Genomic DNA, 144,179 nt, shown 5'->3' with positions numbered 1-144,179 from the left:
ATTGCTGACTTCTGTGGGCTTCTTCAGTGTCCCTTTGAACCCAAATGCACTTGCAGCGTTCACAGTAGACTCTGGCAAGGACTTTCACTGGTCTGCCACTCTGCCTTTGAAGAACCTCTTCCTTTTATTTTCGGTTTCAATACGATCTTAATTATCCCCTCAGCTCCAGTGATGGAGATGAGGAGTAGCTCTTAACCCTCTCTTCGAGCTGCTCATGGGTTTGCAGACCTCCACTGTAATCCTTTTACATCATTCCTTCTCCTGGCTAAAGAGCTGCAGGTTGCTCATGGGGTCCTCCATCCATACATCGTTCTATACCTCTCATCCTTGATGCCCTCTTGAACATCATCCTGATCTAATGGATCCTTTTTGAGATAAAGAAATACAAATATTAAAGATGTGGGCAAACTGTGGATTCATACAGTGGCACAATGATGTTTTTCTCTGAACAATATTTTGAAGAATCTTTGTGCACAGAGCTGATGTTTCTGTGGAACTGCCTGTCATAACCCTGAGATTTCAATCCTGCAATGGCCAGCTCAGAGCCCACCATTTTACAAGATTGTTTCTCCATGTACATCATTTCACATTTACTGACACTGAATTTCTCATATCGCCCAGTCAGCCTCATAACGTCCTTGTGTAGTTCTTCACGGTCTTCTTTCTTATTATTGACTTGAGTAAATTAATACCACTGATGAACTCATTCCTGAGTAAGATAGGAGTACACTCAACAGCACATGTCCCAGCACTGACTCTTAGAGAACCCCATACCATCCAGCACCTCCCTCCATTGTGAGAACCTGTCATTTACTCTTGTACTTTGCATTTTATCTTCTGAGCAGTTACTGAGCTATATACCAGGGCTTTCCCTCTTGTTGCTATTGCTGCTTGGTCTCTTTAAAAGCCTTTGTCAAGAGCCTTTTAGAAGTCCAGTTTGATATGGAAATTAGATCACCCTTATCCACATTTTTGTCGACCCTTTCAGAGACCTCCAGGAGGTTTGTTTAGGCAGGACTTTACAGAAGCGATGTTGACTCTTCTCAGATGGATTGCTTTAATCCGAGTGTCCTTTAGTTCTAACCCAGTTAGCATCTCTGTATTTGCAGAGTACCGGCACAGGGTTTGCAAACCTCTAGTTCTCCACAGCCTGCGTTGAAGTTTAGTGTTACATTTGCCACTCTCCAATGTTTTAAATGGGAGGTTACATGCTACTGTTCATAATTCAGCTCCTGCATCCTCGGGTGAGAACTCAAGGACACAAATGCTCACACACACAGGCACATTGCTACCTGAATGCTGTGACAGTGAGAAAGGCTTATAATATAAAGCTAATGGTATAAGGACATGGATGCATACATACATAACTGCACACCTGTAAGCCGGTGCTGTTAATACAAATAAGATGCTATCTTACTAATAAACATGCCATGACCCTCTTTGCAAATGTACATCTCTGAAAGCATGTAAGAGTCTGGCACAGGCGAAAAACGAAGGTCTTTGAACCAGGGAACTGTTTGCCATTCTCCTTATCTTCAGCCATCTGTTTTCTGTCTTTCATACTTTGCTGTAAATTCTCTGGATCCAGGGCAGCCTTTTTTAATGCATATTTTTAACTTGCCACTAGCATCTGGCACGGGAAGGAGGAAGGGAGACCAGCTCTGAGCTGGGGTATTTAAGCTGCATCACCCAGGAATGTTCCCAGGAATGTCTGCAATTCAGTTACCTGCCCAAAGACAGGACTCCTGACCTTTGTCCTTCTAGGATACAGTGCAGCAGTGCAGGACATGTGCTAGAACCATAGCACAGCTCCATTCAGGGAGCAAAGGAAAGCTGCACCTCCGACACCTGACTGAAGCAACTGTGCATGCACGTGCATCACTGCTTATGCCCGCCAGCGTCACAGCTGTAAGGGTCCATCCTCCCACAGATGGGTATGCCATCCACATGGCAATGTGGGGCTGCGGAGGAGAGAGGAAGGAAGAGGAGCCGGAGTGGGGGGAGTTGCATCCCTTTTGGATGTTTCACAGGTCTGACCATATTTGTTGGGTTTTTAGAAACTTCAGCTGCTAGTAAGAGGATAAGCCAGGTACCATGAGGAAGGGAGAAAGGAATATAAATTAATCTTTCTTAGTTGCAGAAAACTTCAGAACCATGCAGAAATGTCCCCTTGGGGCCTCAGAAAAATAATTAAAATAAGCATAGTCCATTCTCATGCTTTTTGGAGGCCTCAAGTTTTGGATACTAGCTATACTGCACTGTAGAGAAGAATTTGATATTAACAGCAGCCAAAGATGTTACGCTGCCAAAGAGGGAACTTCAGAGCTCCTCTTCCCGGGTTCCCACCCCTCTGCCCTTATGTTCCAACAGTTATCTCGTGCTCCTCTCCTGCTTACTGGCCTTACACAGGATTGGACTGAACTGCATGGCTGCAGCACAGACTTTGTTCCATTAGATAAAGCAATATCACAAATGACACTGATACTGCTTCAATTTTGTTCTTTTTTTTTGTTTTCTTGTGACAGGGACACATTTATTTAGTATTAATTAGGTAGCATATGACTAATATACCACAGAGGAAATCAAATGTGATTTCACTGTGTATATTTTAATGAGTTTTGCCTATTGCTTCTAATTTGCATTTCCAACAGTTACAACAGCAGAAGAAAATAATGTCTTAAAGTTTTGTTTAATGATGTATTTTGTTAACGCTCTGCAATTTTTTTACATCATTATAGAGGGCTTCAGGTAGGGAGAAGAAGGAATTAGTCTTTGCCAGAGTGCAACCTTCCTTAATTTTTACTGTGAAGTTAAAATACCCTTGTCTAAATAAGGAACTGCAAGATTAGTTGGTATTCACAGAATCATAGAATCGTAGAATGGTTTGGGTGGGAAGGGACCTCAAAGATCATCGAGTTCCAACCCCCCTGCCATAGGCAAGGACACCTTCCACTACACCAGGTTGCCCAAAGCCCCATCCATCCTGGCCTTGAACACTTCCAGGGATGGGGCATGCACAGCTTCTCTGGGCAACCTGTTCCACTGCTTCACCACCCTCAGTGTAAAAAATTTCTTCGTTATATCTAATCTAAATCTTCCCTTTCAGTTTAAAGCCATTGTCCCTTGTCCTATCACTACATGCCCTTGTAAAAAGTCCCTCTCCAGCTTTCTTGTAGGCCCCCTACTATTGTCCTAAAAACTCTGACAGTAGGAAGAGTATAAAGATCAACCTCATGAACTCAAATATATTTGTCAACAAGAGTAGTTATTTTTAACTCTCTAATGACAGTTCCTCACCTCTCATTCCCTTTCAGGCCTGCTTTATGTGCTCTGTGAATTTAAAAGGGATAGGTCACTGCTGGTGTTACCTCATTCCTCCTCTAACGACTGACCAAAGTACATCCCAAGGCTGTTCTGAGCAGGTAGGAAAACGCAACCAAAACAGATCCTGAGATTAGTGTGACACCCTTGGGAAAGCACAAGGAAGAGCAACAGCATATCTGAAGTTCTGCTTGTAGGGGGCTGCAGAACTGAGGACGTTTTCCACTGTACACGGCCTGTGGCCAAGAGGGCTTGTGCCGCTGGAGTCAGTGGGAACCGCAGACACTCAACACCTCTGACAACTGGGCCACATGCTCATGTGAGACCTTGTTATTACACAAAAAGGCTCTTATTTCACTCTTTTTTTTTTTCTCTGCCACATAAGCTGACCTAGTTTACAATCTGCCTCTGTACAGATGTGTCCTCTTCCATGGGTAGAAAGAGGACAGAGCGATTGCCAACAAAGAGTGCCTGGAGTTAGGAAAGGGAAGAGATGCAGGGCAGCTCAGGATGGGGAGATAAAGGGAAGGAAATGAAAGACAAAGATATTTGGAGAAGAGAGAAATGGGGAGAGGAGAGAGCGAAGCCATATCCATATCTGCTGCTCCTGCTTTATCCAGGACACAGAGGAGTTACTCAGAGTCTTTGCTTTGGGACTTTGTCGTGTATCAGAGCCCAGATTCAGTGAGGCAGATTTGTTTATTATTATGCAGTGAACCTTCAAATGGAGAATAATTCAAAGAGGATACCTCTTCCTATTAGTGAGAAATTATTTCAGGCTGCTGTTTTACAGCCCAGCACACTATTCTCGTTCTCTTATGAACTCCCAAAGATGCGGAGAGCAGTGCAGAATAAAGAAAGGAAAGAAACTACTGTGATAATGATGCTGGATATGCCAGGCACTTTTGTAACATTTATAAAATGAAATGCAGTCCTGAAAGGTGATGCCTGATCTGGTAGCCTCCACACTGAATTCCACTGAGTGTGAAAAATTAGTTTTACTTGGAATGCGGATTTTTGAGTGTCTTAGATTAGCTGTCAGAAATTTTGCGATTAGATTGATTTTTCTTTCCTGTGGTTCTGGTTATTTCTCTGACTGCAGAATAACATGCAGATGAGCTGGATGAGGGAATGTACCGGCTTGCGGTAATGTGTGTGAGATGAAAATGGTGCTTCTGTGTATTCCCTGTGCATTTATAAAACTAATGAATGCAGAGATCTATCAGTCAGTTAGCAGAAGAGCTTGGGAAGTTTGGAGGTCACATTCATAAATGCTTTATGCTCAGTACGGGGATGAAATGTTGAGTATTACAGAGGCAGGGAGATCCCCGTTCTATTCTCGGTGTTGCTGATGACATGTGATGTGATTGAAGGCAAGTCACTTTCCCTTGTTTGTCTATATGAGTTGATGAATTTTAGGACAGGGACTGCCTGTTAGTGGGTGTTTGCAGAACATAATGGGACATCAGCTGTGGTTACGGAGTTCAAATTCTAAAGTAGTATGAACTTAAAAATTATTTTCTGAAGTTATTCAGCTGACTAACAGGCTCCTTTACACACATCTATTATGTGGCAGAATAGCTTGGCAAGATCTCTATCAGCAACTAGCTACATGAGTAATCTCATTGACTTAAATGTGACTCCTTGAGTGAGTAATGTTTTAGTACTGGCTCCATAAACTGTTTTAGTCATCATTGGCTTACAAACTACTTGCGTAGCCCTGCCAGCACTTACCACACAGCATAGTGTGTTTTACTGCAAGCAATTCTGTCACAGGAGTAATACCCAGTAGTAGCTGTTTGTGTAATCTACGCCCACGGGAAGAAGTTACCCTGTTCTGCAGTTGCAAAAACAGCCAAGTTTCACTGGCATCGTGTTCTCTTTGGTTCAGGGGAACTGTTAGTTCCCCTTCACAAGAAATCCAGGGAAGAATTCAGTTCCTGTGATGATGTGAGGAAGAAAAATTTTTTTTTTTGCAGCTCTTAGGGATACTGCTGCATAACTGAGTAATGGCTCTCCCTCCTTCTTGTAGAAAATGCAGCCATTTCGAATCTGGAGCTGTAAGGTTTCACTTAAAGCTCTTTGCAACCTTTACCCCAGCTAATGTTTCTGCTTTGATTACTCCTGCCTTATCTTAGTCTCTTTGTACCCTCTTTCACAATAGTCCCAGCTTCTTTCCCCTGCTGTGGGCTTTGTGTCTCCTTTCAGTCTGTTCCTTTTCCGAAGCGCAGAAAAAAATCCCATTCAGTGGTATCCCTCTTTTATTCTACAAATCCCTCTTTCAAGTTTGCTTCATCAATAACATAAATATAAGGCTGTCCTGAAAGATGGCTTGCCCGTGCCCAGCTTGCCTGATCAAGCCTGAACATCCTCAGGGGCAGGGAGCGTATCTATATGTATTTTCTGAATTACTGCCTGCATAGGAAGAGCCATATAAATATAGCACTACTTGTTACCACAGAGTCACATATTCAACGTTTATATCAACTGCTGGGGCAAGATAATCACAGACTACAGTACTTCAGCAATTATGTACAGTTGCATACTGTTCCTCCAACTAAACGGGCATAGCAAAAAAGATTTAAAGAGCAATCATTATTTTTGAAATAGGGGACCTCTGTAACTCTTCCGTACAATACTTGAATAGCATATCCTCACAAAGAGCATTTGTTTGTGAACTAAAGAGCTTGATCCAAAGCCCAATGGAGGCTCTTCCAATGCATTCAATGAGCTTTGGATTAAGTCCTTCCTGAGGAACAGATGCAGGGGTTTATTCACTACCATTAGAACAATAAAAATGACAAGACAAAGAATAAAGTTGTCTACAGAGAATAAAGCAGTGTTGTCCTGCAGAAGCTTAAATACATTAGACTCTATAGTTAAAAGAAAGTCCTGTAGAGTTAGTAAAATTGTTTGCGTAGCCCATTCACAAAATATACAGTGCAAAAATGTTTAAATATGTACACATAAACACCCAAACACAGTGTTTTTCTCTGTGTTCAACTTGTCGGTATTTGCAAGGGCTGAGTTATAAACCTAACTACAAATTCCAGTTGTGCAAACAAAGATAACACAGAACTAGCTTGTTGCCATTAATCACCAAAACTGTGATGGAAGAGAGAGCTGCAATTTTTTTTTGTGCTATGGCCCTTACATGGATCCAAAGTGATCTTTACTGAGACCTTGACTAGAGACAGGCTTTCCCTTAGTAAGTTTATCTCATTCAACATAATGATTTCTTATCTGGCCAGTAGATGTTATCAAAATGTAAGCACTAATGAGTGTTTGGGAGCAGAGACATTTGTCCCTGCAGGAAAAACTGGGGCCAGAGTCACCCCAGGAAAGAGTCCAGCAAGGGAGATAAGTAACTGTGGGAGACACAAGAGACTAGACTGAAGTAAAAGTGCCAACAAATGAGAAGAGCAATTAGCAGAAAATAAGCCGGGTGGGAACCTGGGACTTGCAGCAGAGACAAAATATGAAGGGAATCTGATCAGAGGCTTTCAAGAGGTCTGGGTAGATCCTGTAAGGAGATCTAGTGGAAGGGAGAGAGTGAAAGCAGCAGATAAAACAGGCTGGTTTTTTTTAAACACCTGCATGGATTTATGTAGAAAGTAGGAATTGGGAAAGGAGCCTGGATTTGAAGAGGTTGCAGTCAGAGTGAAAAAAGGCCCTCGTGATGAATATGTGGAGAAACAGGTGGATTTTGAAAGAGCTGAGAAATTGGTGTGATCCAGTGCAAGAAAGCGTGATGAGAAGAAGAAAGTGTTACACAAAAGTTTTTATGTCAGGACAAAAATAAGGGAATCAAAAACTGACAAATAATATTACACAGAACTATTCCTGTAACTACTAAAAATAATACCATTTATATTTTACCTACTCATATTTAAACACTGCTTACTTTTTCAGCTGACGAGTAGCAGCCTCAGAAACAAGTAGATATACTTAAATCCCATACATTTAATTGCCAGGCAAAGCCAACACAGTACTTACTCCAGTTCCAAACATTAACTAAATATGCAGAATGGCACACTTTGTCATGACATCTTTTCCTGGAGGGTTGCCACAGGTGTGCTCTGACAATTATGGAGAAGACAAATCCTTCTGTCTTTGCTTCTACTCCTACACTGGGAGCCTGCGGGGACTGAAATCCCTACTACATGGAAGAACAGCAAGACCCTCTTGCCACACTCCTAATGTTTCCACCTTTATGTTGCTACAGCCTTTATGAGCGGTCCTGAGAGTTCTTAATATCTTTTAATCTGAGTTTTTCACACTTAAGTACAAATCTTCAGCAATTGGGCTGCCTTCTCCAGACCTTTTACCGAGCCCTCCCTACATTCCAAGCTGTATGCTTGTTCCTTCAGTGCTGTTGCAATGGTGTTAAATTCCTCCAGCTGGGATATGTCATCTGCTGCAGGGTGGATGGCAATACTAGAAATGATTAAGTGAGAAAACCAAGCCTACCTGAAGGTCTTCAGAAATTCAGAGGCCAGTGGATAATATTCACAGAAGAAATTCTTTCTCTCATGACAAAGAATGTTTTTTTCCCATGAAACAACAATATCACAGTTTCCTAAAGATGTATTCCTTTCTGGAATTAGAAAGGGAACAGACCCAATGACTAAACCCATGGCCAACCTGAAGGACTGGCTGTCCCTGCAGTAAGCTGAGCTCTTAGCTTCATTGCATTTTCCAATCATCAAAAGTGAAATCGCGCAAAATGAAACCCGTAATGAGATGATAAGACAAGTTGATTATAGGCCTTCTAATTAAAAATACACAGTATTCTGTATGGAAATCCAGCTCTGCACTATGAAACTGCTGTGCATTTTAATGCCTAACTCACGTAACTGCCGGAGCAGGCAAGCCCGTTTGCCTTTGGATGTGAAGGCAGGTGGGCACGTTTTACACCAGCGCCACAGCTTGTCGGTCTTATTACTTTGCTTTGACAGTTTCCATGCACAGCCGTGGAAATAAAATTACAATGCCAGAGGTGAAACGTAACAGCTCTGGTCACTTTAATGACTGACGATCCTCTGGCTTCCCTGCCCGACGTTGCCTGCCTCGGTCATGATATGAAGACGCACTCGAGAGCAATTATCAGAGACCATAATTGGAAATGAATCATTAGCTGTGTGCTGTGACAAGCAGTTCAATAAGCAAGACAGATCCTCCTCTCCGTTACCCAGCCCAGCTCTGCTGATTCCGGCACCAGCTGGGCAGTGACCAGGACCAGGAATGGAGAGCACAACCTGGGAAAACCAGACCAGAGCTGGCAGGAGCCAACTGGGGAAAGCATCAGCTGCACAAAATAAATTATTTTACTCCTTGATGCTGGTTTGTACCTTGACTTAGATTTTTATGGCATCTCAACATCTCTGAATTGCAGCAGCACACCTGCATGGCTGGCGCAGCAGCAAGATACATCCGAAACTGTCTGGAAGGTTGGGGAGGAGGGGATATGAGGCCATGCAGGCTTATGCTTTGAGATGACCAGGGATTTTTGCTGCCTCGCCTCGCACACTTCAGATGTATACACCGTGCAGAAAGAGCATCTCTTTTTAAACTGCTCCAGACTGCTGAAAATGCCAAAGCCACTGTCATTTTCAGTCATCTGTAAAGTTTTTGGCCACAGTGCAGTTATGGCAGTGGGGCGAGGGGGAGGATGAGGGGGAGGGGTTGCATCCTGGATCTCTTCATTTTTTTTTTTGTTTTTAAGCAGCTGTCCAGTGAGATTAATTAATCTTTCCAGAGTTTCCTGGGCTCACTTAGGTCCTTTGGTTATACAAGCTTTCATAAAACCAGTGAAAGAGCAAATTGAAGTCCTGTATCTCTCATAAAATATTCCAGCAAAATAGCAGCATCCTTTTCACTGCAAGACAAATTCTTTCAGCCTACTCTGGTCCTTTTATGTTGAAATTAGGAGTTGTTCACCAAGATAATCTCTCAACGTCCTGTACAGCTTTGTTGCATAGAAGCCAAATGGTGTATACGTACGTCTTCTTCCTTCTTACTAGTCAGCAGTAATGATGGTGGAAAAATAAAGAAAAACAGCTGCAGTTTATGCTACTCCCACACACATATACACTCTCCTTTTTGAGCAAAAGCTGCAAGAAAGGCTGAGTAATAGAGTACATGGTATTCTGAACCTGCCCTCCAAAAAGAGCTTGCGGGCGTAACAGGATGTGTTTTAAACTCAACAATGAAGAGGCAGCATTTTGCTGTTTAGAGAAGACAGAAGAAACATGAAGAACTCCAAGAACTTCGTACACTTTGGCTTGTTCAACAATAGGTCCAGCTTGGTTGGTTCTGAGCATGTTACATGGAGTGGCTCTTTGGAAGGACCATGTTTTTTCTTTCTTCTAAGGTAGAGTATTACTTTGCTTCATGACTAGGATCAAGTGTAACTAGTTTACTGATCCATATCCTGTCTTTGCTGGTCATCAGTGTCATTACCTATTACATATTAGAGTTTTCCATGCTTTATTGAAACCTACGCAATTACCATTGGCTTGAACCATACAGTCAAGAGCACAGTCTGGACCGAGGGGTAGCTTGTTGCTTCTTGTTAATAGTTTGTTAAAGTCGAAGGGAATTTCTATTAATTGAGTATCTACTGTCTCTTGGTATCAGCAAAAAAATACTGCAACTAGGTCTGCACAGATTCTTTTCACAGTCTAAAAATCGTGGTTTTCTTATATGAAAATAACGTTTCCTCTTTGACTGTTTAGTGAAAAGGACATTGGTTTGCATTTGTCTCTCTCAGCAAATGCAAGCTCAGAAGAGTTTATATCCAGCTCTTCCATATAGTCTTTGCCTCAAACACCAGGCTTCTCCTTTCCACAAATTGTTAGCAAGTCATTGAAGAAAATTTCAACGCTTCGTCATTTGCTATGACTAAATTAATTTTCTTCCATGCTGGTAAGGACACTCTTGTGGACTTTATTGACTTTCCTGTGCTAGCATTTTGCTGATTCTGCTCATGCTGCATCAGTGGCAGCACTGAGTCAGCCTCCCTCTTAATAAAGTTCTGCCATTAAACCTCCTCCTTCATCAGGGGGCTCTTATTAAAAAAATGAGACCGCTCTTTTAAAACCAAGGAGAAAACAATGCTAAGTGAGATTTTGTTCCGCGTAGTGTTATACTCCCAAGCACTGAAAGTAGTGCGTTATTAAAACAAATTGCATTCCACAGTCGTTGAACCTTTTTCCCCTATTCCTTAAGTATGCCCTTAACTTAAGCCAGAGAAAGTTATGGACTGATTAAATGCTAGCTCAGAGCTTTCCCAGCAGTCCTACAGTCCTGCTTACGATACATGAACTGTCACAAAGTGATACTACATGGAGCAGAGGACTGATAGCAACCCATGCACAATGTCTGGGAATGCCTGTGCGAGTTCATGTTCCAGCAGGAATCAGAATGATTTAAATAGCTGGCTTAACCATAGCAAAATTTCATTTTGACAGCTTTGCATTATCAATTTGAACCTTACTTTTATTGTTTGTGTTGTAAATTATTTGCCTAAGGGAAAGTGGAATCTCACTGACTGATATCCCTGAGGACATGTTGATTTGCTGCTTTGTGTAGCTTTAGCCTTAAATTTGGTTATTGTTTTTGATAGCCAAGAGTATGAAATTCTGTGCTATATTGTCCATTCTAAATTTTTAACCACCTTCAGTCAGATTCATATTTATTGTTTGTTAGCAGATCTGGTTTGTTTTCTTTTTTTTTTTTTTTAATATATCAGATTGGTTCGGCACCTTTTGGATTTTATTAGTGCCTAAAAAAACCCTGCAGAAAACCTGGACTTTGGGAAAATTATTCAAGTTCTTTTAAATGGTAAATGAAACTGGTAAATATGATAAGAAAAATCTAAGAAAAGGTTTTCAAAACATGTTTTGCATTTACATTTTCTCTTTAAAGAAAAAACTTTTGGCAGGTGCTGACTTTAGCTGATTATTCATCGTGGCCTTTAAGATCTTAAAGCTAGCTGATTTGAGCTTCTCACACTGGTTTTTACTCATAGACTGGAAGAAGATATGAACTTGCTGCATTTGTGTCTTTAAATGCTTATCTAAAGAAGAGTTATTTATTCGGCTAAATTTAATTAACTGTAATTTAAGAAAAAATTCCTCTGCTTTTATAGCTGAAGTCTGAAATCTGCTTCATCAGTTTCATCTGAACCAGTTTAACAGCCTTGGTTACTATTTTAATTTAATTTAAAGAAATGTAAAAGATTAAAGTAAACTTAGGCATTAATATGGGTTATTTATATCCAAGTTTGCATGTTTATTTAAAAATCCAATTTATGATAAAAAATTGTTGGAGAGGCCTTTAGTTTTTAACACGGTTGTTTTCGTCTTTAAAAGTACATGCTTGATGCTCAGCAGTGTGAGCAGCCCTGAAGATGAACGTCTTGGCCCTGCAGGATTTCACTCGCCCATTTGGTCCCGACATCTTACCAACAAATTCATTTGCTGCTGTTCGAAAACACATGGCTGCACGCCATCGCACCGAGAACCACCAAGAAAAAGGAATATCCCCATCACGCCTTTTCCAGCAAAATGGAGTGTTTCCACATGCCACCCAGCCATGCCAAGCTACCAGGTGAGGGCAATGCTTCTCAGACACTTGCCCTCCTCATGCTGACAAGCTGCTTGCACGGGTTTCCCGCGGATGGAAGGAGGTGGGGTAGTGGTAACCATAGAGGGGCCTGAGAAGAAGAGAAGGTGCTAGGGAAGACGTGTGGGGGGTTGAGTGATGGTGAGGAAGGACTTGAGCATTGTTTGACACCATCTTGCAGTGAGCTGCCAGCAGTATTTAACAAGACTTCCCAAGAGATGCTTTTTTATTGAAGGTCCTCCTAATCGCAGTCATTACACTGGGCTTTCAGAAATTTAGGAGGAGACCCTAAAGCAGTCAAACAAATGCAGTTTATGCAAACAGGGTCTGCTGTGCAAACTCGTCCCACCACGACAACCTCCTCGCAGCTGAAGATGTGGCCTGTCCCACCGAGCGCAGGGTGCCGTCAAGCATTATGTCTGAGCACGGCGCGGATTCCTGTGCTTCCCACAAGAACGCGGCGGGAGGAGACTTACCCCTGCATCCTCCTCAGCTTCAGGACTTTCACAGGAGCATGGTACCGGCGGGTCCCTTGGCAGCATATCCGAGCCTCCTGCACCTACAAAACCAAAGACATTTTATTGCCCATGGGAGGAAACGCATGGCTGAGAGGTTGCTTCGCTCTGCTTGGATCCATTTCTACCAGCCATGCTCTGCCACCAGCCTGGTACCTCCTCAGCATTGTTAAAGAAAGCAGAAAGGATACAAAACCAATGACTGAAAAATATCTTTGCCAGCCAGAGGCAGCTCTGTGTGCTGTGGAGGGGCAGCCACCGCTGGGAGAAAACGCAGTGGGTGCTTAGCGGATGGACATGCCCGGGGGGACCTGCAGCGGCCATCCCTGTCGCTGGGGTGGTGCCCAGTGCCGGGGCTGGGGCTGCCCTGGTCCCTGATGGGATGGTGGGATGTCCCTGGCTGCCAGGTGCAGCCTTGGCACCCCCAGGGAGTCCCACAGACATTGAATGCTCTGTGCTCACCTGTGTTGCTGTGCTGAAGGTGTGCCCGAGCTCACACCATCCCTGGGATGAGCTTGTCCCATCCTGGGGAGAAGCCAGAGGACTTTTCAGCACTTCTGTGTGTCCCAAGGGAAGGGTAACTAAGAGCGTCTAGGACCCTGACTGAGAGCATCTCATTAGTGGATGCTATTTGTCAGACAGGCAGCAGTCATCACAGCTTATGGGGTGAGGTCAGGCTGCATGTGCAGCTGGTAGGGCATGGTCTCCATCCTGTCTGGAAGAAGAACCTCTGCGCTTTTATTTCTGCATCAACCTTAAACCTTCAGGAAGGTAAGAACATGTGGCAGGGAAGTTGGAACTAGATGATCTTTAAGGTCCCTTCCAAACCATTCTATGATTCCATGGTTCTATACCCACTGATTTCACCTCCAGGGACAACCTTGCTTAAGCATAGCTAGCCACAGGCAGCTGCTTGGTTGCGTTTGGAATTTCTGTAGTGATGGCAATAATTACAATAAATAATGGTGGATTAGAACCAGATTAAATGGGTGAATATTTTCTAAATGGTGAAATTAAATTATAGGGGTTACATGATCTCTTCTGTAGAGGATAAAGATGTATAAGGATTTATACATCATCTCCAGTAGCGCTGTTGAATGTGCATGTTCACACTGAGAATACGTTGAATAATATTCCTGGTTCTACCACAGCTCTGCATGCACCTACCAAATTTGAAATATGACTCAGTTAATAGTATAGCTTGAAATGGCTCTGCAGCCCTTGGTCAATACAAGGACAGTTAGTTATTCATGCTCTCTGCTGCTACTTCACTCTATAATCTTGATCGTGTCTCTTCAAACCACTACTGCTTGTGTATGCTCCACAGTTGTGTTATGGTTACTGGTGCAAAAGGGTCTGTGCATCAGTGATGACCTTCGCTTATTTGTTGTTCCAGCAGACAGTGGCACACACTAACAGTGCTAACATGAGCTGTAGTCTACCTATGGATACATTGAGGCACTGACCACACATCTGTATCTTTCTTCCTAGTAATATTGGCTGATGGGTTTTCCTGCATTTTGGCAGCCCCAAATAGACATGTTTTGCTCTGGGGAAGGATGTGAAAAAGTGTCAGTGCAACTTATGTGCCAAAATCCTGTATGTAGGTACTTTTAACCTTTTCCAGCACAAGTTCTTTGGAGCTGAGCCCTCCTCTTCCCACGCACTGCGCTATGGTGTCCATGTAGTCCACTGAGCCAACAGGTAGCCTCCAGTGAGGTTTAAAGACTGCATTAAAACCAGTGGAAGTGTGTAATAACAAAATTGGCACCTTTTTTCTTGTTGTGTTTTCAGCACTCGGGAGAAGTTCAGGAAGCTAAAAGTCTAATCCTGTGACTTTACCACAGGGTTAATCCCTCCTTTGCATTCATCTCTTCTGGGGTTCCCCTAGAACATTGCTGCTTTGGAAGTGGTGCTGCAGAAAAGGCATGTAGTTTATTCTGTCCTGATTTCTTTTTTTCTGCTGTTTTTTTCTTTCTTTCCAGCTCACTTTCACAGCTTTATTCATGCTAATCTCAGGACCTTCTCTTTTATATGTCTGTAGAGCATCTTAGCATCGTAGGCCTCTGATTGTCTACTGACTCCTATATGCTCTCCTGCTATTCAAATACAGATGTAAAATAGAGCGTGCATTTTTTTACCGTTTCACTAAGGTATCCCTTCATACTCAGGCCCCTGTGCATCTTTTTCTGCAGTATATTTGGAACTGTGAAGCCTCCAGCATGTTGTCTTTGTGTGGATGCCTCTGTTTGCATTAGCAAGTAGCTGTGCAGTAGGAGTGGTAAGAGGATGGGAGCAGCTGATGCTGACATCTCGAGATCTATATTGTCAGTATTTCCAGGTTTTAATGTCAGACTAGCTTTAGTCTGATTCCCTGGACTGAACGTTACCACGGTGTCAGAAGGAATAATATTTTGAATATTTGTGTTTCCACTAGGGTTTGAAAAGTTTTTCATGTAACCCTGCAGAAGAGTTTTTTGTTTGATTTCCTCCAAAAGGACTCTTGCCTGTGACTCAACAGTCTCACCACATAGTGCAAATCACTCACACCTGAACCAGTTGCAGGTGTGGTTGAGAAGAGAGGGATGAGTTCACTAAAAGCCATACTATGGTTCTCTGCCATATATGCAGACTACAGCCACCAAAAAGGGCCATCTGGTGACTAGGATGCTAAATGCAGATGTGGGTTGCCTAATTTCACACCTGTGCCACAACTAGTGTTCTGCATAGCCCTTGGTAGCCTCTGGTATTAAGTTGTCTACTTGTAAGTGATATTCCCCATTGATGTGGCAACACATGAAAGATTAAGAAGAGAGCATTACAGCAGTGATATATGTACTTAAATAGGAAAAAAGTCATGAAAGTCCAAGGCTTAGAAATTAACACACATAAGAAAAGGATAGATTTTCCTCAAATCTCACAAACTTATAAATACTGTAAGCCTGGGTAGACTTCACCTCCACACTCTATATGTGGTGACAGGCCATATCTGCCTCCTCATGGGCCTCTGACTTGATCTGCATGAGGGACAGGGCAACTTTATAATCACCCTTGGATTAAAAAAAAAAAAGAAATCGCAAGCATGTTCACATCCATGGACGTGTTGTAAAGGCCAGTTCATGCTGCCATTAGCTCAGCTGAAGTTTTACATCTATCATTGCCTGTACAGCAGTGATGAAGTAACTCAACCAGAACAGCTGCAGGGCAGCTCCATCAGCACTATTGAGGCTCAGGGGCTTTTCATCTATCTCTGTGCATGGTAGCTCCACTTCTGTGTAGCGCTGTGCTGACTTACTTGTTTCCTTTTATTTGCCGTTGATTTCGACTGTGAATAGGGTTTGATGGATGACAGGAGTTTAACAATAAGAGGACCGGACAATACAACAGGAATGAAGCTGAGCTAACAGTCTCTTTCCTTAAGAGGCGTATCCTTGCAGACTTGGGAGGGAAATCAAGGTGCAGATGATAAGAAGGAATTTGGACTTGCAGCTCATCAGCATCAGCCAAGAGAAAGGAACGGATGTTGTCAAGACAGGAAGGATGAAATTTAAATGTAAGAGGTAGATGCCCGGTCCCTGGTGATGATGTTGGCAGTGAAAGTGCAGAATATGCATAAAAAATAGAGGTACTGAGGAGGGATCTGGAAAACTGCTGTGCACACCCACTCATTGCTCTTTACAAGCAAGGAGAGACTTTAGCAGGTCGTTCCTGAAATACAGTTCTTTGTGGCCAGCACTGTAATGGTGGAGGAGGCACCCCTGCGTTGATTAGCAATGATCTGGGACAATGCACTCATCTCAAGGGTGCTTGCTCCATCCCTCTCCGTCTCCATCTGTCAGCCCCTTTGGGTTTCTGCTCTACCTCTACAGGACCTGGTCAAAGAAAGGAAACTTTAAGGTGCAATTGAGATACCAAAGCATGTGAACGTTCTATGGAGGCCCTCAACTCCCTTAGAAAATCCTTCACAAATACAAAAATTTCCCAGAAACCACAGGCTTAGAGTCTTAGTTTGGCTATTTGTTTTAGTGACAGAGTGCTCTGTATTTTCAGCATATAGACTCCATTGCTGTGGTGTTAAGCCGGTGGGGAACAAGTCCGAGCCCTGTACCATACAACCATTAACACTGGGGTAGGCTCTATCCATTTGAAACCTGGCAGCCTACATCCTCTTGCAAAAGAAACTGGTGCAGTACAGGGGCAGGTTGAAGCATAAGAGGACCTGAATCAAGGAACAACTTTAGGGCAAAGATTTGTCTCCTCAGAGGAAAAGGCAGATAAATCACTTATGGGTATTCACTGGGAAAACTCCTGCAGTGTTCAAATCATACTAAATCAAGCCTTCTTTATTTCTCACACGATAATAATTTATACCTGCTATGAAAGGTTAGGGTATAGTTAAATGTTTGCTCGCACGACAGCTGGAGCAGTTTAAGATTTATGGTCCTCTTCTGCTGAGGCAGGTTGTTTGAGGGAGCATTTCTGGTCCTTTTCATAGCCAAGGCAGGTTGCACACACGTGCCAAAAGGACACGTTGCTGCTCCCAGTTTGGCCCTTTCTGTGTGCCGGAGGGTGCTGCCATCTTGGATCTACTGGCCGGTCTGTTGCTCCCCAGAGCGCGTCCTGCCCTGTTCAGACTGGGGAGAAACAGGCCAGCTCCAGCCACGTAAATCCTGGATCACCACTAAACTGGCCCATTCGGTCTTGAAGAGGCCAAGGAGGTAATTTATTAGAGCAAGTATTTTCACTTGACTTTAACCACAGGGATTCCTGCTGTGTCTCAGTCTGCTTTCTTTCTGCTAGATGTGACTTGTCATTAAAAACAAATGCCAAACTGTGTCCTCGTGTTGCTGTCTTGGTAGTGCCCAGCTGAGACAGCAGACATGCCATGTTACCCTACAAAGTACAGTTTGTCACCAATTATTCATGTGAATAATGAAAGGTCATTCAGAAAAAGAATATCCTCGAAAAAGGGACACGGTCTAGGAAAAAAAGACCTTTCAGCAAGAGTCCTGAGAAGTTTATTTATTGAACCACTAAATGGCTTGGTGGCTTCATGGAGTTCCAGATTGGGAGAGGTTACATATCAGCATGAAGACAAACATGGTGAAGAAAACCACTCATTTATCTGGTTTTTCGACTTAATTTGCTTTAACATATGCTATGTTTAGACATTGCATCCTTGCTATATTTTGAAACAATAGTAAGGAAACTTTCTTACCCTTTTAACTATGCTTTGAGGACTCCCCTCTAAGAGTTAAGAAAATATTTTAGTCTCAGTTTCCATGGAACTTTCACTCTTAGAAAAACTATTATAGAGAGAGCTGTAAGTGCCGCTTCTCTTGTGATGTGAGTGTCTCTCTGATCGCAACTGTCTTGAGAGTGCTAGCTCATTTAGTATGTTTTTCTGCACCTGATAGCGGTGTTATTCACTGGGGTGGATGCACAGGTTATAGAGCTAATGGCACAATTGTCTTCTGATTTGCTTTTCTCTTCCAAATGTTTTTTTTTCTTTTTCACCTTTCACATTGTGATGTTTTTTGGGCTTAAATACAAATAAGGCAAAAAATCTCCCTACTAAGGCTAGTAGAAGGGAAGTCATACCTACTTGTGCCCCTTAAAAAAGAGCCTTGGCAGGTATCATTCTTCAGAGGGTGCTGATTGGATTGTGACCATGCCAGAAGCACTGTGCTGCATCTGTACTAAGAATAGGTGTTGAAGGCTCAGCCTCCAAAATTCAGATGCACGTTTTAGTTGCAGATGTAGTGTGGCGTGATTTTGGAAAACACCTAAACAGGCTTCCATTGGTGGTTGCAGATGGAACAGTCAAAGCCATGGCAGATCTCCGTCGCTGAGATGGATTAGCTCTCTTCAGCTCAGTCAGGCTTTCAGGAGTGACTTGAACTAGTCCAGGCTAGCAACACTCTGACATGGCTTTTGCATGCTTCAGTTGTGTGGGAAGCTTGGGAGAACAGCTATATCTTCAGCCATTCACTATGAGGTCATGCAACATCAGTCTCAAACTTCATCCCTTACTTGTTTTAACAAGGAGTTTCTACCTACCAACATTGTTTCTGGTGTCCTGCAGTGATGAACTAATACTGGTTCAGATTGTACACGCATTTTCATAGAATCATAGCATGGTTAGGATTGGAAGAGACCTCAAAGATTATTTAGTTCCAACTCCCCTGCCGTGGTGGGGGTTGGGGGGGGTCCACTACACCAGGTTGCTCAAAGCCTCATCCAACCTGGCCTTGAACACTTCCAGGGATGGGGCATTCACAGCTTCTCTGGGCAACCTGTTCTAGTGCCTCACCACCCTCTGAGTGGAAAATTTCTTCCTTATATCTAATCTAAATCTCCCCTCTTTCAGTTTAAAGCCATTGCCCCTTATCTTATCACCATATACCCTTGTAAAAAAAACCTACAAGCTTTCCTGTAGACCCCCTTCAGATACTGGAAAACTGCTATAAGATCACCCCAGAACCTTCCCTTCTCCAGACTGAACAGCCCCAACTCTCTCAGCCTGTCTTCATAGGAGAAGAATCTAATTTTCTCACAGATCTAACTCTGTAGGCTAAACCCTTTCAATAGTTAATTGTAGTAGCATAAAATAGCTGCAAGTGATAGCTGCAAGTGTCCTATGAAGTTCACCATTTCTGCTACAAAGCAAGCAAAAAGCCCTCAGAACCATAATCTACATATATTTTGTAATGAAACGTTAAGTATAGACCAGCCCTAAGGTTAAAGCTATTCTAGGAGAATGAGATTGCAATGTTTCTTAGAAAATTGCTCCCAATCCCAGCAATCTTGTTCACAGTGAACAGCTTATGATGAAATTGAGAGAGAAACACTGAAATTTTTGGAGGAAAAAATGTCTGCAGGAGATAAGCTAAAATTCTGACATGAATTGGGAGGCATGAGGAAGGGAAAAAAAGTGAATTTTGTTTCTCTTACTTGTAATAATTTGCCTTGGAGTACTTTCTCTGATTCGGAAATGCCAGGTAAGAAGCATGATGTTCTATTGTTAAAAGAGCAGATAGCCTCCTAGCTTTGCCTAGAGTTAGTTCCTGTATGTGGCAGCAGTGCAGCCAAACAATTAATTCATTGCCTTGCACAAGGGTTTAAAAATAGCTGGGAACTCCCTAAATGACACAAAGATGGGAAGCACAAGTGACTCATGCAAATGCTTTTTAATCATGACATCCAAAGCTCAACCACAGAGAGAAAGCAGAAGGCAGCAGAAAGATTATCTGCTACTGATAATTGTTCTCTATTAGGAGAAAGAAAAGCCATCAGTTGCACAAACAGTGCTGAAAGTGCATGTCTGTCATGTGGTGAGGGAGACAAAGCTTGTGGTGCTCATCTCACTGCACCACGTAGGGGTTTTCTTGCTCTCAAGAAATGCATGTGTGTAAATACCACCAAGATGAGCTTCTAAGCTTCTCAGTAGAGCCAACAGAGAGGACTGCAAGAGTTGTTTCCAATTCGCTTTGCTGCAAAATGAGAGTTTATCGACCATCTTCATCACACTCATCTTGTCTACGTGGAAGCAGATGAGGCACGTTTTTATGACCCCTTCTGTTATCTGGAGTTAGACCTGCTGCTGCATGTATCAGCAGCTGGAAGTGCTACCTGCATATCAAGAAGGTGTTATGAATGCATCTTCAATAGTCAAGAGTGGTGTGTATCCAGTGAGACCTAGCTCCCTTTTGTGACTTTTAGCAGCAGGCAGGACATTCCCCGATAGCAGAGACCACTGCTGCAGTAAACAGCCGTGCCTTTGCAGTGCACCTGGTGGCGATGGGAGAAAAGCAATCTCTGCTTTTCAGCAAACTATGTCTTTAGATGACTCTTCCAGTTATGCTTTTCCGCTCTTCCCTGTGGTGAGCAACTGGTCTGGCTCAACAGGGTAAATCCTTGTATGTGTCAGATTGCATTACTGCGGAGGAGGAGAGACACTCATACTCTGCTGACATTTAGCTGCAGGTAATGGAGTGCCTATAAGAGGACCTATCACTGTTGATTTTTCTCTTACACCTCATGGTCGCCTTCAGGGGTGACATTTTGGATCTGGTTTGCACTTGGAGATCTGACAGCAATGGCAGGCTCAGTGGAGGCACAGTAGATACAACTGAACTGCACACATCCGCTGAGTGGATGTAGGAATAAATAGGTATAGCTTATTCAGAGAAGCCTCCTTCCACACTGCTAAAAAAGCCATATTGCAAGATTTTCACAGTTAACCCATGAGTTAAACATAAGCATAAGACCTTGAAGAAGTATTTCAGCCCTTGACAAGGCGAGAGTAAGGGCCCTGAGCAGACTGAGAGTGGGCTCATCTGCCTGATTAGGTTGCAGTTGTCAAGGGCCAAACTGCAATGAGGCAGACCTAGCCCAAACTGTCTGGACTGGCCTGACATTTGATCTCCAGTTTTGCATACTTTTGAGTCAAGATTGTACTGCCAGTTGCTTTGAAGAAATGTGCAATTTTTCTGTCAGACAAATTTGTATCAACGCTTTATTGCAAAGCTAAACCTGCTAGTTTTGCTTGACTGAAGATGGTGTTAATTGATGCCTTGTCACTATCTTCTGTTGTGGTAAAGAGTGATGTGCCAAGTACAAAAGAACCCACCTCGACCCTGTGTTTGTACTAGACACACATGTTAGTGCAAATCCTATAAATCCTGCAATGGTGGAGTGAGATCTTGCTCTTCCCTAGACAGACACATGAGAGATGAAAGGTGCAGGTGAACTCATGTTGTCATGGCATGAGCCATGACACTGCTAGAAAGCCATGCAGTCCAGGAGAGTGGACCCTCTCAGGCCAGATATTTGGCTCACCTAAAGCTGAGAGTAGGTCTATTATCTGCAAGAAGAAATCCAGAGTGCTGAGAGGGTTAGTAACTGTATAGTCAAATTAAAATCACTGCTTGATGTAAGGTTAACATAATCTGACCTTTAACAAAAGGACATCAGAGATAAGATCCAGACGTTTAAGGATGAAGACACCTGTGTTCACCTAAACTTAGCTGTTCTGCGTGGTAATCAGTTTCAGTCATTTCAGAGGGAGTACTTACACAGTAAGTTACTGCTCAATTAGAGAAGATGCATCAGCTTCTGGCCTCTGTGGATAAGGTTGGCAATCTTCGAAAATGATATGTAATTATGAAAAATTATAGTGTTTGCTTTCAAAGTACTATTTGTTTTCCAAAAAAAGCAAACAGGCAGGCAAACATAATATCCAGATATTATGGTATATCCTCCTCAGTTATTCACATATCACTTCCCCAGAATTAAAATAGGGAGTGAAATGTTTCATTTCCCAGCCACAGCATTCAAAAGAGACATGACTTGGTCAAAACTCCAGTGATGTTTCTTATCCAAGCCATATGCTCGCAAGAGTTCAGTAAAGGATTGCTTGGCTCTCTAACAGAAGAAGAGATCAAGAGCTTTGAAAGCAAAAGCCAAACTAAAAAGAAAATAAATTACAATTTTGGTGTTATGATATTGGGCTGTATTTTGCACCTAAAAGGTATAATATTTAAGGAAAGATCATAGTTAGTGTGGAATGTCAAATGATGCCACGTCCATCACCTTCCAGCCAATACTTGGAGCATTATGACAAATATAACGAGCTACATTTCTTGAGTACCTTTTGAGCCCTGCTGCACAGAGATGGGTTAACTGGATGTAACTTTCCAGACTGTCCCACACTTCAGCGACTCATGTAAAGATGGCATCCTGAAACATAAAACCTGGATTCTGCCTGGGAGTCCCACCAAACCTTCACATTCATAAACATGAGGGGAGATTGAAAAAGATGTTTTCTCTCTGCGCTTCCTAAATGAGCATGGGACAGGATCCTGGCTTTGTCCTCCTTCAGTTCTTCAAAGTCACAACGCGCGCTCCTTAAAGCATGCGCTACTGATGCAATGCAAAAATTCTGACTCCTGTGTCCATGGGATGCTAAACATGGCTCTTCAAGAGTAGGACAAACAGCTACAGCCCAATCCAAAGTCAATAAGAAAATACTGGTTGACTTCTGCAGACCTATGGAAATTATCAGCTCAGTTTTACTAGTTCTCTCTCAGCTGTTTATCTGTCCTGTAATCTGCATTGTCTAAATTTTAAATTAAAAACATTCCTGAGGCAATGAATGTCTTTAAGCGCTTGCATTCCCCAGTGCATCAAAGAACAGTGCAGGCTGATTCTTCGCCTTCGATAGCTATTCTTGCATTCAGGTTTTCGGACCCTCACTACCTGCTGGAGCAGACCTCCAGTGCAAGGCAGCCCCATGATGTGACAGGTTCCTTGCCTGACGAGGCTGTACATCTGTGCAGGGTACACCAAAGTGGAAGCTGATGCATGGACGGTATATGTGGCGAGGGAGGTTTTTTTTTTGGAGCTTGAGCCCTGAGCCTTGCTGGGAGTGTGCTAAAGCTGTGGTAAACAAAACTGACCTCCTTTTAAAACGTAGCTTTTGTAGTGTACATGCAGCTCCCTTTATCTGTCCTATTTCTTTTGTTCTCTCCACTCCTCCTTAGCATGAACAGTGAGGAGTGTTGATTCAGTAGAGCATCTTCCTAAGAGAATTAGCTACCCTGTTGAGAAAAAGCAGCGTAGAACCTGTACCAGGGTACCAATAAACATTTTTCACAGCTCTCATCTTGACAGTAAGCTCATAATACCAGTGGAATAGAGCATAAAATTACATCAAGGCTTCAATTAACTTTCATATTACCTGTAATTCAAATACTTATTGCCTCTGTGCTAAAGTTATTACTTAGTTTTATAAGATTTTAAACTGTAACATTTTAAAGAGGCAGCCTGCCCTGCAGAGAGATTCCAGTTCTGAAAACAAACAGAGATCAGGAAATTTCAAAAGCTTTAAAAGTAAGCCCCCAAATGTCAGGCTGCACATTCAACCCTTTCCTGTTGAAATCTAGCGTGCTAAGTTTCTTCTGAAATTTCTAGAAATTAGAAAAGTATTACAAAGCCTTTTTTTGAAAGAATCACTGTACTTTCATGCCAAGTCTTGCCTGGAACATAGAACTGTGGAGACATAATGAATAGATGAGAGGTGCGTTGTTTTTTTGTTGTTGGTTTTGTTTTGTTTTGTTTTGTTTCTGTAAGTGACAGCCAAATGACTTCATCCTCAGCAGCTTTCAATCTGTGAATAATTCAGTCTGAGTTTAAATTAAGTTCATGGCTCCTTCTTCCTGTATTCAGGATATTCAAATATTCTCTTCGCAACCTGCAATGAGTAACAGATAAAACTAACGGTCATGCTGAATTTATTTTAACTGTGCAGGTAGGTTGTTCAGGTTGTGCAGGTTCCACATTGTGTTTCTGAGAACAGCAGCGAGTCTTCTCATAGCTCAGCTAAAGACAGTTTCTAAGAACACAAGAAACACCTCACTGGACCAGAACAATGGTCTTTGACAGAAGCAGTTATAGACTTCATATAGGGAGAACGCCTACGCCCAGCCTGTGTCTTCAGACCTTTTGATGTACTTCCTCTTGCATCCACAATCACTAGATTATGGATGTTATTGGATATATCTCTGCCTTATCGCTTTAATAGATTTTCTGGATCTGTTGTCCATCAGTTTGCTAACATAGAGACATTTATCTGTCTGATTTTGGTTGTTTTTCTATTTTTTTTCTATATAACACCATCATCATCCACATGGTATGTGAACTGCCATGTTTAGCACTACCGTTCTGAAACCTCTAAGGAGGATGGACAATGAATCTGTGTGCTGTTTTAAGTCATGATTTGCTAAACAGCTTAGTAATTCTGAATGTCTAAATATGACTGCAAAGGAATAGAATGCTCAGGAATATAAACATTCACCGTCTGAATTTCAGACCACCTTAAAACAACACCACATAGTATCCAGAAGCAGAGGCAAAGTGATCATAACTTTCAGGAATTTTAGCCTCTGGCAATGTTTGTTGCAGAGAAAGGATCAGCAGAATAGGTTCACATTCACTGCGGAGACCCCATTTAATAAGGAATTAGGTTAGCAAAGAAAGACAGATGGCAAGAGCAGACAAGACAGTTTGAGACCCAGAGCCTAATTCAGCTTTGACATAGCTAAGCTGAACAGCCATTGAAGTCAACGAGACGTTCACTTGTTTGTATCAGGGCTGAATTTGCTTCCCTATGTTTATCAGAAAGAGGTGAATAGTTGAATTCAGATATAATTTTTTTGTTTGTTTGTTTGGAAAACAGTGATGGTCGTGCGAAATGTTCAGTGCTACCCTAGAGCCTACGGTTTAAAAACTAATAGACTTTATGAGCAGGGATGTTTCCTGCATAATGCAAATACAGTTGAGAAACAGTGCTTGGCCTAAGGCTTTGTGTATACATAATAGAAATAAACAGATGGAGACCCAAGCAGACGCTTGTTCAGTGCAGCCTAAGTGGAATGGGACTATGAATCCTTACTCCCTGAATCTGAGATAGGTCTCTAATTTCTGGGTTCCTTCAAGAATTGCTGCTGGGTGCCCAACTCTGCTTAGAATTATAACGGGAAGTATATTCATTCTCTAAATAAATATTTGGAGAATAAGCATTGCAAGCTAGCATTTCACCATTTCTGCTTTTCCCTTCTATCTCAGTGCCTTCAGGTATGGGGAATCTGAGAAACAGGGCAAGGCAGCTAAAGGGGTAACAAATAGTCTCCCTCCGTCTTCACCCGGGGAGCTGGTCACCTTTTCCTTTTTAATAGATCAGTGTTTGCCAAATGGCTCCTGGTTTGTAATTTGTTATTTTATTGTGGCAATAAAATGAAAAGGTTGATTTTATCCTGGTAAAGTGGGATATTACTTTGCATTTGCTCTTGTGTAATGACATCTCCAGCTATTGTGGTTTAAGGCATATTGATTGCCCTGCCTGCCTCTGTCAGGGTGCTCCTGCTGAAAATCAGCACCTTGGGTAATCCTCACTGGAAAATGGTGCATTAGTTGAGAATGAGTTACCGGAAGGTTGTAGAAAATGGAAAAAGAAAAGAAAAAGAGAAAGGAAGACATAGTGTTTGTATTCTTGTGGTTTTTTCTGCCCTCCAAAAATGTTGTCATGATGCTGCATGTACAAGGAAGCCATAAAAGATGCCTCTCTCATGGGAACAGTCATGGTTCTACTACGTAATGCTGTGGCATTTCCCTCCCCTTCTATACCAGTGCACCAGCACAGAGACAGCCATAAAGCAACAGCAGGTAATCTTTCTTTGGCTCTGTGTAAGCACACTCTGCAAAACAGCCTGGTCTATAAAATAAAGAGAACTTGCTTCCATACCTAAGAGCTCCCAGTGCCAATGATGCACACTTATCGGGGCAACAGATGCTTTCCTCATGACGGCTGCTAGGTCGTTGCTGGGCAGTGTTAGCTGATGGGATGCAATTGAACATACAGGAGGTTTTGGGTCCGTAGTGGTTCCCACTCCGGGCACAGAAGCACCAGATGGGTGTACGGGTTTTTAGCAGGGCTCCCAGCAGCTGAGAGGCAGAGTTACCTGCCTGGTAGCTTTTCTGTTCTTGGCTTGTACCCTTTGCAGATGAAACTTTTTGCACGAGCGATAACAGTGAAGAGCCAAATCAGCACCAGAAAATGTGTGTTTTCTGAGGAACTGGTTGGGCTCTCACATCACAGGAAGCCACTTCATTTCATTCCTCCTCAGTTCCTCATTTTTTAGGTAACAATGAAAGCACTTCCCTGCCATAACAGGATGCTGGGAAATTTCACTGCATTGAAAATTGTTGAAAGCTCAGATATTGCAGTGTCTGGGGCTGGGTGAAAATGTTATTAGCCATGCTATACCCATGCACTGGGTCAAGGAACTTAAAACTGGCAACATCACAAGGATGGCTTTTATGTGGTGTAGCTGCATGACCTGTTAGTTTTGGTCAGAAATACACCAAAACCAGGCTCAGTCAGAGACAGCAGAATTTCAAGTGCTAATCCCAGTGGTACCCAGACAGGATGTCCTAGTATGCTTGTCTCTGTGACAGGTATCTGCTGTCTTTATATACTGTGCCACCATTCTTTGGGTCTTTCAGGGTGGAGAAATGGAATTATTTTGTTGCTTTCATAGGAGTTTTTTTACCAGCAAACTATATTGTAGGACTACAGGAATTTAATCCAGTTAATCTTCCTTGTAATCCTAAGAAAAACTTTAGAACATGAATTATTTTAGTGCAAATATTCAGGAGTGATTTGAAGTGCATTTTAAAGTACCCCGACTCCTATTCTGCAGGATCGTCGTAAGGCTCTGACTCTTACGGTGAGAAGCCATCTGCCTTACGCTTAAATAATACCTTTGCCTTGTCTTAAAACACACATTAAATGTTCAAATATAGTTTACAGCATCTTTTGTTCTTTAATTGCTAAAGACCATTTTCATTCAGCTCTTCACTTACTGCCTGGAAATAATGACAGGTATTCCACACATGCTTAGGTTGTTTGGTACTTTAGTAAAATCAAGCGTACCAAGTCAGTTGCACAAGGCACACGTGCTATAATGCCAGATGCTATCACTTTGCTATTACCCATATTAAGTTGTCATTAAACTAGTTATGATTCTTGAGGGAGGTCTCACTTTACACTATATCAGCTGCCAAGCCAAGGCTTTTATGTGTAACCACCTTGGGTTTATTACTTTACCTGAAGACAAAAATTATAGTCTCCTGGAATAACATATGATTTCTAACAAAAATAACTCTGTTGCCCTCTACCTTATTGATATTTTCATTCACAGTACTGTATAAATGACAATTTTGGTTCAAATACAAATGAAAAAGAGGAACTCTAAAAGAAGAACTTGTACTAAACCACACAGTTTTGCTGGTAATAAGAACTAATCCAAACACCGTCCTAACTTTTATTTGGGCAATTTGTACTTCCAGCACCTTTGGAATTAGAGCTTGCTCTTCTCAAAGCTGAGCATGCACAGATTTCACTGCAAAATCTTGAAGGAGGGTCAACGAGTCACACAGGCAAAAGTCTGTATAGGCAGAGTTTTAAGAAGTAAACAAATGCCAAGTAAAGATTTCTGCATACCTTCAGTAGGCTGTTCCTCATGGCTGTGCTGGAAGTTCTTTTTTTAAAATATATTTTTCATAAATATTTGATGCCCAGGCTGAACTCTTATATCTCTTTACTAGGGGAAAAAGATACACTACACTGACTGTATTCATAGAATTCTGAATGCTTTTTTACATTGAGAAGCTTTACAGGATATGAAGGACTTTATGGCAGCAGAATAGACTTTTCTTTTAAAACTAACCTCCCTCCATGGAAAGCAGGTATTTGTAATACTAGTATATTGATTTAAATTTATGGCTTATGTAAACTAGTACATCCTTCCATGTAAATTTTTTAAGATCCAGGCCTGCAAAGATTTACATACACAGATTCATTGTGTATCCTGGTCCCAAGAAATCGGAAACAAGATTCCTATTGATTGCAGTGGAGCCAGGATTCCAGTTGCTGCTTCCAAAAAGGGTAGTACTGCACAGCTGAAAGTTTACCAGATTTTGTAAGATGTAGGGTCTGAGGCCAGCTTTTTGACACGAGACATCAGAACTTTTCCATCTTTCCCTAATCTTGCCACATTCTAGGATACTTGTGATATATTGCCAACAAAAAAAAGTGTCTCCTGTCTCAGGGAGCTTGAGATTTGATAAATTTGAAAACCCCAAAGGTAAATACTGAGAAAAGGATACACTGTTCAGAATTAATACTCAATATTTTTTCATAAACTCAAGCCTGTATTTGTTGTGTCGGGAGAGGGGGAAGTTGGCTGCACATACAAGAACACACTCACACAGAAGTCAGAATTTCTGCAAGTGTGAAACTATTAATGACTATGAGGTCTCTGGTCAAACTCAGCCCAGTGCTGAGTCCAGCATAAAGCCAATGCAATCTTTGAGATTGATTGAAGCCTTCAAGACAAAACTGACAAGGGCTGATCCTGCCACCACAATGATTTTCCACAGAAAGTTTATTTTTAAACCTAAACAAAAGTGAGAGGGAAGTTCACATCTGGAGACCTGTATGCTATAATTTTTATTCTAGTTGAAGCTGACCTTTTATGTTAAGGTTTGGGAATTTGTCTAGATCAGGTTTGGATGTTCTGTGTTTGAAGTTGATGTTTTGGAAGCGCTTCATCTTTGTCTACAGGTCTGGTTAATAGTAGGTAGAATGTGGACACAGCGCTCTGTACAGCATAGCCCTGCACAGATGACACAGATGGATCCACATTAAACCACAGGTGCTGGCTCACTCATTTTCTGGGGAAGCCTGGACTCAGGTCCAGCTCTAAATTATACAGCTGTCTCTCACCCTTATGCAAAACCTATGCTTTGCCTAGCCCTGAAGCTTGGAGTTGGCTTGGCTCCTAACCTTTGTGGTATATCCTCCTCTCTGCTCTGAATTACAGGGACAGCGGACCTGTGTTTGGGCTGTGGTAGTTCTGACCTAAGGAAGGCTTGCAATATGCTGTGGTGCAAACCAAAAAATGATCAAAAGCAAGCTTTCAAGTGTGTTTTCCAAGTTTACTTTTGCATGTTGACTTTTTTTCGATTGCAGACTAGATGATGTGTTGGTTGCTCTCAGAAAAGAAACACCCCGATTTGTAAATGGCACGAGGTCTCCCTGATGGACCCATCAAGGAGCCCAGTGCCCATGTTCAGCAGTAGTGCTGTGAGGAATTAGCTTTTTGTCCACCTGCAATTTATTGTGCTGCCTGACACTTCCCTATCTCCTGCAGAGCAGAGCAAAGCTACAAATATGATTGAATTGCCCCTTTTCTCCTCTCATGGGACTCCTTTCCTCCAGTAGGTCTGGTTTCTCCTGGACTGACTTGCCTTCAGCTCAGATGAATTTGGTGATGTCTGCCATGCCTTGCCCACCTAGGCACTTGCCTTTCTTTGCTGACCTCCACTGCAAGAGCCAGAGCAGGAATGCAAGTGTGTTGAACTACAAAAAAATCACCCATCCTGCAGCCTGCTGGGGAGTACTGATGCCACTTTGCTTCAACAAAGAAGGAATCCTGTTCCCTGACAGTGCCAGGGGCAATTTTCTAATCTATCCTCTTCATATGACCAATCAACACACGTTGAATTATCTTGCAGTGGGACTGTCCTGGTTTTAGCTGGGACAGAGTTAGCTCTTCTTTCTAGCAGCTAGAAGAGCTCCGTGTTTTGGTTTTACTCAGAGGCTCGCTCTGAGAAGAATGTTGATAGCAAGCTGATGTTTGTAGTTGGCCAAGGACTTTTCAGTGTGCTGGAGTGCAGAAGCACGGCGGGATAAGGGGGGAGAATAGCCGGGACAAGGGGGCCACGATTCCCCTTGTGATTTGTGGTGGAACTTAAGATTGAGGGCCAAACTGGCCAATTAGTATTCCATATCATGCAGCGTCATGCCCAGTATAAAAGTGAGGGTCAGCCGGACAGAAGGGCTTTTGCGCTTTGGCTCTTTCGTCGCTTTTGCTCTTTTGCGCTTGCTGCGCTTTTGCTCTATTGCCTTGTTTTCCCTCTCTCTCCCAGCACTCCCACTCTCGGAGCACTATCTCTCTCTGCCCCTCTCTATTTTGGGGCCTCGCATTTGTCCAGGATTGCAGCTTCGGGACGAGACGGGCTGCGGATAAGAGGGGGTGGTGAGCATCTACACTGTGTATTAAATCATCTGTATTAAATTGTCCTTATCTCAACCCACGGGTTTCCCGTTTCTCCTTTAATTCTCTCCCTCATTCCTGGGGGTGGGGGAGGGTGAGTGACCGCCTGTGTGGGGTTCGGTTGCTGGAGCGGCCTAACCCACGACAGGGACTGACACTTACACAGCACCATGTGTTTATATGGACAGAGAGTGCCAGGTTACCGCCATCAAAACACATAGATTTTATTCAAGAGAGGATTTCTCCTTAAGGACAAAATTAATTGAACAGAGCTAGCAACTCCATCTTGGTAACTCCGTTATACTGAATGTTAATTATTCATACTGAAACAGACAGAAGCCACCAGAACTGCTTTACAGCCTGCTGGAGATAGTCCCAATAAACTAATTAATGCTCACATTGCTATTGTAAGATGCATCGTGTGTCCACCTGAAAAAACAGACAGCAGATATGATGAGGGAGAGACCTCAGGTGACTTGAGTAAAGGATGCAGAGACCAGTGCCTCTGAGCAGTGACCAGATCTGAAGAGCTTCTGGCTTTCAAGCTGCATTGTTCTCTCTGGAGAATCTCTCTCTGATTATTTCTCATCTCTGAGCCCTCTCTGGAGGGCTAGGGGATCTGCAAGACATTTTTTCACCAAGATGTTTTTGGCACAAACATCTTCTATCCTTGCCTCAACATCTAGTACCTGATTTGTGTTTTCCTTGCTTTATGCAGTGGAAGTGAGAAAGGGAAGGTTTATTTTGGGATCAAGCATTATATCTGGCCTGAAGTCCTTTTTCCTACAGACATCAATATTGCCTGGGTTTTCCAGGATGCACACACAGCACTGGAGGACGAGTTCAGCAATAGCAATCACTTCCCATCAGTTGTTTGTTCTTGAGAAGCTTTAGCATCTGTTAGAGAGCGTGCTAGCCTTCGTATGCCTGGAAATGGATGGTAGACCACAGTCTTCCTTTCTGGTGGTAGCAGCAAGCTGGATCAGGGCACTCCCCGCTTCTGAGACATCCACACGGTGGGGCAGGGCTCAAAGGAGTGCTGTGCCCATTTGCATGCGGCTGAAGGGAAAGAGGCAGCAGGCAGGAGGGAAGGGAAAATCAGAGCTGGCCACAGTCAACAGGGAAAGGAGCGTTGTCCAGAACTGATCCTGTACAGCTGTGAGTCTGTTGTCCGTGGCCAGCTCTTCAATATCACACACAGTTGACTTGAAATCGTAGCATCAGCCCTCCCGGCTTCAGCTGGGAGTCCTATGCTAGCCTGAGCCAAGCGAACTTCTCCCTTGAATATGAACAGCAAAGCTTCTGTGAAAAAACGAGCTCTGAGAGAATGAAATCACATTGAATTCCACTAATAAATTTGGATAGAAAAAGTTGAAGGGAATGTTCTGGTAATGTCAAAGCAATGTTTTTAATGTATTGTAAATGAGATATGGGGGGCTTTTTTTTTGTTTGTTGTTTTTTTGTGTTTTGTTGTTGTTGTTGTTTTCTTTTTCAAAATGCCTCCAGCTGGCATTGAAACTTCTGATTTTGAAAAAAAAAAACAAAAAACAGGTTTGTTTTTAAACAACTGGTCAACTCAAAAAGTTTCAGTATGAGTTGAGCACAATTGAATGCCCTGCTCCTCTTCTGATTGTTCATTTTCACCAGCGAATCAAAACAATACTATTTACTCTGCCCTAACACTGACAGTGTTCCCAGCCTCCTTTGGACAGAAGAGCATGCAGCAATAATTTTTGCCTCCTTCCCTGCCCTGCCCGGCACCACCCTGTCTCCCCATGCTCTGCAGGGACCACACATGGTTGGCTTTCAAGCCCACTACCAGTGGAGGGCCCAGGAAGGTCATCTCTGCAAAATGGAGGTCTTGGAAGAAAAGCTCTTAGTTCCACAGAAAGCAAGACCTTCACCACTGCAAGTCAAGATAGATTGGTTAATTTGAAGCAGTTAACTGCATTTCATTGTTACCTTGCTCTCTGCCTGATACTGTTTAATAATCCTGTTTTCTAAAAATGTTGTTTGCTTTACAGGATGACTCATATAGGGGACTCTTCTGCTGTTCCCAGTTATCTGAGGCTCTGTGAAGAAGTGTTCAATGAAATGGGATGATACAAGCAGATTCATGGAATTAAATTTGGCTACCCACGTTATAAAATTCAAGCACAGGGCTGGTTCTTTTCTGTTAGGGTAAATGCCATTCCTGGGGATTCAAAGACTGGTAGAAGGGTTGCATTTTTCTCCAGCTTATCTTTTACAGGTCTATTCTCTGAAAGTATCCTTTCTTTTTCACTAGTCATTTCTTTTCTCACCTAATTGAACAACATGGCTTTCAGCAACCTGTATTACAGCAATTCACTAACGTAACTGCTTATTATTGAAAAAAAGAAAAATAGCTTTTCTATAAAATCTTCTGGTCAAACTTTTCTTAACATAATTGTACATAGTTGAAAATAACTGAACAGATAAGAGGAAAATTAAGGCTGGAACTTGTGGAGTCAAGTGCTTTTATAGTGAGTAATATTGGTACACATCAGGTACCCCGAGCAGTGTAACTGGAACCTCTATCCCCGTTTGGCTCTTGCTGTTGTAAGCAGATTTGCTATTCAAAGTTCTGCCCACAGCAGAGCCCTTCCTGAAGAGATCTTGCTTGTGTGTCACTTATTTTCCTTATAAAAGACACCACAATTGCTTCTCCAGTGCTGCCGGTGACAGGTAGTGCACTGCTCCAGAGTAAGCTTGACATGCTTTCTGTGGCATCTGGATCAGAGCCTGTCCTCCCTTCCCTGATTTTCTCTTTCTGGGAGCGGTCATTTACAGCCTGCAATCGCTCTGACACTCAGGAACCTATCTTTAAAAGTACTATTGCATCAGAGAGGGTTTTTCAAACTCATTTCAATACTTTTCTTTATTTCTTGTGCTCTGTGGCAAATGTCTGCCCTGGCTGACTTCCCATGCAGGCACTCTTGAGTTCACCAGGCTGGCTCAGGGTGTAAGGCACCAATCCTGAAAGCACACATGGATTTTTTTTCTAAGGGGCTTGGTGGCTCTGCTTGCAGTATGTGCAGCTGTTAAGCTGTGAAAGTTGTCCTTTGATATCAGACTGGATTTAATCCCTTTTAGTCTATGGATTAGAGGAGGACCCTTCTTGACACTGGATGAGAGAAAAGAGTTGCTCTCCTTTTATTTTCACTTTCAATTACAGCTTTTAAATACTCTGAACATTGCCTACAGCTTTCAGCCTGATGTTTCCTCTGTAGGAGTTGTAATAAGGAGAGAAAATGGAGACAGGCAGGCTACAGCCTCTGTGCTAGGTCCTGGATTTGTTTATATTTGGCAAATGTTTGGCACATTGTGAAGCTAAATCGGTAAAATAATCACAGTATTTCTAGGTCTGTGAATTCTAAATCCTGATGTATAAAATAAGTGAAGAAAATAAACAATGTGTGATCTTTCAGTAGCATCTCTACGTCATATCATAATTTCCTCACTGTATGCTACAGTGCTTAAGAATAGCATCTAGTCTCTTAAATTTTACATTTAAAGGGGACCCACAGTATTACAGCTCTGCAGGGCTTGTACATGCAGCTAGAGCAAGTATTTTCCAGATTTTATCCTCAGCTAGGAAGCCCAGAAACTACTGTTTCTCGTCTCTTTTAAAGAATATCAAAGGCTCTCTCCAAATTGCGTGATTCCAGGAGCTGCAGATTCAGAAAGGTCCCCAGGTAACACTAGATTTGCAGCACAAGTTGTAGCAGCAAAAATGGCAATGACTTGTCTCAAGTTAGGGGCTGTCTTCTCCTTAGGCTGGTGTAAGTGCAAACTATCTATCTTGGTTAACTCTCCCAATTTACTAACCACCTGATGACCTCCAGCTTCTGTAACAAAAAATACAGACTGAAATAGCAGCAGTGGAGAATTTCCAGATGTCAGCCCTGTTCTCAGTGTGCAACTGCACATGGTATTCAAAGAGCTTCAGTACTTTATCCCATCTCCCCAGTAACTTAACCATACCTATTAATATAGAATTGCCTAAGCTGGTCATCAGAAGGAAGCACTTATTCTGTATCACCACCAATTTGTCTAAGAACCCCTATTTCTCCAGCGATAAAGATGCTTCTGTAACATAGTGCAGTGTGTTAAGAAGAAACTTCTTTACCATGTGACAAAATCTGAGAAGCACAACAATCTGTTTTAAAAAACTGTCAAGGTCAAGTAATCTAATTCCCATTAAATTGAACGATAGATGTACCACACTCCAGCGGAATATAATGATCAAGACCTTCTGCTGGTATTGAACAATATCCTTCCTTTTAAGCCATAAGGTGCTTACAGACCTCAATGCAATGCTGTCTAGAGGTAACCACACCAGCTAAAGAGCCGAACAGTCATTTTGGTGTGGAACCATGCTCAAGCAAATAGATTGCCTCTTTCTCAGCAGGGTTCATTAGCTTAACCAGCTCCCCACTGCCCCCAAAAGCTGACATATCGCTGCCAGTGCTGGAGCAGACTCATCTACAGCCAGAGGGAGTCCGTAGCCAGTGATGCATTGCACACTCTGGAAATACTCAAAAAAGAAACTGAACTGGTTTGTCGTGTCGGAGAAGGTGACCTATTTTTGCATTCATCTCCGTTTTTCCCTCCACCTGTTCCTCTCCCTTTGTTCTCCCACCTACAAGCAAACAAACGTGCTACTGCCACATCCTTTTTTCCTAAATCACAGCAAACTCGTCATTCCCACCAAATGCCTGGCTGCTGTGAATGTCCAGTTTTGATTGCAATATAGCCTATTTTTAATGGTTTGGCAGTGCTGTTACAAGCAGAACCTCTCCAAAAACTTTAACAGTGAGAAGACATTTTGTGGTGCTGTGTACCCCAAGTATGCCCCCATTCTTGCAGTCTTGTGCCAGACACTAACGGGCGCATCACCACAGCCCGGCGAGGCAGGGTAATGCTAATTATCCTAAATTGCAGATGTAAAACTAGATGAAAAAACTTGGACCCACAGAGGTATTTAGTTAACCAGCACTCCCCATCTAAATCAAGGGGATAACGTTGTCTCGACATACCTTTGTAGATCTGAAGAAGAGGGACTTTTTGTGAGGTCATGCTGAAACATGTGGAACAGCAGCACTGGGAAATGATGTTTCCCAGGACCTGGACCAGGATCTTTGTAAGTGCTCAGAGAGTCCAGAGAGCTTCCTTACACTGAGAGGAACTGCTGTGTATAAAAGGCAGGAGCCAATTCCCTTCTTTCTGAGGCAACTGAGTCCCTAGGTTTGTGGGCCAGTGTCTGTGCAGCAACACAACTCCTCCCTATCCCTGATCTGAGGTCACTCAGTGTCTCTGCCTGCTGATTATTCCCTATGTTCTTTTTGGGTTTATACGCTGGGAAGTTCCCTCCTTCAAATCTGATATGGCAAACTTTGCTCCTGTGCAAATCCCTAGTTCCTTGTCTCATCCGAGAAGGTGGTCACTGTCAACCAGACACTTGTGACAAAGAAGAAGCAGGTAGTTTTTCTGTCACAGGTAAACGTGGATGACGTTTTGCACAGCTGTGCCATAGTCTGTGGTTTTGTAAACTCCTTTAGGGACCACCTGTCTTTCCCCCACGAGCAGTTACAAAGGATTTGTATGTGATCGTGCACAGTGCAACGCACATCTGAGCAGGCCTTTTGCAGCAGACGGAGAACACAAACGAAGGTCTTGGGACAGCAAAAATAGTTATTAATTTATTGTCCCTTTTTTATTATTCATTTCCACAGTTATTAGCCTTAGAGATTTCTTCCTATAACCTCAAAAATATTCTAGTGTGAAGCGCCAAGTGTTGCTGAGTTGGTATGAGTTTTAAGGGATGAAGGGCAGGTTATGGGGGTCCTGCGGGAAAGTAAGGGGCTGCCTGAAGATAAGCTATTCCGCTTCTGCCCCCAGAAAAACTACTGAGGCACCTCAAGTGTTGAGCTTTCAGAGTAAGCGGTTATCTTCCTTCAGTTGCCAGAAGGATACAGAACTACTAAAACAAAGGAAAAAGAACAAAAACCTAGAAGACTAGTCTCCCATGTGCTGAACATGCCCTTACTCCGTTAAGTCATTGACCTCCAGTGAACCGCTTCAGAAGTTTCAGGGGAGTGCCATGCTATCTCGCCAGCTGCTGTTTTCTTTCTTCCTACATGCCATAAAGGGCGGGGAAAAACAATGAAAAAAAATCAAAATAAAGAAAATCAAAATTTCACCTTTTCCCTAGAGATTTTAAAATGAGGAAATGCATGGAAATACTTTCATTTGATCATAGAATCATAAAATGGTTTGGATTGGAAGGGACCTTAAAGATCTTTTAGTTCCAACCCCCCTGCCGTGGCCAGGGACATCTTCTACTACACCAGGTTGCTCAAAACCTCATCCAGCCTGGCCTTGAAGACTTCCACGGAGGGGGCATCTATGACTTCTCTGGGCAACCTGTTCCAGCGCCTCACCAGCCCCAGTAAAAAAACTTCTTCCTTAGATCTAATCTAAATCTCCCCTTTCAGTTAAAACCATTGCCCCTTGTTCTACCACTACATGCTTTTGTAAAATGTCCCTCTCCAGCTTTCTGGTAGACCCCTTTAGGTACTGGAAGGCTGTGAGAAGACTTTGTATCTGAAACTTTAGTTACAACAGAAATAACAAAATTGTCTAGTCTGGTTTTAGTGTTTTCTTGGATGACTCGGTTTTGTGTAGTGAAGGAGTTTTGAGCTGAAAACCTTCTCATGGCTACACAATTAAAAAGAGGTAGAATGAAAATAAGAGTAGGTCACAGGCCATGGTATGTACCAGAAAATGGAATATGTATGTGATGTGTCCAAGCGTCCAAGCACTAAATTAGTTGCACATGATAATGCCCTTGTGGCCTTCACACAGACACTTCTACTAGCTCAGGGCCATGATCCTTCCTTTTGCCATGTTAAGAGATCGTCTGAATTAGGAAGGTCTTTGCAAAACTAAAGAAATTTAAATAGTTATCATCACTTCTCTCAGCAGTTCCCAGAATAATTTCTGGGAACTCTCAGCAGAATAAATTCTAGTCCTTTGGTAACAGCAACATAACAGTTCTCCAGTCATTCAGAAAGTCTTCTAGAACAGATAAAATTGACTGTCTCTGAAACACAAGTAGGAAAAAACCCAACTTGAAGCCCCACCTACTGCAAAACTTTCAGGACTGAATTATAGAGCAGGAAAGCAGGGCATGTGGCTATTTTCCCTTCTGTGACGCTAAAATGTACCATATTGCAGTCTCAGATACGTATGTGTGTGCGCATATATATTTATCTGTATGGCTACTGGGTGGAAGGAGCAGAGCGAGAGTACTTACGTAACAATGGGCAAGTTGTGGTGGGTTTCTTAAAGGGATGAGTTTAAGCTGAATTTTTAAATTTCTGAGAAGGAGGCTTATGATGCCTGGCTATGTTACCCATCCTATCACCGTTCCAAGCTCAGGTAGATAAAACATCTTGGGAAAAAATTACATGTGGGTTTTTTCATTTTTTTCCCTTCAAGTCAGACTATGGCCAGCTTCTTCCAGTCCTTAAATACAGAGGACACTGTCTGTGACAAGCCCTGGAAGAAAACTGCACGGTATTTTGGCAGTCCTTAAATTCTTTAGTGATTATTTCTGGGGAATTCTATAGGCCGTATGGAATACTTTCCTCAGTTAGTAAATAAGTTGATCCAGGACATACTGCCTCGCTGACCAAAACCAATCCTTTATTTCTGCAGATATGAAAAGATGCCACGTGATCCTAGAGAAACAGTGTCCACAGTGTGCTTGGCAAAGTATTGCATGAAAAGGCATGGGAAAAGAGAAGTGAGACAGAGACAGGTACAATAATTAATACGTGTTGAAGCATCTAATGAAAATAACAGTCAGAGCAGCAGGGCACAGCAGTGGAGAAAAGGGAAAAAAAACCCAAACAACTGTGGAGTTAGTACTTTAATTCTTTTAGTGAGAGAGGCAGCTCCAGTGTGGTACGTCCTTGAGGTCACAGAACATCTTGAAGAGTGGTAGTTAGAGAGAAACATAGTAAAAAGACACAGAAGTAGGCGCAGTGAAAAGGCAGATTTATTTACTGGTAATACTGTACAGAGGAAAAAAAAAAAGAGAGAAGCCACAGTTACAGCATGGCTGTTGCTGGCAGTGTTCTTGTTTTGTTTTGGTTTTTTTTTTATTTTTTTTTTTGTACTCATTTTTTTAATCTGAGGAAAAAAACATAACAGTCAAAAAAGTACACTTCAGGTTACAAAGTACAGCAGCTATCCCCAGCAATTCTAATCCAGTGTTAGCACAGCAGTTTTTCCCCAACAAAATGGGATTTTATTTACATTAGCTCACAAAGAAAGTGGGAGACTAAAGCTTAAAAAAAATCTCAACCACAACCTACATTCACCATAAAAGCTGCATTTTACACAACATTTTCTTGAACCCCTATATAGAGTCATTCATCTATGGAGTGAACATAGTTGGGAGGGGTAGGAAACCTTCAGAAATATGTTCTTTGCCTTTGTCCTGATCTGCTCGTGCTTGGCTACCTCTGCTGCACTCAGATTCAGCGTCCACTGGAAAAGCAAAAAGTTTTCAAATAGATTTACATCCTGTATCTGCCCCTAAGCAGTGCCTACATCTATACTTGCAAAATAACAGGGACAAAATTTGAGCCCATTGCCAATAAAGCACCTAAATCATAGACATAGGCTGATCTTAACATATCCTCAAGGCTATCCCTAACCAGCACAGTGCTTAAGATTAGTGGAGCTTAAGCGCCACGTTAAATTGGCACTTTGTATGGCTGCGCAAAACCTTCTTTATTTTTGAGTTTACCTTGAGTTATCGGCACATTAACTTGGAGGGATACCAGTAGCTTCTTAGCAGCTAATTTTACTGAGAATGCCTTTGCATACTGGATTAGTCTGCGGGGAAGTTCACATTTTCTCCTGGCTCCTTTATCCTGCCAGTCACAACGTGACGATTAAGGGCTTCTGCTTGCCTTCTGCTCCTGTAAGTGGCTTCTGGGTGCTGCTATTTTATGCACTTGGGCTTATCTAGCTCATGCTGGCTCGGGGGGGCTTAGCACATTCCCACAGGAATGGGAAGAGAGACAGCAGATTTTACCTAAATAGTTAAGATTTTAGTGGAACCCACTGTTTGGGCCACCCATGGGATGCCAGATGAATAGATAGGGAGAGCGCTCCTCTTGTATCAAATTTGCCCTAGGAATCTAGGAAAATGCAGGAAGATGTCCGAGCGCTGAGGACCTGATACCATAATTTCTTTCTGCTTGGTGCTCATGCCAACAGGTCCAAGGTGAAGTTTTCAACTCCATTCTCTCTTTTCTCCCCTTATCTTTGTTCATAGGAGACCACAAAAAGGGAAGCAGAGAGGGGGGAAAAAAAGGAGCAGCTGAGCAGCAGTGTCCAGAACGAGAGCAAGGACAGAGACAGGGGACAGGCGGTCTGGAGCAGAGGCGTGCAGAGGGAAAAATCTGGAAGAAAAATTACACTGCCTCTTTTATGTTGTGTTTCTGGGAGGGTGTGAAATTGACTCTGACCTTCTTTGGGCACTGGGGTTTTGAGAGTCCCCGGAGGGCGTCTGTCGCCTTTTCAAACACAATCAGCAAGGAGACCATGCTCTAAACCCCTCTCTGCAGAAAAGTGCACCAGTTTCACAACATCATTTAAAAATCTATCTAATTAAAGGAATGAGAAGACACAGATAAAGCAGCGTAAGCCTTGCTTGTAGCATATTGTTTAAAGACTAGATCCTATAAACATTTGTGCATGTGCTTAAATTTCACTTATCTGGGTCATCCCATTAAAGTAGGAAGGGCCGCTTGGGTGCTTAATTTTATGCTCATGGGCAAGTCTTTCGGTCTTATAGACCTACTGAATAGGTATGCAAGCTCTAAATTCAGGTATGAACCACAGATATACCAATGCAAGTTAAAAATGTACAAACATACCCAAGCTGGTGGACTTGAGTTACTTAGCTAATTCTAAAAAACTAATTAAGGTTGTTGTTTTGGGTTTTTTTTCCCCCAATTTCTAAAATAGATTGATTCTTAAAACAAACCCCTAAATCCTCCTTTGAGAAGAATTTAGGAAACAATTGCAGGAAAGTTTTGTAGTACCATAACAGCAAAACCCCTCAAAATAAGAGAAGCTTTTGCAAACTGGAAGAAGGGGCTCAGAATTCTCCACAAGATTGCCCTTAAGAAAAGTGGCCTGTTCTTAGTCTGCTGAACAGCCTAAGTGGAATCATCACAGGAAAGATGTTATAGATTTTGCAAGACTCTTCGAATCCATGAGGAAAAAGGCTCAGTTTTATAATGCTTTGATTTTAAATACAAGTGGGACATTTTTAAGAACTTCATGCACCCTTGTCACTATTTACAAGCTAAGTTATTATTATAAGTTTATATTACAAGTTGGGTTTATATTATCTTTGGACTAGATGTCAATCCATTTATAATCTAAACTTAGTAAATTCAGCCATTTTATACAACTTGCTCTTTTACATACAAAAATTACAGTCCACATTTTTGTTGGATATTGTCATAGCCTGCGACCTCTGATTAAGCTCAGAACTAAAGTTTACTCTTGCTGCCCAGAAGGCCCATGAAACATAATCTGAGCAAATCCTAAACTTTCTAATAGACAGAGACAACTGGTTGAAACCGAGTGAGTTTAGAAAAAATAAAGACACCACATCTCAGCCTGTGGGAAAATCCTCTACTTCGTCTAAATGATGATGTTCTACTCTTTTCAGTGGCACCATCTCTTGCATTTTGAAATCTCGTGTTGGATAAAGTATGACAAAGTGAAAAAACATATAGTTCTCCTATTTAGCCACGCCTCTCTACTAAAGTAGGTAGCTGTTGCCTACTGTGTTGGCTTTCTAGATAAAGAAGTTTGTCTAGCTATAGAAAGCATAGGTCCACCTTTTTCTGTGAAATAAATTCACTTATTTAGCTGTGTTCATAGCAGGTATATTGGATTCTACTCTTCTAACTTTATTCTTTAAAAAGTGTTGTGATCCTGCTTCATGGAGAAAATTGTGGTTAGCTCTACAAAAGTTCCCAAGAAGCTGGGCATTGTCGTAAACGTATGAAAATGGTCAAAGGCTCAATGTCATGGGTAGGATGATATTCAGAAACTCAATGTTTAGGGTTTGTATCTCATTACAAAAATATTTATTCCTTAAAAAAATACACAAATGTAAAATACTACGTTTTCTATTATATCCCCTCTTACTTTCAAAGTATGCCTTTTGGATGTTGGACTAAATCAAAAGGTAGAACACCTTTTATTTCTCTAGCAACTCTGTATGCTGTCTTTCTGCTCCCATTAATTTGGCGCATCTCTATAATTTTAATCAGTAGTGAACTTAGGCAGAATGGCAGGAGACTAATGTATTAGCTGTCAGGGAAGTCCCACCTAATACTTACTCATGAATACCGCTCCTGTGGTAGCAATGCTGACTCGGGACCTGATCCGACCAGGCACTAAGCACCATTTTGTTTTGTGTTTTTCTCAGCAGAAGTAGCAATGCTCAGAGTTAGCCTCTGGGATTACAGTGCCCTGGGCAAACTCAGCAGTGCATGAAATTGGAACAGGTACACAAATAACACCCAGACTACACCCTGTGTTAATCATTCATGCCCTGATCTTGCAGACACCTACACACGCTCCTCCTGTGAGTAGTCCTGTTAACCAAAATAGGTCTACACACAGCAGAACTAGGCGTATGTGGTTTTGTTTGCAGGGCTGAGGTCTTCTATTGCACTGGTAGAGGTACGCTTCAAGGAGAAGGGCTCGTGCACGCTTCTCTTGCTGGGGATTAAAAGATAATGTTGTGTTTATACAGCTTTGGAATACAGCCTGCACTTTTTTGAAAAAAACCAAGGAAAAGAAAGATACAAAAAGAAGAAAGAAAGCCAAGAGTGCTAAGGCAAACTGTCAAATGGCACATCATACCTACTTTGTCATTCATTTAGATAACATCACAAAGGCAGACCAGAGGAGTTCTGTAAACATATACCATACAGTACATCAGCCACGGGAAATTAAAAAAAGAAAACAACCCTGTAATTCTTTTCTTTCTGTATTGATATTCTTGTAATTGAAAGAGATTGCCTAGCCACTAATCATAATGCTGTGGTTTTTGATTTGTATTTTTCTTCTGTTAAAAAAAAAGAGCAAGTATGGAAGTAAAATGCAGTGGTTTGCAAAAGAAACAGTCCCTGAATGCAAATGAGGGACGACATGGAAAGTGGGTTCATAGAAACTTAGAAAATACAAAATATAAAAAAGTTTCATAGGTTACTTTTTCCCAGTCTAGGAAAAGATACACTGAAAAGAGGTTTGCTTTTTGTTTTTCTTACAAAAGTTAAGGCGAGCAGTTTGTTGTGGCAAAATGCTATCACTGAACCAGTTTCTGACTCTACTTTTTTGTATCCCCTCACGCTGAAATTGAAAATGTACGTGTGATGACGTAAGTTAAACAGACAGGCAGTTTGCTTAAAACAATAAAAAAAAAACCCCTCCCGTAATGATCCTTAACAAAATCCTCTCTCTGCTTGACCGCGCAGTGGACCTCTTCCTTCGCGCCTGATTGTGCATGAATTTCCTCCGGCAGCTTTTTGTCTGAGGGCGAGGGGAACGCCAACCCCTTCGAAGCCCCAAGCAAGCCTGGAAAACCTGGTTTACATTCATCAGCCTCAGCTAACGTGTTTGAATTCCCGTGTCGCTTGGCTGCGGGCTCGTGGCTAGAAGGGACAGGGCAATGCCTGGGCACGGCTGCTGCCCATGCGGAGGAGGGTGATTGGAGTAAATGTGTTTCAGCCAATGTAGTGAAGGCCCTCTGAGCTTGGATTGATTTGCTCCTGTTTTTGCGTTTTTCCTGACCTCAGACGTGGAACTGCCTTCGACCCGTAAAGATAAACCCTACGCAGACCAACCTTTAGATTTTCTGGATCTTTTGGGGACTGTTAACCATGGACTTCATATGAACACATAAAAACCAGTGGCCTTCTTAGGCACTCAATGTTAGCTACAAGTACTGAGCAGTAGGTATTTGGCAGGTTTAAGGTTTAAGGCTTGTGCTCTACTTCTAACCACTAAAGGGCCACTTCTGGACTCGCGCGCCACTGTCTCCCCGCCACGTTGTGCCTTTGACGGTCCAGCGGTCTCAGATGCGTTCTGGTCCCAGCCTCAGCAAGCATCTCCCAAAGCTGGCCGCCAAGGGAGTCATCCCCAAAATGCTGAGTCTGGTGATGAACCAGAAGGTCCTCTGGCAGGGGAGCACGTGGCTGAAGAGATGCATGGACAGAGTGGTTTAGGGTAAAGACGACACCTCAAATTTCCCAAGCAGAGGGCTTTGGGAAAAAATGTCCACAGGGTAGAGGAGCGGCAAGGGAATAAATGTTGGGCTGGGAAGACACTAGGAGGCCAGGGTGGCATCGCACCCAGAGAGGAAAAGGTGGTGAGCAACGAGACGACCGGCCAGGCCAGGAGGAGATGGCTGGAAGATTTATTTTCGAGTGTTACTGGTGAGGTGAACAGGCCCCAGAGTGAGAGAACTACTGCAAAGCGCGCCTGGTTCCCGCCGTGCTCACGGGGTAGGGGCTTCACCCACTGTGTGGCAATGCTTTGGGGTCCCAAATGTGTCTGGGGACAGTCTCGCCAGGCTACCCTGGGCTTGAAAACTCAGTGTCTCTTTCTGAGAAATGTTAAGATTTGTAAATGCTTAGCGTTTCTGGGAAAAAAAGAAAAAAAAAACCCACACAACCCAACCAAAAAAACCCCAGAACACAGGTTGCTAGTTTCGAACAAACAGCCACCAGACCTACTGTCACAAGGTGGGGCTCCGTGGCCATTCCCCTCTTCGATAAAACTTAACCACCTGTGCCTGAGTCAAGGGATGATGGGCAGAGCTTCTGTGGGTGAGTTTGGTCCTTCTCCCATCCAAAAGCCCACTGGGGAGGTGGAGGGAGCATGTGGAAGTCTATTAATTCCGGCCACTGTAGCAGATATGGAGGCCAGGAAAATTTCTGCAGGTGTCATACAGATGTGGCTGTCTTTTCTCACTCTCCGCTTTCTTTTTTTTTTGCCTGACTGTCACCTGAGCAGTGGTGAGAAGTTACATTGACCAGCTCCATACTGACGGCTGGGTGACCTAACGCAGGAACTACCTTTTGCGTTTTTTTTGTGTGTATGTTTTCGGTGTGCCTCATATTATCACCACTGTGAACAAGTGTCTTTTTTACTGGCACAGAAAGAAAAGAGTACAGAGCAAGAACTCTGTTTAATTAGATGCTCTGAACTAACAATTAATGCAGTAAAAGCACCATCCAAGAAAGAACAGAAATATCATAGGAACCACCTCAGACTGAAAAGAGGCTTTTTGTTGTTTTCTTTCCTTCTTTTTTTTCTTTTTTTTTAAAGTTTTTAACTTTGTTTTTCAGTTGCTGTTATTGATTTCTAAAGTCTGATAGTTTCAAAGACACTTCAAAATAATCTTCGGTACTTTTTAACGCTATCAGAAAATATAAATCCTGATTTTCAATCTCACTTCTATAGTTATAAATCCAGACTAACTCCACAAGAGTGAGTGAAGCTACACTTGAGCAAAACCAGTGTGAGACAAGAATCAGGCTCATAACATCTCGCCATGAAAAAGCTGGCTGCTTTTTCATTGTAGGTAGAGGAATCAAAGGACCAAGAAACAAATCTACCGATTTTGGATGCCTTCATCTGTTTACACTTTCGCTGTGAGTTGTTTTTAACAAGCCTGATTTTCAGAGGGCAGATGAAGAAAAAATTTACTGGAAATCAGGCCTCTTGGAAGTGTCCCACACTGTAGAATGAAGCATCCAACACCACCAGCAGTTTTTGAAAATGTTAGCCTTGAGGCTGTAGGATCTTCTCCCGAAACAGCTGCTCCGAGAAAACTCTGGTGGGCCTCCATGGGAGTTTCACCTGGGTAAGCAGGGCAGGATCAGACCCATCACCTGTCCTTACATAGGTGCACTGGAGGTACACTCGATGAGAAATCACCCTTCCCTAAGAATTACAAAATGAAACTCTGGGCCTGCCCCCATTCCCAGCATTGAGAATTTCGTCACTGAATCCAGAGGGAGCAGGGTCAGACTGTGAGAGAAGTTCATTCATATTCTAAGGAAACAGAAAGCAATATCTCTCATCTACTGGAGTTCAGCAGGAATACTTCATGTATAAACATGGGCAGAGTTACTGAAAGGCAAGTAATTAGATCAGTGACTCCATTTCGGTTGGTGTGACAGCTGCATCTTTTTCATGTCAAGTTAATTTCAACTGTAATTTGGGGATATGAAGTACACATACAATACTGTAATCTGGAAGATTTATATAAGGCAAAATCATCATTCATACATTTCCTAGAAAGAATAATTAAGATCCACTTTTGGTACCACCAATAAGCAGAAATGGCTGATGGGTTTTTCTGACACCGCAAACTCAACTGGAAAGTTACTATAAAACAAAACTACGCAAACTTTTTGGGAAAGACTTGTCTGAATTTTCGCAAACTAAAACAGTAAAATGATCTAAGCCTTCCCTTAATAAATAAAAAGTAGGATCTATAAAATAATGTTTAAATGTGATTTTTCTTAAAAAAGAGAAGCAAGATTTTTTTAAGGCTCTCGTATCCGGCTACTGTGAAACTCAGAATCCTACAAAGTCCTAGGAATCTGATCAAGCCTGCCAGATATCCAAAGAAAAATGTAAAAAGTGTTTTCATTATATATATATAAAATATATATAAAAAATCAAATAAATATGAAAACATTTGTTCCATTTCCCAATTATCTCTCACTCTGCAATATTAAGGAGAAAAAAAACCTCAACAACAACAAAAAAGAAGAAAAAAAACCCCAACCCCTCCCCCAACCCCAAATAGTACATCTGATGGGAAAATAACCATGCGTTCCTCTTCCTGAAGAACTAGAAAGCAAAGCAACCCAACTGCAAGGCAATGGAGGCATTCACTTCCAGTTCACAGTATTGCAGTTAGAAGTACAGTGAGGTCTAGGTAAGTGATGGAGCAGGAGCTGCCCGGAGCAGGGAAGGAGGAGGTGTTCACATGACAATACAGCATTGACAGCGCTTTTTCTTTTGTGTACCTGGGGCAGCTTCCAAGGGCAGGCTTTCTTCCTTCCCCTCGGGAGAGGAGGGCTCTGTGGTGTCTGACAGGGGCCTGCCAGAGACCAGCTCAGCAGCGTTCCCGTCCATGGTGGAGACGTCTGTCACTGTCTTCTCCCGCAATGATTTCTCGTCGTCTTCATCGATCAGGACCAGCTCTGCCTTGATGGTCTCGTCATAGCCCAGCACCTTCTTCGTCTCCTCTTCGTCATCAATGTTCTGGTAGCCCATAAATATCATTGTCACCGGCTGATCTGCGCCAGCCTCCAGAGCTTTGCCACTGCAGGGTTTATCTTGGGGCTGAGGGTTCACAGCATGCCCTTTGCTGGGTTTGTGTACCATTTCCAGCTTCGCCTCCTTGAAGAGCATTTGCTCCTTCATATGGCTAAGGTTTCCATCGGCTACCGCATTTCTGTCTGACACAGTCATTGTTTCATACCCTCCTTTTACACTTGATTGTCCAGCTTTTTGCATAAGTTCATCTACGTCCTTTGAGCTTAATTTATGTACTCCATTTTCTACCACTGTGCCACCAGAGTGAACCTCATAGACTACCTTGGTACCATCATCATAGACTTTGAATCCTCTTTGATGGGCCTCATCTGGGCCAACAGGTGAAGCAGAGACAATCTTGGTCTCTCCTGTCTGTTTGTCTTTCTCCACATTAATTTCCATGGTGCACAAAGCTTGAATGAAAACAAGAGAGGAAGTGCATGTTACAACAAAAAAAGCCAGTGAATGGTTAATTGCCAAACAGACAAAGAAAACTAGGGTGCCCCTTCTCCTGCCTCCTGCTTCTAAAGGGCCAAGTGTTCTGCATTAGAGGTGGGACGCAACGCTGTGGACAGAGACATTTATTACACTACAGCTTTGTACGCAGCTGGAGGCTGGTGGTACCTGCGGCAAACAGGACCCAACCTTCCAGATTATGCCGTGTGGAGATGTCTCTGATCAATTAGGAGCACCAAGAACATTTGGGTTAGACGTAATTTAGACAAAGGGAGGTGACAGCATGCAGGTTACCCTCAACCTTTCCGTTCTGAACTTGCCTCAAAGTTCAGAGAGAAACTAATCTCCAGGAAACTCTCTGCTCTCCTTTCCTCCTCTGCCATCAAACCGCCAGTTAGCAGTTAAGAAGTTTTGTTTGCTGCAAGTAATACCCAGACTGTTTTATTATCAATGCTTGTTCTTGCTTAACTCTTCCATCCGTAGCATTCAAAACATTTTAGAGAGGTAAGGAAACATTGTTTTACCCCTGTTCTGTGGGTGGGAAGACAAAATCACACAGGAATGAGATAATTTCTCCCACAGATGCGCGGCAGCAACAGGCCTTAGCTTTCACACCAAGGCATCAACAGTGACCTCTGCTTGCAGGTTAAGAGAAAGTACAACATGGCCAAGAAGTGCTCCCTCAGCAGCATTGCCAAAGTTGAAGAAAAAAGTAAAAATGAACTGATTTTCAAAGCATCAAGAAACAACAGGTAAAAACGTGTGTGAAGGATGCTGCTTTAGAATAGCAAAGAAGTGCTTCTAGCAGTTAGGAAGGACGCAGTAACAAGTTGAAAATTGTAGAGACCACACAGTAGGAACAGACAGGCAATTTACACCACACTAACACCCATTTTGAGATACAATGGCATCTCATTAGACAGCTATTCAAAGAAAAATGTGCAAAGGTCTCACAGATTTTCCAGAAGTGGTCATCTGTTTAAGTATTTCCTGTACGCAGATGAAGACATTTTGGCTCCTGGACAGACACCCACAGACACTTAATTACAAATTAGCACAGGCAGTGACAAGTGTTTGTGAAACTTACGATGACCATTTCCACCAATGAACCTCAATGGTATAGTCGTGATTTGTCTTATCTGGGGACACCACAAACTGATGTGTTGGCTTTTTTTCCTGCCTTATTTTGCAGTAAGTACAGAATATCCTTGCCCCTAAAACCAATATAGCTTGGCATGCTTGTATTTAAAAAATCATGAATATAAAAAGATTACTCTTGCTTTAATATATTCCTTCAGTCTTATTCACATACAGTAGATATTTTTTCCTGCATCCTTAGAGCAAAGTATTTAATTAGCAATAGGAAGTTTATCATGATGTGCATCATGACCCCCACTATAGCTCTAGACAGAAAATTCATGTATTGCTGAGTGGGTGGATGCTGGCCCCTGCGAGGTGGTCTTCTCCAGCCCTGGGAGTGCAATCTGGTAGGAAGCCCAGCCAAATGGAGGTCTGGCCGACTACGTGCTGTGTGCATCTGCTCAGAACTTGGTTGGCCCTGGAAGGGCTGTTTAGGTCAAGGGCACTGCTGCACAAACCCCTGCACAGGGCTGGAGAATGGAGGTGCCGATGCGTGAAGGCACATTGCTACTCCTGAGAGTGAGGTGGTGCTGAAGACTGGAGTGGGCTGTAGAAGCAAGGACCTCGCCTTGGCCATTTCAAGCTAGAGGAATATTCCTCAGGACTGTGTTTTACCACTGCTTTGAGAAGTTTATGGACTAGCTGTGTCCATAGCTGCCATGACCCTGAGCAAAGGATGCCCATTGTCACAATGAAGTAAGGATATCAGTTTTCTGATCCGCCTCTCCGTGCTGGAGTTTTCATGCCTGGCCACCCCACAGCAGCTGGGAGGAGGCTGCGGGAGTGAGAGCTGGGTTCTGCTCCGAGGTGTCTGGTGGGAGACCGAGGGGCAGCTGGCATGGACCGAAACGGGAGATTTAGGCTGGAAATAAGAAAAAAACACTGATGCCCTAAGGCCAGTAGCAGTTAAGCCTCGGAGCAGGTTGCTCTGAGGAGCTGTGGCAAACTGCACCACGGTGCAGCTCAGAGAGCAGCTGGCATGGAGCACTTGCTTGGGACTGTCCCAGCCTGCGAGCTGATGGGCAAGTGTCCTTTAAGTCTCATGCAAGTAACTCTGCCCTGAAGCCTTTAATCCCATTTATAGCATTAATGAAACAAAAAGACGCAGGTGCCACCACTAACGCTCTGGAATTTCCTCCCTTCTAGGTGTGGTTTCTTGGGTGGAGGTGAGGAGGAAAGGAAGAGGAGTTTTATTTATTGTCTTGATCTCCAGGACTTGGGTGAGTGGGCTCTGAACATCACTTGATCTCACCAGGGCTGCTCAGGCAGATGCTGTTCAAAAATTGCAAACACTGCAGAGGTAGAAGTAGGGCTCGGCTAGGCTGGGGTGCAGATGCTAAAACTGACAAACTGGCAGGTTTTCGAGCGGCAGCCAGATGAGCTGAAACAAAGCTGGTCTATGAGGGAGGAGCAGCACATCCTGAAAATGACCTCTGATGGGTGAAAGTTCCTGATTTGTTCTGAGCACCGCAGCCCTGCAGAGAGGGCTCTGCCAGCCCCCTGACCAGCTGCCTGCTACCTTCTCGGTGAGAAGCAGCACCCTGAGCTCCCCTGGAGCTCCTGTGCGTCTCCTCTTCTTTGAAAAATAAAAATATTGTCTGGGGCATGACTTTTCAGTAAAGGCTGCTGATATTCCTATGAAATAGTTGAGTACCATGTTATTGCTTGTATTTTTAGTGCAGAATAGTGTGCAATCTGCCAGACTCTCCTTGTTTTAATGAATAAATTTCATTCAGGAGTGTACATTAAAATAAAGCTTGTATAATGGGCCTGAATTCAGAAGCAGATAAGGAAAATCTGATAGTTAAATCATGTGGACCTGGCCATATTTCAGAAGAGTTGCAAGGTACATATTTTTGTCTATGGTATGGAGTACCGCTAAGTAACAACATCCTACTTATTAGAAAGACTTTGGGCAAAAAATTTTAGCACTGCTTGGAAGACTCTGTCCCACTGGCTGATGTGATCTAGAAAGTTAACAGGTGTGGTCCTGGTGTATTTTATGTTTGGCGCATTTGCCACTGTCAAGATTTTCTTTCCACTTCTTCTACTGTGATTTCAGCAGGAGTGTTTTTAAGATATTGACATAACGTGGTTTATGACCTGTGCCAGGGATGACATTATAGCTGCTTGTGCAAGTAAATGCGTAAATATAGCTGAGTTTCTTAGAAAGCTGTTCACTAGTGAAATGCATTGCCATGGGAGAAGTGAATAACAGAACCTGACTTATCTGCCTGTATGCATAATGTTTGTTCTCTGCAGGAAAATGTAAAAACCCAACTTGTCAAAGTAGCTGAAAAATGAACTAATGTTGATTTCTAAAATGTCTTTATTTAACCAGAGCTTATTTGCTGCAAAATGTGCTCTATTATTACAATGCAAAACTATCTGACAATAGAGTACAAACAGAAAGCAGTACTTGAAGATGACAGCCCGTATTCACAACTACTAGTTTTCTGCAGGAGCTTTCATTACAGCGTAACATGATGCAGTGCTTCATGACAACAAGATCCCAACGTGCAGACAAAAGGATCTGGCTTCTGCCTGTTATGTGGATTTGGAGGCTGTTTTTTTAAAAAAAAAATAATAGGCTTTGAGCTTGTTTTAAGATGGATGCTTACAGTCTACCTTTGAGCACATATGCTGATGCTTTTTCTTTAAGCTATTGCACACACACAATACTCTTGTAAGGACTACATGAACAAGGCTTCTGGGTCATTCAGACAATGGAAGAAATTGTTGTATTCTTGGTGTTGACAAAACGGCATGAAACACACAGGGAAAAGCTTGCTTTTAAGATAGATGAGGGTAAGCACTGGTGGAAGGGAAGATTTTGGAATGGCTTGCAACAGGACCTCTAAACAAAATGACATGTCTCGTAGCTGTGTACAGTGTCTTAGCTGCAGACATTGCTTTGCTATGCTTGTTAACCTGTTCTTCAAGTAGGCCACCTTTCATGCTCACTCCTTGGGACACCTCTTAAATAGCCACCAACAATTTGGTCTTGAGATAGGGAATACATTGTTTAGAAAAGAAGGATCTTGAAAATAAGAAAAACATACAGCTTCTAACAATCACATTGTTACATTTAAGACACATATTCAATCTAAAAATAAGCGTTAGAAAATTCTCTGTATGACTCCAAGCACAAAACATGCTGTTATTCTCCCCACCTTTTCACCAAGAGGAAAGAATGATATGCAAATAAGTATAAAATGACATAAAATTTTGAAGCACCTATGCGGTCTTGTGAGTGCCTGTCTGTCTCATTCATCTTAATGGGAGTTGCATGAGCACAACGCAGGAGGCAAAACCTTGGCCTAAATACCACGTATTTGTATCAGCAGAGATGGAGAGAACGAAATATTTCCATGTAAAAAAATTGGACGTGTTTTCTATGCTACTTGTATGTAGTTCAACTACATTGTTTTGAGAGTACTCATCGCTGCTCAAAAAGCCTTGACTTATTGACAAAATACAAATCAAGAGGCATTTCCTGGCATTGAAATGATATCAGGACACCAGACCCATTAAGGTAATATAACAAAACAAGTTCATGGCTACTGGACTGGAATTATAATACTTCGCTCCTTGAGACTTACCAGCTACTCTGCTCGCTCCGTCCCGCCCAGGAACTGGCTCTGCTGTTCGTGAATAGAGGGTTGGGAGTTCAGGGATCTGGGAGTAAATGTAATTTACTGCATCTGGTGTCAGAGAACAGGAAACAGTTAGATTCGTGCTACGAGGCCCAGTGGTTTCATTGCTTAGACAGCAGAGTGTTGTCAGCCCCAACAATAGTCACTGGAGCTTTGTACCAGATAATCGGATCAAAGCAAACAAAGTGCAAAGTCACTGTCGTGTGATTGGTGTTCAATAGACTAGCTGAGGCAGGAGGGAATGGGTCCAGATGACTCAAACCTTGTGTCAGTTGAACACATAAAATTATTTGTCAGGAGGTTCTGGATTTATCAAGTCCATGACCTTTAAAACAGGGGGGAGAGAGGGGGAAGGTAAGGAACAAACCTAACGTGATACCAGAATACATGACATTTCAAATAGAGATATAAAAGCCTAAAAATGCTAGTGTTGACTGAACGGGATGAAAGGCCAGCTTTTTTGCACTAGTTGTTTCCAATATTGAACTGACATTTGGCTTTTTGTTCTTAAAGCTGAAATTTAGCTAATAATGGAATCACATATAGATACCGATAGGGTGCCCGTTGTGACCTTCAGTAGGTTTTAAGTGCCTGCCAGTTCTACAGTACCATTATTCATTAACAAACCCTGAACTAGTAGAAAGCTATCTTAAAGGACTGACTTGATTTACTTTTGAGCTTATGGTTGTTTAGCATAAGCTGATTTTGTTCTTTAGAAAAGACATGAAAGAAATTTACAAATATATACCTGGAGATGTTTTGTGGCTGGGTTAAATATAACTAGATAGTGTAGATAATTCTGCAAGCATTCGGTGGCTAAATTAAAAGCAGAGCTTAGAGGAGACGTGCAAACAACTGACTCACAGTTCAGGTGCCAAATGAAAATGAAAAAGAAGAAAAAAATTAAAAAGCACATTCTTCCTTATGAATGGGAAATGTTTTCAGGTTTGTATGGAAATAGTTAAATTTCTGTTCAAACATAAGATCCTATCTGATGTGAAAATGAGCATCCTTTTTCTTCCAAGGGTGTTTTTCTGGTTGTGATTTACATTGTCGAGCCCTCGGTATGGCCTGGTCCATGTGTCAGGGTAGGAGGCAGAATCTGCCATCCTTGGTGCCTCTTGTTACAAGGAGGTGAGATAGGAAGACCAGTGCAGACCATAGAACTGAACTGGTGTAAAGAGAGAAAACAAAATGTCCTGCTGTAGGCTGCTGGACTGCGTCTGGTGAAGGGAGATACGTTTATCACGTTCCCTATGAGCTAACACCCATCCCAGAAAAAAAACCTACACCTGTCCTCAGCAAAGACATGATGTGCCACCTCTAATCCCAAAGTCAGCTCCTTTGGCAGGAAAATTGGGCCTGGTATTAGTGAAATGGTTTCACCCCCTTAACAGGGTGCAGTGGCCACCAGTGCTGCTGGGTGCAGGAAAAGTGTAATCACAGTCCCCAAGAAGACTCTCCATCCCTCCCTGGAGCACTGTAGGTGACTCAGGTAAGGAGGTCCCCTTTCCCCCTTACCATGTCAGAAGAGGATGGCACAGACGTACAGTGCAAATTCACTCCAGAAAGCCAGGAAGCAAGTATGTAAGTTCAGTTTGTAACAGATGAATTTGAAAAAGCCTTTGGCCAGGGAAATATTATTTTATTTCATACTTCAGTGGACAAATGGCAGTCTTGGCAAATGGGCTTTTATATTTCCAATGCATACTATTGCCTCAAAGTTTTTTTATTTTTAGCAGTAGAGCCTAAAAGAAATAATTGTTTAGGACACAGCTGACTGAGCAATGGCCAGCAACAGCTGCTTTCTTCTGCAGGGTCTTTTGCCTCTGATGAGAAATTGGTACAATGCTTGGTGTTGTTATTCTGGGAAATATCACCAGCAAACAAGCAGGCCATTATTGAAAACTGAAGTAATTTCCCAGAAGAAAGAAGTGGAGACTGTTTCTGGGTTGGAATAAGGTGGCGCTTTGTGTTCTGGAAATGGCAGAAATTTAGCAATTATTCACCCCGTAGAGTGTACTGCTGTAACAGTAGTTTCAGCACACACTCATCCAGCGACTTGGTGATGGACCTATCTGTCCATATGTTGGTGTAATCAATGCAGACTTGGGCATTTACTTTACTCCTTTTGCAGTCCATGAGTATAAACAGGCATGGTTAAGATACAGTTCTCATCCCAGGGAACTGCAGAAGGCAAAACCCTCTGCAAGTGTTTATTTTTCCCCGGTGCCTGTACAGGGGACTGCTGATGTCTAGCAGTGAGTAAGATGAGTTGTCCAGCTTGACGGTGAAACTCTCACTTTGATGCTGGACATGTCTGCAGACCTTTGTAAGTTGTTTTTTTTTTTTTTGCATCCTGTGTTAGGAGACAGTACCTAGGTAAGTGTTGGGTGTTGTTAGTATTGACTTAGTTTAGAAACTTCTCTGGATGTTACTTAGAATAAAATATTTTAAAAATTAGCTTCAGGGCTCCTGGCAATCTCATTATTGTCCTGGGAAGGGAAGGCCATGGAGGGGGTGATGGGGGTAGGATTCTTGTGTATTTTCTTCTGAAGCAAGCAGTGGTGCTACATGTCACAAATGGGGCATTTGACTGGAAGGGCTTGGATGATTCTGCCAGTTCCTGTCTCATGTCCCCCCCTAAACGAAGTAAACATGCTCATTTCCCTGCATCTCACTGGCAACCAGGTCTGCTTCATTTAGCATCTTTAAAAAACATATAAGAAACCAATTTTACAAGGAGCAGGTGAGATGCAAATTAGCATTTTGTTTGCATGAGAAGTAAGACAGAACGTAAATTAAAGCATTTGAACTGACTGCATTCAGTATCTTCATTTCAACCTTTGATGAGTTATTAATATCTAAGGATGCCATGAAACATGCTCTGTGGCTTTTTGTACTACTTACAACAAACTGCATTTTAGGACTATGGCACTCTTCCACGTTACCAGACGGACAAATGCTTGGGAAAACATATGGGGCCAGATAATCCTTCAAGGGTGCTTACACAAAACTAAACCTTCGGAACTGCTCAGAATAGCTCCCATGCGGAGGCTTGTGGCCAAATGTCAGACAAGCTCATTTTCCAAGGGCTGCATTATCTTTAAAAAGCCTAACTACTACTAAAATTAGTACCTAAGGTCTTCTGCAAATACTGGCTCCCACGGCAGGGCTGTTCCACCTGCAAAGTCCTCTGGGGCTCCATGGGACTACGTCAGAGGGAACAGAGATTATGACCTTCCCACCATGTTTGTAACGCCACGAACAGAGGTTTAAGCAGGAAGCTTTGCTACAAGCTGAACAGCCTGGCTCTGACCTAATGAATCATGCTTTAAACCAACGAACTTGGCGGAGGTAGGATCCACAGCTGACATCTGTATATCTGTAAGCAACAGAGTGGATGAGCGCACCTATTAGAGCAGCAAGAAATACTACTCAACCCTTTCCAAAGGCAAGACCATAAGTTCAGCCACCTCAAGTGCATGTATACCAATGTATGCAGTCTGGGCAACCAGCAGGAAGAACTGGAGCTCTGTGCCTAGCCTGAGATGTCACAGGAATCACAGAAGCTTGGTTGGCAAACTCACATGATGGGAAGACCACAATGGATGGCTACAAACTCTTTCAGAAAGACAGGAAGGGAAGAAGAGGAGGTGGAGTTGCACTTTATGTAAGAGAGAAATTTGAGTGTATAGAGGAGAGCTCCAAAGACCATGCCATTTCTACTGAATGAATGCCGTTGGATCAAGATTAGAGGGATCATCACCAAGGGGAATCTTACATTAGGAATCTGTTACTGACCTCCCAATCAGGATGATGAAGCCGACAAAACCTTACTTTGGCTGCTCAAGAAAGTCTTAGGCCAACAAAATGTGGTCCTCATGGGCGGTTTCAAGGACCCAGACACATGTTGGGAAAAAAACCACAGTGATACCCTGTGCTCATCAGGTTACTGGAACATATTGAGGACTGCTTCCTGCTACAGAAGTTGGACATACTGACTAGGAGCAGCACATTGCTAATTTACTGCTCACAAACTGAGAAGACTTGACAACATAACTTGGATGCAGTGACCACAACGTTGAGGAGTTTAAGATCCTGCTGAAGACCAGTAGTAGGACAAAGACCCCGAAATTTAGAAGAGCCAACTTCAGTATCCTCAGAGCCCAGGTGTGAGGGATTCCATGGGGAACATTCAGAGAGAGCAAAGGAGCTTGTGAGTGCTGGGTGTTATTCAAGAGGTGCCTGCTGAAAGCACAACAGTTGATCCTCTACAAAGGAAAAGGAGGAAGGCTGAACAAAAGATCACCTTGGCTTAACAATGAGATTTTAGGTGTAATTAAAAGGAAAAAAAGAAGAATTCTGGCTACAGAAAAGCAGCCAAATAGCCATTGAGGACTACAAGAAGCTTGCTAGAGCATGCAGAGATGCATTCAGGAAGACTAAGACTCAGCTAGAACTAAAATTGGCCAAAAATGTCAAGTACAACAAGAAAGGGTTCTTCAGGTTTGTGAGCAGTAAGCAGAAGCACATGGAAGACAGAGGTCCGTTACTAAACGGGGCAGAGAAACTAGTCACTAACAATGCTAACAAGGAAGAAGTTCTCAATACCTTCTTTGTCTCTGTCTTTACTGGTGTAGCTGGACTCCAGATCACAAGATCAAGTAGCTATGACAACTCATGTGTTGACCCACCAGTAGTGAGGAAGGGCTGGTCTGTGGCCCCTTGTAAGGGCTCAACCCACATAAATCCATGGGTCTGGTCAGAATCCACCTCAGGGTGTTAAGAGAAGCAGCTGACATTGTTGGCAAGGTGACTGTCTATATTTGAAAGTCATGGACATCAGGGGATATCCCTGATGACTGGAAGAGGCAAAATGTCATGCTTCTTTACAGGAAGGGACCAAAAGAGGACCCAGGAAACTAGAGGCCCATTACTCTTACTTCATTCCCTGGGAAAGTGATGGAATGAGTCCTCCTAGGAACTATTACAAGCCAAACAAAGCAAGTGATTGAGAAAAGCCAGCACAGATTTACCAAGGGCAAATGATGACAGACTAACCCAATCACCTTCTTCAACAAAATAGCATCTTCTGTCAACACGGGGAGAGCAGTGGATGTTGTTTACTTGGACTTCAGCAAAGCATTTGACACTTTCCCACAGCCTTCTCCTGGAGCAGACAGACTGGTAAGATAAAGATTGGATGAGTGGTCTGTGAAATGAGTAGGAAACTGGATAACAGGCTGCACTCAAAGGTTGGTGATCAACGGTTTTTACTCAGGTGGCCAGAGGTGCTGTAATTGTGGCAGCCATAGATGTAGATCAAATTAAAAAGTAACTTAAACCCCTCCAACTGAAAAACAATAACTGGTCAGTTTTTACAGGACATGTGGAAAGCACTCTACAAAGATCTGCACTTGGCTCCTCTGAGGACACGCTCGTCTCTTTTGCTGTTGGGCTGCAGAGCTGATGCAAGATCAGAGAAGAAAAAGCCAGAAGAGTCTCTAAGCAATGTGCTGGGAATTAAACACTGCAGGCACAATTTCCAGAGCCACAGCTTTGCTAAATATATGCTAATACATACCAAATTCCAACAGAAGTTTGTGCAAACTGTAGTTACTGTAATTGTGGCTTCTGCATGTTGGCTGAAGTACAGAGTAATATAAACATAGAATAGCTTGGGTTGGAAGGGGCCTTTAAAGGTCATATAGTCTAACCCCCCTGCAATAAGCAGGGACATCTTCAACTAGATCAGGTTGCTCAGAGCCCTGACCAACCTGACCTTCAACACTGCCAGGGATAGAGCATGTACCACCCCTCTGGGCAACCTGTTCCAATGCCTCACTGCCTTCATCGTAAAAAATTTCTTCCTTATAGCTAATCTAAATCTACCCTCTTTCAGTTTAAAATCATTACCCCTTGCCTTATCACGACAGGCCCCAGTAAAAAGTTTGTCCCCATCTTTCTTATAAGCCCCCTTTAAGTGCTGAAAGACTGCAATCAGGTCTCCCTGGAGCCTTCTCCAGGCTGAACAGCCCCAACTCTCTCAGCCTGTCTTAAGAGGAGAGGTGCTTCCACCCTCGGATCATCTTGGTGGCCTCCTCTGGCCCTGCTCCAACAGCTCCATGTCCTTCTTGTGTTGGAGACGCCACAGCTGAACGCAGTACTCCAGGGGGAGTCTTACGAGAGCAGAGGGACAGAATCCCCTCCCTCTATCTGCTGGCCACACTGCTTTGGATGTAGCCCTGGATATAGTTGGCTTTCTGGGCTGCAAGCACGCAATGCAGGCTCATAAGTAGCAGCATGTAGTTTTCATACAGATGACCAAAGACTGCAGAGGACAAATTTACCCCTGAGGCAAATTCAACAGTCAAGGGAGTTACATCAGGTCTTAATTTGGCTTTTGTTTCATATATATTTAGCCATAAACATACGCACACAAGGAGTACGAGCTCTCCCCTTCCCATTGTTCAGGATGTGTATGCATCATAGCACTGTAACATGCCTGGTTTTGACTGCAGACCTGAGCAGCAACAAATGATGTCACTCCTAGCATCACCTCAGGCCTTGTTTAATGGAGAGCTTGTCAGTGACCAGCCACCGAGGAGCTAGCAGAAGCACAACTACGGGTCACAGGGCCTCAGTCCCCAGCCTCAGCATTTCTACTCAGCTTTCTCTCATGTGTTGATCTATGAAGGCAAAGTGTGTTTGTACCCTGGAAAACATGGGATTTGTGTTTATTGTGCCTGGATGACTTCAAGCTCAGAAATGCTTATTGCCAAACACAGCTGTTTTCTGGTAAGGGTGGGAAGGACACGGAGAGTCACTTGATCGACCACTGATGCTCACCATCACTTCTCCCCTCCCCTTGCAGCATTCACTTGGACCTCCCTGGGCTCTGAGCTCTCTGTAGTTGTGCTTTCAGCACACTTGAAAGCTCTGTCACCACCATATATACGGCACAAAAACATGCACAGGGACACAATGATGAGATAAATCGCTTTCTGTACCATCATCCTGTCTAGAATAAAGAGACGGATGGACACAGGGCAAACTAATCTGAGATTTATGGACTGGAAGTCTTTCAGGATGTGGCAGCAATTGAAGGAATTTCCCCACCAGGTCGGTGTTGGTTTGTGTCTGTGTCTTACACAGCCGGTGTGATCCAACAGCTCTTACCATTTTCCTTTACAGCATGTGTTACAATGATTGCCAGACAGATGGCTGATCTGCTGCAACAAAGCAAATCCTACGTGTTTTTGTAGGAAGGAAAAATCTACCAAAGCGATCACAGCTAGCTATGTACGTGTTTTCTTCCTGCTCTGATCAGCTACCCTCACAGACTGTTGCCAGAGAGCAGAAAGCAGAGGACTTGCTCAGCTTTCACCACGTGAAGATGTACTGTCACATTGCACCCACGGTGGGAGGTCCAAGAGGACAGCTTGCAGCCTTGGTCATCCCTAGAGGAGCAGAGTATGATGCTGCTTAGAGGATGACCCAGGACCACTTCATCCCACAGGGACCAGCTGCTGAGAGGAAGAGACAAGATATATAAAGCAAGTGGACTGGCAGAGAAGAGGTACTAGCTGACTTAACTATACCTGCTGCTACCTCTGATTGTACATTTATGCTGGAGGCACTCTCTTCACTCTCTTCAGAAATCATGAGCTGTCCTTGCTTCTGGCTCAGTCTGCGAGGGAGGGATCCAATGAACGCAGGCAAAATCTAGAGACTAGTGAGGTTCCTCTTGAACCTAATGAAATACTACATGGCTACAAGAATGTACCTTTGGGGAAACTACTGCTTTGTATTTGCTCCCTGGGGCTTCCTTTGGTTTATCACAACACGCATGAAGGGACAGACCACATCTTGCAGGAGTCATAAAAGTTCCTGCACACTTTGGGTGCTGATTACTGTAGGCAGCATTCCTCTTTTGGACACTTGTCAACAACCACGGTGAAACTTTGCATAGGTACAAAATATTTGCCATTCTGTATCTTTATTTACTTTGTGGTAGCCAATTTCACATGCTCCAGAAGGAAGGAAGAGTAAGTTCTTACCATGGGGCATCCTATCTAAGACTTCTGGGTTTTTTTTGACAATGGGATTTAATGTAAAACTTGAATTATATTACTAACAGAATTGAAAATTTATGAATTAGATTTTTGAGTTAAAAAGAAAACCCTCTTACTAAGTAATATTAATCACCTCAAAAAGACAGCTCCAAGCCAGATCATATACTACATATTAACCTTCTATTGTGTCCCAGTGCTTTAATGTTAGGATCATCCTACATATTCCTCATCTATACTCACAGTACAGTTGGGCATGGCTTTGTCAGCAACTGGAGGGGCCAGTCTTGACCTCAGTATTTTAAATCTTGTCAGTTCAAAGACATGTATTGAGAACGAGTGTCTGGAGCACAGATTTATCTGCAGATGGATACGCATGTTATCCTTCCTGGGTCCTAAGGGTCCTAGAGAGGCACTACAAGGGTGACTCCAGCTTTCTGGGGACCAACCATATTATTTGCTCACTCAGACATCTAAATTTATAGCTCAGTATTTAGACTGATCACATACAGTGTGACACTGAGTTCACAAACTAGGAATTATGACATCTTCATCCATCCATGTGAGGTTTTCCTTCTGTAAGAATCATCACGCAGATAATATTGTTTCACCAGTGAAGTAATCTAATTTGAATAATTGTTCCAGTATATTAGGAATAGTCCTCACAGTGTTTAACTGTTTATGAACAGAGCATGAGCGCATAGAGGGGAGAAGATTGAAAACAGACAGGTGAAAAGGAATCTGCAGTGCAGGGCTATCGTGTGGTGAAAGGGGTCAGTAACACAGAAGTTGTTTGATGCCTGTTTAAAGTCATCCATGCTATTCTTTCCCCTTGTGTGCACATAGGAAGAGGTGGAACTCTGCCAAAGGAATACTGTTTCACCACAATAGTGAGGTTCGTGCTTGCACTATAGCAATACCAAAGAAAAAGGTAATGGCTCTAGCAATAAATCAGAAACATACAATGAAGAGAAGAACCCCCACTGTGTAAACCTTTGCAATAAAACCATAGTAACAACTCTTTTTAAAGCCAAAGATATACAATAATAAAAAGGTACTTACCACCATCCTGGTGTGAGAAACTCTGTGAAGGGAAGAAATAAGATATTTTGGTTAAACCTTTTATATTTTGGGCATAATTTTTACAAAGTCTTGATTTTTATGCTAGGATTGCTTTTATGGTGCTTTGTAATTTTTAAATGGGTAACTGGGGATACAGCTTCTCAGGTTTAGGTGCCATTAGAGGCTGAGGGAAAGGGACATGGTGTAACTAAAAGGAGAACACTGCTGTTTGCTGCAGGCTATAATGTTCAGAAGTGGCGTTTGTGGTGAATGCCACTATCTCTGGGTGCCACTGGGAGCGGGGAAGTTTGAAATGCCTTCCAGGATCCCGCTGACATCCTTCAGCAGGGCCAAAAGCTCACATGGTTTCCTTGCAGATAAGCTAAAGAGATAGTCTCTGAAATCCCTCTGCTAAAAAAGCTGGAGTGGGAACGGGAAATCCAAATAAACCAACCAAAACAGATCTGGCATCTTTGTATTGTTTCTAGTCTTGTTCATCCTGGTTTGAGCTAAATGCTCTGCAACTGCCCTCCATCTTCCCATAAGTGTATGAATTATAACTGCTGCTTTCAAACAGTGCTAAGAGTCTACCTTGGTTTCAATCTGTGTCTTTTTATTTTTTATTTTTAAATACCTTTTGCAAGTTCTCGAAAGATTTCTCAGTCTCCCTTAGTTTCTCCAAAATGATTTGTTCTTTGGCAGATATTTGGGATTCCTCACTTTCTAATTTCTGTATTTCTTGTTCCAGCCTGTGGAAGACATACAGACATGCACATACAGACAAAAACAAAACATGTAAAAATTATTTCGATGAGCCATAGTTTCCTAGGTGTTAATTAGCATTTCAGATATAATCAGGAACAACTTTCACTCTTGTTGTTCACAACCGCTTTCCTAGCGCATGAAGAGTGCATGAATTATTTGTAAAACAGATCTATTTAAAAGAAAAGCAGTAATTCTTTTATTATGCACTTGTGCAAAAGCATGTACAGATTAACTAAAAATATGCCTAGATATCCCTTCACACTAATTCCTGTAACATCCCTCAGATATGCACTTTCATTTTAGAAATCACAATATAGGATATAATAATAAATACGCAGTAATAATTAGAGGAATAGGTATCTTCTAACGCTTCCATACTCCAAACAATGAAACTGGAAATAGTTCTTGGAAGCTGGCAGTCAATCCATTGTGTTACGAGTTTCTCTTGAACCAGTATTTTGCCCACTCCCGACAATAACACTTTGGGAAGCCAAAAGCATTGGACATCCATCCGTGCTTTTTGCTGTTACTTCATGATACTGGAGAACCCAGAGGCTTCAGATAATAAAATACACAGGCTGCTCAGAAAATAAACTTATTTTGCTAGGTAATAAGCATTCAACGCTCTCATTTCTCTTGTCAAGACCTAAGGGCACTCAGTCCTTAAGATGTGCTGATTGTGATTTGGGATACACTTCATAATAGAGTTAGATTCTCCATTCCTTTAACTCAAACCTCCTTTTACTGACATGATTTATGCAGGCACAGGAATATTCTCTCTTTCTCTCTCACTATTTTTATGTATACCACTACCTTTTTTTTCTTACTTTTGACCAAAAAAAAAAAATCTGTAATATGAGCTAAGATGAACACTTTTGAGCAGGGATAGTTACCTAAAACTCCCTTTGTCTTCAGAAAGAGCTGTAGCTGCTCACAGCTTTTGGACCATATTTCTTTGAACGTGACAGATCAGCATTGCCCAGCACTTTTCTTACCCACAGCTACTTGCTCCTGCCTTTCTGCCACCACTTCCCAAGTGAAGGATCAGGGCACTGATCCAAGCTAAAGGGACATATTTTTGCTCTTTCCCAGCCCTGTTCAGCACAAGGTTTCATTAATGCTTGTTCGATCACAAGGCCGAGGGCAAGGAGAAGGTGACAGTGAGCACGCAGGGAGGAGGGAGGGAGAGATCGCTCCTTGACAGCTTGAGTTGCTTGTGAAATTCATGCGTCTAAATATAGACACAGGGGTCTAACTTCAGGCACCCACCTGGGAAATTTTTTCCCCCTTTCTAATTGTGCAAGGATGAAAGATGTGCAGCACTTGCTGATAACACTTTTCATTAGAGGAAGGCAAAAGTGTCACAGCCTCAAATTCTTGCAGATGGAAAAAGGCAGATTTTGCTCTCCTGAAGTATGTGAGTACTTAATAGTCTCAAATTTGTGGTGATTTGTCAAACCTCTGTTTTTCTCTCTTAAAGGCAACCCCCTCACCTCCAAGTTGAAATGGCTTAATTGCAATGATTTTAAAGTGAACTGGTGGACAGTACTGCTGCAATCCACTTAATGTTTTCTCCAAATTAATACAAAAACTTATAAAATGCAAAATATTTTGAAACAAAATATTTTGTTCTGCTGAAATGGAACAATTTGATATAGGATTAATTTTCCCCCTCATGTTGTGATTCAGGGAGAAAGCTTTCAAAAAATACTGTTTTATCTTTCCTTCCCTGGAAAAATTTTAAAATACCTAGTGAAGTGAAAAAATTGCCGTGCTCCTGCTTAATGAATTTAGAAGTCAACAGGAAGGTGGCTTCTCTTCCTTCTCTATCCCTGGGAACAATTAGTAGATCCACATACATTTATTTATACCTTGCTGATAAAGACATTTGAAATATTCTGCTGTGCTGTCTGGTGAAATTACATTGTGCAGCTGGGTGAATCGATGTTTACTGATGTGTTTCTTTTCTTCCCAAGTGAATCACTAAGCAGCATTTTCAGGATACATATTCTGTAGCCTGGTACATTTTGCTCGCTGCATGATCCAGGAAAAGACTGGAAAATGGGAGTGCGTAGGTGTCAGCAACAATGAAATACAGAGGAAGAAAGAAGTCCTTTTGCTTTCATATGAACTGGACATTAGTTAATAATTTATGACAATGAAAACACTGTGAGCATATGTGGTGTAAAGCAACTAATTTGATGTGAGTAAGGTTATAAGCAAATAGGCTCCTTGTGATTTGGGGTGATTGTAAATGCATCATTTTTTGCACAACAGCTCAAAACTATAGGAGGTTTGTCATGAATTGTTTGGTCTTCCACAGAAAGTGTGCTTCTAATGCATGCACATGCGTGTTTGCATATGCACACTCAGCAATTGACTGGATTTATATTCTCTTGCTTTCTGTCTACTTGTTCTTTTGGTTTTACTTGTTTATGTCTCTTTTATCCTCCCTTCCTGGTTCACTTCCTCAGTTTCTGCTTCATTTGTGCCAGCCTACCCTCACTGTTAAAATGAGTTGGGCAGATGCAACATTAAGTTACCCTATTTCAACAAGGCATCATGGGTTTTTTTTTCCTTTTTTTTTTTTTTTTTTTAATTTTCCTGAGTTCCTTCTTCAGTTCCTTTTAGAAGCAGTATTAACAACTTACTAAAGAGGAAAGAGATAGAGACAGAGCTGCCAGGATCTAGAAACACGGGTGAAGCTGGTAGGGACACACAGATTTCCTATGTGACACTGAGTAAGAATGCATACAAACTCATCCCATAGGTGCAAATTGCCCTTTTCCCACTGAAATCAGTGCAGGCAGACTGAGAATCTCCCAGGCCCTGTCTAGACCGGGTCTGAATTCCTAATTGTGGCAGGAAAAATATGGTTCATTCAGCCAGAATGTGCCTGTTACATAGCACGAGGGTCATATGCCAAGCATTAATAACCACAGGATGTTGCTTTATACATTTTTGCTCAAATTTATACTACTTTCGTCTGTACTTTCTAGGCTTAAAGGCTGAGCTAGTGCTGCCAAGGTACTGAGGTAACTGAAATACTCCAAGGCACAGTTTCCATGTGAGCTGTTGCATACATTCATCAGTAAACCACCTGGGCACCACAGACCTCACTGGAAAACTTGAACCCAGAGTCTTAACCACTTCCTTCAGGCTGCCTTTTTACATGTAGGGGCCAGCGATGCAGAAATGAAAATCATAATGCAAACTGAAGGTTGTTTTGCACCCTTTATTTTTTTAGTGAGCTTCAGGTCATCAGAGTTGCTGAGTGATAAGGAGAACTGCCTGCTTTTTTGGTAACAAGATACGACGGAGATATGCAAATTTGGTCTGAAAAGCGAAATGCACTAATATCACATCTGTTTTGAGCAACGCGCTATATAATGGTTTAAACAGTAATAAATCCATGCAGAGTGCACACATACACATATGTACAAATATAAAGTGCTTACACTCTTCCTGTGTAAACCTGTTAAATATTGAATAACGTCCTTTTCTTCTAGCCCAGTTTAAAAAGGATGTGCCTTAATTGTCATTTGACACCTGGCAAGGAAACCTTACAATTCCCTTGTTCCTGACTTCTTAGCAGATTTCAGGCTGGCGTTTGAAAGACAGCGACAATAATAAAGCCAGTTAAATAAACAACTGCAAAATCTGAAGTGCTGTAGGGGACAAAAGTGAGAGAGAAAATGGAGATCCAGAGGAGGAAGAAGTGGGGTAAAACAGACCGTTAGTGTTGCTGCTTATTGTCCCAAGCAGTTATCTGATGGCTGGGATTTGCTAAACTGTTTACATAAGGAGAAAAAAAAAAACGGGTCAGGGAGTCTGGAGTTGCTTTGGCACGGGCATGTTTTTCCAGTGGATGTACACAGAGCCCTATTTCCCCGAATACCGCAGAAACAAACAGGGGAGATGTCGCTGCTCGGAAAGCCAAGTCTGCCTTGCTGCTAGTCTGTCTGTCCCACGGCTTTCCGTAAGGGATGGCTGCCATGAGCACCTGAGGGTTTAACAGGATTTTCAGGGCGGGGTGAGAAGTGCTGCCTGTGTAAGCTCATGTTAACAGTACTGTCCTGCTACGAAGGGAGAGAAACCAACAGCATCCAAGCAAGGGATGCTGTTGCTTAGATAGCATTTTCCTGTCCTTTGGGGGCACTCCAATTCCTTGGTTAGTTAGTAAGACGACAGGCTCATAAGAGGACTTAGACTGGAGGTGACCTCAGGAGGTCTCTAGCCCAACCTCCTGCTCCAAGCAGGATCAGCTGTGAGATCAGACTAGGATGCTCATGGCTTCTTCCAGTTGGGGCTTGAAACTCCCCAATGATAGCGGAAAAAAAGATCATTTAAGGCTACGCACAGGCTTTCTCGTTTACAGTCTGTGGCTATCAGACAGGATGCCCTGCAAAATTCAGACCAGAACCGTTCAGTACTGCAGGGGAAGAGGATGCACCAGACTGCTAAAAGAACTCTGGCCAGTGTGTTTGGTGGGATTTTGACCCAACCAGGCGGCCACACAAGCATAGGAAAGGCGGGCAATGCAGTCTCTGAGAAGACAGGAAGCTGAAGCACCAAATGAACCTTCCTGCAGAGATGCTGGGATCAGGGACCAAGGGAGCTCTCAGGCAGCACAGAAGACTCTTTAATGTAGGTGACAAAAAAGGGGAGTTAAGAAGGGGATCTAAGAGGCGAAGAGGCAGAAGGAGAGGTTTGGGACTGTGGGATGTGTACACGTGCACTTATGTTTAGCACTCAGTACCCAGCAAACATTATGTTTGGATATAGGGCTCTGTTTTGTGCTCCAGCCTGAAGGTGATGAACGTACCTTCTCTAGGTGAAGGATTTCCTCTGTTTCCCATGCTAAGATGTTGAAACCCACAGACCTGGCCTGCTATTTTCCTCTCTGCTGAAAGGCAGAGGCTGTTCTGGTACAAGGTGCCTTTACCTTGACCCCGGGAGGGACGGCAAGCAGGATCCCGCAGAGCACTCATGCAGCTGGCACAGAGTCACGATGCTGTGCAACGGGAGCACACAAACCCCAAGAAAGCAGAACCATGCCTGAAGAAAACAGTCACCACTATCCAGCTAATTAACTTTGTCAGACACATGGTTTCTAGAGGTACCTACATTTTGCTCATCAGTGTTTCATTTTTCGGGGCAGGATGGTAACAGCATTGTAAACAGGGAGAACAGCTGCAGGTTTATGGACTGGTTTCTTTAGGCTGTCCTGGCTCTGCATGCTGGGTTGCACATGATAAATACTGATGTAATTTCTGCAGTCAAGATAGACATTTCTGCAGTCAAGATAGAAACGTAACAGAAGTTACGTCTGCAGCATACATGCTGGTATGTCAGTGGGAAAAAGAACATTCTTCAGCATTAATAAGGAAAATATACAAGTATTCGAAACTGAAGTGGAAAACAGGAAAGACCTAATCAGAGTAAACAGTTGAAGGGAAAAGGTGACGGATGCATATGTGAAGTGGGGGACGGCTCAGCAGTAAGCTGATTATTTTGCCATTACTTGACTGAGGCCCTCAATCAGCCTGATATCAAAGGCACAAAGAAGACATGGGCCTGTATATCAGTAACTAGTGCCAGGTCTCTCAGAGCTGAACATCCTGAGGCGTTGCAGCTGGTATTAAAATGGCAGATTCACAAGCAGAGATCTTAACAAACTCCTCTGATGCTTACTAAACAGAAAGTTTAGGGATAGCTGGGCTCGCCCATAGGGATGAAATTGATCTTTGTGCAAACTCTGTGCTCGTCTCAAGGATCTGGCCCTCAGGAGGCTTTTGATCACACAGCAAAACCAGAAAATGAAACTTAACCTGCAGGTCCATCCTTGTGCAAGCACAGAGCCACATGCCTTTTCCCGCAGTGTAAAAGAGCACTGGCAAAAATGTTCTACCCCATGGGCCTCTCATTCCTACTATTTGGTCACTGTAAAGGTTTTTGGGGCAGCAGCGTACCTGTTAGCTCACTCAGGTTCAGAATAACCTTGGAAAACGAACACGCAAGGGAAGGAATGAGTAACTTCAAATTGGGGTGGGGAAAGGGTTCCCCCTGCAAGATGTGTTAGTCTTGCACTTCGTCTCTTTAAACCAGCACAGCTGGAGAAGACATGGGGAACTGTATGTACCCTAAATGCCAGCCCCTGAGCAGTTGACATACTTCCTATTACCTGCATCAACTGGTATCAATCAAGCACCAGCAACATGCCAGGAAAACTGGAGCATTTACCTACATGCCACAGTGGTGAACAGTGAGTGCCCTTCATCTGCTGCAGGGGAGGGGGAAATCACTGAATAATACTTGGTTTAGTTTCCACATTGACTTAGTTTTCTCAGCAAACATCGGCAGTTGTGCCAAAGCCAGTCAGACCATTTGTGGATGTCATTGTGTATCGACACAGCCAGTGCTGATGGCGAAAAACTGCTTGATTTCAGGTCTGTTGCGGGATCTGAAATGGGATTCCAGAGCGGAGTAATTCAATGTCTCTTCATTTAGTTTTTCTGCAGAGCTCATCCTTTTTGAACAGCTCACCCTCAAAGAGGAAAGCTGGCAGCACACGTCTTATGATTTCCAAAAGGCTGTTGTTTACAGAGTGCAGCTGATAATCAAGAGCAGCAAACTTGATTAGCATCTTTGAAAAGGCAAAACCTCTGTGACTTCAAAGGCTGGGAATACATTATCACCAATCAATGCTTGGAAATGAGATTCAGTTGCAATGCTGAATGACTCGCTCTGGTAATCTGTATGGATCTTCCTGAATACACAGGAAGGGAAACCATTCCCTTCACCAAGCAAAAGTTCCATCCCAGTATCAGCTGATGAACTTGGGAAAAGAGGAAAAACTCTCTATAATTCCCTTTACTGTTTGAAGTAAATGTGTTGCCTGCACCAGGTGTAGAAGGCTTAATGTTGAGATACCGCAAATACTTTGACCTGGAATTGTAGAAGTTATACGATCAAGTCCCTTTCCTACCAAAGCAACATTATGTTTGTGTATTAATTTTTGTCAATCGTTTGCCTGAAGCAATGTTACATCTCCCAAGTGCAGGGACCTCCAGTGCTCTCAGGGATGACTCCTCCTCCAGCTGGAATCAATCTGCTTTTCCTCTATGTGAGAAATATTTATGGCATTCCAGTGTCATCTCCCCATATCACCTGAACACACAACATCTTGCCTCCGTGGGATTTACAGCCCACACTTCTTTGTGGATGCTTCCACAAGCATGAGCCTTCCAGGGCGAAGTTCTTCCAGTCTTCTTCAAACAGGAGATGTCTCCAGCCTGGGTGAGACTGCAACCTTAAAAACTTTCCACAGCTTCAGGAGAGGGTAGATCACTGACTGGAAATCAGTGAATCACTATGCCTTGGATGCTTGCCCTTATGGTGGAGGAGCACGTGACTTGACCCTCCTTTGGGAAACGGAAGGGAAAAAATAATAATAAAAAAAAAGCCCTGGTCTGAATCCAGTCCCCTGGCCACTGTCCAAAGAAGTGAAAGACCAAAGTGTCCACTTATTTTCTCTCTGTCTGTTTATACCAAAGTGTTTAGATCTGAAAGCTCCCGTTTGTGCTCCTGATCAGACTCCAGGTCTGGCAGATTTGACCAAGTCCCTGTATTTCCCCAACCAGCCACGGAAAGACCCTGATAACTTAACCCGCTCTGGCAGAGTCTGACTTTGGAATCATCCATCTCTTGGACCGCTTGCGTTTAAAACAAATGGTACAAATGTCCTGGTTTCTTGACCCAGCCTTGTGGGATGAAAATGGATATTTAGGCAATTCCTGGTGAAGTTAGGATTTGTCTCTGTTCTTCACTATTGCTATTGTCCTGTTCTTCTTTCCCAGCCCAGAGAGCAAGCGTTCTGCCTCTGGATCCTCTGGATCCAGTGTTCAAAACATTAAGTAACTGAAGTGAGAGCCACAAATGATACGAAACACTGAGACTGCACAGAAACAGACAGGTAGCTCTCTGTGTCTGGACAGAGTGGGGGCTGCACCAGACAATGTATGGGACTTAAACAGCAATTACAGGCATTCATCAGCTGTGGTTCACTGGCCGGTACCTTCTGGGATGGCAGGAGAAAGACACGGAAGACAAAATTGCCATCTGAGACAGGATGCTTGCGCTGTACTTTGTAACTGGAAGGTGAAGGTCCAAGACTCAGGGAAGACACCAATCTGCAGAAAATTGCTTGCTCTCCCATGACTTTAAATAAACTTGGCAGAACAAGCATCAGGAGCATTGCCGCTAGGATGCCTGGGGACACATATTCTGGCAGACACACAAGAGTACGAGGGACAAATGTGCCCGTGTGGCATGCTGTCATAAAATCCTCTCCCCCTCCCATGCTTTTGCTTTTGCTTTTCTCCCACCATTGAGGTGTGCCTCAGTGGACTGGTTGGGCATTTTGAGAACTGCGAATAGGCTCCAGAAAGGCCACAATGATTGTGGTGGGACACAGGCTTGGAGGGTGTGTGTAGCAAGAGGTGGTGCAGCTGAAGGGGGGTCGCACGTGCAGTTTCCCCCAATACAAAGTCCCCACACACAGCAGGATGCACTCAGAGACTAGAAAAGCAACACAGGTGTGGTCAGCCCTGCGAGAAACAGCTTGCTGGCACGTCGCAGCTATGCACATGAAAATTCGTTTAGGTTTAGCAACAGATGCCAGCAGTTCAGCTGGACGGTGGACTGCGTTATTTATATCTTGGGAGAGGTCCAAGAAATAGAGGGAGAGCAATTGGGGGATGGCTGTTGAGTGCTCCTTCTTCCATAGCCCGGCAGCGCTGGCCACCGCTGCGTTACCCAAATCGGCATGGATTTACGATCAAAACGAACGCATGACCTCACGCAGCACCCGTGCCTCACGCTGCCAAGGAAGGAGGATGTTTTTGTGCACCTCCTGTACATATCAATACACTGGAGATACACATTCGGTTACCAAGCAGCATCTGTAGGGAAGGCAGGAAGCCTGGAAAAGGGTGTGAGTTTAATCTCCACCTTTAATCTCAACAAAAGTAAGTAAAAAAAAAAAAATCACTACAAGTATTTGCCCTGAAGAGATTTCAGCCTCCCATGTACAGACCAGGAACACAATTTTTGTCTCTAATTCACAATGTCAGCTAAGAGATGAGCTGCTAAGGGTCATGGGGAGCTCAGAGCAAAGTGTGACACCAAATTTACACCCCACAGGTTGCAGCGGAATCGCCACGAGGATGCCCTGGCAGTCAGCTGCGGCAAGGTGGGCCCTGTAAACTCCGGGTTAAGTGTCTGTCACAGCAGAAACTTCAGACAGACCCTGGCTGTTCATTTTCTACCCTTATTGAAAATTACAGTTGCTTCTGGAGGGGCCACAGCAAAAATGCAATAAACTTCTGCGTGCTCAGGGTGCAAGCAGTGCTGCACTGAAAAGCAAAACACATGGGAGGCTGGATTTTAAGGCCACGCTCTTAGCCAGGGCTGGAGTGGGCATGTTGTCTTCTGCCTGGACCTTGGGTCACAGCAGCTTTTTCCTCAACCATCTGCTCTGGCCTGCCCTTGGACTGCAAGAGCTGGGGAGATGCTCTCTGTGCTCCTGTCTGCTCTTCCCAGGGAACTGGCGAGGGTCTGGCACAGTGAGTCATGCAGAGAAGAGTGCTCCTCTCCCATGCAGTGAAGGGCAGGGGCAGAAGGGACAGTAGAAGAGGAGCACCCGGCAGAGCTCCAGGACATTAGGATGTCAGTTCTGGCGGTGACCCGAGTGGTGTCAAAGGTCAGTACTGGGGCCAGTGCTATTTAACATCTTTGTTGGTGACATGGACAGTGGGATCGAGTGCATCCTCAGCAAGTTTGCAGATGACACCAAGTTGTATGGTGGTGTTGACACGCTGGAGGGAAGGGATAACATCCAGAGGGACCTTTACAGGCTGGAGAGGTGGGCCTGGGAGAACCTCATGAAGTTCAACAAGACCAAGTGCAAGGTCCTGCACATGGGTCATGGCAATCTCAAGCACAGGTACAGGCTGGGTGGAGAATGGTTGGAGAGCAGCCCTGAGGAAAAGGACTTGGGAGTGCTGGTGGATGAGAAGCTCAACATGAGCCCGCAATGTGCGCTGGCAGCCCAGAAAGCCAACCGCATCCTGGGCTGCATCAAAAGGAGCGTGGCCAGCAGGTCGAGGGAGGTGATTCTGCCCCTCTACTCTGCTCTCGTGAGACCCCACCTGGAATACTGTGTTCAGCTCTGGAGTCCCCAGCACAAGAAGGACATGGAGCTGCTGGAGCGGGTCCAGAGGAGGGCCACGAAGATGATCTGAGGGTTGGAGCACCTCTGCTATGAAGACAGGCCGAGAGAGTTGGGGCTGTTCAGCCTGGAGAAGAGAAGGCTCCGGGGTGATCTTATCGCAGCTTTCCAGTACCTAAAAGGGGCCTACAGGGAAGCTGGAGAGGGACTTTTTACAAGGGTGTGTAGTGATAGGCCAAGGGGCAATGGCTTTAATCTGAAAGAGGGCAGATTTAGATTAGATATAAGGAAGAAATTTTTTACATTGAGGGTGGTGAGGCAGTGGAACAGGTTGCCCTGAGAAGTTGTAGATGCCCCATCCCTGGAAGTGTTCAAGGCCAGGTTGGATGAGGCTTTGGGCAACCTGGTGTAGTGGAGGGTTTCCCTGCCCATGGCAGAGGGGTTGGAACTAGATCATCTTTGAGTTCCCTTCCAACTCAAACCATTCTATGATTCTATGAATCTATGACCTGTTGATGCCTGTCTGCTCCTCAGCAGTGGAGTGCTCCTTGTACCTGAAGTGCCCACGGGACATGCAGGTGGCAAGGGAACTGATGGCAGTTATTTCTGTGGAGCATAGGAGTCAAGAGCAGACACTGATGATGCCATAAGGAAGCATGATAGGTTTTCCCAGCTCGCCCTGAATCCAGCTTTGCTCTGTGGAGCTGCTCGACCCTGATTCTTTTGCTCTGATTTTAATGGTCCTTCAGCATCTGCCATCCCTCCAACCTTGTCAGTCAACTGTAGCAGCATGCTTGGACCAGAGACAAGTGTTGCTGTGACTTGCTCTCAGTTTCAAGTAACCAGAGACTTACAGGTTCCCTTGATTTAAGCTAGCTGCTCGGCCCTGGCTCACTGGTGCTGTTTCTGCTAATACAGTGCAGAAGACCAGAGGACAAGGAAAGATGTTCTAAACCAGCCTTGTCATTCTCCTTTTCCTTTCCTTTTCCTACATTTGTTATCCTTCCTCTTCTACCTCCTCTTCCTGCTGCTTACTGCATCCTCTCTCACTCCTGTGCTGCCATTCCTGGTGGATATCATACCTACATCACTCTTCCCTGAGCTCCATGCCTGTCCTTCTCAAATCTCCTGGTCACTCCTGCCTCTTTTGCAATTCTCCTGCTCCTCACAGCCAGACTCCGTTCATTACTTCTCCAATCATATAACTTCCTTTCCCATTAGAACATTATCCTCATGTGTTCATCCCCATCATCATCCTTTCTCTTTTTCTCCTCACCTCCTTTCTCCCTCACATCATCCAAGGACATTCACTTTTGAATGTTCAACCAACACTCGTATCTGCAGGCTGACTCTCTTGTTGCCTTCAGTAGAGGCTGTGCTCCTCACTAAAGAGGTCTTCGGAGCACAGAGGATCATGATCCACAGGAGACCAAGACCCTTCCCAGCTTCTAGGGTGAAGCATGCATGCAGCTTTGTAACTACTATAAACATCACAGAAAGGGGAAAATCTAAGCATCAGGTACAGCTGATGGGAACAGCCACCATTCAAAGAAGAGAGAATAGTATTTTATATAGCTATAATTCCCTAAAAATGATCACGCATCTCCTGGTGCATTTCTGCTTGTCATAACCAGTGGAAAATGATGACACAGGCTGCACAAATGCTGCGGTTGATGTCGAGAGATGTCTGACCATGCCACCAGCAATGGACATCTTGTTAGTACAATGCAATTTTCAGTCTGTGTATAGGACATATTTCACCTCAAAGGGCCTGGGCAAAAGTTCGTCAGTCCACCAGAGTGAAAAGAGTTAATGGGTTTTGGAGACACTTGGTAATATTTTTTCCCCTATATCTTTCCCTGAGCCGTCTCTGCGGCTCTTTTGCTCAGAGAAGAGTGAATGCAGAGAGATGATGAAGCAAGGGCCAAAAGCTGATCTACAGCTTTGACTACTTAGGGCGAAGCGGTGATGTGGGATGTGCATTACTCAAACCCTCCATGGGGATGCTCAGAAAAGCCATTCTGACAGTGCCATAAGAATACCAGTGAGGATACACATGTCCCAACTTTCTGAGGAACAACCAAGCATGGAAGAAATTCTGTCATTTCACAGAGCTACCAACCGACCTAACAAAAATACTTTCTCTGTAGCTGATCTACATACACTGGACCATAGTGCGTGCTGCTGGTTCTTCCCCACTGTGAAGCATAATTTCTTCTGATTTTTTTTCTGAACTGCATTTTTCCTCTCTTGCTTAGGTTGTAGTGACGATTATTCTCACTTGTCTTGGGCGAAAAATTGATTTTTTTTCAATATCTCAAGGATATAAAATGAACTATTTTTTAAACAACTGGGGGAAGTCTCGCGCTCACTAGCCCTTGTCCTTGTGGGTGACTTTAACCTACCGTATGTCTGCTGGAAGTATAACACGGCAGTCAGGAAACAGTCTAGGCGATTCCTGGAGTGTGTGGAGGACAACTTCCTATTACAACTGGTCAGTGAACCGACTAGAGAAGGTGCTCCCCTAGACCTGCTGTTTGTGAACAGAGAAGGTCTTGTGGGAGATGTGAAGGTTGCAGGACGTGTGGGGCATAGTGACCATGAGATAATAGAATTCTCAATTTTAGGGGCAGTTAGGAGGGGGAGCACTAAAACGGCCAAGCTGGACTTTGGGAGAGCTGACTTTGGACTGTTTAGAAGTCTGGTTGATAGAGTACAGTGGGAGACAGCTCTCAAGGGTAAGGGAGCGCAGGAGAGCTGGTTACTCCTCAAAAAGGAAATTCTGGAGGTACAGGAGCGAGCTGTCCCTGTGTGCCGGAAATCGAGCCGCCGGGGTAGAAAACTGGCTTGGATGACCAAGGAGATTTGGGAACACCTCAAAAGAAAAAGAGAAGTCTATAAGTTTTGGAAGAATGGGCAGCCATCCAGGGAGGAATACTAGGAGGAAGTTAGGGCATGTAGGGAGATAATCAGGGGAGCAAAAGCCCAACTGGAACTTAGACTAGCCTGCTCCGTAAAGGACAACAAAAAGTCCTTCTATAAATACATTAACAACAAAAGGAGGGCTAAAGATTACCTCCAGCCCCTACTGGACTCAGGGGGTACGTTAGTCACTAGGGATGAGGACAAGGCTGAGGTCCTTAATGCCTTCTTTGCCTCGGTCTTTAATACTAAGGTTAGTAGTTCCCAGGCGAGCTGGCCTATGGTGTCTGAGAGCAGGGAGGGAGAGCAAATCGAAGCTCCTGTGATCCAAGAGGAACGGGTCAAGGATTTGCTTCACCAGCTGGATGCCCACAAGTCTATGGGGCCTGATGGTATCCACCCAAGAGTCCTGAGAGAGCTGGCGGATGTCATTGCCAAACCCCTGTCCATTATGTCTGGGCAGTCTTGGCTCACTGGGGAAGTTCCGCTGGACTGGAGGCTGGCGGATGTTACCCCCATTTACAAAAAAGGGCGGAAGGAGGATCCGGGGAACTACAGGCCTGTCAGTCTGACCTCGGTGACGGGCAAAGTCATGGAACAGGTTATCTTGAGTGCTATTAATGAGCACATACAGGTTAACCGGGTGATCAGGCCCAGTCAACATGGGTTTATGAAAGGCAGGTCTTGCCAATCAAACCTGATCACCTTCTATGATGGGGTGACCCGCCTGGTTGACGAGGGAAGGACTGTGGATGTAGTTTTCCTTGACCTCAGTAAAGCCTTCAATACAGTCTCTCATAGTGTTCTGGTTTCAAAACTGGTAACTGCTGGCCTGGATAGGCACACCCTCCTTTGGGTTAAAAACTGGCTGGATGGCCGGGCCCAAAGAGTGGTGGTAAATGGGGCTAAATGCAGCTGGAGGCCGGTCACCAGTGGAGTTCCCCAGGGCTCAGTGCTGGGTCCGGTTCTGTTTAACATCTTTATCAATGACCTGGATGAGGGGATTGAATGTACCCTCAGTAAGTTTGTGGACGACACCAAGCTGGGAGGCTGTGTCGATCTGCTCGAGGGTAGGGAGGCTCTTCAGAGGGATTTGAACAGACTGGATCGTTGGGCTGAGGCCAATGGCATGAGCTTTAATAAGGCCAAGTGCAGAGTCCTTCACTTGGGGTGTAAAAACCCCAAGCATCGCTACAGGCTCAGGGAAGAGTGGCTGGAGAGCTGCCTGGTGGAGAAGGACCTGGGGGTGTTGGTTGACTACCGGCTTGATATGAGCCAGCAGTGTGCCCAGGTGGCCAAAAAGGCCAATGGGATACTGGCACGTATCAAGAATAGTGTGACCAGCAGTAACAGGGAAGTGATCCTGCCCCTGTACTCGGCACTGGTGAGGCCGCACCTGGAATATTGTGTCCAGTTTTGGGCCCCTCGCTTTAAGAGAGATATTGAGCTCCTGGAACGGGTCCAGAGAAGGGCGACTAAACTGGTCAAGGGGCTGGAAAATAAAACTTATGAGGAGTGGCTGAAGGAGTTGGGGCTGTTTAGCCTGGAGAAGAGGAGGCTGAGGGGAGACCTGATTACAGCCTACAAATACTTGAGAAGGGATGGTGGGGAGGTGGGGGAAGGGCTCTTTACATTAGTGATGGGTGATAGAACAAGAGGAAATGGACATAAGCTTAGTCAGGGGAGATTCAGGTTGGATATTAGAAAGTATTTCTTCTCTGAAAGGGTTGTCAGCCACGGGAATAGGCTGCCCAGGGAGGTGGTTGAGTCCCCATCCCTGGATGTGTTTAAGAAAAGGGTGGATGATCTACTTAAGGATATGGTTTAATGGGAGATTAGGGACTGTTGGACTGGATGATCTCTAAGGTCTTTTCCAACCTAGAAATCTATGAAATCTATGAAATATTTTTATGTAAATATTATTCTTCCTCTGAAGTACTTATTACTTAGATTGCCTGGAATGTATGCCAATACAAAGTAGCAGTGGTCACATCAGTATTTACTTGTTTCACTGCAGTGCCACGTGGCTCTTAGCAAACTCATGGTCTTTGTTAAGATAAACAGTAGACCTGTGAAAATAAAAAAATCAGGGAAAATTCCAATTTTATGGCAGTGTTGATAAAAGGCAGAAGCTGTTTATTGCCAGGAAGATGTGCACCGAAGTTTCATTATGAGTCTCATTAAAAGTGTTGTATTTCTTCTGAAGAAATAATAATTGCACTGAAGTGAAATGATGCACTGAGCTACACTACAGTGTCTCCGGTCTTACTGTTCACACAAGGTTCCTAGCTAAACACCAGCACCAAAAAGCACAGTATCATCAGCCTACTCTAATGCCCATTCAAGTCAATGAGAAGATTAAGAGATGTTTAAAGAAAGTATACACTAGTTGTTAATACATATGTTAGATATAGAATCATAGAATCATAGAATCATAGAATGGTTTCGGTTGGAAGGGACCTCAAAGATCATCCAGTTCCAACCCCTCTGCCATGGGCAGGGAAACCCTTCACTACACCAGGTTGCCCAAAGCCTCATCCAACCTGGCCTTGAACACTTCCAGGGATGGGGCATCTACAACTTCTCAGGGCAACCTGTTCCACTGCCTCACCACCCTCAATGTAAAAAATTTCTTCCTTATATCTAATCTAAATCTGCCCTCTTTCAGATTAAAGCCATTGCCCCTTGGCCTATCACTACACGTCCTTGCAAAAAGTCCCCCTCCAGCTTTCCTGTAGGTCCCCTTTAAGTACTGGAAGGCTGCGATAAGATCACACCGGAGCCTTCTCTTCCCCAGGCTGAACAGCCCTAACTCTCTCAGCCTATCTTCATAGCAGAGGTGCTCCAGCCCTCGGATCATCTTTGTGGCGCTCCTCTGGACCCGCTCCAGCAGTTCCATGTCCTTCTTGTGCTGGGGACTCCAGAGCTGAACACAGTGTTCCAGGTGGGGTCTCACGAGAGCAGAGGAGAGGGGCAGAATCACTTCCCTTGACCTGCTGGACATGCTTCTTTTGATATAGCCCAGGATGCGGTTGGCTTTCTGGGCTACCAGCGCACAATGCTGGCTCACGTTGAGCTTCTCATCCACCAGCACTCCCAAGTCCTTTTCCTCAGGGCTGCTCTCGATCCATTCTCTGCCCAGCCTGTACTTGTGCTTGAGATTGCCATGACCCATGTGCAGGACCTTGCATTTGGTCTTGCTGAACTTCATGAGGTTCTCACAGGCCCACCTCTCCAGCCTGTCAAGGTCCCTTTGGATGGCATCCCTTCCCTCCAGCGTGTCAACACCACCATACAACTTGGTGTCATCAGCAAACTTGCTGAGGGTGCACTCGATCCCACTGTCCATGTCTCCAACAAAGATGTTAAATAGCACTGGCCCCAGTACTGACCCCTGAGGAACACTACTCGTCACAGGCCTCCACTTGGACATTGAACCATTGACCACAACCCTTTGAGTGCCACCATCCAGCCAATTCCTTATGCACCGAGTGGTCCATCCACCAAAACCATGTCTTTCCAGTTTAGAGACAAGGATGTTGTATGGGACAGTATGAAATGCTTTGGATAAGTCCAGGTAGACGATGTCAGTTGCTCTTCCCCTATCCATCAATGCTGTAGCCTCATCATAGAAGGCCACCAAATTAGGCAGGCAGGATTTGCCCTTAGTGAAGCCATGTTGACTGTCACCAATCACCTCCTTGTTTTCTATGTGTCTTAGCATAGTTGCCAGGAGGATCTCCTCCATGATCTTGCTGGGCACAGAGGTGAGACTGACTGGCCTGTAGTTGCCTGGGTCTTCTTTTTTCCCCTTTTTAAAGATGGGGGCTGTTTCCCCTTTTCCAGTCAGTGGGAACTTCACCAGATTGCCACGACTTCTGAAATATGATGGATAGTGGCTTAGCAACTTCATCTGCCAGTTCCCTCAGGACCCGCGCATGCACCTCATCAGGTCCAAGCCTAACCAGGAATTTCTGAGAGAATACCTGAAAATTATCCCATTTGTGGATTTGCCCTAATACATAAATACATAGATATGTGCACACTGAGTGAAAGACAGCTTTTTCGTGGTACAGACTGCCGTTTTTTTTTTTTTTTTCCCTCCCCCGTCATCGATATTTCTTGTCTCCTTGATTTCAAGCACAGGTTATTTCCCCTTCAGACTCCAGATGAGTTTTCTTCCTCTGCTGAGGCAGAGCACTGGCTCCATCCAAAGTCAACGGCAGCTTGGTCCCTGCTGCTCACGAACCAGGATTTCACTCCTTCCAGGTTTGTCATTTGGGATGTTTTGGATCCCTCCCTGTCTCCATCACCTGTGACTTTCAGGAATTTAGGAGCACATGCAAATGACTCCTTCATATGACAATCAGATCATCACATGAAAAGGTGCTGCAGTTACTTACTAGGAAAGCAGTGTCTGTTTTATTCCTGCTGTAGCCTCCAGCAAATCACTTTGCCTCCATTTCTCCATCTTGATTCAACACATTTTGCCAATCCTATACAGTCCAATCATACATCAAAGCATGCTTATCCCTGGTAGATCCGTTAGCTGGTATTGTTCATTATAGATACTCACTGTATGTGTGAGGTTTCTATGATTTTGGTTTGACTTAACTCAAATTTGCTGCTAATGGCTGTGTGTACTTTGTAATGGACTTGTGGTGCAAAAAGGCATTATCTATTTTCTTTCTGCAGTGGTGGCTTAAAACATGCTGTTTCAGGGAACATGGTGCTTACAAGCCTACTTATTGGTGTAAGAAGTACATGCTGCCCATCATCCAGCACTCTGACCTAAGATACCCCGTGTGATTGATTGAATATAGTCTGAGAATAATACTGAAAATGAAAATGAACTCCAGAGAATTCAGGCTGTTACACTTAAAATGTGAAAACCCAAACAAAAGTATTATAATTGGTGTGATGACACCTTCCCTGCATCCTGGCTATCACGTGGCTGTTAAAGCACAGGTACCTTACTACCATGGAAAGCTGCAACTTACAGGGATCTCATCTGCCTCCCTTGGACCTTTTTCAACAAGCTCTTCCTTGCCTTTCGTATTGTCTTTTAGTCATGACTGCCTGAACCTGTAAGTGCCCTCAGAAGCCTTTGACAAAGGAGTTAGATGGGTATGTGCAGCGGACAGTCAGCAAGTCTCAGGCATTGAGTTTTATTAGGTCCCTTTAAAAATTCCCCATATTATGTGCCCCTTACAAAGACAACTGCCTGCCCCTGCACCGCTTGCCAAGAGCAACTTGGACGGCAGGGACAGAAAAAGAGCAGCGGGGCAGGAAGGGGAACACCCAGTAGGAGCCATTGCTTGTTTTGTTTGTTTCTCAACGCAAACAGTTTCTTGGATTTGAGCTTTGCAAATTTGTCCTCTGCTGTCATTCACTTACAGGAATTCACAGTTCATTTTTCCAGGGTGAAGGCTGATGCACGGCGAGCAACGTGTCCCGTGGGAATGTACAGACTCTCCACCGGGAGTGACTAGGAATGCACCATGCTGCTGCCGCCCTGAGCGCAACAACAGCAGTGTCCCAATCTTGTTTCATCCGTCTGATCCACCTTAGAGCTTTTGTGTCTTGTTCATGTATTTATTTAAGCTTGGCAGCAAGCATCCCCGCGCCCCAGAAAGCATCGAACAAATGCGACTTCACTGGGGAGAGGTTTTGCCCCAGTGGGATAATTCCAAGATTATCTGAAGTGCTCCTGCCGAGGCAAATCAAGCCAATCAGGAAGCCCCCAGAAACGTGGACTGTGCTGGCTTTGTTGTTTCCACCCTTAGACATTTCCTGCTATTGTTCTTGTCATTTTCTCTGAGTGTCCAGTGGGCTGGTGGGTGGTGCTGCTGCCGCTGGCAAGGTTTTTTGGGGAGGTCTCCAGTGCTCCTGGGCACATGGAGAGTTCTGTGCTGTTCCTTTCACAGACTCCTAGCACAGATTTCCGGCATACAAGTGCAGGGAAGCTGGGGCTGTGGTGGTAACTGCATCTCAATGAGCAAAGCAAAGTGCCTTTTCCCGCTGGCCGTGCTCAGCCGAGCAAGAATGAAATCACGCCATAAAATGATGAATGAATTTTAGCTCAAGAAATTTCTTTACCACCCCAGGAGAAGCAGAAGGCGAGTGGGTGGAAGCAGCAAGTCCACACCATCCCGGGACTCATCGAGAGCTGTAGAAGGCTGAGGAAATACTGACCGTACTCTAGAAACTGACTCCTCTAGTTTTATCTCTGCCATTCAGAGCCTGGTTTTCTCTCGCCAAGAGTACAGGAGGTCACCTATATTGGCCTAACCCCGCCACACCATTAGAGGACCAGAGGAGCTGTAACTATCCAGGCCTCCCAGGGATAATGCCCGTAACTCGTTTTTTAATTCTGAGTTTCACAATTACGTTTTTCTTTCATCAGATGCATCTCATGAGTTTCTACCTGCAGTGGGAAGGACTGAGAAGAGCTGGATGCTGGACTCCCCATGCTTCAGCCTCAACTGGAAATCACAGCAAATCAGTTCCTCGACCCCCACTGTCTGCCCAGGTAACCATGAGTACATCCTTGGTTTTCATCTACAGCGTAAGACAACTTCCCGTGCTGTGGAGAAAAGGTGAGACCAAATTTGTGCTTGGACAGCATCTGCAATTCTGCAGAGGGATCCCTGGAAGTGTGGTGTCATTTCTGAGCTGTGCTGGTGAACAGAGCCAGCCACACGGCTGTGGGAATGAAGAAACGAGTGGGAAAAAATTGCTCTGAGATTGCTCGGGGCTTACTTTTCCAGCCCTTTGCTCCACATTACCTAACATCAGCCACACCTGTGTTATTGCTGTCTGATCCCTTACGGTGCTGGAGTGTGAATAAAAAAAAAAGAAGAGTGAGTTTAATAACATGACAATGCTCTCTTCTTTATTTTCCACGACGAATTGTTAAGTCCCGCTTACTGACTCACAGAAAGTTGGAATGAGGCATGATTTTAATTGTGGGAAGCTGAAAAGTTTGACTTGACTCTGTGCTGCGTGTTTGTGGCAGGAGTCAGCTGATGGCTTCCTGCCTGCGTGGGTCTCGGACGGGTGAAATTCTTGACCCCTGGACTTCCCAAGAGCTGCAGAGCTTCCAAGTCAGGATAAAGGAGACATCTGGGCTTATTTGGTTCAGGGGTGCAAAAACCAGCCAGTTGAGCACCTGCAGCCCAGGATGGTTAGAAAATGAATTATTTTTAAAAGAATCTTTAAAAGCATGCCAGGGTCTGCGTTTTGATGGTTGACTTGCAACTGGTCATAGGGCATAGCAGAGAGGTGGCATGGGACTGTCTTTCTGAGGGTAAATATCATAAAGGAGAAACTCAAAGCTATCTAACAGTGTGGTAACCCCCTACTTTCTAATAAATTACTTTACACTCAGTTTATTATTCTTTCTGCAGCAAGCTGAGGAAAGCCAAGTGTAGCCTGACAGGTTCCTGGCTATGATCGCAGGGAGGGGCTGGCTGGTTGCAAGGAGCTGGTTGGCCTTCTGTGGTTTCAGTGGATCTCATGACTATGCAAAATGTCCTCCCAGTGGTCTCCTCACCTATGTGAACAATCTGTACACCTGGAAGGGTGGTAACGAGGGATGGGGGAGCTGGTCCATACCACATCTCCGGAAATTCCTGCTATGTAACTAGGGAAATGAGGCTAGAGTTTTGCAGGACTTTCCTAAATTCTAAATGGTTTATTTTGTCTGGTTTTGAGTCTCTGAGTGATCTTAACGCTCAGGGATCCTGGCCTGGAGAAAAACTCAGCTGAGTATTGGCAAACCTGTGAACACTCTTGGTTTTCACCTGTATGATTGACCTCCTCTTCTCCTTTCTGTGCCCGCTATGTTTTATGATGGCATTTGAACAAGGCATTAAACTAAGTTCTTCTAAGAATGAGCAATAATAAACATGAGGCCATTGTGAAAATCTACTCAGGATTCCAGCACTGATAGAAGATTTTAATTTGCTTTGTCTAAAATTTCACAGCATAAGACTAATGGCAAAGGCTTCCCAGATGCCCGTATTACTGAGAAGGTGACATCCCATTTCCCAATTTACTTCATGCAGGTAAGTGTGCCCCCTCAGGGCATGGGAAGTTAAGAAGTTACTGAAATTACATTTTTAAGTTACAAAAGATGCGAGTAGGTACCTTTAGGGATTTACAAAAAAGCTTAAAAGTGATAGAGATGCTCTTGAAAATGGGATGTAAGTACTTCTGAAAGTTTATCTCCTATGATTTCCATGCCAATTGGTGTATAGTTATGAACATCTTTCCAGCTTTATTGTTTAAAGGGGCTTCATCTATGGATGTTTATGGTAGAAGTGACAAGGCAGTAGATGATACAGCAGTACAAAAAGCCTTGAATTTTAACAAGAGAGATAAACAGGCATTAAACTGTAGGCGTGTACGTAGTTTCAGTGGTTTGAGTAGATGGACTGATACACTTTGATGCACGCACATGTCGAAGTCTCTCTCTGACTCAAGGCTTAAAAGGGAAACCACCTTAATCTACAGAAGACAGCTCAAAAGTAGGAAAGTTGTCCCAGTGCTTTGGAATGGGCAGACTAAAAATGAAATCGAACAAAAAAGGCCTTATTTGAAATAAGGCATAGAAACTGAGAGCAGCAACAATATTCTGGGAGCTGGAATGGCATCGGCTGCATTACGACTACCACTGGGTGAGGGCAGTTGGAAGTACAGGCTGTCGAGATGACTGGCCAACGGGCTGGCGGGTTACTCACTAAGCACCAGATGGACACCACCAACTGTCTAAATGCTTTCTATCTCATTTGTAATTGGCCTCGTTTGTGGCTAAGCTCCCTGGCTCTGCCTGTGGGTCTCAGCTCTGCTGTTGGCAGCCCCCTCGGCGTACACCCTGCAGCCAGCGTGCAAGCTCCCATCAGTGTGACAGTCCCCAAAGGAGCTGTGGGTTTGCCGGTCATGCCCTACTCTAACAAAATTTGCCTCATTAGCAGTGCGAAACACCTACGGCACCATTTCTTTCTACTCTCCTTTCTTTTTCCATTTTTTTGTCTTCTCATATTGATGTTAGCTGTTGTGGTCGGTCCCAGGAGGCATTTTGTGACCTTGGTACAGTACTGCTGGTATTTGCCACCTTACACTATGTTGACACTGGTACGTAGGAACAGTCTACAGATGCAGCTCTGTGCCCAAACCAGCCTTGCCTGTGAGTCTCCCTGGCTCTCCTCAGTGATCCAAACCCAAAGTGAGTGCTCTAGTGGCTTTCTGGCTATAGCGCTGCTCTGGTCTCTGCTCATTGCCCCACTGCATGCCTCCTGCTATGTATCTGGGACCCGTAGCATAAAGGTCAGGAAGTCCTCCTGCAGAAAGTCCTCCTGTATTTCCTTTATTCCTGCGTTCTTCACTGACATGTCCTTTTTGGGAAGTACCGAAGTCTCAAGGCCAAGGAGTCCTTGAAAACCTCCATATCCATGAAACAAGGGAACCTGGGAATGACCTTGTGCTGAGCTACGATAACTCTGTATGGATTGATTTTTAGAAGGATGCAAACTACAATTTAGATGGGGAAATGTGAGTTGCCCGATTCAGGCTACTTTCGGATGTCTTGAAGTTTTTGGACCTAAAGATGACAGGAATATCTACTTGCCTTGGAAATGCTGGCCATGCAACACCCGCCCATGTGAAGGCTCAGCCCAGGAGGCAGTTGTTGTCTCTTACAGAGCTCAGTGGGTGCTCTGGTGTCACAGAGGACAGCTTCTGACTGGCCTCACAGCACAGCTCTCACTGTCAAGTCTTCACAGCATTATTTCTGCCTATGGCTGGCTCAGGTGGGTGCCACTGAGGCAGATAGTAGAAACTGTTCCTAAAGATACCAGACAAACCACTTTGCCACTGCTTTCCTGGTATTACAGTCAGCTGAGAAAGAAAGAAGAGGGGTGTTGCTGCTTTTGAACTGGTCATGACAATTGCAAGTGTGAAGATGTCCAACACTCAGAAAAAAAAAAAGACACTAGGACAAAAGCCAAAGGAGTAGAGTGGTTTTCTCCAACAGCACACCAGCAAGAGCTGGGGAGAGTCGTGTTCAGTTTATCATGCTCATGCACATGATGTAGGTAATTGTGGATGGATTATTTTCACCCAGAAAAACACGTCTAGCTATTGTAGCTGTTGTCCAGCTAACCTGTCAGTTGAGAGCCAGCAGATGACTTGGTGTATCCTGTCTGTGGTTGCTTAATCCTTTGGGAAGGTGAGTGAAGTTGTGCTTTACCCTACATTTGTGGAGAGCTGGTGGTGGGCTGTGGTGGGCTCACTACTATGGCTCATCTGGAACACGGTAAGGTGATGCACTCTGGTAACTTGACCATGACTTTGCGTCTTTCCTCTCTGTTTCAAACTTCTATCCCTGGAATCACTTATTGCAGTAAACACCTGCTTGGCAGGAGTGCTCTCGAAGACTGCAGCCAGGGAGACCAAGAAAATATCACAGAGAGATACAACTTTTTGCTAGAGAGTGCTGAATGTCCAGTACACCTTGCGCAGCCCATAGCTATTTTGTATTTTCTCATTTCCTCTTAGCCCTCCCTCATGCATTTCTCCTTTGCTAAGCCTTGGCTCTTCCCATAACAGATTGTGTGGAGTCACACATCACAGCACAGGAAAACACTTGTAGGAACAGTAGGAAATGCTTGTTTTGCAGAGTTTTGTCCCTTAATAAAAATAATACAAGAAAACTTCACTCGTACACGCTAAACGTACCTCAACGGGCCTGCAGAACGGCCCCAAATGCTAACCTTCCCATGTGCTCCCGTGCCAGTTTGTACAAAGAGAGTATTGTCATGAAGGTCACATACTAGCTTCCCTTTCTGCTTCCCATTCCTGCTGTGCGCTATGTGGCTTGCTTTGGTAATTGGAAAGGATTGCTCCGCAGACAGACCACCGCTGCCCGGGGGACAGAAACAGGTCCACCACAGCAGAGAAGGATCAAGGAGAGAGGTCCAGGTCCAGCTCTTAAAAAGAATAATAATAAAATCCCTATAATAATAATTTTTATGATAATAAAATCCCAGCGCACGGTGAGACTGCCGGAGGAGGAGTTTCCCTGCAGTGTGTGGGGCCATCTAGTGAGCTCGAGCATTACAACAGCTCTGCTTCCTCCATTGCGCTCTTTGTCCTGCTCATCCCCAAAACAAGACCCCAGACTCCAGCTGCCAGCAAGGTGCACACGCACGCTTTAACAACATTTTCCACTGCAAGGTGAGAGGAGGAAAACGGCTGGAGGAGAGGATGACAGCAGAAAGGGCGTGGCTGATGCCGGGGAGCTCGGCACGCCAGGTTTTCTGTGGGAAGTCAGAAACCAGTGGAAAGACAGCGTGCAAGTTTCCACCAAATCGTGTCCTCAGCTGCAGAGCTGGTGATGACAAGGGGAACTGCTCAGCCAGAGGACACTGCAGCAACTGGGGCGGTGATAAAACCTTGTGAGGGGCAGCGAGACATCGGCTCCTCGATACTACATGGTGGTTTCCCTGACAAAACACTTGATGAGGGACAAAGGAACGGGAAAGTGACGTGTTAATGATTTCAAGATCTCAGAGGACTGATACTTGTATTTTGCATGATGCTGGAATGATAGTCCTGGCAGGGGAACTGCTGCAGTGCAAATGTTACACCCACAAAGCCATGTCACCATGCTTTGCCTTTGAGCAGACCGGACTCACTGCCTGCGGATGAACATGCAACCAGCCGCATGGACCATTCACTCTCCTGCATCTCCTGTGAGGCTGCCAGATTATAAGAGCAACAATAAATCTGGGGATTTTGGTTGCTTTTTGTGGCTGCTCAAAGAACCCTCAAATATACCTGAACCCATGGCAGTCTCTGAAACCTACAGCCAGCATCATGCTGTTCTGGTACAAACTGGTCTTGTTCAGCCAGGGGTACAATGCCAGAGGACGTGAGCGCTGGAGGGCATTTCGGCATTTCAGGTGCCAGCACCTGACTCCTGACTCCTCAGTGACACTTTCCACTTCCAGCATAGACACAAGTGTTTTTAAGCAAGTTTGTCCTGTTGCATTAGAAGTACCTCAAAAAACTGAAAGGGAAAAGTTGGAAGATCCTCACCTGGTGAACAACAGTTTAGTCTCATCGAATGCTGGAAGCCAGGTAAGCACATGGTCCACCAGTTTATCTACCTTCAGCAGAATGAATGCATACACTTCCTCACTTCTCGAACACTGATTTAATCTGTTTGGACCTGCCTCAAGGGTGAACTCTTCATGTCCACCACCCTGTCTGTGGAACAGCTGTAAACCTGAGCTTGGTTAATTGCAGCAATGACAAACTCTTCCACCTTCTCCTGAACTGTCATTGAAGCCAAACCTGCAAATGCTAGGATACCAACTTAGCTTTCAGTGTGTTATTATTAGTCCCAGTGAATACGTGTGCACATCTGGAAGCTTTTGCTATTTCAATATGTGCCTCTGTGCGTTTACATAGGCAATGGACAGGAGGAACAAAATGTAATTAGCTTTGGAGCCCTCCAGCCCAGTAAATACAGTATTGCCATCACTCACAACAGGTCCCAAGCTTTGTAATAGCTTTGCAAGGCCCGAAGACTTGTCAGGCTCTGTCTATACTTGCCTCATTTGTCTTACTTCTGTGCGTGTTTGTGTAATTGTATGGTGTAGTTTCTATTTTCAGATAGCATTGCCAAGCTTTTTTTTTTTTTAGAAAGAAATATTTATGACCCCAGTGATGGGCTTGATGCCACAGCTGAAGTCTGGAAAGAGAGACAGAGGGTGCTGCGAAGAGGAGGATGAGGTGGGATGACAAGAGACAGGGCACAAGCTAGCCCTGGAGACCCCATGGCTTTGAGAGCAAATTCACAATGGTTGGATAAAGACATAAAGACCTAGACCTTGACAAAACTGCTTTAGAAGCAACAAAGAGAACAAAGAACAAGCATCTAACATACCTAATACACCCCATATAAACTAAATTTTGATCTGACATGGAATTACAGACCCAGGCGGAAAGAACAAGGTATTCAGGATGTTAGGAAATATATATGAATTACCTCAAGTGGACTCAAAATGGAAAAGAAGGAAACCACCAGCGTCTGTGTCACATTCCTGTGAGGCAAGAAACCCTCACCATCAACATAATATTTGCCCTGATGAGGAGCTTGAGAAGCTGATGACTTGCCATATCTTTTCCCTGTCTCCAGGACTGATCCAAAGGGATTGTGGAAGAGCGACTGTAAGAGTGGAGCAAGGGGCAGGTACTAGGAAGGCATAACAGTTGTAACTATTTTTCTGGAGACTTTTTATGTACTATTGTTCCTTTTTCCCCTCCTATAATACTTTGACTGAGACTAATCATAGAATCATAGAATGGCTAGGGTTGGAAGGGACCTCAAAGATCATCTAGTTCCAACCCTCCTGCCATAATACTGTTAGATTGGTAGGATTTTGATTACCTTAACAACAAATTCTTAGCTTTGCATAAAAAGTGTGCTTATTTTTCATCATAAGAAATTATTGAGTGCACCTTCATCACATTGTAGATGGGAGACGGAGATCTATTTCCCAGCTCAGTGCCTTAGAGCACTGAACTGTCTTTCTTGTTTGTGTTTTTTTTTTTTTTTTTGTGACCAGATGGGCTTTGAGGAGAAACTTCAGAAGAGTCTTTTTTCAAGGCCTAATTTCTCCATACCTAATTTAAGGACAGAAATAATATTCTAGGCTTCAAATTTAGATTTGTTTGAAAATAAATTCCCAAATGCTGTAACAATACAACAACTTGTATGAGTTTAATGCTACTGAATATGACAGCAAACATTATTTCACAGCCTATATGAGAAAGACTGAAATGTCAGTTTTGGATCAAGGATGTTTGGGTTGCTGGATCTAGGATGTTAAACTAGGAGATTAGGAAATAGATGCAGGACAGTGCCAGTGGGTAGAAAAGGAGGAAACTGGTAGGCATTGCATAAAACCAGAAACCTTTTCAGGAGAAAGACAAATAGAGCTCTTTACTATAGCTAACTTTAAAACACTTATTTGTTCTATTTATAGGTTATATACTGCTTAAGCAATGCTTCTCTGCACTTTTATTTCTGAAATCACCATAATTTTGTAGCAAAACCAGGTATTCTGAAACAGCGAAGTAAAGTGTTAAAATGTAACACTTCTGCATTAGGAAAAAACTCTGTATTTTTCTGTGTGTTGAATTCACCAGATGATTTTGGTATACCTCACATGGCCCTTTTTTTTTTCATATTTATGGAAAGCAATTGCTTGGCTTGAATCAAAATTCTCATTTCCTGCTCCTTACAGTGTCCTCAATCTAGGAAGGATGTAACACAGATGTGATACTTTCAGATATGCCAACTCATACAAAAGGCTATAGCATTCTTTAAAAGAACATCGGGCTGATATTTCAAAAACCTGAAGCAACTGTGAAGGCATGAGATCAAAAATTTCTTGTGGAGCTTTTCTTCATTTAGAGAATTACTGTTATATCCTTACAATTATGGTAGGATTTATTACATGAAAGCAACTTTCTATCATTGCATGTTAATGAATATAAAACATCTTTTTCAACACTGCTATGAAAAATCCAATCTTGGGATTATTTCAGTGGAGGATGGATACATTTTGTTTCTAGATTAAAGACTGGAAACTATGATATAACAGTAGTAGTATTTTCATGCAAATAAAATCCAGATTTATTCCCAAAATTCTTTTCTTCTTGTTCCATTTTTTTTTTTTCCCCAGAAGGTTTTATTGCTTGAAATCTGTCAGGTGACCTGTCAGTTCCTTAAGCAGAAAAAAAGTGCTCTGTTTCTTTGGAGGTCTGAATACCCACATTCCTGAGTATAACTGTCTGGGACACTATAGCATACATCTCCCAATGGATGGACAGACGTGGACATCAAAACTTGGTGGCAGATTTTAGGAAGGCAGATCTCTCTGGTGTTCCTACAGTAATTTTATGCAAATTTATTTTTATTCTAAGTAGAGCTGCGTTCTTAATATTCTTCTCACTCGTGTTCATTGTAAGAAAAATAAATGCAAGCCATATTGTTGTCACACCAGAAACAAACATGATCTTTGGGATCAAATACTTGCACTATTGAACAAACAACTTTTGACATCCATCTAAAACTTTGACCTGCAGTCCATGCACACATCAGCTTTTGCCTGGAAAAGAACAAGACTTTCTGCTTTAAAATGCGGCAAAAAGAGAAAGTCCATGGTTTCATTTCCTGTTGGTTACATTCACTAAACTTCTTGCCCTGAAGCATTCTTTTGTGAATACTCTGGAAATACAAAAATAGAAATTACTTAATTAACAAATAGCATCTTCTCTAATCTTACTGAAATGCCAGCTGCCATTGTGTTTCACCAAATTAAAAAGAAGACTGCAAGTCACTGCTTTCAATCTGCTGTGCGGAGACCTTGACAGGCTTGAGAGGTGGGCCTGTATTGAACCTCATGAAGTTCAACAAGGTGGCCAAGTGCAAGGTCCTGCACATGAGTTGGGGCAATCCCAAGCACAAGTACAGGCTGGGCGGAGAATGGATTGAGAGCAGCCCTGAGGAGAAGGACTTGGGAGAGTTGGTTGAGGAGAAGCTCAGCATGAGCCGGCAATGTGCGCTGGTAGCCCAGAAAGCCAACCGCATCCTGGGCTGTATCAAAAGAAGCATGGCCAGCAGGTCAAAGGAGGTGATTCTGCCCCTCTATTCTGCTCTCCTGAGACCCTGCCTGGAGTACTGTGTTCAGCTCTGAGGTCCCCAACAGAAGAAGGAGATGGACCTGTCAGAGAGGGTCCAGAGGAGGGCCACAAAGATGATCGAGGGCTGGAGCACCTTTTCTATGAAGACAGACTGAGTTGGGTTGTTCAGCTGGAGAAGAGTAGGCTCCAGGGAGACCTTCCAGCAGTCTTCCAGTACCTAAAGGAGTCCTACAGGAAAGCTGAGAGGGACTTTTTACAAGGGCATGTAGTGATAGGACAGGGGCAATGGCTTTAAACTGAAAGAGGGGAGATTTCAATTAGATCTAAGGAAGAAATTCTTCACTCTTGAGGATGTGAAGCACTGGAACAGGTTGCCCTGAGAAGTTGTGGCTGCCCCATCCCTGGAAGTGTTCAAGGCCAGGCTGGATGAGGCTTGGAGCAACCTCATGTAGTGGAGGGTGTCCCTGCCCATGGCAGGAGGGTTGGAACTAGATCATCTCTAAGGTCCCCTCCAACCCAAACTATTCTATGATTCTATGATTCTATGAATGTATATGAAGAGGACACTAGAGCTTTCTTTACTATCCAGCCAGCAGATCATCGCCATGATTTCTCAATTTACAAACCATGAAGTAAGCAATGTTTCCACTGACCATGGCATCAGACAACCACACCTGAGGTGACCTCTCACATGCTGCCTTTCGCTTGAAAAATACAATGAAAATGGTGATTTTTGCATATTTTGCACTTGCAGTTCTCACCTACATCTCCTTGGTTTAGTAACTACTAGGCAGATCATGCATTGGTGTCCTCTGGCACAGCACAAGCTATTAATAGCTGCCATCAAAACTAATCACACAGTCCGAAATATGACATCGAACTTTCCAGCTGTAAATGTTATAATAGATAAAGAAGCTGTTCCAGATGTGGAGTTGGCCCATGAGCTCACAGTCTGTGTCTTAACCCTCTGGTGGTTACGGTCATCCAGGAGACAACTGCAGGCTGCGGTGAGAGCAGGGCACTGGAAATGACACACAGCACAGCTGGCAGAAAGCTCAAGTCAAAAAGTTCGGACAGTAAGAAGAAAGCTATAGTGGTGATGTGAAACCCTAGCAGGGCTGCTGCGTAGGGAGGTCTTAGAGGTACCCAAAAGGATGGAGGGAAATGCTTATTATTGAGAATTTTAAAGAAATACGTTAAATACAGTGAATATCTAGAGGTCTGCCAAAATGAGCTCTGATATCTGCTGAAAACACTTCAGTGTAGTGTTTGTTGATATTCTGGTCCTTGATTTCCACCAGACTTTTATCTTTAATTTAGTCACAGCATTTTTAAGAAAGGAAATAATTGAGTGTTTGCTACAAACATTTTGATTAAGGAACACCTTTAAAACATGTATAAGCCTGGCAGAAAAACGTGCTGAAATGCCTTCCGGACCTGGGGCCAGGTGCCCCATCAGGCGGGTGTGATTTTTCCTGCAGGAGGCAGTGGGGCACGGCAGCGCGGCACTCCAGTCCCCCTCGGGGCTGGAGCAGCAGTGGTTTTCGGCAAGCCTGGATGCTCCGTGCATCCCTGCAGCCCATTCCCACGCCACACTGACCGGTAAGTGACCTGTGTGTCCCGCACCCAAAAATAGATGAAATATACAGTCTCCTTCCAGTTTTAGCTGAGGATGTGAGGGACATAAAAATACTTTTCTGTGGCGAACAAGAGCCTTCCCAGGGATGCTTCCTAACAGTTGCAGACAGCTGCTCACTCTCTGGGGTGGGATCCTGACCTTATTTCATGGAAACTGGGCTATATAAGCCCCAGAATTTTAGTTAACTATTTGTATTTTGGACACTCCAGTCAGGACCTAGTCTCTAGTAGTAGAAAAAAAAAACCACAAAACCAGAAACAAATGAAAACAAAGTGCATGCAAAAAGCATGTACTTTGTGACATTGTGATTACATTTCCACCAGGAAGCAGATATGGGGTCAGGATGCTGCTGGTCCTTTCCATCCTTTCCATGTGTCCTCAGAAGTGGTTGTAGTGAGAAAAGCCTTTCTTCCACGCAAGAAATGCTCTAGGATTTTGCTCTTCTCAACTTAAAATGAGCAGCTGATGGATGATGAAGTGTTTAGACAGGAGACCACTATGCAAAAACAAATAAAGACATGAAAGAGGGAGGCAGGCAGTTGTACTTTTAGGAAAGGTGACCTGGTAGCATTTAGCTCACAAGAGCCTCTAGAGAAGGTAGGCACCACTCCACCATAGTAAACACCCAGTGCTCCTCATGGAAACCAGATTCCTGGTTTGCCTGTGGGCATACAGTCTGTGGGACACATCTGCCTGGCAGCCTTGAGCATCTGCATCTCCTCTATACATGTTCTGGACACCACATGTTCCCACACCACATCGCTTCAGAGTTAATGTGAAGCACAGCAGGAGAGCTCCTCTATGAATAAAATCTGCTTTTGGACAGGACAGAGCAGGGAGCAGAATGATAGAATCATAGAATGGTTTGGGTTGGAAAGTACCTTAAAGATCACCTAGTTCCAACCCCCCTGCCATAGGCAGAGACACCTTCCCCTAGATCAGGTTGCTCAAAGCCTCCTGCAACCTGACCTTGAACACTTCCAGGGATGGGGCATCCATGACTTCTTGGGGGTACCTGTTCCAGTGCTTCACCATCCTCAGAGTGAAGAATTTCTTCCTTAGATCTAATCTAAATCTACCTTCTTTCAGTTTAAATCCATTACCCTCTATCCTATCACTACAGACTCTTGCAAAAAGTCCCTCTCCAGCTTTCTTGTAGGCCCCCTTCAGGTACCGGAAGGCTGCTAGAAGGTCTTCCCAAACCCTACTCTTCTGCAGGCTGAACAACCTCAACTCTTTCAGCCTGTCTTCATAGAATAGGTGCTCCAGCCCTTGGATTATCTTTGTGGCCCTCCTCTGGACCTACTCCAACAGGTCCATGTCCTCCATATGTTGGGGACCTCAGAGCTGAATGCAGTACTGTAGGTGGGGTCTCACGAGAGCAGACTGGATGGGCAGAATCACCTCCCTTGACTTTCTGAAGTCATTACAGAACACAAGCCTGAAGAAGACTTCTCTGGAGAGAGGAAGACCTGCCGTACTCGAATGGCTGCTGAGCTGTCCCCAGCAGCGCTGCTGGAGACCACAGTGCTATCGCAGCACAAAGTCAGAAATGCCAAATATGTTTTGGGACCTGGAAGAGGCAGCTTAGTGAGGAGATGACTAAGGGGCATAAGGAAGAGGAGCAGAGAAGGCATTTCCACATCCTCCATGCTGCAAGTTGGGATCAATCACAGCTACTCTATTGCTAAAGGAGAGGGAACAGACCAGCTCAGAAGCACTACAGTCCCTAGCCGGAGGGACCAGCAGCAGCAGGCAGAGGGCTTGGCTCCCCTCCTGGCTCCAGCACTGACCTCTCCTGGGTCCCTTTCCATGGGGTGCCCATCCTGTCCACACCAACAACAGAGGCACTGGGGCAGGACTGCCTGGCACTGTGCATGTACAGCGCCAAGCACACCGGAGTCGGTCCTAGCAGCGTGTGGCGGGGCGGCCGCTGTGACAGCAGCAAAGCAGGATGAAGGAAGGGAACGGCAATTTGCCTGTGACAAGATTAGTGAGATCATATAGGTTAAGAAGGCGGCTCAACGAGTTCCGTGTTGCCTTGGATGTTTAAGGTGCTGTATCAACAGCAGAGACTGGAAAACGCCCTTGGCATTTCTCAGCAGAAATGTGGAAGGTATGAAATGAAGAGATGTAACGAACTACCTAAGGGAAGTACAATACTCGTAAGATCCATTTGTATGGAGCAACTGCTATGACAGAAAATATATCTGTTTAATTCTCCTTGCAGATAGAATGTGATAAACAGCTCTTAAACAATTATGCAGTGTTTGTGCGCAGTATTAAGCACTTGTTTTGTTTCACTCTGGAAATGGCTTTGTATCTGCCTGACCACAGATCATTCTTCTGTCTTTGTTTAGAAGTATATACCATTTTGACATTTGTGGGGTTAAAGGACATTAGAACATGATGGCATATGGTTGATGGTTTCCCTAAGAAGTACTATTCCTTTGGAAAACACTGACTTAATTAAATGTAAAACATTTGAGGGAATGTATCCATTTCATGATAATCTAACAGGAGATTATCTCAATATTTTGTTTCCATGAAGCAGAAGCATCTGATTTTTACATTGCCATTTAAACTATGAACAGATGAAAGTGTTAGAGTGGCAATGTTGACAATGTTTCAGCCTTTAAATGATAAATGTTTCCAGGAGGTCAAACAAACAATATTAATTCCTCTTCCATAACATTTTTGATAAACTTATTTTTCACCTGTATTTGAGACAAGGTGAAATTTCAAAGTTTTGGAATTTTCTGCAAGATGGTAATTTTAATTTTTGACCCATTCAGGTCATCACTTTTTGCTACAATTTAATTTATAGCTTCAGCTTTTCATTGTCCTGTCCTCTAGGTCTACAAAGTCTAAAATTTATGCCTTCCGTTCCTCTTCACAGATGTCTCTTCTGACTCTAATGACAAAGGATGAAAATCCAGGGTCTGTTTCAGTCTAATGAAACAATGTAAAATTATTTGGAGAGCAAAACTGGAACTCTGAATGCAAACCAGCAGATTTCTTTACGTCTTCAAATAAGAACTTTGAAACGAGTGACCCCAACACAGAAATATTTTGCCAGCTACTGAGCAGAGGGAGAATGGAAAGAAAACTCCATCATGATTTCAAGCAGTTGCGCGCGGAGCTGGCAGCCTGATTCGCACTGGTAAATCCATCCAGTTCTGTGCCTGCCAGTGGCTGTTTCCAGATATTTCATGGAGATGTATCAAAAATTCAGGGTTGACTTGCACGCAGGAAAGTTAGGAAAGTTTCTTCCTTACCTGCAACGCAAGAAATTGGCTTTGTCCTACTCTGTAAGAGCCAACACTCTTCCCTAAACACTGATTTACTCTGTAAAACCCTGGAGACCCTGCCTTGAATTTTGCAGAATATGCCACTGTGATGAGTCAACAAGTGCAATAAGCTGATTGTTTATAACGGAAAAAAATTGAGTTCCCCTGTCCCTACATTTTTAATTTCCTGGTTTGGGTTTCACAGCCTGCCATTTGCTCTGGTTAAAAGCAGTTCCTGCTCTCACTTCTCTTGTTTATTGACATATACTTTTAGCACTTCCCTTCTCCAAGAGAATTGCAGAAACATGGAAAACAGTGCAGCTGTCTCCCTCATATGAAATATCTCAACAAAACCCGGTCAAGCCACTTCCTAAAATTGTCTAGGAGCGAAGATCCCCATGTGGCAACTGACAATCTACTTCATTGCTTCACTGTGCTCACTCTTGGAAAAGGTTTAGGGGATAAGTTCTTGACTTTTTTTTTCAAAGGTCTGGTCTTCTGGCATTTTAATCCAACTTCTCTTGTCTCTGGAATTTATTTGCCTTACCTGTACAGCTATTTTCAAACTAGTTGCAGACATTATCATGCCCCTGTTCATCCTTCTTTTCCCTAGTTAGTTAGTTTTCTCTTGCAAATTGTGAATCTTTGTGATGAGAAACAGGGAGCAAAGCCTGGGAGGGGACTGGATGCAAGTGCTGAGCCCCAGCGGCTCAGGAGACGGGGTCTTTGACAGCAGGCTGTGATGGCTGAACTAGCACTGCTTCTGATGACTGTTTCTCTGACCTTGTCTCAGAGACCCAAAATGATAGAGACTCAATGGCCTCGCCTATCCTGATCATTGGAAGGATCTCCCTAATGAACTTTCATTGCCAATACTTAATCTCAGTAGTTGTCCTGTCTACCGTGAACACAAAGAACATGTTCTCTCTTTCCCTTACAACGACTGATTAAATATTTGCAGACCTACTCTCTGCATTAGACTGAGCAGTCTTTCCTCGTAGACCATGTACCCCAACCACTCCCGTTTTCTCCTCCTGATTTTTTGGCAGTCCGCATCGTACTTCCAGTGCAGCACTCCAACTACACGTTAATCCAGCTGAGGCCTTATTAATGATCAGCAGAGGAGGCTTCTTTTATGTCCCATTACCTACATACCAACGTGTCTTTACAGCACAAAATCCTTGACTCACATCCAGCTTCTTAATCACTCTAATTCCCACATGCTTTTGAGAGAACTGGGCTGACAGCCACAGCCCACCCTGTCTGCACAGTTGGTTATGCCTGCCTAAAGGTAAAATTTTGCACTTGTTTCATTGCGTTTTTAAGACCATCTATGATTTGTAATCATCACATTTTTCTTCACTGTGTGCCCCCAGGTTGGATGTTGACTTCAAGCTTAACAAATAGATCCTCTACTCATATACCTTCTTATCACCTAAGGTGTTAATGAGAAGATTAAATGGTCTCAGACCCAGCACAGAGTCCGTCAAAACTTCTTCCTTCCATTTCGACTGAATAGTTTCTTGCCATTATTGTATTTGCCTTATAGAAGTTTTGTCCAAATCATATTTCTACTGCTTGATTACAAAAGTATGGAAAGTCTCCTTCCCGTCAAGATAAACGGCATCCTCAACCAACCCAGATCTATAAGGTCTGCTAGCTGCCTGTCAAGGAAGCTTGTGTATCTTGACAGGTCTTATTTGATAAATTCAGGTTGTTTATAATTCACTACGTATCCTTCTAGACAACCACAAGTACTTCTGTAAGGATTGAAGTTTGGCAGGTATTCCCTAACTCCTCTTTTCCCTGTCTCCTTGGTGAAGTTAAGCATGGCATTCGCTCTTCCTGTGGACAGCCCTTTTCCAGATCTCAAAGGGAAAAGGATCAGAGACTGCTTCAAGCACTTCTGCAGTTTGGAGATGGATCTCACCATGCTCAGATGATCTGAAATCAATTTGATTTGTCTCAGTACTGTCCAACTTGTTTTTCCCGATTCTACTCTGCCTATATATCTTGTGTAACTGCATTTGCCATGTGATTGCAACACACCTTTCCAGTGAAGACTGAAGCACAAAAAAAGGCTCTTATCTCAGTGTCATCTACTGTCTCATTCTCTCTGTGGAACAGGAGATAAACATTTTCCTTTGCTTTCTCTCTACCAGTAACGCTGCCACAGAATCATTTCCTATTGCAGTACAGGACACATTATGCCTCTGCCTTTTTGGTTTTTGTCCTCACACACTTTTCCAACTCTATCCAAGTTATGCTTAGTAATATGAACAATTTTCCATTTTCTGTGCACTTTCTTCTTTGCCTAAAGCCAAGGAAAAGCCAATGATTTAGTACAGTGAGTCTCTTACTATACCTCTTACCTTTCCTCTGGGCCAGTTTGTGCTTTTATGATCATTCACCCTATATAACTCCTCTATCCATCAAAGCTTTCAGTTATGAATTCTCTTGAGTTTACTGAAATCTGTCTGCCCAAAACCCATTCTTTTTAGTTTGCTTTTCCATTTGTAAGTCACAGACTTTGCAATTTCACCGTCATCCTAGAGGTTCTCTAACCTTTCTGTCTTGGGGGGGCCGTGCCATGGACTAATCACTCTGGTGACAGTTTGTGAACTCCTCTTTCTGCACGAGTTAGCTAAAAAGATATAAGCTCATGCTTCAAAGATTTACTTCCCTGTGCAAGGTGAGGTTAAGATGATTACGACTTTTTTTTTTTTAAATAAGCAAGGTTTTTTAATGACTTCCTCTTGCTGTGTTTCTTTTACTTGACCTGTCAGGGGATGTTACTAGTTAGATGAATTTGAGGATGGTGAATGAGTTCCAGAATATTTTCCAGTATAATTAGGGTATCTTAGAAGCTTTTGGTTAAGAGAAAATTAAAATGCAAAAGCTATTCTTCCCTCAGTCAAACCACGGTGTCTTTTTAGATAAGCAAACAGCAAAGCTACAAGAATGTTAATCAATTCCAGACACAAAGAACAAAGACTTTCCCTCTCTTCTGCAAATCTACCCTCCTACTTAATTAAAATTTGTGTCCCTTGCAGGATAATGAGGATAAAGAGGGAAGCGGGGAGCAGAAGTAGGAAGACTCAGAGAAGAAACCTGTACTGAAACAGAAGGTGTAATTTTGACATCTCTTGATTCCTTCTGGAATTAAAGAATCACCCCCATACCACCTGTGAACCACTTTTTCTGGATTAATAGGATCAGTCTGTGTGGTCCAGCCCTCTCCAGCCACGCTGATTCAGGCTGGGCAATGGCTGAAGGCTGTTGCGGTCCCTGCTCAGTGAGCACAGGCAGCCCAGCCAGCAGACACAAGGGTCCGCAATGCTGCCGAGTAAAACTCACAGGCACGGGTTTGCAAATCCCCTGCTTTGGGATCCCTGGGATGAAAGGAGGCAGAGAGGCCAATGTGAAAGCCTGGAAAACCTTCTTGCAGTCCCTAGCGCCTGTTTTGCTGGAGAGGGTGAGAGCATCCCTGCCTGCAGCCCTGGGGAGAAGGGGCAGGGGAGGACAGGGGGACAGGGAGGACCACACCACCCAAAGGTGTGGAGAGGTGAGAGGTGTGGAGGGTTTTGCCGTGGAGCCACGCTGCATCACTGTTCAGAGATATAAGGGGTTTTGGGGGCAAAAGAGGAAAGTGGGAACCCGAATGCTGCCTACAGATTTAGCTGCCTGTCTTCAAGGCTGCCTGTAAGGCAGGACACCTTGCTGGGATGTGAGAAGAGAGAATTCTGACAAAAACAGCTGTTTCCCAAAAGCCCTTTGAATTGAAATGTTGAAGAATCTCTCAAACCCTTAAAAATATAACAATGCAATAAAAGAGAAACTAGAGGCTTGGCAGAAGGGGAAAAGATGGTATGAACTGCCATTAAGAGCGAGAAAGCTGTGGGAGCTGTTAAAGACCGGGCAACTTTAATAGCCCTAAGCTATAAATCCCTATGATTCATCCTACCAACAAGAAGCTAAATCCATCCAACTGCAGCAAAAACGGAATGTCTCTCTGTTCCTTCCCCTTGCTCTCATACGTCCTGGCTGACGGAGAGAGAGGAGGGACAATGAATATTTTATCTCCTAATGAATAACCAGTGCATGCTCCTTAGGCTATATTTCAGACATGCACTGCATGAAATCAGCCTGGCCCTGAAAAGCAGTAGTACAGCTGACCACTACAGAGCACCTACTTATACAAAAAGCATCAATGGGAGCTGCCGGAGCACTTTTGGTGATTTTGAAGGCGATGCTTTATTACTTCACCTTGGTTCTCCTTGGTAAGCTGTCTTCTCTGCCTGCAAAGGTTTCTCAGTTCTTTACTAAAGGTAAATTTTCATCCAGCAAAACTGGACTCTTGTTCTCCGGGAAAAGATGGAGAAAATGAAATTTTTGAACCCCTCGTTATGCAACCTCCCTCAGCACAGTCTCACAAAAAACATGATTCAGCAACCCTGGGGTGCTCCGTACACTCTGGGCTATTTCCCAGCTAGCATTCCTCCCACGGTAGACACAAACCACTATTTTTTGTTTGAAAGACACTTTCTTCTGAAGGAAAGAAAATCCTTGAAAGAATTACATAAGACTGGATCATGTCCAAAATACACGTGTTCAGATGAAAATAATAATTCCTTCTGCAATATTCAGCTCTACAGATTGTTCTCAGTAGGTACAACAGCATGAACTTTTCACCAGTAAATCACAAACCAGGAAATTTAGGTAAAACCAAGATGTTCCATGTCCTGTTTTATGGTCTAGCTACTATCAGAAAAAGCTGCCCTTACCAAAAAATCAGATTAACCCAACATAGATTTGTGTAAGGGTTAATTTGCTCTGAATACCTAGGGGTAAAATTGGTATATTACTGGCTACTACAGCTTCTGAGAATCTCTTTACAGAATTTTTATGCCAACTCGTAAGAATTTTCACATATTTCAAAGCACACTTGAATGAAAAACCTCAGATCTCCACAGTATATGTCACTTCCTTAATGATTGTTCTTTGAAATAAGGTCATTTGTACTTACAAAAAGGAGTAAAAAGCCCACTTACAAACGATTTCCAGCTGTGACATGCATAGTCATTTAGGCTACAAATATATATCTAAAACAACAACAAGCAGTTTAGCCAGAGATTACTAAACACAATCTACCTCTTTCCTAATGTGACATGAGCTATCAATATTTCTTTTTTTTTATCACACTGAATCCTTTTCAGCTCAGCAATGTGAAAAGCAAAGACTTATGAAGAAAGAATCACCTTTCAGAAATGCTGGGTCATTGCATCAGGTTTTTCAAATGTCTTCTCCTTTGGGAGATGAGGTGGCTCAGCAGGGGCTGCTAGGATGGAAAAATATCAATACATTCCTCATATTATTCAAGATGCCAGTGTGATCTTTGCAGTCTGTACTGATGCAGTGTTAAGACAAGCCACTTAATGAAGTTGTGAAAGGATTAAATACCCCTGCTCTTAATGAGAAAAAAGACATTTTCAGGGTAGGTAATTTTGCAGTCACTCCCTGCAGACACTACAGATGACAAAATAAGTGCTGGAAATAAAGAAGTGGTATCAAATACATTGCCTCAGGTGTTTTGTTTCACGTCCATTCCTGTATAAGGACATTGTTGATCTGGTCATCTTCCAAAAGAAAAGCTGTATTATCTCGTTTGCAAACCAGGCAAGTCTAGAACAGCCTCACTGAAGCAAGGAAGTTTGTGATTTAATTGGGAAAATCCAACAGTGCTCCTGTGCCACATACAGCAGACCTGGTGCCCAAGGGAGGTCTGGTGCTTGCAGCGGCCTGCAGAAACACAAGTGTGGGCACCAAGGAGCCTCCTGTAAGAGCCATCATGTTCATTAAATGTCTTCATTTGTCACACGCCGTATTTAAGCTGGTGTTTTCACTACCCGAGAACCACAGTGCACTTTTCTGTCCTCTGCTCACATTCGAAAGGGAGAAAGCGTGGCTATTCTGTTCCTTTCTTCTTTGAATTGTTTGATGAGTGAAATGACTGCCTACAAAATCTTGTGCAACAGCAGTCTTCAAAAAAGTGATGTGTAGCAACCTACACCACAGGTAAGTAACTTGTTTGGCCCTGGGATCCCTGGTAGACTTGAGCACTATGAGCCAGGATGTCAGGATGCGGCTCTCATGTATGTTGCTTATTGCTTGCGGATACCAAAGCATTTGTCAGCTATTACATTCCCAGTCCTAAGGGAGGGAAAAGCTGAGGTGCGGATGAAGGGAAGGGCATTTCTCCAATCGAGTTTAGTTCTGACGATCTTTCTCTCTTGCATCTGCTGCAACAATGATTTTTTTTTAGCTTTCACATGATATTTCAAGCCTTTGGTCTGATCTGTAGGGGTTTGATAAAGTTTTCTGTTTGTGCTCTATGAGTTTTAAATGAAAATATTTAACAAACTAGTGGTAACACAGCAGTGCTCACTGTTACACCTGAGGTTTTGCATTGCCTTAGATGGTATCATTTTTGACTACACCAATCCCTGATAATCGAAGTTCACTGGGTAAAAACGATGTACTACCAACACTAAGAAAAAAATAGTTCATTAAGAAAAAACTAGTTCTTTAAACTCCGGTGTGAAGCAGACTTCTGTTACTGGAACCTGTTTTCAATCCATTGTTCCCTAAAATTCATACCATTTTCAGAGACTGCTGTCCAGACCAGGCTGGACTCTTTACCTGACAATTGAGGCTACACAACCATGAAAGACTTGCCTTGATAGCCTCAACAGGAAAACAGGATGGCTTTTCTGTGACATAGTTTCACTGTGATTGCTGCTCTCCATTTGTTAAGCTGATGTTAAGTAGCAAAGAGCAGAGAATTACATGGCTTTTTTGTCTGTAGGGCGGCTGCTCCTGAAATTACTTCTCTAAGACATGATACAAGGAAGTGTGGGCCACTGCTGCCTGCCTGGAAGACTACTTAATGTTACCCGCAGCCTTAAAACTGGACTTTCAGTGTCATACATGCAACGTAACAAGTTACATCTGACTTGGTGGGTACTTACAGCCTTTTGCACATGGCAAACTACTTTAGGTCATGCCTAAGTGAAAGTCCAGTTATTGCACAAGAAGACAACAGAGCTGAGGATCACCATGTTCTTGGCACAGGAAAACCCTGCAGCTGCCTTATGCCGGACCCCGCTCCTGGACACTGTGACCTTCCCTAGAAAGCAAGCCCAAAAGGGTATGGGCTCAAAGGCATGAAGCATTCCTATTGCATATTTTGGGACATAAATATGATACACGTGCAAAGCCTGTGGCAGCTCCATTGTTTTCTCCTGCTACAACCTTTCTTAAAGTCGGAATGCTGTTATGATGGCTCTTTTTCTATTTATTTATTGTCTTAGCTGAAAAGCCTATGGCATCAAAACTGGAATGCCAGTGTAACAGATCTGAACCATGTCCCGCTGGGTCAGGAGCGATATCTTAAGCTCCTGGGACTAACCCGTGAATAGTAGGCTTGATCTGGTCCTTGCAGGCTGGCCCCGTGTGACCCATCTGGAATGGCATTTGGATTCTCTGGTTTCCCAACCAGGATGCTGCCAGCAAGATGAAGCTTACAAGCACAGTTCTGCTGGTGACATACCACCACTTCTGCCTTTCTGATTCCTTTCCAGGTGTGTCAAGTCACAGAGCTCAGAGATTATCAGACAAGTCAAAAAAAAACCTTAGGTTTTTGCTGTGCCTTACTAGCATTTGATTTTCGCTCTCTATTGTTTTGGAACGAAGATGTTTAGCTTCTAATCAAAGTCTTAGCAAACCTTACCTGGCTTGTTATGACACTAAACTGGGAGGAGTGGCTGACACACCTGAAGGCTGTGCTGCCATTCAGAGAGACCTGGACAGGCTGGAGAGTTGGACAGGGAGAAATTTAATGAAATACAACAAGGGCAACTGTAGAGTCTTGCATTTGGGTAAGAACAACCCCATGTACCAGTACAAGTTGGGGACTGAACTGTTGGGGAACAGCACAGAGGAAGGGGACCTGGGGGTCCTGGTGGACAGCAGGATGACCATGAGCCAGCAATGTGCCCTTGTGGCCAAGAAGGCCAATGGCATCCTGGGGTGTATTAGAAGGGGTGTGGTTAGTAGGTGGAGAGAGGTTCTCCTCCCCCTCTACTCTGCCCTGGTGAGGCCGCATCTGGAATATTGTGTCCAGTTCTGAGCCCCTCAGTTCAAGAAGGACAAGGAACTGCTTGAGAGAGTCCAGCGCAGGGCCACAAAGATGATTAAGGGTGTGGAGCATCTACCTTATGAGGAAAGGCTGAGGGAGCTGGGGACTCAGAGAAGAGGAGACTGAGGGGGGACCTCACTAATGTTTATATATATGTAAAGGGTGACTGTCATGAGGATGGAGCCAGGCTCTTCTCAGTGGCATCCAAGGATAGGAGAAGGGGAAATGGATATAAGCTGGAGCATAGGAGGTTCCACTTAAACATGAGGAAGAACTTCTTCACGGTAAGGGTAACAGAACACTGGAACAGGCTGCCCAGAGAGGTTGTGGAGTCTCCTTCTCTGGAGATGTTCAAAACCCGCCTGGACGCGTTCTTGTGTGATCTAATCTAGGTAGTCCTGCTCAGGAAGGGGGACTGGCCTAGGTGATCCTTTGAGGTCCCTTCCAATCCCTAACATTCTGTGATGCTGTGATTCTGTGACTGTCCCTTTACCTGATGGACCTAAAGAAAAACAACTGCACACCAGGCTGCCAGACTATTTCCTGATTGTAACATGGATTCTTGTGAGGATCGCTTGCATAAAATTCACTGCCCTGAATTTAAATTTAAGTACCCTTAAATTTAAAGTGCAGAAAGGGGGCTAAAGAGGGACTCATACAAGGAAACTATATTTCCAATTTTCTAAACACATTAAAAAAACAATGTGCACAAAAATAAAACTGAATTGAAAACCCGTCATTTAAGACTTAGCACTCCAAGACTTAATCAAAAGTTGTGTTCTCTGGCCACTTCTTTGACTAGAGTGTTACAGACTCTCCCACACGTACACACTCAAATCTTACCTATCACCAGTAACCCATGTTTACTGGGAATATTTCTTTATTCACATTTTGTGCAGGGAAGACACTGTAGGCAAGCTCATGTTTGCCAAACAGGCCTCTTACAAATGAAACATCCTTTAAATAATTCAGCTGTAACTCCATCATTTAGGGCATTTTCCCTGGGCTACCAGGGATGACAGGATCTGTGCTGGAATTGCCTTCTCTCTCTGGTATCTGTTCGCAGAGAACGTGCATTTCTTCTCGTGTTAAAGGTCTATGCTGTGACTTGATTCTACCAGTTGGTTACAGACTTCATTATCTACATGATGGATCACTCCAGCTTGGAAAACCCAGGCTCTAGTCCACGCTTTCGGTCCCCACTTCCTTTCCTAGTGATTGCTTGCTTCACTGACTTACATTATAAAGTCTCTGAAGCAAAGAATATGTATCACTGTGCATGGCATCTGGTGGGGTGATGGACGGCACCTGGTGGGGTGATGGACTCCACCTAAAGATCCAGCGAGGATCCAGGATTCCTGGATCACTGCATACAGAGAATGACAGCAGGAGAAAAAGAAGGCACAAAAATTGATGTCATCTGTTTGCATGGAAAAGCATCAAATGCATTTGCCATTTTCAGTAACGCTGTCCAAAAGTACTGCAGACTTAGTAGGTTGCAGATTTTTCTTCTTCACACAAATGACTAAAAGAAGCTCTTTCAGACATGAATAAAACAAGCCCAGTGGTTAATGGACATGGATAAGAAAAACGCCAGCACATTAAAGAGATGAATGAATCATTTGGGAACTGGATTTTGACAGCTGATTTAAAAAATAAAACACCCCCAGGAATTATCAACAAAAGCTACCCATTTAATTATGTAGCAGTGTCACTCCATGGGCCTGAGGCACCTCAAGCCATGTCTTCAGCACCACCAGAAGTATGATCTTAGCACGGATGAATGTGCCCTAACCAACCATGGCTTGCACTGTTGGAGCACTGATATGGGTGAGGCTGCAGCGGCTCAGACACCAGCTCAAGCTAGATGGCTAGGTAGACCATGCCCCAGCTTCTGCCTGTGCTGCACCAGCTACCTATAGATGAGTGGAAACTACCACAATTGCTGGGGCTGAATTTTAATGTAATCATGCGGCAACATAAAAGCCTCAGTGGTGAACAGCATAGTGTCACAGTACCTGAGCTGGCTGAGGCACCACCAGTAGCCACGAGAGCACACAGTCAACCACTGGAGTATTTACAAAGCTGCTCCATCCTGCTACAGCTGCAGTGCAATCAGCACACAGATTCAGAGCCCACTGAAGGATTTTGCACCAGGGCCTACACCCAGTAGATGCTGCTGAACATTTTAACCTTGCCTGTCACTGTCTTTTGCATATTAGAGAGTTAAAGCATAAGTTTCACACCACAACTTGCACACACCACCCTAACATTATGTTGCTGTTCTATTTTCAAATCACGAAATTTTTTATGATGAGGGTGTTGAAATACTGGAACAGGTTGCCCAGAGAAGTTGTGGATGCCCCATTCTTGGAGGTGTTCAAGGGCAGGTTGGATGAGGCTTTGAGCAACTTGATGTAGTGGATCGTGTCCCTTCCTGGGGCAGGGGAGTTGGAACTAGATGATCTTTAAGGTCCTTCCAACCCAAACCGTTCCATGATTCTATGATTCTATAAGAATGATGTGGCAACCAAGAGCCAGAATTACAGTCTGATCAAAAAGTGCAAGTCCAGTCACAGCGTGAATCACTTGGTTCCGTGAAAGGCTGTTCTTTCCTGCTTTCTCTAGAAGCATGGACCATTTGTGTTAATAAGCATCTACTTCTTACTTGTCTTGCCACTGCAAAATGAGAGAAGAAAGTGAAGAATTCTGAAGAATGAAAATTCGTTCAGGATATCTAAGTGACACTAGTGAGGTTCCTGTCATACGGGGAGAAACAATTCCTGTACCAAAGAGCTCAGCTCTCATGACGCTAAAAGCGTGGGAACGATAATTACCCAAAGAACACTGGAACAGGAGATGTGGAAGAATCTTGTTGAAGTGTCTTGCTCCAAGTCATGCAAGAAATGTGTGTTAGAGAGTTTAACCCAGGGATGATCCTGGGCTTGAAGCTGTAGCAAGGTCAGTGTTGGTCTCCTCCCAGGTAACTAGCGATAGGATGAGAGGCAATGGCCTCGAGTTGCTCCAGGGGAGGTTTAGACTAGATATTAGGAAAAATTTCTTTACTGAAAGAGTGGTCAAACATTGGAACAGGTTGCCCAGGGAAGTGGTGGAGTCACCACGCCTGGAAGTGTTCAAAAAACACATAGATGTAGCACTTCGGGACATGGTTTAGTGGGCATGGTGGTATTGGGTTGGTGGGTGGATTTGATGATCTTAGAGGTCCTTTCCAACCTTAATGATTCTATGATTCACCTTGTCATGGCTGGTTTCTCCCCTTGAGGAAGTTCCCGGGGGAATGCTCTGCACCACTTACACTGTCTAGAGGAACGCAGGATGCAAAGACCTGGTCTCTGTGTGTCTCTGCTGTTACTGACTTCAGACGATCCTTCTGACGTGATGTTGTTGCCTAAAGGGTAGATTATTTTTAAACACTTTTTATTTCAGTATGTTTTCCAGTAAAGAGGTGGTTATATAGGGCTACAATAACCTCTGCCTGCAGAACTCATTACATTTAAGTGTCCATACTTTTTGTGGGTAAAAAAATGAATCTACAAAGGGATGCTTTCCCTGTGTAACTGCATTAGTAAAAGTGTTCTAGTACAGAGTAGGCATAATTTAACAATCTTTCACATGAAGGACTAAATGCATTTTCCTGGGCATGGGACAGCATGAGCATGGTATTGTTCTGCCAGGTCTTCTAGACTGGTTACAATCCAAAACATGTTTTTACAGCTTTTTGAAATTTCTAACTCACCAGTGATCCCGTTATTCAGAATTAGCTTCATGCTCTTCAGAGCATCTTTTCCTCAGCAAGTGCCTTTTTTTTTTTACCTTATTTATCTTTCTAGAACTTTCGGCCATACTGAGGTGAATCTGTCCTGACACAGACTGATAGCTACAGAGAAGAGAGAGCAGATCCCTGTTCAAGCCCCAGCAGACTATGCCTCTGATACCTAGGGTGTATCAAACCCTGTCCACAGGTTCTTTTACACAGGTAGTATCCAGCTGGACTCATTTCAGTATACAGCTCTCTTCCACCATCTCATAGCTATCACTCCTTGTATATCAGGTAGCCTTCATCGGCTGAAGGACTTCTAAGGAGAAGCATTGTCCAAGTCTGACTCCAATGCCTTGCAAATTGGATTTTACCTCCCACTACAAGTATTTGTAAGCCAGTAATGGCATTTTAAGGTCATAAGCCACTCCAATTGCTTGACCGTGCTGACCAAACTTTGCAACACGCTGTTTGCTCAGGAGTCCTAACTGCAGCTCTGGGTGTTGATTATGTAGGAATCTGTGGCAAAACACTGCTTTATGCGGCTGTCAACGCATCTTTTACATCGTTGGTTTTGCAAAACATCTTTTTCTTTTTTTCCCCCTACTCTTGACATCTCTGTGGAGTCCTTTTTCACGTGTGGCAACAACAGCTCACAGCAGATGTCATGCAAGTCTGACTTTGAAATGGTTTTAGACCATGTGTATTCGTTGTTTAATTTCTCCCACTGTCTCCACTTATTGCTCCCTGTCTCTTTCCCATCTGTTTCGCTGCCCCTCTGCACATCTGTCATACCAAGTCAGTTTTCTAGGTTGAGTTCTTATAGCAATCTGGCACTGGGACCTGATTTCTCAGTGTCTTACACTATAGGGTCATATATCACTTCATCCTTCAAAGCCTATATTTGTACATAACTACGAGCATGTTTTACATTTGTAACATGCTGATCTGAGTGCTCCGCATGTCCTTCGTTGTTGATTAGACCATCACATTCATGCGTTATATTCTTGGACGGCTACAAGCATTTTTCCAATACACCGAGGTTCCCTGTTACTATCCATTTGCTTTTCTGTAGTGAGACTGTGATATATGTGCCAGCAGACTTCTCTGTTCCTGAGCAGGCCTCCTTGGGACTTTTCTTTGTTATTCAACCTGAACTTCTCAATAAAATCCATTACAACTGTCTCTTTCTTATCAATCAGGATTCCTGATTGCACATCCAGTCCTTCTTTCCCTTCTATGGACCACCAGCTGGGATTTGCATCATTTTTTTTGCCTTAGAATTCACGCACTGCAGCATTTTAAAAACCCTACAGGGAAGGTGACGTGCTTTTCAGACTGCAGATTTTTCCAAAAAGAGGCTAAGCCTTGCAGTGCCCACTGGGTGGCTCCAGACACTGCACCTCGCTCCGCCGATAATTCTACCTCCACCTGCTCAGAGCCAGCCTAGCTCTGCAGAAATACGTATGATGTGCTGACTGCTAGCCAGAATGATAGGGCAGGGCCTGGGCTAACAAACCCGTGATGCACCAGATAGATAATTAATGGTTATTAATGACTATTTGCATCACAGTAGCGCCCAGAGGCCTGGTGGAGGATTTTCGTGCAAGAAGTAATGTTAAGGCTTAAACGCCACTCGTTGCACTTGAGACACTTAACTGAGGCACGTATACTCAAGGGAGGGAGATGGGCTTACACAGGCCATGAAGGTGATGCTCTTTCCTCACTGACTGCATGGGGGCTAAAGGAGATGAAGCTCTTATTTACACTCCCGCAGTTATACAGGGCAAACCCGAGCCTTAGGGAGAAGGGAGCTACCAAGGACCAGAACTGCAGCGATGTCTTCCCTGGCTCTGCGGGCACACGTGTGTGAGCGTATGCATATGCTGCATGTTCTAGCCTTGCCAGACACAGCACATAAAGAGACGTTTGGCAGGGAAGAGGAAAGTCCTCTGATTTAAGGTGAATACAGAGTAAATAATCACTGTAAAGCACCAATACAATAAAATCGACCGAGGCTGTTGTCTAACCCTGTGCCTTGTCTTTGTAAATACACTCAAAGTTTGTCATCTCTTTCAAAATTGTGCAGGTGTATGTCAACCTCCACACAAACATGTATTTCTGTTACAGAATTTCCACAATTTTGTTTTTTCCATCCACCAAGTGCTATATGGATTAACTGTGTGGAAGGACCTGTTTCGCCAGGACCGACCTGTCGTAGGGCTGGCGTACAGAGAAAGCCAACCAACCAGCCAACTCCAGCAAAGACAAGCATAACAAGGAAAGGAACGGAAACTAGTCCTTTTTATTTTACTCCAGGCAACAATCCCATTTGGCCCATGATTAATATTTAATTCAGATGTAACAAAGTCAAAATTCCTATTCTTTATGCTATAACACAGTTTACTGCTTCAGGAAACCCGTCATTTCCACTAGGCTTAAAAGAAGTGTGAAGATCTTAGATGGCTTTGCACACAGAGGGAGTATGGTGATTCAACATGTATGATAAATACATGAGTTATGAAGAGTTGTCTCCATCTTGCAAACAGCATCACACAGAGAGTCGTGTGGATTTTTTTAGCTTTGAAATGTTAAAGCCAAGGAGGCTCTGAAGTTTTGCACTTAATAATCTGTCACTGAGTCTCATCTATTATGGCAACAGAAACGCAGCCTTGTGCAGAAGGTCCATGTTATTGAAAGGCTGCAATGATTGAGATGGCACTTTTCTTGCTGAATCTGGCCTAGAGATGTTAACTGCCCCTTTTGCAAGTGACTGTAGCATGTGATCTACTGTATTAAGGGTTTTAATACATTTACAAACTGATGCTACTTTACAATGTGTTAGTTTGCCTAAAAAAGGTGTCCTTGAAAACCTGCCTCTGTCCAGAGCTGAATATAAGCCTATGTGTCCCTTCCTTCTTGAGGAACATGTCTCTTATCTATAGCATGCTGACATGGATGAAGTGTCAGAAGCACTTGAGTTGGAAATTTCTTGATATGTAGAGACAGGGCTTTGGAAATTCTTCTGTATCTTGCTCCCAAATTAGGCAAATGGATGTCTTTATCAAGTTCTGTATCTCCTACACATATTTGAGGAGAGCAGAAATAGCTGGAGTGGAGGGAGTCTGAGCTCAAATTGAAGAGTCAATTCTTTTGCCCATTTTATAAGATACATAGGCATCATTAAATAATTACAAGCTAGCAATGCCAAGGAGTTGTGGAAGATCCCGAGATTGCTGCTCCTAAACCCAGAACACCATTTAGGCAACTGTTAAAGCACTGGCATGTCATTCTGCTATTTTAAGTATGGGTTGAGTTTCAGAACTGAGGTACTAAGCTGTGTTTTTAAGTTTGTTTTTTTTTTTTTTAAGTGCTACATTTGAATATGTTATACCATACGTAAAAACCTCAAACCCATTGCCACCCAGCAACTCTTAACTCATTGCTTTTCTGAAATCATCCTGCAAGTCCTGAGGTATTCTCTAATCACACTGCAGAGCAGGTTCCTTTGGAAAGCTGAGATTTCCTGTTGTTGAGGCTTTTTGCCTGGTTTTGTTTTGGTCTCTGTCTTCCTAAGAAATGTATCACATAGGAAATGTACCCCAGAAAAAGCTTTATGGGAGGCGAAGGGTGTGCTGTCTTGGAAACCACAGTCCTGAGGAGCTACCAAAACTGGAATCTGTGCAGCTGCAGTAGATGAGATCTGATATTCACCAATCTTGGAGGAGAACCAACAGAGGGCTTGGGGACAAACAGCTGCTCCTGTGCAGAAAGCTTGATCTTCTCTCATAAGGCGAGCAGAATTTGGAGAGACTGCTGGGCTACAAGGAGACATTTTTTGCTATTTCACTCTTAGAGCTCTCACCCAACGCAACTGGTCATATGGGCAGCATGCAGAGGCAGATCAAGGGCCTGTCTACAGCTGTGTCTGGAATGCTAGGTGAAACCCAAAAATGCTGAATAAGCAATGTTCCTGATAATTTTCCCCAGCTGCCATCAATGTGGAAGCTGCAAAACATTTCACGCTCATGTGGACCATGCTCTTGGAAGAGACACCATTCTCTGCACTAGCACAAGCTTCAGCAACTGTTCATGTCTCTCTGGAGGCTAAGACTGAAAGGAAGTCAATGAGACCTTACTAAGGAGAAGTTTATGGCACCTCTGGTCCTGGCTTGCAGTGTGTTCTCTAGCGGAGGTCTGAGCAGCTGGTTCTGACATCTGATGTCCTTCTTTTGAAGAAGTGCACTCACATCTGTCTTACGTGATCTCTCTTCCTCTGTCATGCAAAAGCTATTAGTGACAGTCCCAAGAGAGACTGAATTATAGCCAGAGTTCTCAGTCTGAGACATGATAAGTTTTTATCCTGGGAAGAAGAAGCAGGAAACAAATGTTGGCATCAGAAAGAAATGAAAGAATGGACCACCTGAGGAGAGAAAATGCTCAGCTGAACCACAAGTCTGTATTTGTAGGACTCTGCAATGAGAAGACACTTTAGTGTAGACCCCATCTAACATTAGAGAGATGTGAAGCACTTGTAGTCTGTTAATAAGATAGTGCATTAATGAGATTTTATTTTCTGCATATCAAATCAGCGTGGTGAGGGTTTTCTTCTCAGGGCCTAATTCAGCCTTTCTGACAGTACTCAAATCTGAGCATTTACGTGGAAAGATTCAACTGCACTAATGGAAGAAGAGCAAAATTTTGCCAGCTTTGGAGAAGTTTTACACCATTTTGGATGTGCTTCTATCTACATTAGGTACATTACTTTCTTTAGAGAAGACACCAAGGAGACCCTCTAGCAGCCTTCCAGTACCTAAAGGGGGCCTAAAGAAAGCTGGAGACGGACTTTCTACAAAAGGATTTAACCTTAACCTGGTGTAGTGGAAGGTGTCCCTGCCCATGGCAGGGGGATTGGAACTAGATGATCTTTAAGGTCTCTTCCAACCCTAACCATTCTATGATTCTATGATTCTTTCTAATACCTGGCAAGCAGACATAGGTTAAGCATAGCAGAACGACAGAGACACACATCCTCACACAACCAAGGAACCTCTTTGCTTGAGAGAAGTGGTGTCATCTCTCCTCCTCCCTCACTGGTCATCTCTCTTGTGTAAGCTTACATTCAGCATCTCTTTCGGTCCATCAGGTTAAGTACTTTTCCTGGATGGAAGCTCTGCTTGTCTTGCAGTCCCTTTCACAGGCACCTTTCAGTTCAACACCTCTTTAAAATACTTTCCAAGGTTTTGTAAGTATAGAAGAACAGCAGCGCTATGAGATGGGTGCTATCAGGAGGGAGTGAGTTTTCACATGTATTTGCCACCTGCCCACATCAGCAAGACAACAGCAACCAGCAAAGACATGTGCTTGTCCCAGGGAAGAGCTCATGACCTATGGTCCAAAGCACAGACCTGCCCCTGCCACCATTAACACAGGGACTCTCCCTCTACGCCGTATCATGATGGAAAAGCCTTCTCCTAGAGGTGACACAGTTGCAGCTCACCACCATCATGCATGAGGGTGAAGCACCCCACAAGCCCAATGGGCTTTTGCAAATGTTAGGAGCTGGAAATGATGACAGTTGAGTAGCCCTGAGTAAAGAACAAGGGATACACGTATACCTTGGCTATCATCCTGCATCGCTTCACCCCCAAGAGCTGCCACAGTGCCAGAGTGACACTAGTGTTTCTCATGTGTGCTTCTGGGGGATCGAGCGTTCACTGCTCTAAGTTGTCTGCCTAGTCCACATGTCCAAAAAGGCTGTTCTGCTAGAGCAATGATCTTTCCTGCGATTGATGGGTACCTCCACATCCAATGTGAACAGATGTGCTGTTGATTACTGAAGGGATGTGCCACTTTACTTCAGGTTTAGCTCAGTGGGTTTCTTTTTTCCAGAACCACAACAAGTCCAGCCCTAGTGTCTCATGCCAATGTCCATCACCAAGTAGGGAGATACGTTGTCATAGAGTATTTCATGTTGACACGCTACACGAAAGCCTCAGTGCAAGGAAAACTCTTCACCTTTTGTAGTAAACATAGGCCACCAGCACGTACTATAATGCAATCTTGTAAACCAAAATAATTTTGAGAGCCTTTCAAACGCTGTGAAGAAACAGCAGGCTGTGGGTGGGCTGCTCTGCTCTGTGAACGCTGCCTGTTAATACCCAGATGTCGAATGCCAACTTTCCATTCACTGCTGCAAAATAACAGACTGTCATGCGGTAAAAATAACCATGGGAGGCATGCAACACATTCCAGTGCTTGTTTCACCTACAACACACTATCAGAAACATGGCTGCGGAAGTTCACTGGGCATCTGTACCAACGCTCTCCCAAACAGCATGTTTTGGGTCTATGATCTGGAGAACAGGCTTAAGGGAAGGGAAATGCTTTTCATTCATTTTTTACTCCTCTGGTATCATTTACCCCAAATCTAAGGTAGCTGCAGAAAACAGGAGATCACTTTCTCAGTGTGTAACAACATAAAGGAAACTCAGGAATGGCTGCTTTCCTCTAACGCTAACCCAAGACCTTTAGGTAAACTAGCTTTAAAACTTCTCTATGACTCAGGACAGTTTGTGCCGACAGATATCCTAAATCCATGCTTGGCTCCACTCTGCCATTGATACAATGGTACCACTGATGTTGAAGCCGGGTTTCAAACATTCAGTAACACAGCAATGCCTTTCCATCCTTATCTCTACTGACAGATTTCCAGCCCACTTAAGACTCGATGAATGTTGACTAAGGGGTCCAATCTTCCTGTTAAGACCACCGGACCAACCACTTTTCTAAAGAAATGCAAGACACAATACAAGGATTTTTACATGGGACAGCATAAGTCTTGTTCTGAAAACCCAAGTTAGGCAAGCAGGAATGCTGGAAGGCCAGGAACAATCTTGCTTCAACTCTGCTTATTCTTCTATTTCCACGTTGCATTCTTGAATATGCGGACAGTTTCTAGTGTTCATATGTTTCAAAATCGCTAAGCATATTAAACTAATCCCTACTATCAAAAGATCATTCTGTCTGTAATCCACTGCTGCACCATTCACATGCCTGCATCTTGTCTGAATCTTCCATTCCCTGTTTTTTCAACTTGTATGTACATCTTGTACTTCTGCGTCCACGTGTTGGTAATCATCAGCAGAACTGCACGATAGTATTGAATTATTTGTATTGCATTCTTCACTATGGACTGTTCTGCTTTATTTCTGTTTTTTTGATGCAGATATTTTTTCAGTCACTTGACATGAAGTGTACAGAAATGCTGACTAATGTAAGTATCCTTCTTCCAAATGCTTTCGCAGACAAAGGATCTCATTATATCATTACACTTACTCATGTCTAGGTTTACTCATATGCACATATCCTTGCAAGCTACAAGCTGAAGTATGTGATTTCTCCTGTCATGATAACATGGAAGTCTAATAAATAAACAGCAGTCTGTACACTCATGCATTTTTGCTGCCCCAGCTGAAAATAAACACCTCCCACACAAAGGAGAACTGGTTACACTAGCTTAAGAATAAACACTACAAGCATGTGTACATCTTGCAAAACGTCTGATTTTAGTGGGAAAGTCACTTAAAACTGAATCAGAAAAAACAATACTCAACTGAAGCATTTGTGTTATGTGCAAAGCCTTCAGAACCACCTACAAACCCATATCTAATCCTACTGTTTCCCTAAGAAAGAGATACTTGCCTCTTCTGGACAGCACAGACCTACACGAGCCCACATTCTCATTTATGAACCTTAGTCTGGTCTCCAACACCATCTCCTTCAGTTTTCTGTTCAAAGTGTCATAGATCACTCAGCTTGAGAGATCTACTGTTTACACCTGGCCTGCAAGTAAAGACAGATATTTCTCCTGTGCCATGGCTGTTCATGTAGTAAACTCAGAGGTACAAGAAAGGGACCTTCCTAGGTGCGTCAGTGTAAGCAGAAGAAATGATAATCCCTAAGATGACAACGGGATGTTCTGCTGCAAGAGGAGGGGATAACTGCATGTTCCCTCTTGTTAAAGCAGGGGCACAGGTGCATGCTTCCAGCAGAGCTTGGACATTAGCCTTCATGAGTAAGCCTCACCCCACTCCTAGAGAAAATATAAACCACTTCGCATATTTTCCAATGAGGGCAAACTCAGCACATGTGCCAGAAGACTCTTTCACAAATGTCTTCATTCTGCAGCTGCTCTGTGCTTGTGTATATGATGCAGTCTGACTCTAATGAATGTGCAAGATCCATGGCACGGTGGCCATACAGTCCCCTGGCATGAACTCTATGGCTGGTCTTGCAGTAGTTTTCTATCCTCCTGTTGAACTAGGTTAATCTGTCCTTTGACGCATCCATTGAGAAGGTTTGGGCTGTTTCATAGTGGTCCCATTGGGTAGTGCATAGAGGACTTCCAAAGGACCCTTGGGCCTCTGCAAACATGAACATGTGAACAGTGCCCACATAATACTGCCCTTTGATTCTCTTCTGGGGATGCAGAGGGGAAATGTGGTGCACAAGCAGCAAAAAAATCCTTTCAGGATGAGTTAATTCTACCTCACTCCTCCAGATAACGTGCTTGACATCTCTGTTCTTCTTAGCCCTTCTACAGCCCTTTACCTTCTCAGCCTATTGTGCTGGTTTTGGCTGGGATAGAGTTAATTTTCTTCATAGTAGCTAGTACAAGGCTGCGTTTTGGATTTATGCTGAGAATGATGCTGATAACACACTGATCTTTTAGTTGTTGCCAAGCAATGCTTACACTAAGACAAGGACTTTTCCAGCTTCTTATACTGCCCCTGCTCTCCCAGCTTCCTCTCTACAAGAAGCTGGGAGGGGACACAGCCAGGACAGCTGACCCAAACTGGCCAAAGGGATGTTCCGCACCATATGATGTCATGCTCAGCATATACAGCTGGGGAAGAAGGAAGGGGGGGATGTTTGCAGTGATGGCGTTGGTCTTCTCAAGTCACCGTTACATGTGATGGAGCCCTGCTTTCCTGAAGATGTCTGAACACCTGTCTGCCGATGGGAAGTAGTGAAGGAAATCCATGTTTTCCTTTGCTTGTGTGCACAGCTTTTGCTTTACCTTTAAACTGTCTTTATCTCAACCCATGAGTTTTCTCACTTTTACTCTTTCCATTTTCGCCCCCATCCCATCAGTGGGGAGTGAGTGAGCAGCTGAGTGGGGCTTAGTTGCCAGCTGGGGTTAAAATCAGGACACCTCTCTTGATGGGCTCTGGATGCGTCACATTGTCAGGGATGTAAATTATAACTAGACTAATGACTCCAACCTCTACTATCTTATCTCTACAGTTCAGGTGTGATATCTTTTCATTTAAAATAAAACACTTTTTTACTGTCTTTGGAGTTCCTTTAGAAAGATAACAGGGAGGTCAAGCATGCTAGCAAGGTTGTCAAACAAATGTCCTTTTGACTGAGGAGCAAGCAGCTGACCTGTCATTCGACAGATAGGTGGTCACAGCAAAAGAGAGCTCTGTTACTTTCAAATATTCAAAGACTTTTTTTCATGACTAGAGTTAAGGAACAAAAAAAAAAAACCCAAACCACAGGGGCAAAGGTTTTACACAGACTTCCATCCTACACTTGGAACTAACTAAGCAAAGCAGGTTTCATTACCTTCAGTGGTGGTACTCACATAGCTAAAACTAAGCACATGCTGATGTGTTTTGCTGGATGGGGTCAGAGCACTTAGAGCCTTGCAGCATTCAACACTAGATGAAATATGGATTACAGTACATATTTCTGAAGTTCAGTCTATGTATTCTTCCCATCTATTGCATTAAATTATAGAGTAAATCATCAGGTAGCAAATGAAATCTTTTAAGAAAAGCTTTCTTGCCTTATGCTACCACAGATGTAAAAGAAAAATACACATTCTCAGATCAGTTTTAATTAACAGGAATTACAAGACAGAGACCAGTAGTATGAGACAACTCTTACATTCATGCTAATCTATTACTTCCACATAGAAGCCATTTTGTGTTGTCCAAGCTGAGGGTTGGTCTGCTTGTGTATATCCCCAAAGAAACACTCTCAGTGATTTCTCCAAGAAATTTCACAAGAAACCTGGCATAAGGCAAACTGAGTTCACCAGATGCCAGGCTAATACCTCAACCCTTGGACTGTCAGTCCTATTGCCTTTTTTTCTGTCACTTATATGCCTCAGCTGACACATTTGTAAAAGCTGTGGTGTCAAATTTGACCAACTCTTGCCAATTTTCTGCCAGCTGAAAAAACTCTGAATTCATGTAGCCTAAATGGCAGATGAAGTAGCTCTGGAATTTGTTCTGTGAGGGATAAAAGCATTTTCCTTACGAGCTTTAGAGCCCATTGTTTGCAGCAAACAAAGGAAAACACAAAAAACAGGACAAACATCAACTCAGAATGCAATGGGAAACTGATAAAAGGAAATAATTCTAATGCCCAAACCTTGCTTCTGAAAGAAGTAGATACCTGATCTGCTAGTGGCATCTGCTGTTGCATTTTGAAAAGTCATTTGCACCAAGTGAAAAGTGAGTGCAAAAGAGTGCTGCCTCTCTTTGAAATTCTTTTGGCTAGGAGGTGTAAAGCAATGGAGAATCTCTTGAGTGTTGACCGAGTCATACATGTGCATCTGAAGTGGGACCTCAGCCTTCTTTTTAGCTCCCTCATGAGAGAAGTCCATCAAAGTTCATTAAACATAAAGATACAACGATGACTCTACCTCACAAACCATGGACATCTGGGAGACAAATTCTGGGCACATTTGGCTGTATGTGTGCCTGCTGCTATCAGCTGCTGACAGAGATGGGAGGGCAAGGAAGGTCTCTAGCCTTAATAGGAGTGATTGTTCTTAGGCAAAGCAAAGGGAAACAGGCCCTACCTGTGTATGTTTTCTTCCAGCTTTTTCACCTTCAGCTCATCCTCTTCTGACTGCCTCCTTCTGGCTTCTTCCTCTTCTGCGGAGCCAGCAGGAATTCCCTGTAGCAGCCATTTTTCCCGAAGAGCTTTTGACTGTAAGGTGAAAAAACCCAAACCTTAGGAATAAACTGAAAAAACCCATCTGAAGATTGAGAAGGAGCTGCCTCTGCTTCTGAATATTAACTTGCCCTCACTGAATTTCTGATCATTGCTTTAGACAGTCGATTTCAGGCCATCCATCAGCTGTTTATCCAGATGTCAGGTCTTCCAGATTTAGGAGCGTCAGATTTACAGTATACACTTTATTTACCATCAATGCCTTAATATGAAGTTATTTTTAGATCCTAATAAAAACAAGAGTTTAAATCACTCAGATTAGCCCGTCCTGCAAGAACTAAAATCTTCGAACAAAAGTGTGGCTCTCTCGTGAATGATAAGGCATGTACTGGAAGGACTAAAATCATAAACTTCTTAAACGTTCAAAAACAAAGGAGCAGTGTGCTTTAAATGTAATGTGTTTCATGAAGGATAAAATCAATTTGCTACTAAATTAATCAAAGATGTTCATTTTGATTTACAACACAGATGCGTCTCCATACATTTACAGGCATACAGACAGACACATGTATACATTCACACAAGCACACACATCACCTCTTAGCCAAACACAAATTAAAACATTTGAACAAAAATCTTCCAGAAACCATGTAGCCCAGAGCACAGCAACACAGTTGCAGAAAACAACAATAGCCTACACCCAGGAGAAAAATTTCTGGGAATTTTGCAGTGTTTTCTACACCGAAAACATGGCTACAGCCTCACCTGGCCTCTATCTAATCCAGCTGAACTTCAGCCAGGGGAGTTCACCAGTGGACACGCACAGGTTGCAAGCAATCCTTTAAAAAGCACGTCAGCCTGTACGTCCTGTTTGGCCCAAATCCTGCCAGCGGGATGCAGCAGATCAGTTGGCAGACAGGACAAGCACCCATCAAAAGGAACACCAGGATCCCAAAGCCACACAGGACTTTGGCAAGACGGAAATGGAGCTGGTGGAAAAAATGGTCAGCCAAGGAAGTCACTGAACCAACCCCTTGCACTGACCAGAAAAGGGGAACCTTGGTTCTGAATTTGCAAAGTGATGGGCAATGCTGGTGCTAGGAACCAGCTGTAAGAGCCTGTATCCTCTCCAGCAAAGAGGAGCTAATAAGGAAATCATGAGTTCAAAGAAATTGGATTTCAGAGGCTGCCAAAACATGCATATCAGTCTTTTCAAAGGCATGTTCATTGCCGGAATGGAACCTGATTTGTGCAAACTATGTATAGAGGAAAAACACCACCAAAAGCAGGCTTCAAGCTCAGCCCAAAATAGAAAGATTTTTGACATGACAGACAAGGCTTACTTGTTAGTTTTTGAGTGTATATATAGGCATAGTATCTATGTACAAACTATTCTTGTCACTCCATGGCCTATTTGACATCAGGCAATGAGATTTTAATAAGGCAGCAGGCAGAAAGCAATACAACATGCACAAGCGAATTAGACTTTACAAATGACTCCAGCTTTCACTGACTTCAACTGTGCTGTGCACCAGAGGACTTGTACATGGGTTTAAAGTGATTTCTATATGAATTAAGACTTCTGCATGTCAGAAAAAGTTTTGTACTTTTGTACATGAAGTCATGTTCAACAGTCAGACCCGCTGACACTGGAGACGTACTTTACACAGCTGAACTCCGCTTTGCTCACGGCCTCCAAGGTGTAAGCTCACAAAACATCAGGGATGGCTATCGCCAGCCACAGTTTCCGCAGTTTGCTGCTCCTTTTGCTGCTACTGCCATCTACTAGTGCTTCCTGCTGCATTTTGTGGGCTGGTAATCAGATTTCTCCCACAGGATTCTCCTGGAGAAACGGTCTGCTTACAGCTTGGACAGGCGTGCACTTCCCTGGGTAAAAAAATAGCTGGGTGGCTGGGTCCAAAGAGTTGTGGTGAATGGAGTTAAACCCGATTGGTGGCCAGTCACAAGTGCCGTTCCCCAGGGCTCATATTGGGGCCAGTTCTGTTTAATAACTTTAGCAATGATCTGGATGAGGGGATCAAGTGCACCCTCAGTAAATTTGCAGATGATACCCAGTTGGATGGGAGTGTTAATCTGCAGGAGGGTAGGAAGGCTCTACAGAGAGATCTGGGCAGGCTGGATCGATGGGCCAAGGCCATTTGTATGAGGCTCAACAAGGCTAAGAGACAGGTCCTGCACTCGGGTCACAACACCCCATGCAACGCTACAGCCTTGGGGAAGAGTGGCTGGAAAGCTGCCCAGTGGAAAAGGACCTAGGGATGTTGGTCGGTAGCTGGCTGAATACAAGCCAGCAGTGTGCCCAGGTGGCCAAGGAGGCCAATAGCATCCTGGCTTGTATCAGAAATAGTGTTGTCAGCAGGACTAAGAAAGGGATCGTCCCCCTGTACTCAGCACTGATGAGACCACAGCTTGAATACTGTGTTCAGTTTTGGGCCCCTCACTATAAGAAAGACACTGAGGTGCTGAAGTGTGTCCAAAGAAGGGCTACAAAGCTGGTGAAGCGTCGAGAGCACAAGTCTTACAACCTGAGGCTGAGGGAACTGGAGTTGTTTAGTCTGGAGAAAAGAAGGCTGAGGGGAGACCTTATTGCTCTCTACAACTACCTGAAAAGAGGTTGCAGTAAGGTGGGTGTTGGTCTCTTCTCCCAAGTAAAAAGTGACATGACAAGAAGAAATGGCCTCAAGGTGTACCAGGGGAGGTTTAGACTGGATATCAGGAAAAATTTCTTCTCCGAAAGCATTATCAGCCATTGGACCAGGCTGCCCAGGGAAGTGGTTGAGTCACCACCATCCCTGGAGGTATTTAAAAGACGTGTAGATGTGGTGCTTAGGGACATGGTTTACTGGTGGATTTGGCAGTGTTAGTGGTTGGACTTGATCTTCAAGGTCTCTTCCAACCTAAACGATTCGATGATTCTATGATTCTTGGTGGGACCTTTGCTTTCCTGTTAAACCCAGCTGACTACTGCCCAGAAGTGTCATCAGCTCATTAGGGTCAATGTGCTATTGAAGTATCTCCGCAGCAGAGAACTCACAAGTCATCACATGTACCACGGAACAAAGTGAGACAGTCAAAGATGGATTTACAGGTCCTGAGGTGCTAAGCGTTTAACAAGCTGTGCTTTGGCATTTAAGAAGTCTCAGCAGCACAACTCAGTGGGTACCTGCTGGGCTAGATCCAGTACAAAGTGGTGTGAAGGCTGATTGCTCTTTAGAGAATGGCTATATTTTCTTTAAAAAGAATTGTGGCCAGTTGCATGTGGAATTATGTTGCGACACGTGTCATGTTCAGCTGTGGTCTCAAATCTGAAATCCTGAGTGATGCTCAGTTGAAAAAAGCCATCCAAGTTTCTAAAGACCAAACTCTAAAGATGAAGGCAGCCTTCTCTGTTTTAAACCCGGTTTAGATATGGCTTCACTAGTCCTAAAAAAGCCTTTGGCAAAGTGCTGCTTGGACAGCACTGAAGACATTCAGTTAAGTCACTCCTCATTTACTACAAGACGACAGATAAAATCCAGGCTTTTCAAAATGTGCTTTTCCAGAATCTGCATGCTAATGCTTAGACAGGGAGAAGCCAGTTCCTTCAGTACGACTGCTGTACACCAAATATAAGATATTTTGTGCAGCTTTTGTTTTGGTCTTTGTTTATGTGAAACACTTAAGCTATGAAATCACATGATTTCTTTCTCCCAGAAGCCTCTTTTTCTGACCTATTAATAGCATGAATTTGAAACTGGAAAGCATCAATAGGATTTTTAAAGACATATTTAGAGACAAGAATGCTATGATCTACTAAAAATCCTTCCTCTTGGGTGAAATGTCAGCATATTTTATCTAAAACAGGAAAGCTGGTAGCTTTGATGTTTCTGGCTCTCCTTTTTAAGATGAAAATTAAGGCATTCGTTAAATACTACACTGAGGAATCCAGACAAGAAGACTTGGAGAAATGGAAACATTTATAGGAAGCATTTCTTAAAACTCAGAGGGTCTATTTGCCAAGCTGTTGAGGTTATGTATATTTATACAGCCACTGAAAATACAATAGGCAAAAGGCAGGCACATGTCAGGAGACCGAGTGCAACTGCCTGGCTGTCCGGGAAGCATTTTGTCCCTTGCCAGACGACTGTTGTAGTGCTGAGGCAGTGAGTAGAGGTGGAAGAATCTCTCAACTGCTCTGAAGAAACCTTTCCCAGGTCATTTTCATCAGAAACCGGGGGGGAAGGCTTTGGCACAGGTGACGAGACCAAGGGTGGGTAGGGGGCAATAGGGAGGCGATGGTAGAGATGCCTTGGGCGCTTGGGTACAGCTCCTGGGTACAAGACAGCCCAGCGAGGCTGCCAGTACTGACGTGGTTCAGCCAGATGCAAACCAGAGCCAGATGTGGCTTGGAAACAAAAGACGGTTCACTGCCATCTGTCCTCCATAGCTACGAAATTTAGGTTATGCTTCTTGAAAAAAATCTTGCAGAATCTCATCCCAGGAAGAATAGGAGGTGTTTCTCAAATCCACTGAAAGGATAAAGCTTGCATGAGGACAGAGCCCAGAAATAGCTGGCTGCACGAGTTACCCCTGCCTAACAACACTGTGCGTTTTCTTTATTTAACAGTCTGTGATTAAAATGGCCACAAGCTAGTATTTCAACATTGCTCCTCCTTCATTGTCTGCTACAAGCTTTAACTCTCTACTGCATCTTGGAGCTTCTTTATGCACTGAAGTTGTGCTATATGATTAGACATTGTCAAAACAATAGAGGGCTCTAAGAAAGGCCAGATATACTATCATAAAAACACAGGTATTTGTACAGCTCATTCCACTATCGGAATGTGAATACACTGTACTTTCAGAAGGCACCATTTCACTGGTACAACAGCTACGCTACGTACAGTTTGGTATAAGTACGCCTTCATTTACTGCAAGAGTACAATTTCTTCAGGGCTAAATCCTTCAGCAGAAATTAGATCACACCATTAAAAAGGCTCTCTTGCTGAAGTGGAAAGAGCACTGGGTTTGCGATGCTCTAGGTCACCACTGCTTTCAGGTGATTCGGCTTCTTGGCACACAAGTGAGATTGCAGAAATAACTGGCAGCTCCACGTTTATTTTGTTCAAGCGTAGGAAAGCAGAGTGACTTTTCTGCACCATGCCAGAAAGGAAAGAACCAGGTCACGAGTCTGTGAACAGATCCTGGTGAGGACAGAAATAGGTGAGCAGATGTTGAACAGGGCAGAAAGAAACCATGCCAAATGTCTGAATGCAGTAGACACAGTGATGACCATAAATGTGGTGTGCTGCTCCCATATGTGCTATTTATTCCAGTTTCATGCTTCAAGACAGTAAAGCCCAAGGGCTTTAAGTTGTTTACATTTAGCACCAGCAAGGAAATAATGCAGCGTCCCTCAAATGCACACAGTAGAACTAATGCTGTATAGAAAAGAAAATCCTTACTCTCAAGGCTGCCTTTTTGCTTTAATGTTGCATCAAAAGTTTAAGCACCAGGAGACACTTTACTATAGCTCGTAAATCTTTTTAGCACCATTTTCATATACCATTGTGCCTGTTACATGCCATCTCTGGACCCCCTTCTTGTGAAAGATGATTAATTCTACCCATCAGTCTTGCTGATTTCAGACCTACTTCCATAAACGTTGCTCTTAAAGAACAACACATTTCCAATCCCATATGAAGTGGGGCAGTGTCTTAACCTGAGGCCCAGGTGCATTTGCCAGATTTGCTATTTGACTCTTTATGACAACATAAAAGCCCATATTTTTTGAAGTAGTTTCTTCAAGAAGTTTTGGTGGGTTTTTTATTTTTTTGTATTTACAAGTGGTTAGAGGGGCAATCAGTATTATCTCTCTTTGAGAGCAGTGCTTGCCAAAGTGAAGCTCTCCTCTGACTGTTTCATAATTTTCAAGGAAGCTGGTAATCCTGAGGAGAAAAAACAGTCAAAAGTTGACCCAAGGCAGCCTCCTACAGTAAAATGTTTCTACTCTTGAGAAACACTACTGGATGTGGACTATCAGGGTAATTATGCTCTTCTGTGCAGTGCAAAATGGGCAATAATGATCCCTGGTGTAATTCCACTGAAATTAGTAGTGCTACATCAAAGGCACTTTTACTGAAATCTTTGCCAAATTGAAGTCTTGCCAAAAGTCTTTGGGGTTTGAGGCTCAAAGACCACCAGACCTTAACAATTTAGAGCTGAAATTATTTGTTATTATGATGAAATTATTTTCTCTCTACATACATTCAGTATTTCTGTCCTGGAAAAAAGGTGAATGCAGGAGGTTGGTCCCTCATATGGTGGGCATACAACCAGCCCACACCCTACTAAAAGAGTGCAATAAACCTCTTCCTTCACCCAGCAGTGTGAGTCCAATATCAGCCCCGCACGATCCCATTAGGACACTAGCGTAATTGGCTGCATTTCAGATTTGCTCTTTGCATTTCAGAAGGCTCCCTTGGAAAAAGGCGTGAGTTTTCCAGGCAGATCTGGAGCTCTGGAAGCAGCAATGAGCCCGGCTTTGCTGTTGGGCAGATACCTGGAGCCTCCTGCCCAGGAACTGTGGCTCTGTCAGCCAGCGCATCGGCGACACAAGGGAGGGCTTCCTGCAGCCGCGGAGCCCGCTCCGATTGTGCACGCTCCCAAGCATCTGCCTGGGTTGATAAAAATGAATCTGCAAGGAACACAAGCGCAAGGATGACGCCTCCCCGAAAACTCCTCTGGGATTCCTCCCTTTTCCTTTGTAGCTCATTCCCGCGGCCACTCCAAACATCGCATCTTTTGCTTGCCGTATTTTCAGGCAGCCTCCCCTGCCATCCAGCTGGCCCTAATCCAGCTCGAGCAGGGTGCCCGGCAGGCCTGGGTCTGACCTGCTGGTGCACAGCACACTCGCCAGCATTAGCAAAGAGGTTACTGGGACACGTACTGGGATTACAGAGACTTGTTCCTTTGCCAGCAAGCCTTCCCTTGCCTTCCAAAAAAACGAAAAAAAAAAAAAATTGTCTGCATGGCTGTAGTGTGAACAGGCACGTTCATGTTCGATGCCCTCAAACATTCGTGAATAAATATGCAAATGCAGAGAAGGGCCGCAGGTAGAACCAGTGTGACAGGCAGGTCCATCTCAAAATAAGCAGCTCCTCAAAATGTATTCCTGCATGATGATCTCGTTTTTCATTTCTTGGTAGGTGAACGGAACAGTCCGACTCTTTGCCCAGACTGATGCAGAGTTTTCCTATGTGGCATTTCGGTGCAAGAGAGTTTGTTTGCAAAACAGAAGAGAGGTGTGGTCCTCAGCAAACACAAAAGATTTTACTCAGCTCTGCTGCAAGATGGATGTGGCCTTGTACAGCGTGGCTGGCCCTGGAACAGAACAAGCAGCCATTTCCAGCTTGCTGGTACCATCTAGTTTTGCTTAGCAGCAGAACTTTCTGTTGCCTTTCCAGTCATCTATGACACTTCTTCTAGCCTAAGGAGCATGTCTGCATGACACTTGGATGTGATTCAAGCATTGACCAGATTAGGGAATTAAGTCACGCTGAAAAACTTGCAGCTTGATTGTAGTCTTGATTTCAACCACAATGTCATAGCTAACATAAGTGTAATTCAACAAAAAAGTGTGTTAGCTGGTGGAGCTTAGCCAGCCCAAGAACAAATGGCATGGTGAGAAGGCAGATTAAATATTATCCTGTAGAGCTGCAAGTTTGTTGTTGTTATTCTTTGTTCAAGAAATGAACAAAACATTTCTTAGAAATTTCTTAAAGAAGTGATGTCTTAAAATTATTTTTTAAGAAGCATATATTTAGACCAAGAGTCATAAATGTTTCCAGCCGTCAGTTAGTTCATCACACAGAACATTAAAACACATTAATAAACTTTTTTTCAGGTGCGTTAAGACCTGCCCACTGTAATTGACAACCTTTTGTGACCAAGCATTGGAGACTGATGGCTTAACTTTTTCCAAAGTTTCTTCTTACTTGCCTGAGTTTTCCCTTTTGATAAAACCCTTACTGCAGCGGATCCCCGAGCTCACGACCACTGGTCCTCAGGTCTTGTTTCAGAGCTGCTCCAAAGTTTCCTGATGCCTCCAAGGCAGTCTGCTCGTTCAAAGGACTGGTGTCCTGCTTGTCCCCAAGGAGCCTGACTCCTCCTTCCCCATAGCTCCTGGGGTGACAGAGGTTTGCCACAGCACCAGTGAGCCACTGGGCTGGGGGTGCAGGGGTGGTGCATGTGGGGAGATGAGTAAGTAGTAAATGAAGTAAGTAAGTAAATAAAAGTTAACAATGACCGCTATTACAATAAAGCACGACCTGGAATCATGGTGGCCAAAAGACTTAGCAGAGATGATCCTACCCCCGTGTTTGTCTGCTGTAGCTGGTACATTTGACAGCCCTTCAGCTCCCCTGAGTATTTGTTCAGTCTCTGCTCTCTCTCAAAGCACGCGTTCAGCACAGCAGCAGAACGGAGAGGAATGCACTAAACAGTGCCATGTGACTGCAGAAATGGGTGAGGGAAGAGTGAGGCTGGCATGATTTGTGTTCACTGGGGAAGGACCAGGGCTCAGCTGGGTGCCCCCGTGGTACAGCAAGGGGGTGAGAGACCATGGCTGCAGAGTAAGCCACGTGCAACTGGAGCTGCGGATGCATGGGGATGGCACCTCCGTGTCAAGCTACCTGAGGGATGGGTGTGATGATAGCTACAGCTCCTTCATGAAGGTCTCATGCTTTGTCTGTTTAAAAACTCTCAGGAACAGAGATTGCAGCTGGATGGATAGAGGCCCGATTAAGAACACTCTGGGGGGAAAAAAGCGTCAATTGTTTTATGTCCTCAGAGTAAGCATCCCATCCATTAGCAAGATCACCACTGTAAATATTTTGTGTGCATTGCTTTTAAATTGTTCAGGTCCCATACTTTATTTAACTTTGTAAACCAAGCAGACAGTTGTTTCCACACAAAGACGAAGAAGAAGAAATAAAACTCAAGCTCTTTCAGCTGCAAGGAAACCCACCACAGCAAGAGACATTGTCAAGACTCTATGAGAGAAGACACAAAGTTTGTGTCTCTCTGGCTCAGATCATTCATCAGGCACAGAGCTGTGGTCTGTACAGACTAGTTTCACTGAAGCAGATCACAGGTATGGCGTGAGACATGGTAAGAGTTACCAATATTCATTACAGACCTGAGATGACACTGAGACAAAAAGCAACAGTAAGATGAAAGATAACTCAAACACAGGCTCTTTTCTACATACATTTTCTACATATCTGGGCTACCAGAAAGTTGTGCTTGAAGTAACAGGTGAAAACAATCATGCTGATACCTAAGCTGGAGAGCTGTTTTTTTTTTTTTTCAGTATCTCCCTTTAGGAAGTCTGTTTAAGATTTCAGTCTTCTTCATGGCAGGATGACAATGATTGCTCTGTCCAACTATTGCTTGTAGCGAGATTAAGCACCATAATGAGAATAAACAATAAACAACTGCCAGCGGCTGCTGCAGGGGCGAGGGGAGGGATGAGGGACCGGGCTGACCCAGCAGGCACGCACCAGCAGTACGGGGACACAGCCTGCGAAAGGGGATGCTGTAGCAGGGGCACATGTGGTCTTCAGGATGTGGGACCAGGTTTCCCAGGCAGGCCGTGAGATTTCCGTTCCAAGCAAGAGTTCAAGTTTAATGGGACAAGGACGGGCATAAGAGCAACCTCCTTCTGTTGGTGGGGGCATCAGGAGACCTCCAGAGTCCCTTCACGCATAAATTACTTTATGACTCCACAAGAAATTCTGTTTCCCAGGGAATTTTGGAGCTGGAGTAAGAAATAGCTTCAAGCTAGCTGAAGTTTCTGGACTTTGTGTGGTCGGACTGAAAAATTGAGTATGACTCTCTTTTACAGATACACACATGAAAAGAGTTTGATCACACTTTAACGTCCTGGAGCTAGAAATTTAGGTACGCTTTGGCTTTCCCTGTGAGTCCCTGTGAGTACTCTACTCCATGTTTTCAAAGGAAGTAAAGCATGGTTTTGAGAGAAAAAAAAAACAACTCCTTTTGGAATAGTTAGCAATCTGAGACTTTGAAAAATGGCAACCTTCTTCCCCCAAAACAAATAGGCTTTGCAATTTATCATCATTACTACACAGCCACAGCTGCTTTTACTATTATCTTCTGAAAGAATAACCTCCTCTTTACATTCAATCTGTCCTCAGCTTTGGTTTATCACTCCTTCTCACATACACACGAGTCAAAAGAGGTAAAAAGAGAACCCATTTTGAGACATTCCTTTTTTTTCTGGTCTTAAAAGTTCTTATATTCATTGCTTTAAACAGCTGGATTCAGGTCATGTGAATTCATTTTTGAGCATGTATCAAACCATTAGAAGAGGCTGGTGTTGAAGGGAACTGTAAACATCCTTGAGCTACTTTGACACTGTCTGACAAAAACAAAAACTGCTGGAGTGGCAGTGACCTGCTTGAAGGACCTTGTTACTGGTGGAAATGTTGGTGGCAATTTTGATGGGTTTCAAAGGAGTTCTGCCTGTATGGGGACACTTACAGTCACCTCAGGATAAGTCTGCCCCGGTTCGAAGCATAACTCACACAACACCACCTTTTTACTCAATAAAAGCATTCTTGCAGAGGGGTTATACCAGAATAATTCCAGTATATTCAGTTGCGTGGCAATGGCATGCAAGCAGATAAGAAACATGAGTTAAAGGACTAAAGCTTTCGTCTCTTTGCGGTAGTCAGTTTGTGTAGCTGGCCAGAACAAGGCCTGGTCTGTTCTATTATGGCTAAAAGATTTTAACTAGGGATAGATATTTTGTTTTCTGACTACTTGAAAAGAAAACATATAAGGATCTTTGAAATCCCTACTTTCTAAATGCTACTTCCCAGCAAGGATGTCCAAAGGTTTCATATTCTGTAAGCGATTCAGAAAGAGCAAGTGTCCTAAATCCTAGGCTATTCAGTCCTATTCCTTCTCCCACTCCTTTTCTGGCTAATGAATCTGGATTTATCTTCTGGATTGTAAAACAGAGTAGCAAAGAGGCAGAGAGCCTCCCACTTCTCAGCTTAAACCCTGGTGGGAGGTGAGCTTTCCAGGGAAAGGTGGGCGTCAGCCTTAAGATGCTAATGCACAGAGAGGGACAAACAGAGGTCCCCAATGCTCTGGAAATTTGTCTCTGAATTAGCTCTTAACCTCTCCATGCCTCAGAACTGCGGCTGGGAAATGGAGATGTGCAGTGGGCTCCAGTATGTTAAAAACAGAGGGTCACCCTGGGACTAGCATAGCAGACATCACATACCAGAAAGAGTGCTTGACTATTCATAAAAATAGGTTTAGGGGGGGCTATTGCACTGACCCTATAGAAAATAGAGACTGTCCATGACATCATCAAACGTTTTTTGTGTGCTAGATTGAGTCGCCATTCAGTTTAAGGGTTTATTTACTTAAAAATTGTAAAGGGATTCAATATAAAGGAATAACAAGATTCCTTCATTTGCGAAAGTCATCTGTTTCTTCATGCTGTTGCATATACATATATATATATGGATAGGTAGATCTATCCATTTATATTCTTTGACAGCAGTTATTTTAAGACTAGAATAAATTGAGGATAGGAATATAACTGCAGAATAATAAAATTAAAATTTATTTATAGATAAGATAGTTTCGGCTAAAACCGCACCCTAATAAAAATCTCTAAATATAAAAAGGCTTTCCTTTCCTTTCCTTCAGAGTAAAGATGTAATTATGTTTTAGATTAAGCGTACAAAACCTGCAGTCTTTAAGAAGCAGATGTTAACAGAAATAGGTCCCTGATATTTATATCACTCCAGAAATAAAATAACTGTGGTAAATGGACTTATTGTAATAGTTAAAGTAACAGCAGAGAAGTAATTTTTCATTCATTTAGGAGGTTTTGTGCTGTCTATTTTATTACCAGCCATCACCAAACAGAGCTACAGTAAACAATTATAGAAATTCTGTTCCACTAACTATAGAGGCAGTCAGATCTTGGAAGAAACACTTCTGAAGTTCATCTGAAATAGCAAACACCTCCATTAAAAATGGGCCTGCCCAACCGCTGCCTAGCTGAACAATATCTTAAGAGCAGCTGTGGCAAGTAGGTTATCCTTCCAGTGCAACTAATCAATCAAAATCAATTATCGTCTTCCTCAGGAAACCACATCATGTTGATGGATTCTGCAGACGGTGTGCTTGCATAAGGTGAATTTTGTCCACTTTTCTGATTTCAAACAATAGAAGCTGGTGACACCTCCAGTTCCCACGGATGTGGCAAACCCTGTTTGTAAGAGTATGGCCAATGAAATGCGGAGGCCTTAAGTTTAAACTCTATCTGCTGTTAAAAAACAAACGAAATCACATCATATGTTGTATGAAAGAAGAAGAATTATTTTGATATTAAAAACTAAAGTAGGCGGGAAGTAAGGAGAGCTGTTGTAAATTGCCTCTTACTAGAGCAAACCAGCACGTTCAGTCTCAAAAAATGGGGCTTCAAAGCACCTTTACACCTTTTCATAGAATCATAGAATGGTTTGGGTTGGAAAGAACCTTAAAGATCATCTAGTTCCAACTCTCCCTGCCATGGGCAGCAACATCTTCCACTAGATCAGGTTGCTCAAAGCCTCATACAACCTGGCCTTGAACACTTCCAGGGATGGGGCAGCCACGACTTCTCTGGGCAACCTGTGCCAGTGTTTCATCACCCTCATTGTAAAAAATTTCTTCCTTATATCTAATCGAAATCTACCCTCTTTCAGTTTAAAGTAATTGTCCCTTGTCCTATCACTACATGTCCTTGCAAAAAGTCAAAACCAAAAAAAAGTCAAAACCAGAAGTCCAACACCAAAAGCCTTTCCAATGAAGCATCTGATTGTAACATAGAAAAACGGACCTCTCGCCTTCGGCAGAGTGCCCTGATAGCCCTGAAGTACCACGTGGAGACCCTGTGCTCACCAACGTCCCCAGTTGCCAGTGGTTCACAGAAGAGGTGACACGGCTTTCACTGTCAGCAACAAGGGAATTCGGTTTTCAGAGCCTACACTACTCTAGAGTCTCTCCTGCTCCGGACTTTCGCACTTGGAGGTTTCACTTGATTAACTCAGAAGCTTATACAGACCATCAGTAGCTCAGTCAAGTTTTTGTCCGGGTGTCCTCAGCCATGAAGCCATTGGTCTTATTCTCAGAAGCCTTTGCAAAACGTGCTGCCAAAGCCTCGTCCACGTTCAGTGCCGACATTTGCTAACTCTAATGTTTGCTGGGCTGCTCCGCCTAAAACAAAGGGGCAGTGGCCATCGTTCCCTTATTTTCAGCCAGGTGTGTAACAAGGGAAAAATGAACACACTGGTAGTAGAGTTAAGCCATTTTGCCAGGGGTCTAATTGGCATCAGCAACTTGAAAGCTGTAGGTAATCCAGCATAAACATTTGCAATAAACTATTTATATTAGATATTTTTCCTATGCGAATAAAATTGTCTGAAATTAACATAACCCCTATAGCTTCCAGAACCTTTATTAGGTAACCAAACATGCTATTTTACACAGTGTATTTTAAAAAGAAAATTACCCTGGCATCTCACAAAAATGAACCAAACCTATTGAATCCTGGCACGAATGTCTTTGGGTGAACTCATGCTGTTAGGTTTGTGGAATCAACCCAGACACTCCAGACACAGGACTAACCCACATATTATGTTCAAAGGTTTCTCCACAGCAGATTTTCATGAACGCTGATACGAAGTCCTCTCACTCTATGCTGACATCAACAGCCTCACAGTATTTTGTGTAAATACGTGGGCTTCCTCGGCAAGCCTGGTCTTTTTGACCTGGATTTATGTCTTGCACAGAATTAGCTGGAATCCACGTAATTCAAGAAATGAACCATCTTTATCCTAGCACTTCTGAAGGAAAATGGATGCACTTACTTTGGGCTGTGCGAGCCAGACTGGGGAGTGATATCAGAGTGGGGGACTACATTCATGGTTTGCAGAGGCTCAGAGCAACCAGGGTGAGGTGAGGGGGAGCCCCGGGCAGATGGGGGGAGGTTACACAGCTTTTCAAATGGACAAAGCAGCCTGACAGGCCAAATGCCATTTTGGGCAGCACCCCATGAAGCAACCAGAACACTGAACAAAGCATGAAAAGAAAGAAAATGCAGTTTGCTTGGTCTGTCTCCCCAGAGAAAGGGAAATACCATCAGTCATTGCCTCTGTTTGTTTTGATTTTTTTAAATTTTTTTTTTGAGTCTGGAGAGTAGCTGCCCTCCCTCTGTTTAGGAAAGGGCTAGCAGCAATGAGGATGAACTCTGCAATCCCAGGTAGACCTCTGCCATCACCTCATCCAGATCTCCCAGCAGACAGTTGTTTGGTGGTACAGGCAGCTCCTGGAGCAGCATTCACTGTGACCTCTCCAGTAAAAGCAACACCGTTCTCCTCTGATGACAAGTGATGCCACTGAGTGGAGAGGTAATGAAGCTCCTATCCTATCTTGATGCTCATCCTCATGCTCTGCTCTACAGACCTTAAGTCTGGCTATGCTTTTAGCTGAGAAAGCTGCCATTTTACATTTCTGTGCCCTGATCTCCCCTTAGCTTCCTGAGTGATTACTGCTCTTGCTCCCGCTGTAAGCTAAATAATAAAGAGAAATAGTTAATTTTCATGTGTGTCACTCAAGAAATCCGTGTAGCAAGACTGAACCTCTTCTACTGGCTGTCAGCACAGCAGGGCTGAAGTTAGTGCCCATTTACACCAGCCAAGGGGCTGACCCCACTGCACCACCTCGAGAGGTTTTACTTTTCCCCATGGGTGATGATAAAATCCAGTTTAGCAACACCTATACCAAAATAAGTCAGATGAAGTAGAGAATTGCCAGAATTAGCTTTCCAAAAGGCTCTGCTTAAAATAATTTCATGAAAAAGCATAATTCATTTAGCTTGGAAACAGTTAACATGATAAAGGAAGACCTCAGCTTTGCAGCAAAAAGAAAAAAAGCAAGCATCATGAAGGCACTGGAAAGGCATCCTACGGCCCTGCTTCATCAACCTGTGGCCGTCTGAAGAAATCGTCCCTTGCCTGCAGTCAGTGGCAGCCTGAACAAAATGGCAACTCCTGTTGCCCCACAGAAATGCAATCGCATCACTGATTGATAACACTCAAGATAATGTGTGACATCCACGGATTTACGGTGAATCTGATGGAGCATTTGTGCAGGCTACAATCAATTACTTGGGCTTAACTGCAATCATGTTTAGCAGAATATGAGGAATAGTTTACAGAACATGATGGCAGCAGCTTGGGGAGGCAGGAGAAGGACCTTTTCTGTAGCATAACTTGGAGTCTGGTCTCCAAGTGCATGCGTGGGCAGAAGAGATATTCTGCGCATCATCTTCCCACGCAGGTGCACTGTTCACACACACACACACACACACACACACACACACTCTCTCTCTTTCTTGCACAAGCAACCTAAATATCTTAATTTTAAAAATACAGCCCAGCTCACTTGCTGCAAGGATGAACTGATCAGTTCTGATCATCTTTCCCAGATATTTTAATTAACTGAAATTCCTCAGGCTCTCCTACTGAACTAATCTAACAAGATTTGACCCACAAATGCACACCGGTTACAAAAAGATCACACATGTATTTTTGTTCTTCTCTTTGCTACGCACAAATGTAAAGACAAACTCCACTAGCGACAGGAAGGATAAATAATAGAAATAACCAGGATGGCTTTCAAATGATGCTGTCTGCAGCTGTCATGGAGTCCAACAGGGACTGGGGCTGCTCGGCACCCTGTTAAATATCCAGGCGCCTCTCCATGTAGACACGCACATATGCATCAACACCCTCGCCACGCGTGCCTACATGCCCATTTTATTACGCCTAATAACTTCATCCTTCTATTAAAGCCTTACACACACACACACACACACACATGCTAACTAATACCCCCTCTGCAACATGCACAGACACACACACACACAAAACCTAAAGGCAGGCACCAGAAAAATCCAAGGCAGCTCTGCAGGCGGAAAGTGCTGGCTGAAGCCGTGCAGTGCACACCCAATCCACAGCGACTGGTGTCTCGTCATTATGTATAATAAATAGCAGCGTTTAATAACAACAGCACCGCTGCGTTGCCTGCACTCACGCCCTCCCGACTCCGTGCTCCCGAGCCGCTCCTGCAAGATGGTCCCGTGCATGAAACACACGGAATGAAAAGCGAGCAGGATGCAATCGCTGCGAGAGATAGGCTCCAGCAGCAAAAGCTGCTTCATGTCGGAGCGGGCTCTTCCCAGCTTTCAGACGTGTGATCTGCATGTCTAATAACGAACAGATTTAGTCAATCCATCGCTTCTGGCATCAGTCCCTTACCTTGAAATGCTGCAGCTGAAGTATCTGGTCCTCAAGCTGTTGTCTTTTGCCTTCTATTTCTGTCTGCCTTTTCCTTTTCTCCTTGGAAAAATAATTTGAGAGAGAGAGAGAGAGAGAGAGAGAGAGAGAGAGATACCTCGTCAGAGAAACGGAGGCTTTAAGGGTAGCAGATCCGTACGAGCACGTAAGCAGTCAAAGGCATCTGTACAGATGTCACCAGCCCCGCTTCACCTGCTCCTCCGCCTGCCCGTACGCAAACAGCAGCGTCCTGGGAAGACGCCAGCCCCAGGCGAGCCGGTCGCTCGCCAGCAGGAGAAATTCTCCGCACTCACTCCCAGCAGCCGGAGCAGCAACAGAGTGCACAGTCCCAGAGGAGGGGAGAAAACAGGCATAACAGCCGAGAGGGAAGTTAAAGGGACACAGGTACGCTTTTGCGTTTGAGATGCTGGGCCAAAACCAGGGACTGCGCGGTGTGACTGTGTGGCACCGCAGAGACGCGAAAGCGGTGGGTGGCATCACGGAGGAAGGGAGCCGGGCTGCAGATCCCATTTTATGCCAGCCAGGCCGGTGGTAAGGCTTCCCCTGGGCTCAAGAGGGAGAAGGTGTTTCAATGCACATTGCACGGGGTTCACCTGCGAAGCAAACGGGACGGATGACCCCTCGGCTGGCTTTCTTGAAAATTCAAGCCACCAGCACAGGCTAGCAGTGGTCCCAGAAGCTGGGCTGACCAAGTGGCACCAGGGACAGCACGGTCATTTCCACAGCCGGAGGTTTCCACGGTCACGTTCACGAATACAGCCACTGGCCTGTGCCCAGGCTGCGCCCTTGGACAGGCAGCAGACTCTCCCAAGCATTTCAAGAGGAGAACAACCTCCTTTTCTGCCCTGCAACACCTTCCTCTTAGGAAGGATCAACTTTTTGCCTCTTGCCAGTCTTCTTCACCTTGTGGGGAGTGTTTCTCCTCACCTGTCCCCAGCCTGGATCAGGTTGCCCCTCCTGGAGGTCTTTCCTCATTTCAGATTTTGCCATCAAGATGGAAATACTGAGTAGTAAGTGGAGGCAGTCAACAAGTATATAAGCCTCAGTTTTTACTGGAACAAAAGTTTTTATTTCCTACCTGTGAAACCATGTTTTTTAAGTATTTCACTAGCTCTAAGGTTGAACTTGAAGACATTTGGGGATTCCTGAAGTCCCCCAAGTAATTTTTCTGTCTCATTTCTAGGAGCATCTGTCTCATTTACTGATGCTCTGGGAATTCTCTGCTTTCCAGGGACTTCAAACCTTCATGCCTTGTCCTCAAGGGGCATAGGATAAGATGCTGTCCATGTAGAAATTAATTTGTGTTTATGTTGGACCTCCAACCAGGGCATTTTGAATGAAAGCATAACATTTACAAGGAAGATAAAGAAACTTGGTGGGGGGTGGGGGTGGGGTGGGGTGTTTTGTTTTTTTTTTTTTAATGTCAAGCTCACTCAAACCAAAGCAAAACACAGAGCTAGATAACTGTCTGGACCACTCCTGCTGAAGAGTGAGACATGGGAACAGTGATGGGAGGGCTGGAGTAATGAACTCAGAAGAGACAAAATAGTCAAATGATGCATCTGTCAAGTAGCTCTGTAATACCCTGCACGCTCTTGCATGCTGATTGTTAGTGTGTATCTACATCTACACACACACACTCCCTACTGTCTGAAGTGTGTAAGAATATTGCTGCTGAACAAAAATATTCTGCTGAAGTTGTTTCAGAATAGGAAAACTGGCTTTTTGGATAACTAAAGTGTCACAAAAGGTACCTGTCTTCTGCTGAAAACGTGACACCTCACTGCTCTGTGCACGCAGAAGATCGTTGGCATTTGTGCACACAGAGGCATACAAAATTTATGCATGCACCTTTAAAAATCCTTCCTTATATAAAACTGATAGTCTGTGCATCATTCCTCCTATCACTCTTCCAATCCCCATCTCTCCTTCCTGTTTTTAAATGGAACAGGATATTGGGCGGCTCAGGGGTTAAAAAAAACCCCAACATTGTTGAGGGATCTCTCTTGCCATTTTCTTCATTCTGTGATATTAACGGCGTACTTTGGAGGATGAAAAACAGAATTTGTTCTTTCTGTTTCCTTAAATAGCTGGTCAGCCATGGACGAGAGTAAAGCAGTTCTAAAAGCCGTTCCAGTAATTGGCTTAATATTCTCAGAATAAGGATCGTTCTGCCCTGTTTGTGCCAAGCTGACCAGATGACAGAATGTTTGGATTTCACATATGTAGGCATTAACACCCCACATCTGACACTCCACAGGCCAGCATAAGGCACCTACATCTTCACAGTTAACTGACCTACATTTATATGTGTATATACATATGTTTATATATATATATGTATCCTACCCTTCACAAAAACCTTCTCACTAAAAGACATGATGGAAATCACCACAGTACCTCCTCTGGCTGGTTGTGTCACACTGTATAATGGATGTGACAAGACAGCCTTATAAAACATGGATGGAAACTTCTTTTCTTTGTGAGAAAGGGAAAGCACTTAGAGTATTTTCCCTGTAGGCAGCAACACAGCAGGCACTAAAATACTTGAACTACTTACTAACTAGTGGGCTTCTGCAGAGTTAAATTGGAATATTGCTCACGTTTCCATTTCACTGGCTTGCAGTCAGCCCAACTGCATGCCTCTACCCTCTGATTTTTGTACCACAGCTATGGCCGAGGAGTATGACAGCAAAAGTAATTTTTTTTTCTCTGAAGATTGCATGAACTACTGCACTGGTAACTAGCTCTCAGGACATTTCACCTTCAGGTCACTAGATCACATTCAATCTAGGTTTCTTCCAGTCAATGAAGGTTGTGACTGTATGTGTTTCTGGTTTATACAGGTATGTTCTGAAAAAATGTGGTAGGAGACTGCAATGGCTGACAAAAATCCCACCAAAATCAGCCTGTTGAGGATTTTGGACTTTCCATACATGAAACCAGCCCTCACTTAAGCAGGGTCCTGTTTCAAGACTTTACTGAAAACACTGGATGTAAAGCATATGCTTACACCCCAGTATTTGTTAAGGGGCACTTCTGCATTGAAGCCAATGTATGTTTGTCATTACTCTGTTCATCTACTTATAGATAGTAATTTTTCTAAGTATATTTGTTAAGTTACTAATTTACTAAGGGTCCTGGCACCAAGAAAATAAAGTGCTCATTTTAAACAAAGAGATTCACTCTGAACAGCTTCAGTTAAATGTGTGCCCTCTTTTTTTCTACAACACAGGGAGTAATCCATCACTGCTTCAGCTACTAGTTAATGCTAATCCCCTCCATGACGTTACCCCCAAGAACATCCTTGATCTCCTCCCCTGGGCCACGATGCATGGAGCTCAATCCAAAGGGGGAAGGCAGGAGCCAGGAGGATGCTTGGGTATATGCAAGATGGACAGATTTTGTACAGTTCCTACATCTTTTGAGGGGGTTAGTGAAAACTGTTGGCTGGGACGTCAAATATACACACACACCTTGAAGCTACTCTGTGGACACCAAACATTGGGTTGTTTTTTTTTTCAAGAAGTGATTATAGAAACTAGGTTGAAAGGAGGTGGATAAAACAAGCACTGAAGTCAGTTTTACTGTGAATGTGGTAGGCTTAAAAGAAAAGATTTGTACCTATCTGAGGTGTGCTGCTTTTTTAAGAATACAGATACTGATCATGGATGGCTACCTCTCCCAAATGGTAGAGGAGTACCATTTGGGAAGTACACCCAGGACGCTCTGAATATTCAGGATGTGCACAATTAAAATAATATTCAAACCTTACTCCCTCCCTTCTCCAAAAAATACTAAGCAAATGTGAAAGCACAGGACATTTTTACTCATAGGCTCAAATGATGGGAAAAGAACATAGGTCAAATGACAAGATTACTCTCACCCTGAATTCTGTTCAACAACAAGTAAGATTCATACTCAGCTATTCACACATGGATGTGCGACATGGGAACTATAAATTTATTTCCTTTGCCAAGAAGCTTGATTTCGGAAAGGAAGTAATTGCTGCTTAGCACTAAAGGTGGCCAGTGACACTTTCCTATTGCTAAAAACTAAATATGTCAGATAATCAGTACGACTGCATCCACTTGAAGGAGAGAGAGAGGTCTCGGGAGGACAAAAATCGTGACAAAGGAGACCTGTAAAATCGTGAGCGGTGGCATGGGGACAGCCAGTGGACATCTACGGCTCACTCTGTCTTCCCCTGTAAGAAAACAAAGGGGCATCAAGGGAAACTGGACAGGATAGGTCTGAAGCCAAGGCGTGGGTCTGCTGTGGACATCCTTGTCTCAGGATGCTGTGGGTGCTAGAAGGTGATGGGGGTCCCAAGGGAGCCTGGGGACAGTCACAGAGAAGGAATATTGGGAGGGTTACCACGCGAACTGGAATTACAGCCGTTTCAGGAAGCCCCTGAACCACAGATGGTTTTGAGAGTGTTTGCTAAGTTTTCACATGCTTGTCTTTCTCTCACGCTCATCCTAAGACCACCAATTTTTCATTCATCAGAGAAGGGGCGCAGGATTTTTGTCTGAATCGTGTATTACATTTGATCAAAATAACCTAGTGTTTAGTGTTAGACTTGTCAAACTGCTCCAGTCAAAAAAACCCAAACAACCACAAAACCAACAAAACCAAAACAACACAAAAATAAAAATAAAATCCGAAGCAAACATAAGACCTTGGAAAAAAACAAGTTACACCGCAACACTTCTCTGTGACACTGCAGCCACAAACCACTTCAATTTTCCATTACAAAATCATTTTAGTTCTCGTTTAGAAATCTGCCTGCACAGTGTGGGGAGTGATACAGAGATTATCCAGCTCACAGAGTACAACCGTCTGTGGAGGAACACACACCTCTAAAGCCATGTAAATCCTCAGGGCAGTGAAACCTTGGTAAAGCCCTCTGCTCCCCTCGCACTGGCAGAAGCACCTGATTTGTTTGGTTTAAAGTCAGTTCAGACATGTGCAGAAAGCACCCCATGGAGCAGCACAGAAACTAAATGCAATTTGATTGACCTCACTGTGAAAACACATGCCCAGATCTGACAGCAGGCTAAGACTTATGCTGCAGGTACCCGGAAGAACACAGCGGGGAAAAAAAAAAAACAAAAAACAACTTGACAAAAAACCCAATGGGGATCTTGTGACCCTTGAGGAGACGGGCAGTGTGACACTGGAGGAACCACCACCAGCAGTTTCAGTGAAGAGGTTTCCTGTTGGCTTCATCCTGCGTGCCAAGCAAGCATCCAGCCCACTGTGGAGGAATGGCTGGAAGAGGACAAGATCCTGCCTGTCATGCCAACGCAAAACAAACACACCCAAAAACGGCACAGGTGGAGTAAAATCATAGTCTGCTTCAGAGCAAGGAAACCAGTTACAAAGAATTGCCTTCAAAGAATCAAGTGAATTTCTTCAGCAAGACATTACTTTCTTCACTCTGCACAGTTGGCAGATATTATTCCCTGTTTATTTAAAGCTCATAGGGCAGCAAGTAAGGAAACAACCAAGCAAAAGAGCTGCTGACACCTCATTTTTCTGTTGCCAGTTCAGGGACATCCAGAACTCTGGGGGAAAAGGAGCATCTGGGTTACGCCAACAATTTCAACCTGCAGTAGCATAATCCCAAGAAATCACTTCTTAGGGAAACTGAAACTCTCACCAGGGTGGTCATTTAAATGACTGTCTTCACTGTGGTTACTTCACATCTCTCAGCAGTGAAATCAAATCTGTCAATTTCTTTCCCCTTCTGCAGTTCAGCACTAATGGTTCACAGGAAAGAAAATATTAAGAAAGACAGGAAGCTAATTTTCTACCCTCCCCTTTTTTTTTTAACTTCCCCTTTACTTTTTTTTTCCCCACTTGCTGGTCAATTCTTTTATTTTCCTGCTGTGTTGGAAGACCAGGAAACTCTCCTGACACAACCATCTCTACCAGTTGTGACAACTCAGCCCAGTACTGGCGGCACTTTGCAAAATGCAGTTCTAAACATGTCCTGCTGCTGTAAAGAGTGTATAATAGAAATCACAGCACCAGAAGAGGCAGGATGCAGAACTGAGACAGAGGCACTATTACAGCAGAATAAACACACCTCGAAGGCTGGTGGCAGGATGCCTGCTCCTTTTGGATCAGCAATGCCCACTTTCATGACTTGCTGCCAGTACAAGACGGTGGAGCCCATCATCCTGCCAAGTCCATCAAAGTAGATCACCATATGCACTGGCATGACTCTGCTCGGTGGAAATCTCGTTGTTATGGGTAGCCACACAGCCTCCGTAATTGCAAGCTGGAGGCTTGTCTGGTGTCCTGTTTCGAGCACTGAGGAATATGTCTGTTGCTTCAGATTATGGGCAATGACTGCAGCTCCCCTCCTACCCTGCTCCAGCAGAACCAGAGTCTGTACTTGTCTGTTTCTGAGATCCATTTTCCTCTGCAGTTACACCACCAACAGCACATAAATGTAAGTTACTGGCTTTGTTTCCTTAGGCATTTTCCTGGAAGACCCTTTTTGCCCCAGTCCCCTGAAACCCATGGCCACGTGGCTAAGCTTTGTTTCCCCTGAAACATGAGCCAGGTACAATTTCTCTGCATCTATATAGTGGAATACAACTTCTGAGCTTCAGGAAACTGCACTCTGTGCTCTTAGGTAGCATCTAAGATACTGCCACCCTTATTTCAGTTTCAGTCTCCCTGTGCAGGAGGCTTATTACCTAAAGCACAGATCCATGATTTCAAACATTCTAAGTCCCTAGGACCTTGGTGAATCACCTTACTGGACCCCCTCCATACCTGAACAAAGCAAATTGTACATTGGAAAGTTCTAGGCGGGATGCAGGGACAGCAGGAGTACAAGAAGCTGCTGCAACACTGTCCGTGTATCTTCCAAATACCCATGTATCTCATGACAAAGCTGTGACTGTTTCCATCACTCCAAGCAACAAGCGGATAGGTCATTTAGGAATGAATAACAGGAGTTCCCAACTGTACAGGTGCAGCAGATAAATGCCAGAGAGGGGACCCCGTGAAAACCACCTAAAAGACAAGGGCTGGGTTTAGCTCCCTTCCTCATGCTTGCTCTTTCCATGGTTATATGCACACTAGGAAGCAAAGGAGAGGCTGGAGACAAGGTGAACAGTTAACTATCACCTCCTCTCTTGTGAAACTGGCTTAAACTGGAGATTGCTGTCACAAGGGTTGATTCCCTTTAAATAGGCAGCTTGCCACAGCATGCAAGAAATGCCTTGGCATGTTGGTTTTAGACACAGAGCAGACTCAATTCACAGAGGTGAACCCTGGTGAAGCAGTAAGGAGAAGAGCCTGGAAGTTACGAAAATGCTTTGTTTCTCATATGTTGAACAGGCTTCTGCCAAGGGGAAGACAGAATCACTTGCAGAGAGCTGAACCCTCAGGGTGAAGAAAGAAAATGCCCTCAGGCCAGAAATACATGGCTTTCATTGCAGCCTTGCATCCCTTTTCTCCAGTAGTGAGCATCAGAGAAGTCATTTGCTTATGTACAAGAATGGGGTGGTTTGAGAGAGATAAACAGATAGAGCTTCCTGTAACCAACTTAAGTGCTCCCAGTAAAGAAGCAAATGTTTCTGGTCTGCAGTCCCCTTTCTTGTTGATTTTGTCACTTGCATGCAGAATAACAGTTCTGGCTCAGATGGGGAAAACACACTGGCAAAATTCCTTTTCTCCATTTCATTTAACACTTAGGCTACCCTTGCACAATGCCAAAGGATGGGTTCCTCCTGTGCTGACCTGCTAAAGCAAATAGAGTAGCTCTGCATCCCTGTGTGCATTGCCCACAACTCAGGGCTCAAGTGAGAGAACCCTAATGGTCATCCTGCGTGTTTGGGACATCAAAGGAGGAGCTCATCCACATGGAGTCTCATAGGATTAACTCCCGCTCAGGATTTCTGAATATGAATGTTTCATGACTGCCACAAGCCCACTGCCAGTGTCATACCTGAGACTATGCAGGACAAAGCTGTCCAAGAGGAGTAAGGATCCTCTCTGGTGAAAACATCAATCTGCTAAAGAGTGGCAGAAAAAACTTCATGTGCCCTGTATACTTATAATTATAGCTCCCTGGTCGCCGAATGCAACCACCATGATGCACACAGACAATGACCACTTAATTAAAATCACGATGCATCTCAAACAACAAATAAAAGGATGGCACTGCTCCCAGAACAACAGCTTTTAATGAAAAGTGATGAACGCAGGAAGGAATTTTTTTTAAAACTCCCTCATTAGCATTTTTGAAAGGAGACACAATGGAAAAATGTCTCATTGAGACGGTGAAGTAGAATTACTTTAGGAGAAAACATGGTTCCTCTGATATCCCATGGGGAAATTCCCACTTCGATGGAGCAGTCATCCCCATTTTGATGCAACCAAGATTTTACCTGCAATATCCTCCTTTCACTGAATGCTACTGGGTCACTGGAAGTAGCATTTCAGGTCTTAGACAACCCTTGTGCATTTTTGACTAGGCCACCACCATAGAGAGTCCTTGAAGTACAAAAAGGTTTGGCTGACTTTCCTTCTTTCCTCCCAAGTCGGAACTGAAACTGAACACAGACTGAGACCCACATATGCTGCTTCCCTTTGGTCACTGGCTGGAATAAAGCCACAGTTTCCTAAGCACTTAAAATTTGATCAAGGGTGTCAGGCTCTTAAATGGCTGCTGAGAGGTGACCAGGGTCATTGGAGTTTGAGTATCTTTTATGTGAGATGTGACAGTGAATCAAACAGATGTCCTACGAATGCCAGATTCTCACCCCTTATTAACTCCACATCAGCATTTCTCCCAAAACTTCAAAGTTTTTACACTAACGCTGAAAATGAGTAAGAGCTCAGGACCACTCGAGTTCTGTAGCGACCTTCGCTGTGGCATCAAGTATTTCTGGAAAGTGCTCGGAAGACTGCGCAGAGCACATTGCTAGTATAAATCATGAAACAGACAGATTTATCCGTTATTCTGGATAATCCTTAATATCAGTCATAAATGACAGGCAGCTGAACTTCATCACCTAGTGTCTAGTACAGCTAGCCTCCAAGATCATGTGTACAGCTTGCAAGCACTGACTGTGTTCTGCTGCAGTCTGAGCCAGACAGAAAATTCAGTATTTTCATCTAGGAAATTACTTTTCTTCCTAAAAATAAGATGGAATTTTCTAGATAATGTTGCATAGAAGAA

General features: G+C 43.7%; 1 protein-coding gene across 1 annotated transcript; it reads right to left on the bottom strand.

The window, feature by feature from the left end:
* Positions 1-46,279: 46,279 nt before the first annotated feature.
* LOC104379980 (paralemmin-1) lies at positions 46,280-141,188 on the bottom strand. Its single transcript, XM_086629852.1, has 7 exons — positions 141,066-141,188; positions 134,933-135,013; positions 118,426-118,556; positions 61,639-61,753; positions 61,005-61,026; positions 51,814-51,915; positions 46,280-47,028 (listed from the first exon to the last, which is right to left on the bottom strand). Exons 1-7 carry the CDS (start codon positions 141,186-141,188, stop codon positions 46,280-46,282), a joined length of 1,323 nt encoding a protein of 440 aa, XP_086485978.1.
* Positions 141,189-144,179: the final 2,991 nt, after the last annotated feature.

Source organism: Tauraco erythrolophus, chromosome Z, assembly GCF_009769465.1.
Source record: "Tauraco erythrolophus isolate bTauEry1 chromosome Z, bTauEry1.pri, whole genome shotgun sequence".
Taxonomy (NCBI): Eukaryota; Metazoa; Chordata; class Aves; order Musophagiformes; family Musophagidae; genus Tauraco; species Tauraco erythrolophus.
This window is presented reverse-complemented; position numbering and strand designations above follow the sequence as displayed.

Excerpts from the sequence above, each read along its gene's own strand:
- LOC104379980 (XM_086629852.1), bottom strand. The coding sequence starts at position 141,188 with ATGGTGATCTACTTTGATGGACTTGGCAGGATGATGGGCTCCACCGTC. Across the intron at positions 118,557-134,932 it reads TTCAGCTGCAGCATTTCAAG|TCAAAAGCTCTTCGGGAAAA; the intron begins GTAAGGGACTGA and ends TTCACCTTACAG. Across the intron at positions 61,754-118,425 it reads CTGGAAGAAAACATACACAG|GCTGGAACAAGAAATACAGA; the intron begins GTAGGGCCTGTT and ends TGTCTTCCACAG.